Source organism: Liolophura sinensis, chromosome 6 (genome assembly GCF_032854445.1).
Source record: "Liolophura sinensis isolate JHLJ2023 chromosome 6, CUHK_Ljap_v2, whole genome shotgun sequence".
Classification (NCBI taxonomy): Eukaryota; Metazoa; Mollusca; class Polyplacophora; order Chitonida; family Chitonidae; genus Liolophura; species Liolophura sinensis.
This window is the reverse complement of record NC_088300.1, coordinates 76115588-76259766: the sequence shown is the minus strand read 5'-3', so window position 1 is coordinate 76259766 and position 144179 is coordinate 76115588. Positions and strand designations below refer to the sequence as shown.

The following is a 144179-nucleotide window of genomic DNA, read 5'->3' as shown; positions in this document are numbered from 1 at the left end:
CCTTTCTATGCGTGCAGCCGGGAGGGGTGCCTAGCAGCTCGCAGCCTCATCACTCGCAGCCTCATCACCACCTGTCTCCTTCTGTCCTCTCGCCCAAAATTATAAACTTTAATCATTAAAGCTCATACCTGCCTAAAGCTTAGACAATTTTCATCATTTGATACTGAGCATGTACCTGTGCACCAAAAATGGTAAGCTGGCAGCGCAAAAGACTTTACACCCTAAAATACACAGAATTACAGTCATCCCTCCCTGAGAAACAGAAGTGCTAATGGCATCCTGATTTCACATTGTGGAAATCTCCTGCTGACTGCTGCGTTTGTCGTTTGTTTGTCTGTCCACAGTTTAAGAACATCCTTGAGGTGAGAAGTGTGATCCAGCAGGTGGCTTACTCGTTAGCAGTGGCTGAGATGGAGCTAGAATTTGAGCACAGAGATCTCCACTGGGGGAATGTCCTAGTTAGGAGAACGACGGAGAAGACGTTAGATTACAGTTTAGAGAACAGTGTACACAGTGTGACTACTCATGGGATTCATGTCACCATCATCGACTTCACACTTTCACGCCTCACCAAGGGTATGCACTGTAGTTTGTCAGTTAGTAAGCACTAAAACGAAACTCAGCTTTTCATTAGTAAGCTGTCATATTTTTGTTCAGTGAACTTGTTTTGTTCAGTTAACTCTGTGGAGGTATGGACCAATCAGAAAACTATGATTTGAATGAAGCATGCTCAAAATGGGGCAACTTTCAGTGTGCATGTTGTTATTTCAGATGGCTGCACCGTGTTTTGTGACCTGTCCAAAGATGAGACATTGTTTGAAGGCCGAGGCGACTATCAGTTTGACATCTATCGATTGATGAAGGATAGCAATGGGTAAGCAAGAGAGCATCTGTTTGAAGCATTGTTTCATCAAAGGCATAAAATAAGTTACCTCTGATGTTTACTGAGGTAAAGGTATGTTGTAATCCTGTGTAATGCATCTGTGACAGTGTCGCAGTAGGCAGCAGTTGGGACACACTCACAGTTAACCCATATCCGCCCAAGTACGGCGTACGCCGTACGTGTTTTGAAAGCTGAATATGCCCAGATACGGGGTATTCCGTATCATCATTTAGGTCACGCTTTTCTTGGCTTGGGGAATCCCCGTAGCATTGATGTGACATCAGATCTGCTTCAGTGGGCTTCCGTTGTAGTTGCAGTCTTGTGTTTTGCGATTTTGAAGAAATTTACATCGATTGTTCAGTAAAATTAGTGGACAGTGCAGGCGGGGCGTGGCAGGTTTTGTTTACACACGTGTTTACCCTGTGCGGACTGAGCATCTCGCGCTGTTGGAGGTGATTTTTGTGTGTAAAAATGGCAGAAGACACGGATTCTTCGGATGATAACATTCCTCTCGGCATTGTTCGTGGCATTCAAAGGAAAAACGAGAGATTTGCCCAAGCTATCAACAGTGGAGGAGATATATCGCAGCTCTTTAGTGATGATTCTGAAAGTGAAATTGAGTTTGATTCTGATGTGTCAGACGTCTATGTGCCGCATAGTTTTGGTGACAACGGAGATGTCAACACCAGTAGACCTAGGCCTAGATCAACTACTAGCAATGGTAATGTTGCTAATGGTAGTGATAATGACAGTGACACTGACATTGGCGATGTAGATCTACATGATAATTCAGTCAGAGTTCGTTCTCTTGGCATACCGGTACAGCCGATAAACTAATCAAAGAATAATATAATTGATCACTCAATACATCAATCCATGAGTGTGAATGAAATCCTGGGTTCAAAAGTTACTTTATTTGATATGAGCTGTGGCCCCATCTGCATAGAATAACATCTTGGTATTTTCAAATGTGTCCAATTACATGTCATACAATGTTTGCAAAAATTGATTTGAGCCATGATATTTGATGAGAATATCCCCAAAATAAATCAATTTACCTGGACAGAGTGATTGATAGTCTGTAATTTTATTTTATTGTGTTTATGGACATGTTACATGGTTACTGTACATTGAAATGGAGCTGTAACACTTCTGGATATTCTAACTTGTGTAGTGACGTTATATTTCAAAACAACACACCTGTAATTAATTCTCACCTGTTACCTTATACTGTAGCTAAGTAAGTTGTGATGTCTGTCTCTGTGTACTATGCCAATACCTCTACAATATCCAGGAAAGAAATCATTTTATAGCTTTATTTCTGATTTTATGGGTGCAGATAAACCTACAACTCCACTGTTGTGATAAATTTACCCCCACTATTCTTAGTTTTCACAGGTACGGTAACCATGGCAACAGCAAAAATGTTATGTAATAAATCATTCCATGTTGTAGGACAGTTATTAGGCTTTCTAACAGTATATAACTTGACGTAGTTCCTTTCAAACAAAAATGTGTAGAATCTACATTTTCTGTTCACTGTGCAGAAAACAATAGTTATTTTTCTATAGGACTGGGCAGATTCAGCTTTATTTACTAAAAATGGCTTGGGCGGATATGGGTTAAGATCATTTAAATTAAAAGAATATTTCAATGTGCTCTCTGTCCCTCACATATTGTCAGGATAAGCTACAGATCTTTCACACCATAGAGTTATAAACAGAGCACAATTTTTTCACTGATCATTTGTTGAGACCACTGTGGGTTTTTGAACCAGCAACCTCAGTCAGACACCTAATGACCAGTAACACATATCTGACTACTACAAAGGGAGATATCTGACCAAAAGACTTTACATCAAACATGCATTACCCCTGTGAAGCTTCCTTTGCTGATCATATCAGATTGGTAGATAAATTAAGAAAATGTTTTACATTACACTATTATCATTATTAGGGCTGCTTCCTCTCCGGCCATACGTGGGGAGGTCTGTCAGCAACCTGCACATGGTCATGGGTTTCTCTGTGGCTCTGCCTGGTTTCCTCTCTCTGTATTGCCGGGCGCTGCCATATAAGTCAAATATTTTTAAGTAGGGTGTAAAACATGAATCAAATAAGTAAATAACATAATTAGAGATTGCACTTTCTGGATACATCCTGTTGATCAAGTGGTCTGGCTGTCAGATTGACTTGGTGATTCTGAGGTCGTTGTTTTGAAACCCTTAGTGATATCAGACAGTATTCAGCACTACAATCTCTACTATATTCAGAAAGTGTCATCCCTAATATAAAGGAGTCTGGACAATACTCATTGTCATTTTCATTTCATCAGTTCTCTTTTTGTTTCTTTATGAATTAGTAAATGAGTGATTACTATTGTTCATTTCAGGAATTCCTGGGAAACTTTTTGCCCGTACACAAACATTTTGTGGTTACACTACTTGCTAGACAAGCTCACAAATCAGAAGACCTGCACTGTTCGCAGCAAAGCTCACAAAAACATTCAGAAAAATCTGAAGGAAACCAAGAAGATTTTGTTGGACTACCAAAGTGCTCATGATTTAGTGATAACCAATGGTTTATTTGATTCTTGAGTGCTTGGAACCATGAAAAAACCATCAGCTGGAAATGTTTAATGCGTGCCAAGGAGTACCATATTTGATGGGTCTATGGCCAAGTGGTTTGTAAAGTAACGGTCGTGTTAAGGACCACTTGAATATGTACAATACAGGCTGTTTGTAGTCACAGCTGGAACTGCTGCATCAGGGGCGGATTCCACCAAGCCACATATGACAGCACCTAAATGAGTATTATGTAAATGTTGAATTCTGGATTTTATGTGAGGTTAGGTGGTAAAATTCTGAACATGTCACAGGCAAAGGCAGGTATGTCACAATTTCACCGCCAGATACACAAAAAGGTAAGCTATACGTGGTGAAATTTTCAATCCTTACATAAATTTGTAATAGCTTTGTGGCAGTGGCAACAAACCAAGAAACTTAAGTGATGGTTTGCTTTAATGATAGGTACAGGGGCCGGGTTCATGAAGCGTACTTAGTGATTAGTATCCCTTGGATAAGTGCACTCCATATCCCTACAACATACATTGCCATGGTAGTTAAGGGCTTACTTAACCATGTGCGCTTCATGACAAGCTTCATGATAGGTTTAAGAAGGAAAGTGGAAATTATGATCTCACATGTTGAATGAATGAATGCTTGGGGTTTAACATGATCTCACATGCCGATGGCAATGCTTTATAGGTTTAATAGCAAATGTACATATATTCGTGTTGAAGGTGGAATTCTGGCTGTCTGAAATGACGTATTTCACTGATAAAGCATGATACAATAATACATGGTCAGGAATCGTGCACTTGAAATTGTATGGAAATAGATTGATAGCAATCTGGTGGAAATTCAGTATGTTAGGAGAGTGTGTGCTACAACAGTGTTGTTATTTAATGGTCCCCTATTGTTAGTGTAGTCAGCTGTCACACAAGTTGTCCAGAATTTTTTTGAAAACAGCTGATTGTATTGAATTGACACTTAGCAGATTGTTTCATCACAGTTCACAGATCAAGTTCAAGTTTCGGGGCCCTACACCTAATTTGGACAAAATGATGTCAGCTTTTGTCCAAATTTGGACTTTCAACAGTTTTCCAAACTTCTGTTCAAAGTGATTCATTAGTGCATACCAGTATCAGGTTTGGTTTTAACTAATTTGTTTGTTTCTGCTCTGCTGTGAATTTTCACATAGCTGTTATTACCAACAGGGTACATGGGTTACTTTTGCAATACTTTCAGAATGCTTGTTCTTCATGAGTGTGTATGATGCAGCAGTGTTCAGATATATCACATCAAACATTTTCATTGTTTATCTGTATGTTGGGGAGTGGAGGTACAACACTGTTGTGATACATCAGACATTTTCATTCTTGTTTATGTGTTGGAGAGTGTCTGGCATGATAAGTGTCCAAGATATATCATAGGCTTATTGTGATTACATGGATTGTTTATGTGAATTAATGCCATGCATGTGTCATCCTGTAATGTCATGTGTCATCCTGTAATGTCATGTGTCTTCCTGTAATGTCATGTGTCTTCCTGTAATGTCATGTCTTCCTGTAATGTCATGTGTCATCCTGTAATGTCATGTGTCATCCTGTAGTGTCATGTGTCATCCTGTAGTGTCATGTGTCATCCTGTAGTGTCATGTGTCTTCCTGTAGTGTCATGTGTCTTCCTGTAGTGTCATGTGTCTTCCTGTAGTGTCATGTGTCTTCCTGTAGTGTCATGTGTCTTCCTGTAGTGTCATGTGTCTTCCTGTAGTGTCATGTGTCATCCTGTAGTGTCATGTGTCTTCCTGTAGTGTCATTTGTCATCCTCTAAAGAATCTGGCCAATTTCTGGTAAACACATGTATGCTAGATAAATCCTGTAACTAAATGAATCAGACGACTTTGACATTTTTTTGTTGCCTTTGACAGGCAAAAGGCATAAGAAAGAGGCATAAGAAAATGCTGCTGCCTAGCAAACCATATAGAACCCTGTAATGGGTGGAGTCTCCACCTGGGCCCTGATTAGTGATACCAGAACCTCTGTTTCTGCTGGTTGGTTGTGGTTTATGTGATCAGTGAGGGAGTTGTGGCTAAGTTTCCTCCACTCATAACTCCTGTTTCTGCTCGTGTGGCTATGGACATGTCAGGAAGTCTGTCTAGCACTAGTTGAAGGATGGAGGTTTCTCCTGAGCTGTGTCTAGTTTCCTCCACTCATAACTCCTGTTTCTGCTCGTGTGGCTATGGACATGTCAGGAAGTCTGTCTAGCACCAGTTGAAGGATGGAGGTTTCTCCTGAGCTGTGTCTTAGTTTCCTCCACATAACCCCTGTTTCTGCTCGTGTGGCTATGGACATGTCAGGAAGTCTGTCTAGCACCAGTTGAAGGATGGAGGTTTCTCCTGAGCTGCGTCTAGTTTCGGCCACATAACTCCTGTTTCTGCTCATGTGGCTATGGTTTCCTGGCTGAACAATGTCATTTAAGTGAAATAATCTTTGAAAGCACACGGAAACAAGTCAAATGGAACAGATAAAAAAACATCTATGTATTGGACAAAAACAAGCCCACCCTATCAGTAATCTATAGCAACAGTTTCAGCCAAACATATCCACGGTCAGTTCTCTCTTCCTCTGAAGAGCACTGTTCCAGTGGAATAACTAAAGTGTGCCGATTTAATTTAATCACTAAAACATTAGATTATCATGTCACAGTTAACACAATCATATGTGTTGCATCAACAGCAAACCAGACTTTGCACATCGCTGTTTCTGAAACGAATCAAGTCATATTCAGCATCGTCCGGAAAAACATGAGCTCATAGAAAACGACATGTTTTAATAATGAATTGTGATCGATCATCTCTTGTGGAAAAAATGGTGGTAACATTTTTGTAACAGCAGCAAGGGTGGACAGCAAGAGTCCACCCTTGCAACGGCGACTCAGGATTAAAAAATAATGGTTTGCAAAGTTTGGATGTGCCCGAGTGGAAGTGTTTATGTTTGTGTCAATTTTGATGTTACGGTCATTGTTATTCTCGCATATTGAGATGAATGTGAATTCAGAATGACTCTAAGATCACAGAAAACCACATGCAGTTTTGACACTTTGACAACTGCACAGGCATCAGGACTAGAGTTTCAGAGGACATTTAGTGTGGAAGCTACGCTGGAAACATGGCCAACCAATCTCAAAGCTAGCAGGCACCAAGTCAACTGTTGAACGATGAACCCAGGTTCCATCTTTAAAAAGGACATAACTTCTGGGAAACCAAGTCTCAGCACAGCCAAAACAACTGTTGAAAAAGTTGTGTTGACAAGAAATCCCTACAAATAGACAACGATCCAGAAGAAGTTAGCAAAGTTTTTTTTATTAAAAACACTTCTCATCTTTATTGTCACCAAATTTATGATCATTTCTCATATATTGGTGTACGTGTAATCTGTATCACTTGTCTTTTCAGAACTCGTGGAGAACTGAAAAATGGTGAAGTGGCTTTGAGAAATTTGTGTTATTTTTTGTTCAAATTAGAATATTCGCCAGCCAATGACATACTTGAATCCAACTAACCTGACAATTCTGTAAACTAATGATGATACAAATCATGTCACACAGATGACTGCATACTGATGATACCTAACACAGCCATACAAAACCATCATGATGATGACACCATACTGATGATACCAAACACAGCCATACAAAACCATCATGATGACACCATACCCGTCACCAGTCATACTGATGATACCAAAGTCAAACAAACCTGTCATGATACCATACCAAACACAGCCATACAAATCTGTCATGACACCATACCAAACAGCCATACAAAACCTGTCATGACACCATACCAAACACAGCCATACTGATGATACCAAACACAGCCAAACAAATTAGTGATGACACCATACCAAACAGCCATACAAATTTGTCATGACACCATATTAAACAAATGTGATGACACCAAACCCATCACCAGTCCTGCTGATACCAAACACAAACAAACCTGTCATGACACCATACCAAACACAGCCGAACAAATCTGTGATGACACCATACCAAACACAACAATACAAATTTGTCATGACACCATACCAAACAGCAATACAAATTTGTCATGACATCATACCAAACAAATCTGTGATGACACCATACCTATCAACAGCCGTACTGATGATACCAATACTCACCCATACAAACCTGTCATGACACCTATACCAAACACAGCCATACGAACCTGTCATGACACCACACCAAACACAGCTATACAAACCTGTCATGACACCACACCAAACACAGCTATACAGATTTGTCATGACACCATAACCATCACCAGTCACACTGATGATACCAAATGCAGCCATACAAATTTGTCATGACACCATACCTGTCACCAGCCATATTGATGATACCAAACACAGCCATGCAAATCTGTCATGACACCATTCCTGTCACCAGCCATACTGACGGTACCAAACACAGCCATAATTGTCATAAGATGACACCATACTTACCACCTGTTATACAGGCCACATGATCATGAAGCTGTCTAAGATGTAAGTCAGGTTTAAATAAAACTTATGGTGTCCCTGAACTTTATAGCCTTGAACTTTTCCATGGAAGCCTTAGACAACTCGCAGGTAAATTTAAAATTCCTGACGGAAGTGACAAGCTTAGCTTAGTGAACTGTTAACGATGTTAAAACGAAGTTTGACATATTAAAGTACACATACCCTACAAATCCTGTTATACTGATGACACCATCCCTTTACCATCAGCCTCACAGATATAATAATACTAAATAGTTATACAAATGATGTCATACTCATGGACGACATACTCATCCACAGTACAGTGAAGTGCTCAAACTTTATGTCAAGTTTTCTATATTCTGGAGGACAACACACTGGCAAAAAAAAAGTGAGCATTTATTCGAATTTCAGGAAAACATCTCTGGTCTGTGACATCAGTGTCGTATCTTAAGAGTCAAGTCAATTGGAAAAAATCAGGAAGATCAAATCAAATGTTTTTCACTGTATAAATCGCTCAGTCATAAGCCAATCTGAAATTTCTTTCCTGCTCTTTTCTCTGCAAATCCATCTGTTTAGAAATGTCTTCAACTCGCCGGCTTAGCAAATCTGAAATATCCAGAAAGTTATACCAATGAGAAAGGTTTAAATGAAAATCACTATAGGCATATACTAAATACCTTTTAATACAAAAAAAGTTTTTTTCCTCTCCAAACCCAAAACAATAAATGGTGGATAAGGCTATTGTTTTGTTGGTACTGTAGTACAGATAATCGAAAGTTGAAGCACATACATGTATAAATTACAGCACAACAAGAATAAGAATTTCTTTACTTCTTTATATGGATGTTATAAAGCGTTGTACATTCCCTATATGACCGAAAATTTCACCCAGAAAAGTGCATTTTTAGAGGTAAATGAATGTCACAAAATATTTTTGATGCCAACACAATTTTCCAGTACAATGTCATCCCGTGTTCCAAGCAAAGCTCAAAAAGCTCAGGAAAAGTTAGTCCTGGTTAAAATGTATGGTCATTTAGGGTACTGATGTTAAGAGCTTACTTACTGCTGTTCTGGTCAATCCACTGCAATGAATCCATGTGTGCATTGAGAATTTTGGTGATCTGCTGAATCTAAAATTAGATGAAGAAAAAAATAGCTGTCTTATCATAGTGTTACTTGATACATCTTTATTTAGATATAATTTAATGAAAAAAAAAAACACAAAGGACCAGAAGCACTGCTAACTTTTACATATCATCATTTTAACCGACATCACATCACATGAAAAGTGACCACCATTTATACTTGACTACATGTATCCTGAATATTACATGTATATTGTATAATGGGATGTCGCCTGAATACTGAAGTGGGACACATTTTGTCATTTTAGTCACACTTTACCTTCTATTGCAGTGTAACCAGTTCAACATTGAAGAAAGTACCCCATTAAAGTCAGATGTAAGCACACCTTTTGCCATGTTTGACAATGTGAAACGAAAGACTTCTGGTGTGAAAGTCAAAATTCATTGTAACGCCGCCTGTTGCGAGAGGAAAATGTGCTAGGCCCTCATTCAACCAAGAATAAGGCCCACACTTTGGGTAGAAATATTTCACCTGACAAGACGTCCGGTAAAATTCTGAAGAGACCTGTGCTGGTACAATAATCACCATTTTTAATTACAAGTTAACAAATTTGTACCTAAACAGGTTAAACACATACAGATTCAAAGTATATTAAAATATACTACCTCAACACCATTCTTTCACATAGAAATTCCCATTGTATCAAAGACAGTCAAAAAACAAATTAACATACAATACCGGGGACTGCAATATGCTTACTTGCAGCAATATAGCAGCATCTGTTTAGGTCACAATGTGATTGTGTATTACACAACAGTAACCCTGGCCAATCAATGAATATTTCCCCTTGCCTTCTGTTTTCTTACTCTGCCTTCTGTTTTCAGTTCTAGTCTTGTAAACACTATGTTGTATTGTTTATGTTGAGCCTCATCATACTGAAGAGTGCAGGAAAATGTCTGAGGACGTTAGGTCAAAGACAGCCAATTAGAGTTCAGCGATGACATGGGTATGTCGTATTCAAAACTTAATGACTTGTCACTCCTGGTAAAGAACTATCCACTGAACATCAGGCCCAAGGATTCCGCAGCTGTCCAAGATGTTATTCAGGCTTTGTTTTAACTTCAAAACAGTTTCTTGCGTTAAAGTTGTGACTTACCTTGGGAACTTTTACTTTAATACCAAGAGTTGTCTTATACTTTCATGACAAAAATGAAAATTTATGTTCGAATTCAAAAATATGTTCAGGAATAATACCTCAAGTTAAGACTAAGACTGACTTAAGTGAGACAGTTCCGTGATCCTGGGACCAGGTACATGTATATGTAATGCGAGACAGTGGGAAGTTCTGCAGGACTGCCTTCACTGTACATTACACAGCCAGCACCGACCTTGGCAAAGGGGAGACGGCCTTTGTTAGAAAGAGATCTTTAACCATGCACTTACAGGGTCTGTGTTATCTTGACTGGAATTGGTGGAGTTCACATGATCAATGATGTCCTTCAGGTCCTGAACCATTCTCTTCAGCTGTGCATCAATGTTTTCTGCCATTTGATAGCTGTAAGAAGACATAGGAAACGACTTTCTTTATAACACACAACAATATGCACACACTAGAGTGATTTTATCAGCAGTTCTAGTTCTGTGTTGACCTGATGCTGTCACATGTCCACCAGACACGTGACAAAATCCTTGTCAGGGATAATCACACAATTTGCCATGTAACTCACTTCTCTAGTAGCTAGTGATGATATGAAACTGATTCTGCTTTGGATGTGGAACACAAGGAACACTATTACACCTGATCCAGCACAGCTTTGTGATTACCCATCATTTTGCTGAAGAAAACCAAAATGTTTTCATTTCAAACCTTTAGCCAAGGAAATAGCATAGGAAACTACATGTACATTACCACAGAGGACAACATTTCTGTCTCAATATGACTGAGTGCGTGGATAATTAGGTTTGTTTCGGAAGTTTGTGCACTATCTCCACAGGAGGGTTATTGTAAGCCCTGTGCAAAAAGACCTTCATAATCGAAACTGGTCACCTAGCAAGAATACATATACCTGGTATAGCTGCTGATATACCTTCTCATGAAGCGTATGTACCGCCAGACATCAGGTTAACATTCATCCACTTTGAGTATTTGAGTGCAAATATGCTAAAGTGTTATTTTACACTGTTGTTTCTTTATGTTTGCTTTTGATGTCTATTATGTATGGGATCCACTTGTTTCTGTTTCGGTGGCCAGTTTAACACTTAAAGGCATAACATGCACAATTTGGATGCAATCCTTCACTTCTGAATATACAAAAATGTATTATATATGTTCAGAACTGCTACCTTCACAAAGTGATTTCTGTATCAGTAGGCACAAAACATATTTTTTTGATGTATGGATCAGGAATTGTTCAGAACTGAAATGATTTTGTCTGTCAAAATTAACATACGCAAGGGTCTGTGCTCCTAGGGTCTGTGCTCCTAGGGCAACGCTAAAGTTATGAATTCCATGATCACTGACTCATCCTTTGCTTTATACTTTATGAAAAGTATGTATTCTTGCTATTATTTTCAGTCCGTTTCAAACAAAAATAAAAGAGCTGAAAAACTGATCTCTGTGTTACATACTTGTAATACTTTTGCATATTTACAGTCATTAACCAGGACCACTGATCGGCATTGCCAGAAATGATCCAGTAACAAACTATGTGGTAACTTTACTCACGTGTGTTCTCTCTCCAAGTCTGCATGTTGCTGGTAACTAATAGATGGTAACTGTTGAACTGCACTCTCCAGGGGAGATAATAACTCCTCTAGCTCCCTCTGCTGGGCTCTGATAAAATCCAGCTCATTGTCTAACCTCTGTTGATCCATCTTCACCCTCTCTGAATCACTATTGACCTGAGCTATCTGAATGAACCGTACAGAGCAATGTGCAACATGTTGTAGGGAAAACAAGATGGGATTACACAGCAAAATCTTTCCAGCTTTCAAACATCAGAAAGAGTTTTACAGTTAAAGGATTATCCAAGTGAGGATTTTAGATTATGAGCACAAACTCAGTATGACACTTCCTTACACAGTTCTCCATTTCACACCAATCATCTGTTTTCAATGTAAATTTAAAATGAATGCCACAAATATCATCAGAGCAGCATTCAAGTTAATATTTGAGGCCAAGCTTTTGGAACTGATTACAGAAAGACTTAAACGCTGAATGCTCAAATAGTTGACGCCAACCATCAACAGAGCTGTATCAACTCAAATATATTATCACAAGGGATCATTAATTTATTTATCTGTTTATTAAAGCATATCCTTTCTTAAATATGACAATATCTTGAGTGATAGTCCAGGTATACAAACAGGTACAGGTCAGTTACTAGCAGTGGATTTAACACTATTTGTTAAATCATGAGTTTTTTTTACAAAGTATGAATCCTGATCTAATGCAAAAAATGATGATTAAGACAACATTTTATATATTAAAGTAACTGACTACCTTTTCCCCATTCTCTGTGAGGAGTCGGTCCCAGGCATTGACTTGCGTGGCCTGTTGTAAGAAGATTTTCTCCTGCTCCTGCAGTTCTACAGTCCACTTGTTAATACACTCCTCCAACTGGCGATAGTTCATCTGTGGTAGTTTTGAGGGAGCGCTATTCAAATACACAGCTAAATAGCGTTACCATCACATGTTAATGTAACAAGCTAGAGGCTCATTCCAAGTCATTTCAGCCAGCTATTGTAGTGACCTCCTTGAATTATTTTGAAAATATTCTCAAACATACTTAACATATATGAGGAAGGTTTGCCAAGTTATACTGCAACTCCAGATTTCAAGTGGTTTTTGAGATATGGTTTTTGTGTCCCTGTAGAACACCTTGTACTGTTCATTTTCGACAGTCTTGAAATGCTTATTTGTTCTGGAAGCATTTTTAGACGACTGCAATTTTCTATTCAAGGGGGCTAGAGGTCTGGAAATCCACCTACTGGGGTTCCCATATCCAGGCTTTCGGAATACAGCCTTAGATAAGTAACATTCAATCCTTTTTGACATTTTGTATTTTCTGCAAGTTGCCATTGGTGAGGTGAAATACATAGGACATCTTTGAAACCTGGTTAATACTATTTAGGTGCATGGTCATTTGCACAAGAAGGTCTGATCACTTTAAAGATTTATCTTTGATGTACATTGTGTCTGAACTACGCACCAGGAGAAACGACTGAACAATTTACTTGTTTTTTTACCTTAACACAGTTTACCCTGTCGATAGTTACATAGCTTTTTGAATTTTATCTCACATCGAGACACATCTCTTAATTCCTTCTATTTCAAAACGCCTGACATACATGTACAGTTTAATGAGCATTTATCTACATTATACTTTGAAAATGAATATATATGTTTTAAAATTTATCACTTCACAGCAATAAAGGTATTATAATGCAATCTTAGTGCTTTCCTTTTTTTCTTGGAACATAAAAAAAGGCACCTTTAAAGGCAAAGAAAACACTAAAGTGAATTTTAAATAAAATAGATAAAAATAATCTAGAAAACTGCATTTGAAACTTTGGACTCAGTGGCATTTTTGGGCTATATTGGGACCCTTGACGTCAGATCAGGTTTGACATAGACATTCATCATTTTCATCATCAGAATGCATCTTGCTATTGATCTACAATCACACTCGCAACAATGCACATTGAAACGAACTATATTAAGCAAAACATATCAAAAACGTTACTGATACATTCTTGTTTACTACAAACCATCACAGAATCTGATGCCTTTGCCTTAAGTCCTCCAAGAAATTTTTTACTCTGCATGTTGTAGCCTTTTCTGAGATATCTAGGTACATCTATAGTACACATATCTTTTTGTGGTTTTTTTTCTTTTGTTCTTTATTAAAAGGTACTGATTAAAGGGAAGGAGAGAGCTTAATAAAGCTTCACAAATCATAAACATGTAATATCATTCAGTCAGTCTGATAAATAATGGCATCTATGTCAATTAGATAAGCCAACATTGTTAGCCAACATTAGATAGAGAACACATCATTACTGTTCATAACTCACCCTGCTGGTGCTGCTGTTGATGCTGATGTAGCAGGACTCGCTTTAGCTGCTACAGCGCCAAACGAGAAGCCGAGACCGCCAGATGGTGCAGTTGTCGAGGTGGCAGTGGTACCTAGATTGAGCCCAGTGCTGGCGGTGGTGGTTGTGGCAGTGCCTCCTAGTGTAAACCCTGTTGATGGTGCCGCACTTGTTGTAGTTGTAGCAGCTGCAGATGTAGTACCCAGTTTGATAGACCCAAACGTTGGCTGTGAGGGAGCTGGGGCACCCCCTGGGATTACATGAATTGTACACAATGATGGAATAAACTTCTGAAGGGTTTTCACACATATATTTTATACAAATTCTGGTACATGTTCTACAGCTACATTACAAAATGTTGACAAGGCACACAAAACTTTTTGTACAAAAAAAAAATTATTTCTAAGAAATAACAAAGTCAAAGCTCACAATTTATTTATATAATTGCTGTTCAATGCAATACACAAAATTTTTTCACTTTACATACCATGACTGTCTTTTGTATAGACGACAGAAACCAGAGTGTCTGTGGTAAACCAGTGACCTTTGGTAAGTTAAACTGAGCTTTCCAATGTGTGACGTACAGATATGCACAACATATTAGTGTATGACAAGAGGTCTACAATGAACGAACACGTACTGTCACGCTTAACGCACAGTGAGAATGGTGACTCCTGACATAGCCCAGGTTGAGCCCTCACCTTGTCTCAAAGCCTTCAGGGCAGGAACATACTTATCCATTTCTTCTAAGAGCAGGCATAATTTTTGTTTCATACAAATGAATGATTAACATCACTCTTTTATCCAGGCCTTGATCTTCGATGCAAATCTCGCCACGCTTGTCTACGAGAATCTACACAAATTCTCTCTTCTGAGGCGCTCCACAAGGAACATAATAAATTAAGTTTTAACATGCACCGTTTGGAAACAATTATGGTCACTCGGTTTCAACTTCTGTCGGTTTGAATTATGCCAAACTCCTTGATTGGTTGAATCGGAAAATTTGCCCACTGGCAGTGTGCAATACAAGACACAATCTCCTAACACTTAAAAGCATGCCAAAGCATAGTGGTGACAACCTCTGCCAGGGTGGTCATGTTCACTGAGCACTCCAAAGTATTTAAAATCAATTTAACAGTCCTTACCTATGTTAAATAGTAAGTTCAAGGTTATGCTTAAAGTTCTTAATTATGATAATAATAAAGGCAAAATTGTAGCGGATGTGACATTCGGAGAAGAAGGCACACGGCACCTCATGAAGCCAAACCTGAAAGTTTGGCAACCCCATTTATAGTCAAATTATTCCAATTAATAAATTTCATTTAACTTGAATATAAACTAAACTTACTCTTTCCCATGTGAAAAAAGACTGACGATTAATGATTTCAGTACAGATTACATTTGTTCAGGTACATAATGCTTTTCTGAGCTTTGGATTCTCATAGTTTCTGACCTTGGGAATCCTACTGGACCCTTGCAAGAAATTTCGATATTCTAGGCCTGCTTACCCAATGTGTGTTTTGTAGCTGTCGAAGTTTGTGTCGTTGGTTGCTGAGCTGCACCAAAGCCGAAGTTCAGGGAGCCTGATGTGGCTGGTGTGGTCGTGCTAGCTGGGACAGCCAAGGTAGGCTTCTGTGCAGCTCCACCTGCAGCTGATGTGGTACAAATTTCAGAAAACAAATTGTTAGTATTTGACATCAGAAAATATATGTGTACTGCACAAAATAAATCAATGTTAAACATGTTCCATCAACATTTTTGTGGTTTGACTAGAAAAGTTGATTCAAATGCCTAATTCTACACAAGATTTATTTGCTGCAATCAATGCCATTTTCTTGCCAGTTAAATCATACCTGATAGGCATTACATACAAGGATACATGAGTGAGTGAGTGCCTGGGGTTTAACGTCGTACTCAACAATTTTTCAGTCATATGACGACGAAGGAATCATTAGGGTGCATATACGTGAAATGTGCCTCCTTGTTGCAGGACGGATTTCCACCGCTCTTTTATTTAGTGCTGCTTCACTGAGACGACTTACCGAAGGCAAGTAAGCCGCCCGCCCAAGCCATTATACTGATACGGGTCAACCAGTCATTGCACTATCCCCTTCATGCTGAACGCCAAGCGAGGAAGTTACAACTTCCTCTTTTGAAGTCTTAGGTGTGACTCGATCAAGGATTGATCCTGGATCTACCGGTCCCGAAGCAGACGCTCTAAAGGATACATAAGCCTCTTGACATCACAACATGGGTTTGACATATAAGATGTGTTTGACAAATTCAAACAGCAATACTGACTACAACCAAATGAACTATGGCGAAATGTTCATTCTGCCTTCAATGTTAACCCACATATTATGTATCAAATATCAGTACCTGCAGGACCAAATGTGAACGAACCCGCTGGAGTCACCGTCGGTGTAGCAGTGGGACGTATACCAGGGGCAGAGGTGGATGCCCCAAGTTTGAAGCCTGTCCCACTCATAGTCGGGGCTGCCGTTGAAGTGGCTGGGGCTCCAAAGCTAAACCCTCCTGGTTTCTGCTGTGCACCACCCAAAGTAAAGCCTGTGGTTGAAGCAGTCTGAGGGGTGGCTGTTGCAGCACCTGAGTATTTTAACCATACACAGAACAGCTCATACATCAGCTGTGAAAAACTTTGCTGGAAAAGGCGTAAGATGGGAGCACAAAACGGAAATGTAAGTAATACAGATATGTTCATACTAAGTGATGTTTGATAAAATACGCTCAAATTAGTACGACATACACTTTTTGTAATGAACACTCCTACAACCATTGTTCTACAAATAACAAAGCCAGTAAGAAATTAAAACTGTCATACCTAAGCTAAAGCTTCCTGCGGCCGAGGTCGGAGCAGCTGTACTCGCTGGATTAGTTACCCCAAATGAGAATCCCACTGTGTTGGCCCCTCCGGCCGGAGTGGAGAAAAGGGATGTGGGAGCAGTGGTGGAGGCAGCTGAAGTCGGTTGTGTGCCAAAAGAAAACCCTGAAACATAACCAGATTACAAAGCAATAACACACTATCTGCACACCAACAACGCGGACAAAATACTTGCTCATAAAATCATGATACCAGTTCACTCAGTGATGTATTTGTCTTTCACATATGGCACTTTCATAGCAAGAGGTTCACTATATCATAAACCAACAAAAATACTGTAATATTAAGAATAATGAAAGATATTAACTATTTATCCCTAATGCTTATTTTCATAAAATACATACAGTATTTTGTATATATCCAAGTACCCTAGTTAAGATAAGAGACTTGCTGCTACTTCGGTTAGAGGTACATGAAAGGGAAACTCTGCATACGCTGCCATGCAGAGCCCTAGAGAGCAATGCAACAATTGCTGGCTATGAATACATTTTATTGATTTACATGTTTATTGTTTATTCAGCTTACTTTCTTAATAGCTAGTCAGGTGGTTAGTTGGTCAGTCAAACCTTTTACATCCTATCATCTTTCAACACAGGCTACACGTATTACCATAGCAAGGAGGCTTTAGCAGGATGTTGCAACTTCTATGAATTTTCTATCAAGATAAATTTTTCTATCAAGATATTTCTTGATGACCTTCTTCAGAGATATTTATTTCTTTCATTTATTCATATGGTGTTAATGCCTTATTACGGAATTTTTCATTGATATGATAGCAGTTATATTTAGAGGTGGGGCAAACCAGAGTGCCCAGAGAAAACCATCGGCCCTTTACAGGTACCTGACATCGCCATTTCAAGTCCCACTAGTTCACTCAGATATGAGCGAGACAGGGTGCGGGCTCTCGCAAACATATGCAGCTAAAAGGCTAGACTGAATACACACGCACCTATCCACCCAACAGCGCTATTAGCAGCTGGCATTAAAACACTCCTTTTAACTACGTTAGTTTGCGAGAGCGCCCACCCTGTCTCGTCTCAACCTGCAAGAACTCACAAGATTCCTGAAATGCCAACACAGGTCATAGGCCTCAGATGAAGCAGCAAGAAACATGCTATCTCACTGGTCACAGGCCAGACAGTTGCAGTGAGTCTCCATTTCATGTAGATTTTGGACCCTCTTCAACAACAATACTGAGTAATACCCTGTGCATAAGTTTACAGACCTGTCCCTGTGCCAAAGTTGAATGGTTTGGGTGCATTGCTGGTCGTCTGTGCCTGGGTTGTGGCTGTGCCAAATGTGAAGGCCCCTGCTCCTCCAGATCCCCCAAACATCTTTTTTACAGGATGATGATAAGTACAGAACAGCTTCTGCAACATGATACAAATATCAACCTTTGATTACAACCATTCCCAACATCACTGTAAATCCATCCGAACATTTCATTTTGTTGTGGGAAAAATCACAGTTTCCTCGCTAAGAGTAGGCATTACAGCAAAATATTTACATCCTACAAGTTTAATTCCTACTGTTTCTTCCTTTGAACTAAAAAGCTCATGCAGTAAACACTACAGAAACACTATACACACATTGACTTCCATGGCTGCGAAACTAAGGAATCCTTCCCTTAGAAAGTAAAGTGTCAAAATGTGGAGTAAAGCGATACCTGTTTCCTGATTTGTGCAGAAAACAAAGGGGCAGAATCAAAATAGAAAATCTAAGGAGGGACCATGCATATTTCACCAAAAAAAGGATAATCTCCATTATCCTATTATAACTGTAAAATAAAGAAAAACAGCGGTAAGAATACATGACTTCTAGAATAGTTTGTAATCTTTGATTCTGGCTTACTCTCATCCATATTTCTAAACCAAGGGGCTGAGAAGACAAGGTGAGGTAAGACAGCTCTTCTAAATGTCTAATTTCATTCTGATTCACATATCCTTATTACTGTAAGAAATGTATACAAAACCGTGTCACATGACATTCTGTGTTTACGCGCAGATAAAGGCTTCCAACTTTCAATTTGGGATTGGCTGGAAGTGCCATAAGCATTTACTCTGACATTACATGATGTGCAGTAAGGATTTGTCATGCCTACTAAGAGCATTTTAATTAAAGGAGACCCAACAAAGTCAAAGTGATGGTACTGTGCATGCTGCAAATACTAACAGCAGGATCTATGCCACTTCTGAGTGGAAATGAGACCTCCAAGAGTGAGTGTTTAGTGTGCTAGATAGCTCTGTAGGGCTGTGATTATGTAAACTATTGAACACCTCTGTACTTCTCGTTCTACCTTCAGTACACTATTGCTGGGCACCAAAAAATAAGTCTGTCCATAATCACAGTCGTCTCAGCGTTCAATTGCAGGTAGGTGTTCCCATGTGTCATCAGTAGTAAATCGACACAAGCACGAAACTATAGTGGAAACTGGATAAATTCCATCTCCATTCACCATGTTTGTACATACTCCTCGCAGCCGATATAAAGGAGATAACCACTGACTCTTCTAGCATATTTTGTACTTGTTAGAATGGAGTTAGAGTTTATCCAGTTTCCACTATAGTTTCATGCTTGTATGGGTTTACTAGTGACAACACATGGGAACACCTACCTGTAACTGATACATGTAGCAGACAACTGTGACTATGGACAGACAAATTATTTGGTGCCCTGCAGTAGTATAATACAGCCAGCAAGGGAAATACAGAGGTGTCCCTGGTAAGCCCATATAATAAGACAGAGCTGTGATAGTATACGTAATCACAGCCCTACAGAGCTATATGCTAGCACATCACAATGACTTCACCAAAAAAAATGAGTTAACTGCAAGTCCAGCTCATGCTGGCTTCCTCTCCCTTCATACCTAGGATGGTCCGCCAACAACCACATGCGCTACATATATTTTCTGCACGTCTTAAGAGAATAGTGTTCTGCGCAACTAGTGAACTACCACTGCGTTGTTGTTGTTGCAGATTAACGGTGGGTCAAAGGGATTGTCTCAGTAGTTTTGTCCAATAAACATCTCAAATTAATCTCTACTTAACGATCGCCATTAGAATGTGAAACACTTTTGTTCACACAATACGTTACATGATACTTGACGCTCTTTCCGCAGTTGATATTGACTGACAAATTCAACCTGCTTTCCTTTTCCGCTCAAGGCGCGGTTTGTGTTCAAATTTCAGCGTAAAAAAGATATGGATATGGACAAATTAAAAATAACGTTGCTCAGTGGAGTTATTATAAAGCAAAAGATTGCTAAAATCAAGTATTGAAAAACGTTATAAAGAAAGTAAGGGCAATTGTTTAAAATATGTATAGCACATTAGTAATAGTTTAAAGAATCTCTCTGTCTGGCAAATAGCAGGTTGGGGTTTTGCAGCTTGTAGTATGTGAGTGACATGTGAGATACCTCACACCGACAGTGAACATGTCCAGAAATCACCTACGATTTATAGCGAGAACGGTTCTGGTTCGTAACAATGATGTAGACAGATCTTACCGAGTTCTTGATAAGTAAGAAACAGTGTGTTGTTGGTTATTTTTTTTTTAATATTATGATCATCATAATGTGGTAAAATGTGAAATTTTGTTGTTGTTGTTCCTAATAGCCTTGTCAAGTTGTGGAAGACACGTGCACCGAGTTCAGTTCATATATGATTTCGTTTTAGCTTCAAGCTATTAAGTACATATACAGACGATGCACATGCTTTGAAAGTCACTTGAGGGAAAGTTGGGGTTGCTTTCGCGTGGTAGAGTGACGTCAATTCATTGAAGAACAAGCTTTTCACAGTAAACATCTGAACAGGGGTCATTGACTAACAAGAAGATCATCCTACTCTTTACAACTGCAGTCCCGACTTGAAATTCGAAGTCCTTCATTCCCAAATAAGACTGTATGCCAAATTTGGAATTGACCAACGGATAGTTGTGTGTTTCCCACCAGGCTCTGCCCGGTTTCCTCCCACCGTTATGCTGGCTGCCATGGTATAAGTGAAATATTCTTGAGTACAGCGTAAAACACAAAGCAAACAAATAAATAAATAAATTTGGAATTCTTGTATGAAACTGTATCATTCCTGTTGTGTTCACATTTCCAGTCAGTTCTGTGAAATTAGGTTCAAACAACTCCAGTTTAAACAAGAATCTAGTTCCTCTCAGTTTGAACATGCATACCAAATATAAAATCGTTATTTTAATTGGTTGGACTTTTGTTGTAATTGCATCATTGAGATGGACGTAAATTAGGCAGACATAATCCTTGCACCATACTAAATGTGCTGATGGGATATCAGTTGTAGATAAATAATCTGTGTTGTTGTATGGGCAGCCATGAAAAAAAGGGTGACAATATAAATATAAAAGTTTCACTCAAATTAGACAATTGTACCATCAACCCTTAAAGACCACTAAAGTTGACCATGAGTAATTATCTAACAGCATGTACTCTTTGTCTGAAATATTATTTGTAATAATGTGTTCTTTGCATTTGTATTGTAGAATACATCGTAATGAGAAAATCTTTGAAAATGTGAGAAGAAAAATGTTCTACGAGAAGCCATATCAGACACGAAATCGTCTTAGTTGGGAAAGATGCAAAAGAATTTACAATGCAGACATGCAAAGGAAGATTGAGTTTGTCATGAGAAAGAACAGAACAGATCCTTGGCCAAGATGACTTAGGTGAACCACAGAAAAGAAGCAGTGAATTATCTGAACTCATACAAGTGTTACTTGTGTTAAAGAGGATGATATGTGTTATGTGTGTAAGACTAAGTTGCCAGCTGTTTGTAGTCTTTTTCTTCCTTGTACATGTAGACAGAGTCCCTTCTAGACAGTCTATAGGCATTGTACTTGTTTGCAAAGTTACACCTTTTCATTTGCATACACCACAATACATCCATGTATCAAATTCGTTTTTATTGTGCTAAAATGTGCTGAGAATAAAGACTTTGTGTGTGTTTTTAAAGACAAGTTGTTAAATGCTTATTCAGTTCTGCCTCTGCCTTTGTGTATTGTTAATGGGCTGTTTGTCACTTAGTGAGAGTGCAGAGTTGTATTGTTAGAAGACTTGAGCCCAGACTATTCTGTTGAAGTAATAACGAACAATATCAATCCATGAACCTCCTCAATATGACCTTAAACACTAAACCTCATTAATGTTACATGGCATCAAACACCAGTCAATCTCATTAACATGGCCTCAAACACCAATCGTCCGATCAACGTCATTAACGTTACATGGCATCAAACACAAATCAGTCTCATTAACACAGCCTCAGACATCAATCATTCCATCAACCTCATTAACACTGCATCAAACACCAATCAATCTCATTAACTTGGCCTGACATCAATCAGTCCACCAATTCTTAGCATGGCCTTACACACTAATAAAACCATCAGTCTCATTACCACTGCCTCAAACACCAGTCAGTTCTTTGGTATCATTAATGTGCCCTTATACACCAGTTAATCCAACAATCTAATTAGCAATGACCATCAGCAATCGGTTTCCAATATCAGCCTCCAAGATAAAACTAACACTTCAGTGAGACTTCATTGTAACATTACAGCATTAGAAATGTCCACGTGTATGCTAAAGCACAATCAAGTAGATAAATCTTATGTATATTTATCATTCAACGTATCTGGTGGTAGTGCCTGCCCAGTTTCCTCCTACCATAATGCTGGCTGCCTTCGTATAAGTGAAATATTCTTGAATATGGCGTAAAGCACCAATCAGACAAAAAAATCTCATGGTTGTGAAATGGGGTGCCCTTTATTACATAAGATATTATCATTTTTATGTTTAACTGATTGGTGTTGTACTGGTATGTTGCAGTAGAGTAAAATCGATTACATGAAGGCTATCAGGTTGATGTGTAGACGGGAATGAAGAATCAAGTGCAGCTTGCTAAACTAAGTCCCAGACAAACCTCCTCCACAGCAGGCAGTGGATGCAAGCAAACAAACTTACTAATCAAACTTACTATCTCATAGATGAGATACGACTACTGCTTACTACGACATACATGGTAATTAGGCATGTTAGAGTGTCTGCCTTGCTGAAAACCTGCACACTCAATCCCAAGTTGTGTTGCATGAATGAATTTGTTCTCTGGGAGCAGCGTCAAGACTCATTGGTCTGGTATTACCACAATGAGACTGGATGAAGTGTCATGCTTGGTGGCTGTTGGTGACTGGATGGAGTGTCATGCTTGGTGGCTGTTGGTGACTGGATGGAGTGTCATTCTTGGTGGCTGTTGGTGACTGGATGGAGCGTCATGCTTGGTGGCTGTTGGAGACTGGATGGAGTGTCATGTTTGGTGGCTGTTAGGTCTTGGTGACTGGATGGAGTGTCATGCTTGGTGGATGTTGGTGACTGGATGGAGTGTCATGCTTGGTGGCTGTTGGTGACTGGATGAAGTGTCATGCTTGGTGGCTGTTGGTGACTGGATGGAGTGTCATGTTTGGTGGCTGTTGGTGACTGGCTGGAATGTCATGCTTGGTGGCTGTTGCATACTACCATTATTTGCTTGTAAGTGAGGCATTACAGACATAACAGACCCAGCTTATTGCACTCCCACTAATGTCAGTGTATTACCCATATCTTGTGATAATGTGAAAAGTGACCTTATAAGAAAACAGGTCACGTTTGATAGATTTATGTAATATTGGTGCATAATATTGTTCTCAAGACCATTTCAAGTACATGTACCATTTTTTCAGTGACACCTGTCATTTTAATGCATGTAAGAAACCATAGTAACCAGAAACCTTTGGCAAGTAACTGGTCAACTTTCCTGCTTACAAGGGGAATCTCACAAATGACCATTATCTTATTTATTTATTTGATTGGTGTTTTATGCCATACTCAGGAATATTTCATTTATACAACAGCGGCCAGCATTATGATGGGAGGAAACTGGGCGGAGCCCGGGGGAAATCCACGACCATCCGCAGGTTGCTGAAAGACCTTTCCACATACGACCATTATCTTTGAATGGAAATTAGATGTAGGGTGGGCCTAATGCGAGTAGGATGAAAAGTGGCCTGGTTATTGCGAAATCTGTTCTGTAAACCTTAGATGGAAGCCTGTCCTAAACCAGTGATGATTCTGATTGCCGGTTACTGGTTAGTCCGACGTTAGTTCGGACCTGCAGTTGTCCTACACTCCCTCTGCACATGATACGTATGGGTGTACAATGTGTAATATTCCATAAGAGGCACATCTCCAGCATATATGCGTATATCTATAGAAATTACAACGCCAATCAACTTCATTGTGAGAGAAAAGGGCACCGTTTATTACATCAGTGACACAAGTTTACATGCAGCTGTCAGTCAATGTTGACATCATCCATAAATGCCCATTCTCCACATACCATGTACCGAATCATGGAGAGTTCTTCATTTATTTCTGCCAATCAAATTTACGCCCCGCATTTGCGCCTGCTTCTTTTCAATATGGCTTCTGGTGACACTGCGCTGTGGCTACACAACAAGTTAGGATCTACCGACGATTTGTGGTCAGGAAGGACTATCTGTTCTCAGTTATCCAGAGATAAATTACAGAATATTCAAGGATGTTTCCACTCACTTCAACCACACGTAAAAGTGAAGCTTATGCTGTCATTTCTTCATATCCCTCGTCGGAATGTGGAAGAGGTAAATACAACATTCATTACAATTTACAGCACGTTTACTGTACTCTGTGCGTTAGCCCTTACACAGTGATATTTTGTCAGCTGTGTTGTATAGGCCTACCTGATAGGTTTAGACGATTTCTGGAGTTTCATTTAGACAATTGCTAGATGTGTGATAGAGTGATTGAAACTGCAGATACGAACAGTGTGATATTTTAACACTTTGTCCAGAAAGTCTTGCCATTAAGGTGGGAAAAGATTGAAAGCATTCTCCACAATATCCATAAAAGGCGTGAAGGTTCGACAAGTGGAGCTGGTTGTAATTCTTTCCTTATTGTTATACACTGGAATGTCATAAAGAAAACTTTAAAATCACTAGAATGTCATACAAGTTTGGGACCACAGAAAGTTACAATGATAAACCTGGTTTAGCCAAGAAAACGGCTGTGAACTTTTAATATCAGACAAGGTGTAGTTCACAGCTGAGAATCTGTCCATAGTAAAATATGTATATGGAAACAGAGCCTTCCCCCCACTTATTCGGCGGAATGAAAATACAAGAAAAGACTTGCATGTCACTGGCAAAAATCAAGTCAGTTACATTTGCCGAAGGCTTTGTGGTCTTCTGGACAATTTTTATCCATTTCCTTGGCGTATATGAGCGGTAATTCCATGATATCTCGCTTTTGTGCCCTGCTCACAAATGCCAGACTGTCTTCATTAAACACATGTAGCTATTGTTTGCGCTTGCGGCGCATGCGTGTATGTGGTTGACGTTTAGATGGTGAAAAAAAGAACCTTTCTTGTGATCTTAAAAGCATCTGGCCGTTCATACTTCTATTTCACTTAGCAATTAGCTTTCAAAACAACATCGTTGTCCACCTTTGCGTGCTGAGCTGTTCTGTAGGTTGGAATACTTGAATAACGTTGTGATATATTTTTACATGTTGTCAGACTCTCAGTAGACGTCAACTTGATTGACGTACTAATTTAGGTCAGTCAGGTAGACGGCATCACGCGGTGAGTAGCTCAGAGCAGACCTTATTTTCGAATTCGACTGAGATTTTCTGAGGAAATATTGAATAAAGGCCAGTGTCAATGGTTGCGAAAGGTGCATAAACATCTTAGCATGCGGATAGGCCATGTATTAAGTGGATTTGGATATTAAGTGTTGCGTATGCAGCAAACTTTGCCGAATAGCAAAGCTGAATAAAGTTTCAATGTCTTAATGGAGTGCACACATCATTGGGATTAAGGATGGCAATGGTCTCCATGTATCAGTAAATATAAGCCATCCTTAGACCAGATTTTCGGGCTAGACCTAGTTAGACCTGAATTTTAGGTATGGCACAATTATCCAAGTATGACCAAGGCAGCAAGATTTATCCCAGGAAACCCTGTCTATACTGTCAGCCAATCAGCGTCGATTCTGTATCAATTTAAAGTGGAAATATTGAGATCATCAGAATGAATTTTCTGCTGAGTTACTTTGCTTATCTGATATTTACCTGCCTCAAAGTTTAACAATTGAACTGAAAAATCTGGTTGGTTTATTCCTCAAATTCCTTAGTAGAATATAGTGGGCCTGTAAATAGTCAGGGTCACTGAAGTTTAGTCACCTTTATGTAAACTACAGTGGAAGAATTATAGTAACAGAGATGATTCTTTGAAAACAGTGGTTTTTATCTTACCCACATACATGTATATAGTAAAATTTCTAGAGATGACACACTTTGAAATAAAAAAACCGGTATGGCATGTAAGCTAATTAATATAGTGGTTTATATGAAAAAAAAAATTATATTTTCCATATAGCTTATTTTAGACTTGAGTTATTCCAGGTTTGTTAAGGTAATTTTACAAAAAACAAAAATGCAAGCCACTGTCTCAGTGTAAGTACCATCACTTTAAAGGCAGGTCTTGAAATGAAGTGACAATGGGCTATCCTACAGCAAAGAGGCATGGTAGTGCTCCATTTAATTGTCAGTATAATTGTGATTGTTATACCTAATGCTACAATTCATTTGTATTGACAAATTTCATTGCAGTTGTTATGTTACCTATTTATGGTTTGATTTGCCAGTGGAAAGAAGACTTGGAGGAGATTCTGCTGATGGCGTTAAATGATACAGACCAGTGGGTGTCCACAGTGGGTGAAGTGCTCCACAGCTACCCCAAGTCTGGTACACTTAGTCTGGAACTAGAGGAAAACCGTACCTTTTCTGAAGTTCTGGCAGATCTCAAGAAATATGGTCAGTATAATTAATGTTTTAATTATATATTTTAATTAATTGTTTTGTCAGGGTTAAAATTAATCCCTTAAGATGCTGCAGTGCTTGAATGTTGTCTCTGCTTTTATTTGCAAAGATTAAACTATATTTTTTCATGGTGATCAATTCATCTCAACTTGTAAAACAGATCTTACTGTCCTAATTTTAAGTTATGTGGTTGAGTTTGAAATGCTGGGCACAGTTTTCAACAGGAATCCAATTCCCAAATACTCGTTGAAGTAAAGTTACGAGGATTGGTAAAGATTCCCGTAAAGAAACAGTAAAAAAAAAATTATTATTTAAGTGACCAGTTAGATCTGTACCTGTCTGATGAACTTCATGAAGTTGCATCTTCAAGTAAATAAGTAGACATTTGTAGAAAAAAATTTGGATCCTAAAATACATGTTTTCACAAAACATTGATTTGGTGAACTCTTATGAAATGTCACTAGTTTATAGATAGTAAATACATATATGTAGCTTTTAGAGTTTGCCCTTGAAAATCTGAAGCCTCCTTCAAACCACTAGTTATAATGGTTTCAAATATCAACCTTTTGAAGCAAGTATGTCTCAGCTAATTACACTATATTTTCTGGGTTCCAGTGAAGAAGACCACAGAGAGTAGAATGTTACCAATGGAGTGTCAATTTCTGAACAGAAATGCTCTGGTGTCTGTTGCTGGACAACAACCACAGCCAGTAAAACATTTCGCCCTGAAAAGAAAACCAAAGTCAGCAGCTTTAAGAGTAGAATTGCTCCAGAAATGTAAGCTGTAAATCAGCTCAATCTAAGCATAAAATATGTTTAAAGTGTGCTCCATTCACCATATAGGTTCATTAAAGGAAGATTTGTGTGCATGAAACGAATTACATTGTCATAGACATAATCAAAAACTTTATTCTGAGAAATGACATCACCATTCAACAGAAAGTGTAAAGTGAAAGTTTCATTCCAGTCGATTTTAGGGGCATATTCAAGTGGTGGTTAAATGCAGGAAATAAAATGCTTTTGCTTCTGTCTTAAACATGTTGATTTTGCAGTTTTCTCACTTCATATTGTGTCCTGAACTTCATTATTTGTAGCCTCAGAATATGCCAACAACAGGAAGAATTCTCTGCCAAACAGTCTGCCTCTGAAAGTTCGGAGCTTTGCTAAGAGAATGGATGATGGAAGTGAGTAAATATTTGTCCTTAGATATTTTCTGGTATTCTGAATACAGGTTCTCTACTAGTGAATGAAATGATACCAGTGCTATTTTTCATGATTTTCTGGATGCCACCAACAAACAGATGATTGGTATTTGAGGCTGTGTTAATGAAATTGATTGGTGAAAAGTACAGAATAAAATTGTCAGTGAGTGAGTTATTGAAATAAACCCTACACAGATTGAAGCAAAATAAATGTATTAACATCATTCAAATTCATTGCTCTTGAGGAAGAGATGAAATAATTACTTTATTCTACAATATTTTGGGCAGTTGATATGTAGGCCTACATCTACTGGTATACCCATGTAGTCCTATATAACTACAAAGGAAAGGATCTCTGTACATGCTGGCCTGTGTATACATGTATCCACATCTCTTTTCTTCAACTCCTTTCATTCGATGAACTTCACACTTTCAAGGTGTATTACTAGTGACCCAAAATAGTGAAGGGTTAAGTATTTGGGGGGAAAAAATGGGTTCTGCGGTAGCGCATACTTGGAAAGTCTGAAGTAATGTACTCCTGCATTTTCAAAGTCAGGGGTACTGTACTCCCTGTGACAAAAACATTATCTGCAGTACTGTGTAGGGAAGATCGTTTTCATAGATTTGGTATTGTGAGTGCATAAATAAATATACTGTAACTTTTAATTACAAGACTGCAGAATGATTTCAGGGCTCGCAGTATGACTAGCCCAGCGTCCTGGGGGGACTGGAGAAACAATTGCAGAGATTCATCCATGTTACCTTGCTTGCCGATCAAGTTGGATGGCCATTCTAACTGATATATATATTGTAAAATGTACCAGTGCCAAATGTCCTTGACGAGTCTTCTTGGGTGCGGCGTAAAACATCAATCAGATAAATAAATTTTAACAGTTATCATAGTCAGTGAACAGTACAGCAAGCCTGCAAATAAGCCGATTGTCCGGTCTCAAGTCTTTTGAGGCCGGTCATTTTGTGTGGTAGAAATTCTGAGGTCTGAGATGAGATATTTAGTTGTGTGAGCTTGTTTCAATGCAAGAACATTCAACTGTAAGCACTACTGTTGTATTGATGTTTCTGAGTATGAGATATCATAGAGCTAACCTTCCTTAAACAAATTTAAAACATTTCTCAAGCCAATTGGCCTTTACAGCCTTATACCCAGTCCAATTTCTCTTAAGCCACTGCACATCCACACATGTTACGTGGGTTCTGAACAATAAACTGGGTCATTATGTATGGAAAATTGGTGGTGTGTTTGCTTCCATTCATTATCCCAGTAGCATGCGCTAAAATGAAAACAGGGTGAAAACACAGTTAATCTAAACGCTGTTTGTAGTTGTCCCCACATTATGCATGCTTGGTTAGTCTGTCAGTGGTTAAGCTTTAGCTGTGTCCTGCAGATATAATATTGGGAAAGTGTCAAATCGGCAGAATCATGTGAATTTCCCATTCAAAGCAGAATTGAAAAGTTTATCCTGTTGGGGAGAAAAAGCAATCTGGTGAAGCAAAGATCTTATTGTACATTTCCACTATTTTGTCTGTCTGCGGTCCACATTTAAAATCCCCCTGAAAACCAGAAGAAGAAAAAAAATTGTCCGCCACAAAATTTTAAATGTACAGCACATATTCATTGATACTTGACTTACTTAATGTAATTCTTTAACATTTTTACATGTCTGCAAGGTGTTTGTTCAAGCATATTCGGAAGGCATTTTTGTGCATTTAATGATAAAATTATACTTTTTGTAGAACCCTGAAATTAGGCAATCCAACCAATGTAGTTTTGTTTCCAAATTCAAAATAAAAATGTGCATAAATTGCACAGAAAGTTGCTCTTTCATATGCGAAAAGGTTGAGGAAGTAGAGTAGTTACATGCATTGTGGGCTTGCAGTATAGTGACATTTAGAATTTAATAAAGACTGCAATAAAAGTTACTGCAAATATTGTTGGGCCATCCAAAAAAAATCCAGTCTACCAAATTTTGAATGTAGGCTGCTCAAAGGACTACCAGATTATTTCAGATTATGAGAGCCCTTGTTTTCTTTGCCAGTTAATATGATTATTGTGTATTTCAGCACCATTACGGGGCATCCCTAACCGCACACCCCCATCCAGTGGATTCCGCTCTCCTGGGGCATTGGGCAGGTTTAACAGTAACCCTTTGGGACAGACCCCTTCCACAGGTAGCAGACCAGCACCTGTCAGGAAAGGTGTCGGCATCAAGGTCAGTTAGTGCTCCATATCAGACAGACTGTTTGAAAATCTGACTGGTGTCAGTAATTCTAACACAACAACAATAAAGATCACAATGAGGTAGATTTGAAACTTTTCTGAAATAAAGCAATAGCACACTATAGACTTGAGTGATAACATGCCAAAGGTTGGTTGACAGCTGGCTTAGATTGAACAATAATCGGATCATAAATACATAAAATATGACATTGATTCATTTCTTGCAGTAGTTCATTTTTCTAATTCTTTTTAACTTCATTTGCTGTATTGTCGTCTTCATGAAAAAAATACAACAGGTAAATGGTGTTACTTATACGTCCTCACCATATAGGAAAAGGCTGCTGAGGATTTTTAAAACTTCTTTTGCGTTGGGAAAATCTTTATGAATGTCACATTGCTAATGTTTTATACGAAGAAAAGTTACGAAAAAAACATTAGCTTACATGTAATTGCCATTCAGATATATTATATTTCAGCTGTTTGAGCAGATTGAAACTCATTATACTGGTATTAAATGTATTTCTGGTGTATGTATTTAAATATGGATTTCAAATACAGTTGATCCTGAATGCCCATTTTCTTTTAGTTTGGGTTTTTATTTTTTAGCTGCTGGATATAACAGAACAGCCTGTTGGAGCTAAGGAGGCCAAGCGGAGAAGGAAACAGGCAGGTGAGTGAGACGCTGACAGCTCTGAGAGCTATCACTCGGGTTCATACTGATAACATTATCTGAAAGAATCCTTGTTTGGACTGTATTTTTCACGTTTCAGTCACAGTTAAAGGAGAAGAAAATTTAAATATCAATCAAATACCATTCAAAAGATTATGCATTTCCTCGTAGGTGCATGCCATAAAAAAAATTCTAATATGTACCTCAAGTTGATAAATTATAAATTAAGTTAGCGCTAAAATCCGCTATAGGCAACTCAGTTTTGCCTAAGAACTAGTCCTGAAGTCTTCTGTGTTAGGAAGAGAATTGCTGTCGGAAACCGCCAAAGTGCAGTTCGTGCATTTCCAGTAGAACTCTTCTTCCCACAAAGTAGCTACGATCGGGAAACCGGAATGTTGGACGTGAGTTCAGAGTTTACACGAACAAGCCGGCAGTTTTTACGACTCTCCTTGGCTGAGAGGCAACACACCCCCAGCATAAGCTACAGAGTGTTATAGGTGGAGGATGCAATGGACTTTGTACCAGCTTTGCAGATTTTTAGGCTTTATGTGTGTAGCGAGGCAAAATCGCAAAATTATGCCGCAGGCACCACCAAGATAGAAGAAAGTGTGCTCTTTTCAGCTTATTTTTGAAAATTTTCTTCTTTAAAATAAACAACAGGTATAATTTTTGTTTTGGGTCAGTGTATGTTGCGAAATATATGCTACTAAGTATACTGCAAATGACCCAAAATTTCGTTCATGACTGAGTTACTGATGTTATCTGTTACTGTTATCCATTTCTGAGAGTTCTAGGCATTTTAGGTTTGAGTACATATAAAGTTTTAGCACCAGAAGTAATATTATATGACCTCTAATGTTTATTTGTTTCTAAAAATGCATTATACCGATGACACTGTATTAATGACTTTGTTCTGTCCTGTAGAAATGGAGGCCATGGAGCAACAGAAGAAGGAGAAAGAGGCAGCTGCAGCTGCTCAGCCTGCGACAACAACAACAGCACAATCTTTCACTCCCGATTATGCTGCAGGCTTGATATCTCCATCACCCGCAGTAAGTATAAGCCCACAGCCACATGGTGTTAGTTTTGCAACATATCCTCAACAAAGGGTTATATTTTGACATTATTGAATTGGAAGTGCTTATCTTACTGACATCTCCCTAGACTAATTGTTTGTTTTCAGATGTCTATATGAGTTACAAATGGCTATAAAGAGTTATTAAATCGCTGACGAACCTCTATGGCTGAGGTGTTAGTACGCCAGCGCAGCACAATGACCCAGGAGCCTCTCACTAATGTGGTCGCTGTGAGTTCAGGTCCAGCTCCTGCTGTCTTAGTCTCCAGCCGTAAGTGGGAAGGCCTGTGGCAACCTGTGGATGGTTGTGGGTTTCCCGCAGTTTCCTCCCACCATAATTCCATCTGCCATTGTATAAATGAAATATTCTTGAGTATGGTGTAAACCACCACAAATAAATAAATCCAGGACACACCTTTTGTCTGACTTGTTAAGTTCTTATACTGTTCCACATTAAATAAAATATGTTGATGATGATAGAGAGATTTTCATTGTGTTCTAATTTGAATGTGATTGTGAAGAACATTCATCATGTAGGAACTGAAAAGGATGTCTGGTCTCTTGGTACATGTAAATGTGGATTATGCGTCTCTCTTTACAGACAAAAGTGCTCACTGTAACAAGTAGTGCAGTCAGTGCTCTATCCTCTGGACCGGTTTATTTACCTAACAACAGCAGCAGGCTGTCAGTTAGTTCAGAGAACACAACACTGCCATGTAAGTTGTTAGGTTGACATGGGTTTTGAAAGCAACCTGTCACTCATACAAACGACTATTAACCATTTATTGAGCCCTCTTTGAATCTTTATGTCAAAGTATTAATTTATGCAAGCTTACATGGATAGTCAAATAATAAATACTTTTATGATGGTTGTGAAAAACTTTAATTTGTAGAAAGTGAATATCATAATCTGATATCCCAAAAGTTTGGGTTATAATGCTGAAATTAAAGGATGATGTTGAAGTGACCTGGATCTTGTAGTTTTCAAATTTGGGTAGGGTGGAAGATAGATGATATTTTGTAAAGTTACTGATCCTGGTATTGGTCACTCGCTTTCTTGGTAAGATACTTCCCTAAATAAATTTGTAATCGTATGTGAGGTTATGAGGTAGTAAACTATGGTGTATACATTTTTATTTCTGTTTGTCAGCAAATATTTTATCAGGTGGCACCCAGCTGGCCAGAGACAATTTACAGCAGCATTTACAGCATCAGCTAACTCAGTCAAAGAGTGCTCCCAGTGTGAGCCAGCCTGTGGTTATCAGCCCTGCCCCAACTGTCCAACAGCACACAGTCACTGTGCCAACAGCCACCCCGCCACAGGCAGCACCCAAGAAAGGACTGTCACTCACGGTAACCACAACGAATATCACCCTTCCTCTCAGTATCTGTTGTAAATTGGTTTGTTTGTGTTATTTTATGGAATACCAGTACACGATTGGGATGTGTTTTTGGGATGCCTGGTATGCTCTTTTTAGCTAATATACGTGTAATTGTAGCCGGAATACTATCTTTTTTCATTTTTTTTTCACATTGGTTAGTCCATCTAATGAATAAAATATTCATATCTTTACTTTTCCAGAAAAACTGGGGGAGAAATGTAATTCCTTGCTTTCAGCACTACTAATATATGAGTTAAACTTATAAGACTTATGGTAGTTTCAATACAATGCCTCGTGTTACGTACAGAGAAAATTGTTGTATACTACATATTTCAGATGATTTCAGATTTTAAGATAGTAGTGGACGGTCCTTGTGTTTATTTGTTCGCATTTATAGTCAGATAAGTAAGTGAGTCAGTGAGTGCTTGGGGTTTAACGTGGTACTTATCAATTTTTCAGTCATATGACGGCGAAGGAATCCTTACAGTGCATGTAATGTGCCTCCTTGTTGCAGGACGGATTTCCACCGCTCTTTTTTTCTAGTGCTGCTTGCCTTTTACCGAAGGCAAGTAAGCCACCCCGCCTGAGCCATTATACTGATACGGGTCAACCAGTCGTTGCACCATCCCCTCCATGCTGAACGCCAAGCGAGGAAGTTACAACTTCCTCCTTTAAAGGCTTAGGTGTGACTCGTTACATAAGTAGTATTCTGTTGTAGTATATATCATTATCTTCAAGGAGCATTCCTTTTTATTTAGTTTATATGTTTTACAGAGGGAACAAATGTTGGAAGCTCAAGAAATGTTTAGAACTTCAAACAAAGTTACTCGACCAGAAAAAGCTTTAATTCTTGGATTCATGGCAGGATCAAGAGGTATGTACTGCAGAGAAGGAAGAAATTAACTTGTTAACTTGGATTATTGTTTGCAGGTGGACACTGAACTCTGCAATGTTTGTACGACAACTCACAAAAAACTCAAGGCCTCAAAGTTCATGTCATTATTTCAATACAATAAAGATTTTCAAATGGATAGCAAGGCCCTTCTCAAGAGAATCTGTAGTGTTGTTGAGAGTGTTAAATGGAGTAGTGTATAACATTTGTCCTTTAATATTTATATGTAAATATGTTCTTCATTTTATGTGAAACCGTTATACAGTAAAATTTTCAATCTTGCATAAGGCTTTTATTGTTGTCGGTTCAGTATTTCTTTGATCTGTTAACTTTTTGTTTCTCTCTTGATTCCAGACAACCCATGTCCTCAACAAGGCGACACACTCAATATTCGACTCAGTGAAAACATAGAAAAAATCTTACACGGAGACAATACTGAAAAAGAAGTCATGGTAGACTCCTTCTTCCAGATGAACTATTCCACAGGCGAGTGGAAACGTATCAAAAAGTTCAGAGAAATCACATCTTAGTGATGGTATGGTGCCAGCCAGTGGTGTTGATGTATTGTGTCTGGATGTTATAGTATTATGACTGTTTCTATGTGAGTTATTTGCCCCTGTTTGTAAACTGCGGCATGTGTCCTGTTGTGAAATCTACAGAGCTGAGACTCCATGGTGGCATTGTCTCTGTCTTCTGAAACCTAACATGGCTACCATTTGTGGGTTGTAGTCAGGTTACAAACAGTGACTCCCTGATGACACACAGTGGACAGGTGTCCTCATGAAGTGAATTGAGAATTGTGACAGCAGTGGTGGAAAATACAGGACAGTTGTTTTAGTGGTATTATGATAATGTTGCAGAAGTAAAATGAGTACACCTCAATCACTTTGGTCTTGATCACTGATAAAAGTGCCTAGCAAACCTGGTTGTGGCTCTCACATCATAGAAAGCTTCCACATTCTCATTGTTTGACTGTTTGACACAGAACACATTTCATGTTTCCTGAGTTCAGATAGGTGTCGTTTATTGAGCATTCCCAAATGTACATACATGATAATAATCTGTGAATGATGTATTCTAAAATTCTCACTTGCTGCATTCACATGTGCCATTGTTGCTCAGTGGCTTTCTACTTGTGACAGAGTGTACACAAGAATGCAGTGTTGTTGCACAGTGAATTCCTGCTCCTATAGAATGTACTTAAGAATGTGACATTACTGTTCAGTGACATCTTACTCCTTATAGAATTTACACAAGAATGCGACATTGTTGCACAGTGATTTACTACTCCTGATAGAGTGAACACCTGCTGTAACATGCCAGTATTTACCAGTTCTTGGTAAATTATCCTGTAAAAGACACAAGCTTAATCAACTGGCAGAACTTATCCTTGAAATCTGTACGTACATACATGTATGTTAAACCAATTCAATGTACATTTAGTTTCCAGCTTTATTAGTGTCCTATCTGATTGCAAAGGCCTTCTTCCTTCCATACACGTGCACTTATCTTCTGAAGATCGGTGTATGAACATGAAATCGGTGTACAAATTTTGTGGCAGGATCACTTTCAGTAACAGCATCTATGAGTGTTGTGAATAAATGTGAAGGACTGGTTATGAGCAGCCATTTTTTTATTTACATCATACCAATTTGTAATACAGCTGGCACACAACCATGGCCATTACTCTAAGTGACAGGATTTCAAAGGGGTTTTTCTCAAAGCTTAGACTTGTATATCTTTTGTTAATTTTCCATTATGTGTAATGATGACTAAAGGTTTGTATTGGGTCCAACAGCCATTTCCATATTTATTATGTAACTGTACGAGCTAGGAATTGCCTTGAATCTCCTGGAATCATTGTGATGTACTCACTGTTATTAATATCAGTTCTATGGGTCAGGCTCTCTCCATTGTTCTGATATGGCTGAAGTCCTAGCAACTGTGAATAAAATTCTTTGATATTTCCATTTATGTGTGTTGATGTGTGGTGATTAATCAGTCTGTCATTCAGGACACGTTACAAACTTTCCTCTAACACCTGAATGTTCTGACATGCGCAAGATGCAAATGAAAGTAGGATATGCTGTTGGAATGAAAGATAGCTATATATTTTGTCATTCTAACCAAGAATCCTCAACTCCGCGAAGGGGCCTCCGTGGCTCAGTTGGTTAGCGCGCTAGTGCAATGTAATGACGCAGGAGTCTCTCACCAAGAATAACCAAGAATCCTCAACTCGGCAAAGGGGCCTCCGTGGCTCGGTTAGCATGCTTGTGCAATGTAATGACTCGGGAGTCTCTCACCAATGGAGTTGCTGTGAGTTCAAGTTGAGCCCATGCTGGCTTCCTCTCCAGTCATATGTGGGAAGGTCTTCCAGCAACCTGCAGATGGTCGTGGGTTTCCCCCGGGCTGTGCTTGATTTCCACCCACCATAATGCTGGCCGCCGTCGTATAAGCGAAATATTCTTGAGCATGGTATAAAACACCAATCAAATACATAAATCAACTCGACAAGCTTGTTACTCAACAACAGAATAAATCACACATTTTTCCATGAAAAAAATCCTTTATCTTTAAATTAAAGAAAAGTAATCTTCATTTTACATATACATGTAAATCCATAAGAAAAAGACTTCACAAAAAATCAATTCAACATACAATCTTGTGCAAAGACTGCTTTAAATACACCTCACAAACCAAGTCTCCTTAAGTATCAAGCCCACAGCAGTTTCAACAATCTTAACAAGATGATCACTTTACTTCAAACATTATTCTCTCCATTTAACACAACACTCATAAGAAAAAGCAAGAATTCACAAAAACACACATCATAAAATGAAACCTATTGTAAACTAAAATCTCAGGGCTTGGTTGGGTTACACCTGTAATTCCAAGCAGTGCACATCACTTTTCAGAGCACCACCAAAAAGTAGAAAACAAATGGCAAAACGTTCAATGTGAATGTTGATCATTCAACATGAGCATTGTTTGCGTAAATGCAGCAATATTACCTGAATAAGCTCTGCAATTTCAGTCACTTTATGAACCCAAGACATACTGACATGAACATATTTTCAATACAATAAGAAATCCCACCAAAGTGGAAGTGAAAGTCTCCCTAACTGTGTTAACCAGGAGCGCCCAAATACTCTCTTGACTGGTACCCTAATGCAGTTGCCTACACGAGCTGGGATAGCAGAGGGGCTCATACAGAACCATACATATATCTACCCTCATTTTTTCTTCCACATGGACACACAACAATCACTGGCTTGTAAGAACTACATGTAGGTGAACATAACTCTCTGTATAGATTCCATAATAAATTATACAATGACAAATCTCTTTGGGCACTGAGCATTGAAGATGTTCTTCAATATACTATTATAACCTCCACTAATATTCTGACAATATTGGTAGAGTAGGTTATGGCTTGAACAATCTGACACTTAATCGTAACTATACAACATCCAACATTTTGTAACAATCTTCAACTTCAAGGTTTAGTTCCAACATATATTATACGCCTTAGCAAAAATTAGGACACGATTCTACTATTACAAAGGGATATATTAATCACAAATACTACTGTATGAAACTATTACACAAACAATTTTAACAATCTGCAAAAGTATACCACATTTATGTCTGAAATTGCCACTTACATCAGCTTTCCAATCTAAGTTGTAAACCAGGAATGTCTGTGACTAATTTTTTCTCTCATATCTGGGTCTGCTAACTGCAGTGCAGCCAGATGTAAAGCACAGCTCCAAGAAATTCATAAATCAAAGTAACCAAAATACTTATTATGTTATTAATTATATCACACTTTCTCTTCCAAGAAATATCCACATCGGAGTGGAGATCACACGTCACAACCTTGTGTCAGGTTGTATGCTGTAAATTATCACAATGTTGACCATCTATGGTATTTGGTATGCCTACAACTGCATTTCTGGGCCACACACATGCAATTGTTCATAAAAGCCCAATGAAACCGAATTGACCAAAAGTGGACATTTAAATGAACAAAGGAGACAATAACCCATTAGCTTTTCACAGCAAAATAAGGAAGCTTCTGCAGTTCATGTGGGCTGCCTTTGCACACATTAGTGCTTGAAGAGGGAATAATAGTATTATGTTCGGGACTATCTGAATGTGTCTTGATTCCCATTTACCCAATAAAAACCGAGAAACAGCTTTTTTTGAGTTCTGAGGTAAGAAGCATTGTTTCTTGAAGCATTCAATTCATATTCTATTTTTTCCTCCGAAAACTAAATCATTATGTCTGTTAACCATAAGTAGATGCCACAGGATGCAAAATCAATGTCACTGGATGCTGTGTCAATGTCACTGGTGTCCTCTGTAAGAAATGGCAGGCTGCTGCATAATCTCACCAGGATGCTGTACAGGCATCACCTTCAACACAAGATCTAGTGTCAGATTTCACATGTCTCTTCACTCTCGTAGACTTTCCAGCAGGTCTAACAAGTCTTGAAGCTTTTCCTCCACCAAATAATGGTCGTGTAACTCCACCATCTTCAGATTGCCAGCGAAATAACAGTCAATCAGCTTTAGCTCCTGGAATGTTTTCATCGCATTCTTCAGAATCTCCATGGATGAACTCTCAGCTGAAAAAAAAAAGAGACATGACATCTTACTTTATGAAACCAGCATGTCACTGGAGGATTACATGCACACAAGTTGTGACTAGAGGACTAAACATACACAAGTTGTCACTGGAGGATTACATGCAAACAAGTTGTGATTAGAGGACTAAACATACACAAGTTGTCACTGGAGGATTACATGCAAACAAGTTGTGACTAGAGGACTAAACATACACAAGTTGTCACTGGAGAATTACATGCAAACAAGTTGTGACTAGAGGACTAAACATACACAAGTTGTCACTGGAGGATTACATGCACACAAGGAATCAAGACATCTGCATTTTTAGAAGTTTAATTTAATTCTTTCTTGAAAACAAGAAACTATAAGTTTATTATTTTTCTATTTATTTATTCATTTATTTGATCGGTGTTTTACACTATACTCAAGAATTATGATTTTTCTAATACATGTACTTTAATTTTCTTCATCCCATAATCTATATATCACCAAGTAAGCAACTCCTGTCTCTCTGACTCATTTATACACTGTGCAAAGGTAAAGTCCAAAACATAAACATAAATAAAACAGTTTACCGTATGTGGTCAATTCTTTGTTCACTCTCTCCATGGCACTGTTGTGCAAAAGTTTAAAAAAGTCATCCTCTGTGAAAGAGAAAAATGTCAGTGTTTTCAAACAATATTAATCATTCTAATTGCTTCACAAATCTGAGATGACCACTTTTATCCTTCTTATAAGAAGACCAATGCAAATACAAAAGCAGAATAGAACTTACCTGCCATCTCCTTTTCCCGGAGTTTTGTTATTGTCAGAGCTGTTGTCCAATACCCCTCAATGTAAGGCCCTAATATGCTCTGTAGGAAGGACAGCCTCTCAATAACATCAGAATCTTCCACATTCACCTGTATGAAGTCATGAAAACAGTATTTACATTACTCCATGCACAACGTATACCAACAGGTTTCAGCAGTAGAGTCAAAACACACAATCTCTAGTATTCTGACATACCAATCATGTGTGCTGAGGTATTTACATATGTTCCTGAAAGATTCACCATGTTACTTTTCAGATGTTCACAAAGTAAAATGAAGTTTTTCAAGTTAATGAAATAGTTCTGTTAGCTCCTTTGGTCACACATAATAACGGTTTGAATATAACAAAGAATATGGTATAATTGCAACACAGCAATAATGTGCGTGCAATAATACAACTACATGTATTACTTTTTCCAGAGTTGCCAAAATAGTAGCACTTTCTTTTCAAGGATTCATCTGATTATACCAAAGCAAACCAAGACAACTTATAAGGTAGGTGTAACATACACTGATGAGATAATCCTGAGGCAGCTTATAAGGTAGGTGTAACATACACTGATGAGATAATCCTAAGGCAGCTTATAAGGTAGGTGTAACATACACTGATGAGATAATCCTAAGGCAGCTTATAAGGTAGGTGTAACATACACTGATGAGATAATCCTGAGGCGGCCAATTCTCCTCGTCTGAATCCTGAGACTGCCAGCTGAAACTCTCGCCAAAGTTTTTTGCCCACTTCTTGTCTTCTTCCGTGTATGCCCCAAGTATCTGTCAGACAAAAACATCACACATATAACGCCTTTTTACCTTACTGTTCAGTTAAGCTTAAGCAATTTTCACCGCGAATCACAGATCGAAGTGCCCAGAGGAAACAACTGAGCTTCCCCAGATACCTCAACAATGAACACGGGACCCCATTGGTCAAAGTTTGAATAGTCAGCGCGAACCAGTCCTTTAAACACACGTAGAACTTCATGACTTACCTTTGTTTCCTCCTTATGGAGCACCTCTGACGTAACCAGCTCCTCCAGTGTCTGAGCTAACATATGATGAAGTTCTTCACAGGACTGAAAACAGGAAGTACAACATCACACATGATATATCACAACACACAACACCAAACCATTTGATAAACTGAATTTACCAGGTTAATTGCACAACAGTACAAGCTACTGCACAATTAATTACCATGGTAGTTACAAGAAGGTGTTCCAAAAAAAAAATTGAATAATAGCACAGAATATATTATTCAACAGGATAAGTTTTTCCTCTTTATAATTCAATGGAACTTCTATGGACTGAGCAAGAAGGGCATTTTTTTTAAAATGGTTACACGAAAGAAAGTGTATCCTGTAGTACTAGAAATACTCTTTATTTAAGCAAGTAGAACAGAACAAAACCTAGGTGTTAATTAGGTTTGACTGGCCTTTGGCTTGAATGAGAGGAGCTATATTTATTTGTTTACTTCTAATATTTGATTTGAGATATACTCACTATATTTGACTTAGATCAAAAGAAAGATGAGCCTTATCAGCCATGATCTTTTCCACACATCAAGGCTCTACTGGTCTATTGTTTATGGCTCAATGTAAGATTACTAACATGGGTGGAATGTCATTACATTTACGAAGGATTTTGCCTTTTTTGACACAGTAAATGGAGATAAACGAGGATAAAACCTAGAACTTTTCTCACTTTAGACAAGGTGTCAATTATTAAAGTGCTGCTCTTGAAAAGTTCCACCACTTCATGATTTTTTCGTATTGAAGAAAATGCAGTACAATTAGCTGTGTTAATGCTTATGTGGGAAATTCTAAATACTCACTGGAATGAAAATGAACTCATTCTGGAAAAGTTTACATAATTCTGTGGCTATTATGAGTATCTTTTCCCTGCTGGTGGAGATGTCATCTTCTGAGATATTCTTTGTCATGGTGGATAATCCAGTGTCCAGTGCTGCAAACACTGAGTTCACTGCAGGCAGACAGGGGTTGGATTAGCAATGCAGTAAACAGTACTCACAATTAACATGTAGTTTGTACATCTAAATCTAAGGACACTGCTGAAAAATCTATACGTGCACATTTTATGCAATATTACTCAATACTATAACTTGTAGCTTTCCTTGTAATGGCGTTCAAAATTACAGAATATTAAAAAAAAAGACGCAGGCAAGAAATACTCCACTATGTCGTAATCTGAATATTCAACAACTAATGCTGACAGTGCTGACAATGCTTTGTGGGCCAACCACATGTTAATACCTCTAATTTCATGGGCTAATCCGACGCTCTCAAAATTATGACATGAAAAATTATTAAAGTATATTACCAATAACACTCTCAAGGAGGTAGGGGGAGATAACTGCGTTGCTATAATAACTCAGCTCCAGCACATGTGGTAAGCTCAAATTTGGCTTTATGACCAAATTGCCATTCTTGTCCAGCCTGAAAGGTAGCAATAGAAAACACATACAATCACAGAGGTAGAGGAGATTGAACAGAACAGGTACTTCATGGTGACTAACTCATACAAGGTACTTACGGGGAAACCGAACATTCTCCAGCAATTATGATATTCATTGCTTTCAACAACTGGTCCCATATTCAAAACACAGGACACTCTTTACTTTGATGTTACAATACATGCAAATAATCACACACTATTCAGGGATTGCAAGTGATTAACAAAGCCAATGTGGAAGTAAGTTTGGGATTAGATTACCACAAATCATTGAAGCATTGCAATACCTCTTCTGTCTGTTCACAAGAAAGGGTATAGCAGCAATATAACTGCATGCATATGGAAGCAAGGGATTAAAAAGAATTTGAAAACATGAGTAGGTTTAACTAAGCGTCTTACCTGGGATTAGCGAGTTCATCACCTAGCAGTCCAAGGGCGTGGTTGACAATATCATCCAGGCTGCCCGAAAAGCCAACGTCTCTCTTGCGGATGGACAAGTCGTCTTGGAGCCAAGCAAAACTGTTTATGAGCGTCACCAGAGAAGTTCCCTGTCATTAATGGAAACATAGCAATGACATGTTCGCTAATAAAACTCACATCAAATCTGTCCCACATCTGGGCGTGCAATGATAATGTTTTACAGTTTCATTATCCACCTGGTTTGGGGTCAGAGTTTCAATGTCACCTAATCCTCAACTGAGGGTAACTCCCATAAACATTTTCAAGCAGGTTCTATGTCTTGTGGGAAAACTGCAGATGCTGTGCTGATGACGGCGTAGTGAAAATCATTGTAATGAAATTCCTTAAAGGTGGAGAAAACATAAAAATGACAAAGTTCACATGAAAGTGCGAAAAGTTATTTCTAAATGTGGTCTTACAAAACATTTTTTCTGACTTTCCTTAGGGATAAAAAGACACCTGAAAATAGTTTTTGTATGGTGGGTATTTGGGACTACCTTTTGGTATTTATAGTCCTTGTTTAATAATGTCATAAATGAGGATGTAACACAGGTTCAATAAATATTTGTGTACTAGAATTTGTTCTTTTAAGCTAACAAATAAATTGGGGTGCCTCCATGGCTCAGTTGGTTAGAGCACTAGCGCAGCGTAATGACCCAGGAGTCTCTCACCAATGTGGTCGCTCTGAGTTCAAGTCCAGCTCATGCTGGCTTCCTCTCCGGCCGTACGTGGGAAGGTCTGCCAGCAACCTGCGGATGGTCATGGGTTTCCCCCAGGCTGTGCCCGGTTTCCACCCACCATAATGCTGGCCGCTGTCATATAAGTGAAATATTCTTGAGTATGGCGTAAAACACCAATCAAATAAATAAATAAATTAAACCTCAATTTGGAACATATTTATATTTTAATATGTTCATAAATAATATCATAATTTAACTTAAATGCATATGTTTCGATATAAACAACAAATTTACATTCAAATAAATTTATCAGACAAGCATCACATCATTATTTAGAACATTATTACGCAACAACGATAAATACCAAAAGTTGGTCCCAAATACCCACCATACAAAAATATTTTCAAATACCCTTTTCTCTTGGAAAAAATCAAAAAAATATTAAAGATCATATTTGCCAATAAGGTTTGTTGCTCTTTCATCTCATTTTGGCATCATTTTATGTTTTCTTCTCCTTTAAACTGTTCTTTATTTACTGTTTTATTCATTTGACTAATGCTTAATGCCATACCCAAGCATTTTTAGCGACTACTTGTTTAAAATGTACCTTGTGATCTGCCATTCTTTTTTCAAAAGGCAAATCAGTGACAAACTTTTCCCATGTGTGGCGTTCAAACTTGCATGTCATGTTGGTCAAAGACACAGTTAAGAATATGCAAATGTGCCCACAAGTGCTGCCAACAGCTTATTGTCACCAAGGTCCCCCAAACACTGAGAATGGGTGGAGGTAGAGATCCCTTCTCCCTCCCTCCCTGTTACATTCAATATCCTGTATTAATGAGCAGCTTACCTCTCTGTGTTTGGTGAGGAGAAGGAAGGAGAGTAAGTTGGTACTCATCAGGGCTGTGCTGTGAGCTGCATCTGTCAGGAATACAGACACATCTCTCAGTAGTGTTGACATCAAGCATGGGTAATACTAATACACAATGTACACCACATTTTACCTCCGAAAACTGTATTTTCTTGCCTTGTGACCAATGTAACTCAGACATAACTGTGGAGCATGTCTGTTGTTTGCACAATCATAAACTCACTTTAACTTTTGTGATGTGTTTGTTCAGCCTGTATTTATAATAAATGAATGATTCTGACTCCCCCCACCCCCACTACCCCCCACCAGAATTTTAATTAAAAGGTAGCAAAACAAAGACAAAATCACTTCTCCGTTTGGTGACGACACAAGCCAGTATCCTTAGGGGAATAATGAAGAATGTAACAATATTACAGATGTATCTACTTACACATTACATCATAATAAGGGGTATATAAATGAAGAATGTAAACAATATTACAGATGTATCTACTTACACATTACATCATAATAAGGGGTATATAAATGAAGAGTGTAAACAATATTACAGATGTATCTACTTACACATTACATCATAATAAGGGGTATATAAATAAAGAATGTAAACAATATTACAGATGTATCTACTTACACATTACATCATAATAAGGGGTATATAAATAAAGAATGTAAACAATATTACAGATGTATCTACTTACACATTACATCATAATCTAGGATCATGTCTTTTCAATCTGTTTTTCCACTGGCTTTTAGTTTGGAAAATGTTGAGGCTGTATATTTAGCGTGGCAAACTTCCCCAACAGAATAATCAAAGTCTTTTCCATTCAGATACTGGTCTAGAATTTATACTCTACCATATACAATGTGCCGTCCCAGATTGTGGACAACTTCTTTCTGGTCACTGTTCACCACTTCAGAACCGAGGAGGGAGGAAAAGCTGCCGTGTCGACTGCGGAAGCCATCTGGGGGAGAGTCTTGAGCACAGTCTTCAGAGTGAGAAGGCGAAACCGGACTTGGCTCAGTGACAGACTCTAAAGCAGCTCGGCTGGACTGACACGCCTGTGACACCATGAATTCCTGGTCGTGCAATACAGGAAATAGTCCAATATTAAGGCTTATTATAACTAAGGCCTATCAAAATATCAAAAATATTTTTGCTGGGAGTATTTATTTATTTGATTGGGATTTTACGCCGTACTCAAGAATATTTCACTTATACGACGAGGCCAGCATGATCATGGGAGGAAACTGGGCAGAGCCCAAGGGAAACCCATAACTATTGCTGGCAGACCTTTAAATTCCTATCTTTTTCACTTCAAATGGCAGATATTAAAGAACAAAAAAAAAAACAGTAACCTACCTTAATTTTTCTAACAGGGTCCGGTTACACCCAATTTTTTCCAAATTGCCTAAGCACCTTTACACAGAGCATACTTAGTTATGTCAGGTGGTAACATTGCAACAATAGGACTTCAAATGTGACATTCCTACAGTTTCCTCTATTAAGGCAAAGGTTGCAACAGTATCTTGAATTTTCAATGCAGTTCAATTTCCTAGAATGGATAAAAAAACAACATGGGGCATAATAATACTGAATTAAAACAAACCTTAAGGGAGAAAGGTTGACAGAAACCAATCCTGACATGGCCAAAGTTTCCATTGACAACTCGAACAATTCCTCTCACAGCACCCCAGAAAGTCTCCTTAGTTTTACGTTTGCCCTGTAATTCACATTAAGCAAATGGGTAAGACATCGTGATACAGGCATCGCAGAATCAGACAGAAAGATCAGTCGTTGAAATTACCTGTTTCTTTCCATATTTCTTAGACCTCATTATGCAGCCGTACTATGATGTAACCAATGTATTACTGAAGTGGATATGCGACAACTATAGCTGACTAAATCATAGATGTTTAACACTTAATAGGGTATTCAGATCTTGTCATATCGCATGAAGCATAAGCACCAAGCATGGAAGCCACAATAACCTTTACATGTACCTCATGATTTTCAAACAGATCTATTTGTAATTTTTCAATCTGTTCGAATGTTTGCAAGATGTTTTCCCGAGCATTTTCTGAGGACGTTATTCTGTTTAGACTGATAAACCAACACTTTCTTTGAAGACCTAAAATTGACCAATCCAACCAATAAAGTTTCAAACTGCACTGCAAAAATGTTGAAAATTTAGGCTAGTGGCTTCCACAATCACAATTAGGACAGTTACATTTCCCAAGGTTTTTATTTTACTTCTGTTTAGTGTTCAAAGAAGCCTCATTATTAAAGAAGTAAATAATATTTACAACAATGTGTGTGCTACATCTGTCTCCTCATGTATGCCATCGACTGTTGGTAACGGCTTACCATAAGCTCATTGTTGAAGTTGCCATCCAATAACTTCTCATAATTTATTGTAACAGGTACTATGAAGGCATCTTCTATAATCTCTGAAAACACAAAGAACAGCTTTTCTTAAAAGTTCATTATAGAAGTTTAGTTTCTCAATATACTGAAGAGCCATTCTTCTTGCTGTACTACAGTATAATGAAACACTGTGTTGTAATTAAAACCTTTGATACCACTTACTATATTTGAAGTGAAAGTACCTGATTTGTATGCATCCACTATAACAGAGAGTAGACCAGCCTTTGGGCTGCAAGCCTTCCCCGTGCGACTTCGGCCTCCCTCTATGAAAAACTCAATACCTTCACCATTCCTCAACAGTTCTTCAACGTACTGCAACGAAGAGTCAGCAAAGTCAGAAGATAACAATCTACCATGCAAGTAATAACAAGTCAAAACTGGGGAGTATAGTTTAAAGTACAAAATTTTGTTGCTGGTAGTGCATTACTGAAAAAATCTTGGAAATAAAGGTGATCAACAGAACAAAATATATGCCAACAGCATTTTTTTACAGGGCTAGAAATATTTTGTGCATTGTGTCCAAAACCTTTCAATAAAACAAAATCACCGGGATTAGACAGAAAAGTAACCAAAGAATGCCAGGCTGCTGGCCCTTCTGTACCTGGAAGATGAAGTCAAGATGACACAGGTATATAAGCTACTACACAGAAGTAAAACTCACAGATTGTAGAATAGATCTGTACAATATGTCCTTTTTCCCCTTTTGCTTGTCCAGGCGCCGCCGAATGAAGAAGGCTCCAAGACCTCTCATCAAGCAACTGTCAAATGAGAAAGACATAATGAAAGACTTTCCTTTATATAAAAGTTAAACATGCTAAAAGTTCCAAATATGAAAGCAATATTATTAGTATATTAACTCTTATGAAATCAAAATCACGCTTCATATTTCACATGCTTGTATATATAAAAGGCATTTATAGGCTTGTCCATGAAGCAATTACAAGGTGTCTTTTACTACTATAAAAACACTGTGAAATGCAATGCTAAGCCAAAGCATTACAGTGTCACTGACAATACCTTGATTATCTATTAGACTGGCTCACATACCTGAACACAGGTATATTGAGGTTGTCACCAGCAGCAATATGAGGAGCCTTAATGTCATAATGCCACAGGATAAATGTCACCAGGATGTAGTCCAGGTGGCTGCGATGCAACGGCACATAAATCATCGGCACAGATTTCTGTAACACATAAAAAAAAGGATTCCATCCATGAGTAACAGAACTACTGCATTTCATCTAAAGTTTAACATCGTTGAAGTGTCACATTTTACTTGGTTCTGATTCATCCGCCATAAAGGTCCCTTAAGAGTTTATAGTGAAACTTGCTCAGAAAACCTTAAATGTTGGTATTAAAAGTATTAACGTGCTAGCTCAGCACGATGACTCAGGAAACTGTAACTATGTTGGCTTCCTCTCCTGTGGATTGCAGAGCCCTGGAGAAACCCACGACTATCCGCAGGTTACTGGCAGACTCTCCCAAGGAGTATGGCATAAAACATCAAATAATTAAATGAATAAATCTTATCAATGTGTCAAATACCAACATCACCATTACGTATATATTTCACATTTCACAGTATATTGCATCTTGTTATTTTAAACCTAGACAGCATCTAGACCAAGCCATCCATATTCCAGATACAGGAACCAAGTCATCTAGCCATAAAAAATAGTGCAACTCCGTCCATTTCAAAAACAAAATCAAGTTTCACTCAAAAACTCTCCACACAACACACCTCTGTGGCTTTTTTCACCAGCTGCATTTGGCCTTTATGAACTTGAATACTGCTGGTCATTAATGACAGAAACTTCAACAAGAACCAACCTGTAAATCTGAAAAATATGCAAACATCTTTTTTAGTCACACCTAATGATTTATTTTTCCATTTAAGCAGTATTAAACTCTCTTAAGAAGACTTGGAAAGAAGAACTAACAAGGCAAGTAGGAATGAAGTACATGCAGCACTTGGGAACAGGAACAGGAAACTAAGACCTAGACTAGGATGAAAACAAACAGCATTCAATAAAAGAGGAATAAAGATGGGCCTAAAGTTCCATCCGCAGGCTTGGGAAGTGGATCACACGATTCATTGCGTTGATTGTATATCTTACTGACTGGGGGCAGTGAGAGAGCATCGGTGGTGGTCAGGGGATTATGTGGACAGTTCCTGAATGTAATAAACAAGCTCACACTTCACTGGGCAGTCTGTCTGCGCTCCTGCCACCAACAGTTCATGCTTCTCCAGTTTTAATCATAATGAATTTAGTACAAAGAGGTTTACTCGACGAAAGGTGCATCTGGATTGTTTTATGATTGCCATTTTATAACGAAAGGGAATTCAGGAGAAAACTCTCTGAACATTGATGAGCGTCAGCGTGACCATCCAGACGATGACTCAAACTGTGTTTAAAGCGATAAGTTACAATCACAGGGCTCGAAATCTCCAGGTGTCTATAATACCTGTTCATGGCGTGATTTTTGCCGACAAAAGGCAAAAAAATAATCTTACCTTTCACTGGCATCTCCTGGGCATATTTGCATATTGGTAATCACAAAAAATGCAATTCATTTTAAAAATTTCAAAATGTGGAAAGGTAACTCTTCTGCAATAGGAGGACAGTACCAATTGTAACAAAACAAGATGTGCGCATAGAATGACATGCTTCATTTAAATTATACGGGAATTTAGTGACAGATATGTCTCAGTGAAATCCATTTGTAGCTTAAATACATGTGTACAAATATTTATAACATGATGAGGGCCCAGAATAGACAACCATTCACAAGATAATGCTGCCAAGTGACTTCCACATCACCCTGACTATCGTTCGCCGTATAGAGACCTGCAGTGTACACTGTAGTATATGTGCTGGCATGAGCATGGATGGAGACAATGTTTGGAATTGACAGACATGTAACATTCATAGTCTGACTTTCTTCAGTCTAATTCTGGGGTTTCATTCTAGATGGTTAGTTAGGAAATCTGCACACCTCGCTGTCGGGGAATTGACCCCACCTGGAGCGGATTAGAGACCATGGCTGCCATGCAGGGTAATGAAACGTGCGGAGGGCTTATCACCCACTTCTGTCATCTTGCCCCCAACTCAGTCCGTGCGTAAGTAAACAAAGCAACCGAAAGGCAAAACATTATGTCATTTACTGTAACACTTTTGGGTATACATTAAAGCAGAAAACACTTTGGAGAGTAAGAGGGAAAAGGGAGGACTCACCAGGTTAAGAGGGAAATGTGTGATACTTATCGGAATAGAAGGGAAACACTATACTTACGAGACTAGGAGGGAAGAAACATGAGCTCTCATGTTATTCAGCATTGATTTAGCTTTCTTCTCCCGTTTGCACAGAGCTTTCTTCTCTTCTCTGGAGCTTGTCTCGTCATCCTCCATATCTTCCACAACTTTTGGGGGAAGCAGGGTGTAACAAAGAGATGAACTAGAATATTATCCGAAAGAATGAGGTTCATCACAAGACATTCACAAACTGTCGTTCACACAATTGGCCAAAACAATTTCAGTTGAATAAAAGAAACTGGAATCTAGATTTCCAAAATAACCCCCTTCCATGCCCTAACATTTCCATAAATAAAACAGAGAAAACTAAGAAAATCTTAAACTAAATGACAGGATCTCATGTTGCTTAGTTTGATGTCATATTCCTAGCTTTGAGCTTCCGGGTTGGTCACAAGGACCAGGGGGTGATAAATAACATGAAGTAAAATGGGCAAAATGCTGATTTTTATCAATTTTAAAGTTTAAAGTACTTCAGGACAATGATACTATAATATTTGAAGGTTAAGCACATTCTGATTACTTTTCCAGGAAAAATTCTTACCTAAAAACTATATTTCTCACAATTCAGTTTAAAATCTTATTCTGGGTCTGCATATCTCGCCTTGGTTAAACTATGAAAAGATGATTTCATGAGCCGTTCTTGGTGTGCAATGATTGTACTACTGGTTCATCCAGTCTGAATGCAGAAAGTCCTAAATGGGATTATAAATTACCCAATTGCCATCAAACTGAAGCGTGCACATATTGAGGCCGGATGTATGGTAAACTTCATCAAAATCGGTGCAGTAGTTTGGGAGGAGATGCTAGGACAAGCTTTTGTCTTCAGACAGACGAATGGACAGACAGGTTGATTCCAGTATACTCCTGCCCCTTTAACTTTAAGGGACTAAAAAGAGGGATTTTACCATATTACTTTTTAACTACTAAATTTCTCCTCAAGTTTGATACGTAACAATATACTTTTAGAAGGGCATAAAGGCCTTAAAATGATAATCTTGACACAAGCTCAAAAGTTTTCCTAATAATAGATTAATCAAAAAGAAATTTGCCACAAAAAAAACTCTACAAGGTGGATGAATCTATCAAAATGTGTCACTTTAGAATTTTTTCTCTTAAATATCCTACCTAAAATATTACAGACCCAGAACTTTGTAAACAACTTCAGTAACTTCGCGAGTAGAATGGCACTGACAACAGTTTTCTGGGATACAAGCCAGTTAACACTAGAGGTCTGTTTTACAAGGTTGTTGGTATCTTGCATCACTCATATTTACTATCATTACCCATGTCTTCAATACAATGTTGTCACCATCTTTAACCCAGATATGAAAGCACATGTATTACCTTGAGTAAGTGAAGTTGGTTGGTGGACAGCACCCTGAACTCTGAAAATCACCACAACATATCTTCCTTCACTAACAGATAAACATTACACAGTTAAAAAAAAACATTTAATTTACAGACAGTGTCGTGATAAAAATTTTTTCTTTTTAATTTTATTACCTAATACTATTACCAGAGTAAGATTTATTTATTTCATTATTTTTTTTTTACCCCTAACTCAACAATATTTCATGTCGGTGGCCAGCATCATGGTGGGAGGAAAACAAGCAGAGCACGAGGAAAACCCACAACCATCTGTAGGTTGATAGCAGACATACTTATGACTAGAGAGGAAGCCAGCAAAAGCTGGACTTGAAATCACATTGAGGTAGTACTGGTGAGATGCTCCTGAGCCACTGTACTGTGCTAGTAGAATGTTAACCACCAGGCCAAACAAAACAAGAACAAGTGTTCCAAAAATGTGTAATGTCTTACTCTATACAATGTAAACAAAAAAATTCTCTCCTGGCAAAATCTGCCACACATAATTGTTGTAATTTGAAGAAACTTTTCACACCTTGAACTGGCAAGAACGGCAACAGAGACATTTGTGTACTTGTAGAAAGTCCTTCTCTGTAATAAATATGCTGAGTGTGAGAAAATCTTCGCCAAAGGACCTCGATTTCTACCAACAAGAAAAAAAAAGTTACAACATTAAAGAGAAGTTAAGCAAAAATTTATAGAGGCATGAGTACAAACACTAAAAAATATTATGTTTCTTTTGAGCCATTCTTGAACAACAACATTTCTGGCATTACCAACCATACCTCAGTTCATGCTGGATGTTCAGAACATTGCGCAGGCCCATCTGAGAGCAAGAACTGGTCAACAGACTTTTCTGTAAATAATAAAACATTGATTAAAAGAACAGACAACACTAGACCAAATGTATATATAAATATATGAATAAAGAGTCACATTTGAAGTTAAAACAAGTCACATTTTATTTTTGTGATGTAGGACAACCAAGATGTTGTAGTTCAAAGTAAGCAAAAACGCCCACAAAGGGAAAAACCAACAGGATGCCATGCTCTCAGGTTTAACAAACCACTGGTGAGTTATTTCTACCAGCCGAGAAGGCAACAGTTCCATCATTTTTCCATGTAGAAGTAGTGTTAAATCAGCTGTTTTCCTTCTGCTTACAATGTGTGGCCATTGGTTGCAATAATAAGGCAGATCATACTTTGCACCTCAAAGGAGTGTCTCGCCTCTACTACTGAAGAGCATTGGGTACGGATGGAGCAACATCATGTTTCCAATTTCTTTAAAATGGAACATCCTGTGGCCTCGTAAGAATTCCACATGAAAATGTGATTTATAGAGTTACCAAGCATGTAATAAAAAAATGTCTTTGTCCATCTGGGCCTCTTCTAAAATAAATTTGGTTATGTTTCTTGGTGTTTTCCCTTCTAACATTAAAAGCTGTTTTTTGAGGTTTCTTTCTTAATTGTGAATTAACAAATTCAAACTTCACACTTGCTGTGTTGAAATGAAGTGAATATGCAATAGCATCTGTTATAGCAGTTAAATGCTCATTCCGATATTGAAACACAAACTCTGACTTACCCTGCATGTCGGCATACACTGACAGCATTGCCCCATGAAGGGGCGAGTCATTCTAAAATCTTCAGCATCTGCTATAGGAGTGGTTTTGAAGGTAGCCAGGTTATCTGATTGCACCTAAAACACAACATCGTAACATGAGAATAACATCGTATTTGAGACCATCATCAGACCTTTAGCTGATTCTTTTCCATGTGATGTACATAAAATGTTTACAGCTTTATACCCACAGTCATCCAACAGTTTCAAATGTTACGCTAATTTGGGAATTTATTTCTTGAGGGTTTCAGTCTAAAGATTTTCTTTTTCTGAGCAACTATGTTATATGGATGGTACAAAAAAAAGACATGAGTGTTTCATGCAGTTCTGCAAAGTAAATAAAGATCACATATTTGGCCAATTCCTCTCATGTGCTTATCCACTCGGCCCACTTTCTTCATGTTGATTTGAAGGCAAAATCTTAACCTAAATAAATTCATCCTTTTTGATTTGTCAGGGTGAAAGCATAAACAAAACCAGAACCAGATAATGCCAATCTGTAATGTAGATTAGTGTTCATGGTGGAAACATACACCAACAATAAGAGTGATGCATCTTACACTTTGCACCGAGCGTATTTGGGGTAATTCCTCTTGCTTGTCTCCTCCTAACTGGAGCGGTCGTATACTATCACCATATTTATTTCTCCAGGACTGGCGGCCATCGTTTTAAACTTTTTCCACACTACCATTCAGAGTGGACTGTAACTGCTGTTGTCTGGGGGTCGCTCCCTTTCCCTCCCACTTCTCATACACTGATTTGAGATTCTGGAGAGTTTCTGCCATGACCTCACTGGATTGTTATATAATGGTCAGCAAGATCCTGAAAAGCAATCATTACACACTCTGATGATATCAATGCAGGAATCATTATAATATATTTTTTATATAAAAATAGATATGCACATATTAATGTTTCCACTTTCCTGTTGAACATTTTTCATGGGGTTTCACACATGTAAGTGTGTATGGATTCTACCCTCAGTGCGTAGATAAGTCACAGGGATTCAACATGGTAGCATTTGCAGGGTTTGCAAAATAGCCTTTGAGACATCAACAACCAGAAAATATTTAAGCTGACAAGGCTAGTGCTCAAGGTAACCCAAGGTACACTTGTCTCTTTCGCAATCATTGTTGTATTTTATATAGTTATTCAGACAAATCTTTTCTGGTTCTCGTGAAATTCACCTTGCATAGCCTTCACATATAAACATGAAACCTGACCATACATGTCATCCAAAAATATGGTTAGCAGGCTACATAATTTTGGAGAGTTGAAAAAACATGGCTTCCAAACATTTACGAGTGGCTGTCTTTAGGGTCAAACTGAAAAAATATGTGTAGTCCATTAGTAAATTCTTATATTTTTTTTTTTCATAAAACAACAGAACAGCTCTAAACGGTAAATTTATTGCTAATGTGTGTACATATCAGCTAGCTTAAATATCTCTGAAGAGGATTTAACTATCAGATTAGGTATTACTGCCAGTGTCAATGTCTTGCTTTGTGTTAAACTAAATTAAGGACGGTAAAAGTGCTGTGTAACTGGGGAATTGGATTAGAAGGGGCCCTACCAATGTTATATATATATATATTCATTTTGCCATGTAATAATAAGACCCGTAACTGTCTGTTGTGTTACTGACACAAATCTTCCTTAAGCAACACGACAAACCTTTGCAATCAGAAACAAAACCATGTACCTTCACCATTCTTTCAGATCCATCAAATCGCATCAATTATAGCGCAAAGAAGATCAAAATGGCATGAGGTTCTGCTTTACTCCAAGAACACTTTATTTTCCACTCTGCAGTCAGTGTCATATTCCACACTTTCCATGGCAAAGGCGACAAAAGACAAATGTAATTTCTAGCACTATCGGTAATGAAGAATTCCCTCAGGCATCAAACAGATATCAGTTTCTCGGTTGCACCTGACAGCAAGCACCTGTTACGCTTTTTAAAAGCATCCTTTCGCTTCCATAACCAACACAAGTTACAACGGTCAGTAGACAACTGGTCTCCCTGATCTCTGCGTGAAAAGTACACTTTTTGGGGTTACAACCTACCCAAACTTACCACACATCATGCATGCTTTGGCCATGCAGACGGCCATAACACTAAAACACGAATTACCAATGACCTTCGTATCAGCATCGTTGATAGGACGCGATCATACTCATAGCCAATGAAAAGAGGCGTTTGAAATGCTGTATGTCGTGATGCAAGAGTGCTGCACGTGGTAAACATTAGAAAGAATTGAACACCTCCGTCACCTGTGTTAGCAGATTATATTCCCAATAACTTGCGTTTTAGAGTCGACAAGATTGGGAGTTGCTGTTACTGGACATCTTTTTTAATTCGACGCCACAGTGCTTAATATGTACTTGAACAAATAAATTGAATCTTCACCGATGTCGCTTTGTTTACAACGTGACAGTGTAGGTCTAGGCCTACAGTAGGTCACTGACCCAACTTATCACTACCAGACTATGATAGTGCTTGAGGTGTAATCATAATACTGATGTATCGAGTGACAGCAATTGTGGTCGCACGGCCAGTAGGCCTAGTGATGATACGAAAATAAGGACATGTTGAGCACATGCTGATAAGCCATGGAGAACAAATTGACATCTTTGTACATGTAGGCTCCAACATCGTCATCGATGACCTAATTCCATAACTAGTACCGGTAGCGGAACCTTGATTATACGTATACTGTACGCACGTGTAATTTCGAATTAGGAAAATCTGACAGATGCCATAACAGAAAATAGTAGGCAATAGCTATACCCCTACCAATATTAACATTAGCTACACGTACAGGCCTATCAAGTAAATATGACCCAATATATGCATGGGGTATTGGTATCACGTTTGTATTAATTGTTGCAATTAAAATGTTTCCCCGATCAGAAATTAATTAAATCTGACAATATCCAGATACATGCCCACGCCATGCAACTCATATGCTTATATGTCTTCATTACCGTATGTTTTTTAGACAAATACTGAAAACTAACAATTAACTAAAATAACAGTTTATTACATGCATGTGACGTAATTAATGTACCGGTAAGTTTATTTTTTAAAATGTTATAGGTCTACATACAGCTTTACGTAAATGGTTCATTATATGATACACAACAAAAGAAAACATCATGTATGTATATACTTAGGCCTACCTATGCTCCATTTGACAGCAGTGCACAACCGGTATTTAACACATGTGCATGCAGGGCAACTTTATCGCTCTGCCTTGAAGACGACGTTATGGTGCATGTGCCACTGTTCATCACACATTTATAAACCTATTCGTGCTTAAGTACATGGGGTTGTGATGTCACTGGGTCCCAGTCATGCTGACCAGGGCTCCGATAAATGCCCTTGTCAAACTGACTGTTTAACTTTGAGATACCGAGATGTCATGGACAATGAAGACTGAGATAGGCCTATACACAAGAGAGAAATGTAGAGACTGGAACAGTGTAGACCTTTCATCTAAGATTACGCGGGTCAATATTATATAACATTAAGCCGTTTAAAAGTGTTGCGCAATCAGCAACCTTGTGTGTCTCAAATAACTATAGTGGTTTTACAGATGTTACAACCATGTGCCTGGGGGTATGGATAGTCTTTGACACTGCATGGCAGAGCTTATATTTAACACGGAAAGGAGAAAGATATACCAGGATGCAATCATTTCAACAAAGGCAATACCATATACATATAACCATTTAATATAGCCGAGTGCAATCATGTATAGGGTTGCAACTATTATCATAGAATTTGCATAACTGGAAACATAAGTTTATGATAACATCAGTTGTGCATGAAGATCATAACGAGAAAGACAGTTTAAGGCAGTTTCGTTTTTAATATATACTTTAACAAACATTTGTTGGGTTCATATAGTATGATTATTTTGCATACACTGCAGTTATCTCCACCCCTAAAATTGAAGTGAAAAATTACTGAGTACATGGAACAAAAATAAAGTAAATAAATAAATAAAAAGCATATATTTCTTCCCACATGTATAGACGTATACCTATATATACATACGGTGCATGTACATATCAGTCTGCACATTAAGATCTACACCTCTGCAGAATCTTCATAAAGGTTTAAATATCCTGTAGCAGTGGCATTGTATAAGCCTATACATGCATTTGATATCTTGCAAAATGATAATAAGAACGCTGAATGCTTTGTCAGCAGAGCAGTTAGGCAGAGGTCATCACGTGGTTATGCGATGTCTATATACAAACAATTCATCACCCTTCAAGAATGTTTTATCCAAAATTGTGTGGGTAAATTTTGGTGTTCTCGGCCAGTTCACTCTATATCTATGCCATCTTCGTACAGCCTATGCCATACAAGTTAACATCTTCATACAAAACATGCATGGGTTGAACAATAATTTAGAAGACCATTATACAAATACATTACACAGTGTTCTCGGAAAACGTATTGAAATTTCACCGTATACGAAAACAAGCTAATGTCCATTTCATTGTGATCTTTGATCATTTTTTGTGCTTGGAATAGCGGTATTCGCGTTAGCAGAACGAGAGAGCTTGTGAGGTTCTGCGAAAGCATGTACCATGCACTCTCGTTCCTGTCACACAGTCATCTTATACCATGCACTCCCGTTCCTGTTACACAGTCATCTTATACCATGCACTCTCGTTCCTGTCACAAAGTCATCTTATACCATGCACTCTCGCTCCTGTCACAAAGTCATCTTATACCATGCACTCTCGTTCCTGTAAAACAGTCATCTTATACCATGCACTCTAGTTCCTGTCACGCAGTCATCTTGTATCATGCACTCTCGTTTCTGTCTGTAGCCATGTTGGCATAACATTATCATGATATATATTTACATCAACTATAAGTATATTTCACGAAAGATTTTGATGCTCAAACTTTGATCCGCATGCATACATGTATAAAGCTTCTGTGCAGACGGATATTGTCCCAGCACCTGACAATAACAGTTTTTGATTTCATTCCACACGTCCATAGCATGATTATGTCGTATGTGACAAACGTAACGAAAATAATAAAATACATTAAAATTGGTCAAACCTGCAAAGTGCTCAAGAATAAGAAAAAAGGGAGTTTTGTATAGATTATTGCTTCCTTATAATAGCCCATTTTAAGTAGGCATGTTTGTTAACATAAAATAAACTTGGGAATCACAACGGGTTACTTGATCCGTGATCAGTAAATTCAATTTACTGTAGCTGTGGCCATTGCACATGAAGGTATCTGCACATTAAGGTGAACTGAGCTACCTTAGTCGTTGCTTGTAAGGTTGCAGATGATACACAATTGTTAATCTAAATAAGGTTTGAACACTTTGCAAATATAGAGATAAATATAATCTATAGAATGCCCTGACTTTGCAAGGGACTGAACACTCGAAAAATTTATCTTTAACAGATTAACTTTTTAAGTGAATCAATATTTCGAGCATCCAGACTAAGGAGTAATCCATCTCAGTCACGAAATCGATCACGACTTGCCCCACAGGGAAATCTATCTGAGCACAACTTAATACAACTTACGTTTATAAAATTTGAGAACCTCGAAGGGGTATGGCTTCTATCATGTTCACATCGCCTTTATGCACACTGTATTCACTATGGGCGCCATCGTGACCACAAGTTAGATTCACGTGACCCCATGTTAAAGATGACTAATCAACACAATACTAACTTCCCTACAACATTTAAAAACGTTATCTGAAATAGCAGAGGGTCTTCTTTGTCCATGTTGTCTGAAGACATCATCAAATCATAAGCCCTTTGGCATAATACATTGTATGCTGAAGGGATTAAAAAATAAGGTGCAAAGTGGTAGGGGTGAGGGACAGCCCAGCACAACTTAACCGGGGATAATTTCCTGATCTTGTATATAATAGAAGACAATGCGAGGTTTAATTCTAACTTGTCGCCTGTGAACCGTTTTAGGGAATAGTGATAATAAAAAAAGGAATTTTATTAAGATTATTATATGATATCAATTTTGTACAATACATTCATCGATTTGTCTCGTGTGTTCCTGTGTATTCCATTTCAATCTGTTCAAGGACTATTTCACTACTGTGGAAGTCAACTATTTTGCATGGAAGAAGCTGTGGAGAGTCCACGGTGAGAAGGTACAACCTTACAAATACTGTATGTCACGAACTTTTGAACATTACTCTTAAGTGTCAAATCAGACATTCGTATCCCTTGGTCCTCGTAGACCATGAATGAGCCTTTCAAGCGTTACGAAACAAGGTGTAACACCATTTCCCGAAGGAATGTGTAAGAAATAATCATATAAAGAGTAAATAAAGCTGACAACATGTAAGAGAGGGGCAGTCGTCAGTTTCCAGCAATGCAGTGAATACAGTCGATACTCTGGGAGACTGATATCCAAATCATAGATCAGACTCGTTGCTTGTGAATAATTAGCGGGTCGAATATTAATATAAGTAGCAATGTTGCGCTTTAAATGCAACGGTTTATAAAAGCACCATGCTGATGAAGCATGATGAAGTAGGGACTGGGGGTTGTCAGTCTTGTTTAGTGCTACGAATGTGTCATCTACCTTACGGAACCAAAACAACGGTTTGATGGGGCTTGCAGCTAAGGCTTTGTTCTCAAATTCTGTCATGTATATTTCGGAGATAAGTGGTGATAGGGGGGATCCCATCGGTAAACCGTGGAGTTGTTCATATATGTCACCCCCCCCCCCCCCCCCCCCCTTCACGTGAAATAGGTGGAATGCATACACGAGTCCAGGAGGCTGATTATGCTGTCAGGTTGTCCGTTGTTCAGCTTCTGTCGTATGATGTCTAGGGATTCTTCTCTAGGGATATTGGTGAATAGGTCGATGACGTCGTAACTGATCAGTTGGGCTGTGCCTGGAATGTCTTTAATTTTGTTACAAAATTCTGCTGAGTCTTTGATGTAAGATTTGGAAGTTTTGCCCAGAGGTGTTAGGAGTTTAGTGAGGTACTGTGCCGCGTCGTAGTGGACAGTGCCTCTGGAGGAGATCAGGAGTCGGGCTTTGATTGGGTTCTTATGAACTTTGATGGTTGCCCTGGCGTAAGGTGCTCTGTGGTGCGTTGTGTTGAGCTTTCGGTACAGTTGGATGTCGATTTCATTGCTGTTCTGCAGGGCTTTGAGTTTTGCCCTAAATTCTCTTTCTAGTTTCGTTGTGGGGTCTTTGGTTATTTGTCTGTATGTCGTTGTGTCGCTGAGCATGTCGTTGACTAGTTGGTTGAACTTGTTCTTGTCAAGTATAACTGTGGCTCTTCCTTTGTCTGCAGGGGCGATGGTGATGGTATTATCGGAGAGTAGGTTCTTGATGGCCGTTCTTTCTTCTCGGGCCCGATAACTTCCTGTAACTTCCTGTGATGCTGACACCACTCACTCTCTTACTGTATATATGTTGTCCTTGTATCTCTGTATGTTCATATGGTTTGATAACGATGTAAGAACCTACATCGAAACGTCACCAACACAATAAATCCAGGAATTGTTATCCATAAGTAATGCCTCCGTAAATCTATACCATCCCAATTCCTAAATGCCTCTGAAAGAAGCTAGTATGCCATGGTGCACGATTTGAATACTGATTTCAATCATTGCCCCCATAATGCTGACCGCCGTCATATAAGTGAAGTATTCTTGAGTACGAATACCAATCAGACAAATAAATAAACGAACCATTGCCTAGAGCATTCATTGCACCTTTTCCAAAATCAGCGAAAACTGGTAAGCGCTTCTCATTGCATGACTCTGTTCTAGTTTTGTACTTTATATATATACTTTCTTGCTTCTTTGTGGTTTGCGTTAAACGTAACTTAGGGAATTGACTTTGTATTTATTGACCTTCAACGTCCATTTTGGCGGACGTCTGGTATACGAAAGTGCGTTTCGACGCAATGTCGAATGTTTGTGAATATCTATACTTTGATGGCTTATTGAAGGCACATAGTAGTGCACCTCATGGATAAGTTACAACATTAATTCACGAATTCCAGCGTGACGGAATCACCATTCGGAGGGCAGTTTTCTGCTTCGTCTCGCTGATTTCAAGAATAAGAAAGGCTTACACTCACCAAATATGGATTTCTCAAATCAACTGTATTTCAGTTAGATGATAGTTGTGAAATCTCACTGTAGAAAATTTTGTTATGAAAGAGTTTAAACTGTGTAACGGAAACACAAGGTACAAAACGCCTGTCTCTACGAGGTGGTGAGTTTGGTCGATAACCCCCTCTATGCTATATCATTTGTATCAAGAAACAAATAAAATCACATTTGTAAGTACATAAGAAGAATAAAATAACTCGGGCGTCATGTTTTATTCAAAAGTGAAAAAAATTCAAAACTCGTGTGACGGAGTCAATCATATATAAATCTGTATATATTGCAAGGCTATGAGCGCACAAGCAGATGCAAATATAAAAGAAGCATTCTTGAAAAAGGATGTTTTTTGATATTTTAATCAAAATTACAAACAGTTCTCGCAAGTAAACACGCAATCGTCAAGGATCCCAACTTCTTCTGCGCAATTTTCGTAAAACCATGTTCTGCAGCCGTCAATTGTATACAATCGTCATCAGGTTTTTGGATCATCACTCTTACCATATGCACAGCCACAACTTCTGCATGGAGTGGTTTGATATGTTTGTTGTTGTTTTCTCAAGATATCACCAAGAAGAATACGACCAGAACCTGAATCATTGCAAGTTTCCGGGATTCGTTGAGAATCAAATGTTAACTGGTTCTGTATGCGCCTTTCAACTGCTTTCTCGGAGGAACTATAAAACTTGCAAATTACTTTGTTATTTCCAGCAGGTGAAACGGAATGGAAATTGATTGTAGCTAGCCAGATCTCTTCAAGACCCATGGAACTCCATGTTTCATCGATGTTTTCCTGTGTTATAAGATATACATGGATGTTTTGCTCGCACATCTGAATCGCTTTCGCAGATGATTTGGCATCTGAAAATACCGTTTGTTTGCTTAGTACAAGATGAACTAGGCTCTTTACATTGCCACCTAGGACATCGTTGGGGGTCCTTTTCCATGGCTGGTTGCAGTGTATTCCACTTAACTTTCACGCTGTATTTGTTTCCAAGCTCCCAAGATAAGGCAAATATGTACCGGTTTATAAATTGGCTGCTGGGTCCATCGGTCCAAATTATCACCTCTTCAACGAAAGTGACAGTTTCCTTAATCAGATTCAGGGCCGTGCACGTATATGTGGAAACGGCTCTCTTTTCATGTTCGCGAACATCTGAGACGATAACAGAGGAGTCAGTGATGTCGCTTGTCCACGTCATTATGGTAAAGATAGTCACTTGCTTCTGTCTCCAATGTGCGGATTGTATCTCGTCCTGAAATGATGCTGTGTAGTTCACAGAAAAGTCCATTTGTACTAAGCACACTTTGCTGTCTTGTATTTGTGATTGTAACTTGTCGTTTGCGTAGGATTGGGACTGCTTGTCTTTTATAAAATACGTGGCACACAAACCTTGGTAGCTGCTGTCGCAGTTGATCAAGTGCACGGGTAACGGTCCCCTCTTAGCTTTGCTTGATCAGATAACCTGTGTTGTCTTCCACCCACTGATACCACGTGATATTTTCCTCCACATCAAACAAACCATCTGCGACATCGTTATCCATTAACATTTCATCTGAACAAACTTCAAGACATTCAATCTTTGGACTGAAGATCACAGACACGAAGGCTGAGAAAACCCTGTATTGTATACAAACTCACTGGGGGATATTGTTTGTGAAGACTTTCAAGAAGAAGAATAATACTGTTGTGATATTTGCATCCGCATACATTGTGTGTCATTTGTGATTTCAAAAGAACATGCTGGAGTCTAAGAGCCGCAAACGAAGATTTCCTTATTGTATAACTGGGATAGCTGTCTTTAAAAATCTCATAAGCTTCTGATATTGCCATTTTCATGTGACGCTGCTGTTGCTTCACTTTGGAGCCATTTCTATCCCTAACAATTATATATAACGTCGGCCTTACCAGGAGCCATTCTTGAAATGGAGTCGCTCTCATAGTGTTGTTGGTGGCAGTATCAAGGCCCACTTGTTTTTCCACCAGTTGGGTTGGAGTTTTATCATCATTTGATACCAGGCATTTAACTATTCCTTGGTGCTTACTAAAGCTGACAAGAAGACATCTTTCCACTTTGCATTTAGCCTTTCCAAACGATGCTGCGGATTTGGGAAATGTGGTAAAGAAACACTTTGTAGCCCTTTTTCTGTATGTTCTCCATTTCCGAGTGTTCAGTACATTTCTCTCTCGTCAGGTCTCAATTTCGGCGGCTGACATATTCGTTCTTCTTCTCTTTACGGGGCCGGTCAGATTTTCTGTATTCTCGTATTAAATACTGGCTGGCCCTTAGTCGAGCGCGGTGACGCTCTCGTTGCCGTTCAGCTGTCGTTTTTGGCATTTCAGAAATAAAAAAATAAATGATATCACAGTATATAATGTCTATACCGAAACTATATGTGACAGATTCACTTCTTTATTTTGTGATTCCGTCACACTGCAGACGCTTTTAAACTAATCAAAGGAAGTCCAAACTTTCTACATGAACGACTAAAACCAAGTGTTCGTTATATCTAAAAGTACACAGACATATCTTATGAATATCACATTGAGAATTTTTGATAAGCACGTTTTCGTGGCGGAATCACAAAATCTGCACTTTGGCACATAAGAAAACATGCTTTTTTTGAAGACTGTGCCAAGGTTGTGTTTATGCATTTTTTATGGAAATAATGCATGTATTAATAAGATAAATGTTCTAATTAAATAAAAAATACGTACTCACCTTAAACTGGATAAAGATTATCAATGATGGGAAGAGATTGGGGGCATGACAATGCTTATCGGTTGCAACGCTATGTTACAGAAGACACCATAAAATGTTGGACTTTCGTACCCTGCCCGAGTATGTCACTAAGAGTGATGAATATTCATATCTGTTGTCAGTCGAATTTGTACAGCTAATCAGCTTTCTAATGATGTATAATATGTGGATTGGAACTCAGTTTAATTTTCGCCATCTAAAGGTCGTTTTGCGTGGAATTCGTGAATTCAATTCAGAGTGACATTTGTTTACCATCAGAAATGGATATGACGCTCTCCGAGACTTTTTAATGCCAAACTTCTGTTGTATCTCAACGCCAATAAGACTGTGTGAAGTTAGGTTTAGTGGTAACTTTGCACACTTATTCGGTTTTGAACAAGGGTTAGGGAAACGCAGTGAATTCAACAACGTATCCACACCCTGGTGATGTCTCGAAACAATTTTCATTCCACACCGAAAAATTCCTTCACGATTGTTATATCCACGAAATAAAAGCTCACCTGCAGGATCTTCTTAGGGAAGAACCATTTGTCACAGCTCTTCAAACTATAATCCCTGTCCACTCGTAAGAAAAACCAGACCTTTAAAGTGGTTAGATACTTATTTATTCGTTTATTTGATTGGTATTTTACGCTGTACTCAAGAATATTTTGTTGCCCGCCATGGCCAAGGGGTTAGTGTGGTAATTCAGAAGAATGCCTCAGTAGACTCTCGCCAACATGATCCGCTTGAAATATTGACTACTGCATAAAACACTAATAATATAAATAAAACAAATAAATCAAGAATATTTCTCTTATACGACGGTAGCGAGCATTACGGTGTTGGAAAACCAAGCAGAGCCTGGGGGAACACAAGGTTGCTGGCAGACTTTCCCAAGTACAACCAGAGAGCAATCGGGATCACAGTGATCGATTAGTGAGACTCTCTGGAGTCAGTGGTCAGATATGTTCCTATGAATGGAGGAGTCATTTAAATTGATGGCGGGAGCTAACTTCATCTCTCACAATGGCATGGAGACGTTTATATAGGGCCTATGTCAGGGATAAATATAAGACTACATTTCCCAACTCATTTCACTGATCTGAGTTCTACAGAATACCATTCGGGTAAACAAATGACCCAGCAGCATTCTACTGACTGATGAATTCTGTTTTCTCGGATGACTATCTAGATATATCCAGATAACATTATTCGAAACGTTGAAACAACATGGACAGGGACAGTTGAAACTGGAAAAGTGTCAAAGTGTCGACAACCTGATCGTGGCTTTCCATAGGGCTCTGCCCAGTTTCCAGTCATTGTAATGTGGCCGCCCTCGTACAAGTGACATATTTTTGAGTGTGGCATAAAACACCAACAAGGTAAATAAATTAAGATCCAGAGACATAATCTCAAACAACCGAGATCCTTTCCTGGATTTACATCATTCTATGAAAGGTTCGTAGAGAAGTTTATTGTCATTGCGACACAAAGTTATGATAAGCAACTGTGGTGTTCTTTTCTATCTATAAGCCTGTTTCTTGTCTTGTTATCCATTGTTTATCCTCAGTTTCACACCTTACAGGGCGTTATAATTCCGAAATAATATCTATAGTGTCATCAGCACGAACAGAGGATTTCAAACGGGTTAACTATGCCAAAATAACTCCAGCGACAGAAAAAAACCAGTACAATCAACAGACACGCCTATTTCAGGTATGACAAAGGACATCTTGATACCGTCTGGGTCACTACACACCACCATAGAACCTTATGCTGTAAAGCCATTTTCCGTTGGAAAAATTCCAGAAAAAAAACAACAAAAACGAACTATATTCATGGGCAGTCTTTAATGGTCTTTCACCTAATATAAGCTTCATTTCAGTGGTGGTTTTTTTTGGCCTCAATAATACCCACAAAGTGTGTCAACCAATAAAATGGGTCAAATGGCATACAGATTGTCACGTGAAAGCTTTTGAGACTTTAACCCTTCATTACTGATGTATCAATGAATAAACACAGGATTCCAAGAGTTTGTAAATAGCTGATTCTACAGCAATATATTTATTTCACATATCTGACCTGTCACTGTAAAATTACAATGGGTAATACCACTATATTCATAGCACATATGATCTGGATGTTAAAACACACACTGGGATGGGTGACTTAATGCAAATCTGGTTGATCCTTTATCTGCTGATATTTATGCAGAATAGGGTTGTCTTGATGGATATAAAAGTAGTCCTACATCCATAAATTTCAGCAATAAAGAGCAAAATACATGACTGAGTGACCACATTTTGTGCTCACGATGTGGTGTGAAGCTACGAGATTGACGCTCTGTTAACAAGACTACATACATATCATTACAATGAAACACATTATCAATCCATGATAAAATTATTTCATTAAATCTAAAAATTAAGGCAATGTGAAGGCCATACACAAATGATTTCAAAAGTAAAATGCATGTTATTCACAATGGCAAAATGATAAAACAGATATTTAAAATAAAAAGTCATGTTTAAAAATTCAGATTTATTTTGAAATTCAACATTATTTCGCCAGTTTCCAAGGGAATTGTGGGTGATTGATTGATTCAAGTGCACTATAACACAACCATATACACACCATCAAATGCAAATCAACTGAAATGATGGCATATTGTAGAGAACAGTAGGAAATAGCCACTTACTAAAATAACAAGAATTAATCCATGTATGTTTCTAACCATGACACAAAAGAGCTTCTGGATGTACAGCATAATACAACCCAGGTAAGGATACTAGTTCAGATAGTTTGGTTCAAAGTGTAAGTTAAACTTCAACCCACTGATGGATAGATATCACATTTCTCTTTCCCAAAAAGTTATACATCTGCTGATTTGAACTCCTTGCACTGTAAAGATGATCAGAATACGTGTACTGCTTATGTTGTGACCATTAGAATATAAGCTATGAAGTGAGTGTCTAAATAGGAATATATATTATACACATCTAGACTGATTACCTGTGGTGACTGCTCGCAGAATGTCTACAATGACTACAGGGAGGAGAGTTTTACACAATCTGGCATTTACTTTAACGGTCAAAACCTGTATAATCAGTTTTATTTTCTCTGCAAACATAAATTTGATCAAAGAAACACAATAGGAAGGAGTCCTTAAAATATCACATCAGAACACAATAAAATGTCACATCAGAATACAGTAAAATGTCACATCAAATTCACTGAAAACTGGACGCCTCGATATACATGCACAATTGAATGTATAAAAAATGAGGTTCAATGAAATATAATTCACTTGATGAGAAATTCTAAGTAGTTTACATCAGTTTCCTATATCATAATGTAGTAAGCAACAACACTGGGAGTGATACTATATTTTCCTAACACCTGCAAACCAAGGCCACTTGTCGTTGTTCCAGTATAAATGTTCGCTTGAGAAGATGACAAACAAGAGAGTACGGTTACAAACAAGTGCAGAATGATTTCAGAATACTGCTGTGAAATTAAACTAGCAAAACGAAATACAGAGAACTGTACTTATAATAAAATCTAAACTGAACAGGTAAAAGGTATGTTTAGATTGTGTACATCAAATAATGTGCACGTAGCACTACGTAGGGTTGTTCAAAGCATCAGTCATCGCGAAATGATTATTCGAGTAACACATGCCCCTTGGGGGTTGAGCACAGATGTCCAATTTACAGCTTGAGGCCAGTGGACGTTGATCAGCAATACTAGAGAACAGCAGAATAGGGTACTCTGACAGTATTCAGTTTAGACCAATTGATGCAGCTTCCACAAAACTGAACTGTCAAGGACAATGGTAACTATTAATGAATGACATCAGGACAGAAAAACAATGACAAAATACATGGGCGTAAAAAAACTGTAAAATCGTCACAGTTGTAAACATTGTTTTCTGTCACTTAGCTTAGAACCTGACTTCAACAGTTAAATCATACAAAAGTACACTTGCAGTTTGTGGAATGACACAGATCTGAAATAATGCATCAAAAGAAAAAAAATCATGAATTCCCCTCTCTCTCAAATAATAATAATAATAAAATTAAAACAAAACAATTACATTCTTATCACATGTCCAGTATGTAAAAGTATTGGTTGGCATTTTCGGGTTTTCTGCTAAAGTATGGCACCACTGTAGCAAATAGCTGCCACAAATGCAAAAAGCCCATGAAAGACTACATATGTCGTAGGATTCTGGTAATTTGTTCCCTATTCACACATTAATGGTACAGTGTGTCCAATTCAAATCCTAGACCAGTGATTCTAGCAATGCAATAATCACAAAATTGATGACATTCATTCATCTCCTTGACAATTGTTCATTGACCTTCCAGGCATTACACAATAGAAGATGACCCAGAAAATAATCTGTATGTGTTACTGCTGCAGATATAGCGTCATTTGCAATCATCAGCTAGTTCAGAATGTGGTAGCAAATGCAAAACAAGTGAAAAATCAATTCACTTTGAGAAGTCTATTCAATGTGCCCTGGTGAATACCTCAGAGAAGTCTATTCACTCTGCCATGGTAAACGGCGTGACCTGGAACATGAAGCAGTGGTTACACACCCGGACGGGCTTCGCATGGCCAAAATGAGGCAGCGGGACTGAGTTGGGAGAGCAGCGAGAACAGTAGATCTGGAAATTGAAAAATAAAAACATCAATATAACTTATTAGGTTAAGAGCTCCATCTACTTAAACAAAAATGTGTTCCACTTACACAATTACTTACTACATGTGTATCTCATGCTTGTGCAGAAATAACTAGCTTGCATAATACCCACTATGGGCAAGTTATTGCCAAACTTTACCACATCTAATATACAGATACACACACCATACTGATGCAAGAGTTGTTCTTCAATGAATGTTAGACTTTCTAACCACCACATGAGTGACGTTGACTGCTAATTGTCAGCTAAGTATCATATATAATGGGAAGGAAATCTACAAATTCACTGTTGAAGGCCAGATGTGTTTTTGTAGAAATGTGACAAAAATGTTGATGACTGTAATAAGTGTGTGTTATAGGTTATTTACCTTTCCACAGTTTCTACAGTGATGTCGCCTTCGTACGATGGTGAAGGGGATCTTACATGATGAGCAGCAGGGTGAGTCTTCGTCTGGCACCCACAGGGGAGGCTCTGTAGACAGAACACACAATGATCAATTCAAACAGGAAATAAACATTGGCTTTACTAATGCATTAAACAATAACACAGACCATAGCTCTATTAATTTATTAACTTATTTGATTGGTATTTTGTGCCATACTCAAGCATATTTTACTTATAGGATGGCTGCAAGCATTATGGTGGCAGGAAAGCGGGCAGAGCCTGGGAGAAACCCACGACCACCCGCAGATTACTGCAAGACCTTCCCACATACAGCCAGAGAGGAAGCCAGTGACCCCTTTAGCTGTATTAAACAGGACAGTACAGGGACAAGAACCTTTAATTCTTCATTACAAACTACACATATATTAGCTGTTTCAGCTTACCATCTAAGGACCTTGACCGTAGTCTTCTATCAGAGTTGTGACCTTGATCCCGGCTGGGTCCTGATGGCCCAGATGTGGATGTCTGAGGAACAAATGATCTTGAATGTTGGCCACCAGCAGCCACAAGGTCATCTGCTAGTATGAGAGGTTCAGAGCAGTTCAGGTCAAACACAGATTTGAGTATATTCCTCAGATCACTGGCGTAATTTGTCTGAAGCTGATCAGCAACACCTGCAAGCATGGTCAATCACTGCATTATGATCAAGTAAAAACACAAGAGGCTGGTCCTGAGCTTAAATTGTCCAGGAAAACATAGAGAGAAAACATCAAATATATGCGAAACTGTTACTGTAATTCTCCAACTGTTTAGCCCACCTGCAAGATGTTACCTTAAGCATATTCTGAGGGCTAAAGTTGTCCAACTCAACGTGGTTTTGTCTTCAAAATAAAATTAAAAAAGCGTAAAACAACATTCTTGAAGGTTGAGGAATTAAGATAATTCAATTCAAATGACATACCAGGCTACTGGTTATAAGTACTTTGCAGAAAAGCAATTTAAAACACAAGTACATTTCAATTCTTCAATATTCCTATAACACGATCCCTGAGATCAAAGCACATGTATATTTTTGGATATAAGTAAGAAGATAACTTTCAAGGCACTATCAACATATGCTAACAGCACAAAAATGTCTGTTCAGCACACTGGCATTGACTGATGTGACTTCCTTATACACTTGAGAGAGTGTCACATCAAAATGAAAGTAAATGCTTCAATTTACTTCTCGTCGTCATATGACAAATTGTTGAGTACGACGTTAAACCCCAAGCACTCACTCACTCACTCAATTTACTTCACATGAAATCAGACTTTCTCTACAAGCCTCTCGTCACTTCATTTCCAGATGCCAGAGTTGGGTATACAGGTCTTACCAGATATACAAACAAAGAGCCTGTGAATGAGGTCACTGCTGCTGCGGAACCGAGACCTTGCCTCATTACGAGAGGCAAGGTCAGCCGCCTGAATGGCCAGGGCGATCTCTTCATCGTCATGACACTCGGAGTTGTACGAACTAGTCTCACTACTGGCACAACTGCTAACATAACAGATAACACACTAAATACATATTTATTTGCATAAATGTGTATGGTACATGTAAGTACAAAATATGACCTAAATTTCAACTGAAAAAATACAATTTTAATGAATGCCACAAAAAACAGCTTTTAATCCTGAAAGTCACATTTTTATAGGAGTACATCATCCTACTTCAAGCAAATGTCAAAATCGCGAAATACGTAACTTGAAGGGTCATTTACGACACTATTTTTCTCCTGAACTATACACAATCTTCAGCAAACAGAAAATTCGGAAAGGACCAAGTCATGAAATAAGAAAATGCCAAAGGGAATAACTACAAACATTTTATTCTTATGTTAAATTATACATTTTATTCCTTTCCAATTACTTGAATAGAAATAGAGGTGATAAATTAGCGTACTCAGGAAACTAACGTAAAATTAACAGCAAAAGGCACATATTTATGATTGGTAGCTTTTTATTTATTTATTTTATTTGAAGTTATTGATATTTTACACTGTACTCAAGAATATTTCACTTTTACGACTACACAAAGGTGCAAGGAAACCAGGCAGAGCCCTGGGGAAACAGATGACCATCTGCAAGAAGCTGGCAGACATTTCCATGTATGCTGGAGAAGAAGACAGCATGAGCTGGAATTTGAACTCACAGCGACCCGCTTGGTGTGAGGCTCCTGGATCACTGCACCACCATGGTAGGTTTTTTGTTAATTTAATTATTTGATTGGTGTTATACACCGTACTCAAGAATATTTCACTTATATGCCAGTTAGCATTATGGTGGGAGAAATCAAGGCAGAGCCCTGGGGAAACCCACAACCATCGGCAGGTTGCTGCCAGACCTTTCCACATAAGGTCAGAGTGGAAGCCAGCATGAGATCAATTTGAACTGACAGCAACCGCACTGGTGGGAGGCTCCAGGGGGTAGCTTGTTTAAAGCTGAAGAACAACCATATAAAGTTTGGTAACTCTGTCACTGGAGAAGACATTACTACCTTTCTGTGAAAGAAAACATGAAGGAAAATCAAACATACCTGAGTGACAAACATGTATTAAGTCTACTACAAGATGTCAGAGTAGATGAACCATATCTCACCTCTCTCTATCCCACTCGCACTCGCTGCTAACCGTTGACCCTGTACGACAACTTGAACAAGTGGAGCTGATGCTGTCTGATGCGTAACGCAGGGACTGCAGTCGTGGAACCTCCAAATACTCTCCAGACATCTGCTCTTCTCTATCCTGAAGTGATGACCCTGACTTACCTCCCTTGAGTCTGTCAAATGAAGATGTGGAAGACCGACCAGCCTGTTTCTGTGAACGGATATTTGAACTAACTAATCTAGAGCCATCAGTTTTTGGGTCACGTGACTGAAGCTGATCTGAATATTGGTTCATTCCACTGGTTTTGGCTTTGTGAGAGAAATGTGATGGGTCCATTTCCAGTTCTCGCTTTGACATGGTTTCAGCAGATCCTACTGTCCCATTTCCATGCTGGGAATTGTCCACATGCTGGGAACTCTCACCCTCGGGACAAAACGAGATTTCATCTGCATGATGAACGAGCGTTCCACTGTCAGACGCAGTCCCACTGCTAGCACTGTCCAATTCACTGTTCTCTGATGAGGCACCACACACAGATATTTCAGGAATTTCAGAGTCAAGGGCTCTCTGTCTTGAGCTTGACAGAAGATCTGAGTGAATTTTCTCCAGACTGGCTGCACTGTCTTCTCCCTGCCCTTCAGCTATTTCACTGAGGGAACATCTACATGCACAGGGAGAGGTATTGTCTTCAGGGTTACTCTCTGTTCGTCTTTCTCTGCGTTTAGGGCTGCCACCAGCAGCACACCCGTTAACAGAGCTGACCCCCGACGCACGGTCAGTCTCCATTGCACCATTTCTATCACAGAAGCTGCTTTGGTTTGAAGATGAAGCAGAAACAGTCTCCACAAACACAGAGTCGTCTCCCTCTTGTGGTGGCTGATGGTGGGGCAAATCTGGAATGGACTCAGTGGCGTTTTCAGAAAGGCTGGTGTTTTCGCTGTGCATGCCCGAGTCGCTGCTGTCTTGGTGGTTCATACAGGTGGGTAGGGCCTGGTCCATCATCTCCTCCAGCCGTTCCGTCTCCTTTTCACTCAACGAGTGAGTCTGAACCACAATGGTTACTAAGGATGGAGACTGGCTCATCTGACCCAGGCTGAAAGGTTCATCGTCCTTCACGGGGGTGACAGGGCTCCCAGAGTTAGGGGTGTGCACGATGATGGGACCATCCAAAGACACCCGCATCTCATTACCCACAGCTTCCTCCCCACACAGACAGGCAGAAGAGTGGCCTCCCTCTGCATGCAGGTCACCGTTCTGTTGGTGAAAGTCCGATCGAGAGGTCTCTCGCAGGGATTTCGTTTCTGCAGGTTCCTCCTGGCTACACAAAGCCTTCTCCAATGTGAATAGTTCTTCTGTACTCAAGGTGTACAGTAGTTCTCTGTGAACAAATAGATGTGTGGATCATTTGTCTGATAAATGTTTGGTACATTGTTTGCAAACTGAATCAGATGAATTAAACCAGTAAATCACCTGTAATTACCTTCAAGTTCTGACCATGTTGCAAGAAATGTACTACAAAAGCATAATTCATGGGTGAAATTAGTTTACTGTAAATCACATCAAATTTAGCCTGATTTTTTACAAATGTAGTAAAGCAAAATGATTACTTGGTGAATAGTTTCACGAAATTACGGTGGCTTACAGTCACAATAAACAAAGATACAGTTCAGTTATGAAGGAAGATATGTTCAGTACGAGTATGTTTAATAACAGGAGTCTATAGTGTATGTAACTTATTATGTGAGAGAAACATTGCTTAAAAGTATTCTTAGGTCAGTTAACTGGAAGTTAACTCATTTTTATTGTTTTACAAGTAACATGCACATTTACGTATGTGGCAGCCAGCTGTACAAATACTAACATAGTGAGGTAATAAAATGTAGATAAAGGAAAAACACTGCCATCTTGCCTTCCTCAAATTACGTTAATATTCTGAAACGGAATTTTGATATGGTTTTTTTAAAGAATACATGTGCAGTACAACACATGTTCAACAATAGAATTGTTTATTATAACATATGTACTTGTATATGCATAAATGTATAAGTAGAAATAAGACCATTTCTGGTCATAAAGGTGTTGTCGATGAAGGCGCCTAGTGTAGAGATGTTTGTACCTGATTTTGTAGAGCAGGATCTGGAAAGGTCTGAACATCTCTGGCATGTTGAGTGGGTCATTGTCTGGGTTCAGAGGACCCTCGGGGTAAATAAGGAGGCCACTGTGACACAGGTAAGGACAGAACAATTACTTCCATGTACAGCCCAAGACATATATTATCTCTATAAACATTAAGCCCAATTATTTTCTACAAGTAAAGCGTTCTCACGTCAGTAAAGTCCTGAGCAAAAATTAACTTTCAAACACCGTTAAAAATGAAGTAACAGAAACGACAAAGAAACTACAATGTGATTTAACAAAGAAAATATTAATGGTAGCCTGATCAGCAGACCAAAGTGAATAGGTAAATATGGAAGATATCAGTGAGCTACATGTACTTGCCAGACAATGGCCAGACGAGGGATTGTGAACATCAAGGCCGGGTCATAATCATCTATCATGTCCTGGGTCAGTAGACGAAGATCCAGAGACCTGTTAATGTACAAAGTGCATATTGTACACAATCTCTTCCATTATTACTTTTGCTATTTATTTGGTATCATTGTTACCTTTCTTCTTTTTATCTTGATCATTTTTTCAAACAACACAGAAATAAAATTCCATTCATGTGATGAAGGTAACATTCACTGTTGGAGGAGATTGGGTTCATGATCTTCATGAGGCACCAGCGAGATCTGGATTGAACACCCAGCCGATATGTCAGCCATGTCATGCTTCAAACTGGATAGAATAATCTCTCATGCTATTAAAGGTGAGGTAATGTTTGTACAAAGTAAAGCATACAGCATCAGATGTGTTATGACAATGTGCTTGAAGGTATAACAAAATCATTTCCAGACACATACATGTTTGCCATATATCAATCTCCCAAGACACATACATGTTTGCTATGTATCACTCTCCCAAGACACATACATGTCTGCCATATATCACTCTCCCAAGACACATACATGTTTGCCATATGTCACTCTCCCAAGACACATACATGTTTGCCATATATCACTCTCCCAAGACACATACATGTTTGCCATGTCACTCTCCCAAGACACATACATCTTTGCCATATATCACTCTCCCAAGACACATACATGTTTGCTATATATCACTCTCCCAAGACACATACATGTTTGCTATGTATCACTCTCCCAAGACACATACATCTTTGCTATATATCACTCTCCAAAGACACACATGTTTGCTATATATCACTCTCCCAAGACACACACGTTTGCTATGTATCACTCTCCCAAGACACATACATGTTTGCTATGTATCACTCTCCCAAGACACATACATCTTTGCTATATATCACTCTCCCACGACACACACCTTTGCTATGTATCACTCTTCCAAGACACATACATGTTTGCTATGTATCACTCTCCCAAGACACATACATGTTTGCTATGTATCACTCTCCCAAGAACATACATCTTTGCTACATATCACTCTCCCACGGCACACACGTTTGCTATATATCACTCTTCCAAGACACATACATGTTTGCTATGTATCACTCTCCCAAGACACATACATGTTTGCTATGTATCACTCTCCCAAGACACATACATGTTTGCTATGTATCACTCTCCCAAGACACATACATGTTTGCTATGTATCACTCTCCCAAGACACATACATCTTTGCTATATATCACTCTCCCACGACACACACATGTTTGCGGTATATCACTCTCCAAAGCAAACAAATTTATACTTACTAAAGAGAGACAAATATCTGAACTGGCTTAAATTTGTGTCAGTGCACTGTTAGCAGAGTGAAATAAATAACAAGGTGTACATGTATGCTGTATATTAAAAGAGTAAAACTTTCTGACCTCAAATAGCTGGTCAAACCTACTGGTCAACTGGAATCGGCGGGAGTTTACTCGTCAACACGGAACTGGCTTAACGTACACATAGTGCACTTGTACATCCCTTACATTACAAGGTCACGCATACAACAGTGGGGCTGACCCTGTAGTCATAGTTACCTCTGAACTGTCTCGGAAAAAAGGACAATGACCTCCTGTAAGAGGTCGTACTCTCTCATTGTCTTCACGGGCACCATAGCACTGACATAACTACAACAACAACACAGATACAGTCATTCAAATATGTGTACATATAGCTGGATTGACTGAAAAATCAGCCATTTCACACTGTTCAACAACAGAAGATAAAAATATTTGTTTTCTCAATTAAATACATGTCATGCTTAATTGTTTGCGATAATTACAGGCCCTATTTTTTCAATCAAAATCTGATATGAATGGTGTACCGTTCAAACAATAATCAGTCCACATAACTGGTCATATGCATAACAAATTGATTGCAAATATATTTATTTAATGTGCGTTACATCCCAATTTACAACAGACAAAACCAAGAGGTGGTCCCAAACACCCAACACACAAAATTATTTTCAAGTGTCTTTCTCTTTAAAAGAAGAAAAAAAAAAAATATTGAAAACCACATTTAGCACTAACTTTTCAAGCCCTTTAATTTGAGCTTTATGTAATTTTGCTGTTTTCTCCACCTTTAATGTTGCACTGCAATTGGACCTGTTATAAACTGCATGACTTGAAATCTCACCTTAATTCAAATTCAGCAAACAATTTATCAAATATTACCAGGGCCTCTTTAATCTGAAAAGAAAAAGTAACAATAATTATAAATCAATGTAACACGGAAAAAGTGTTTTTTGTGTATCTACAGGTACAAATTTCCTTCCCAGTCTCTATGTAAAACAGTAAGAAACTTGCTTGACAATCATGAATGGCTTCCTGTAGTATGATAGTGTAAGTAAAGACCAAGGAAAACTCCTAGCAGGCTATACAAAGTGGTCAAATCACAGTGACAAGCCCTTGTTTCCTGCTGTAATGCTTATGTACTAGCCTAATGTTTATCAACAGACATGCACCAAAAAGAAAAGTGACACATTTCATCATTGTTCCATAGCAGGCATTAGAGAGAGGAAATAATAAATTATACTGCACAACAAGGAACTAGTAAAAATAAGATCCACTGTATTCAGTCACTCAAGAAACCTAACATGACTGTTTTGATGTGGATATTCGATACAGCTGTAAATTCTCTCCGTTGTTATACAGATTATCAGAGCACGGCTTGTTCCTAACCTATCTAAGAGGGGTTTAACACTATTTCACTCACGTGATCATCAGATATGATGGTGGAAAAAGTGGGTAGCTAGTGCCCAAAGCCCCATGGCTGGATTAACCCTCCATGTTCCACTTACTCACCCGATCAGTGTAACAGTTGATGTTCCTTAAGCACTGATCTCGCAATATGGCCCTCAGACTGTCCAGGTTCTTGGTCAAGGCTCTGGCCAGTGGCCTCATGCTAGCACTCTCCACCTCCCGGTTCATGATGCTGGACCCAGCAGCAAGGCACTGAAGGAACAACAACCACTGCACATTGAAATTCTGGAAGACCAGTACGTTTTAACTAATTACAAGGCTTCTGTCCATGAATATAGAACCATGAATCACAGCAACAAAGGATATTTATAGAAGGAGAACATGACTGAAGGCGTTAATCATGAGTATGGCCATATAAGAAATCCATCAGTTACACAGCAGAAATGTATTCGTTCTACACATGCATACACATCAGCAGCAGCATGCTTATGTTTGAAACCAGCAGGTTTATTGACATGTTTGCTATTTCCAGCTTTGTATAAAGTTGTACATGTATGAATTAGTTGGCTTATTATGTCTTGTGTTTTGTTACTTTAGAAGGAAAAGTTCTAACCCAGCTAGGTTAAGTGTCCTCAAAAATCAATAACAGTTGCCTAAACTCTTAGCCTCTTAGCAGATTCTTCACTGATATCATGAAGGTATTACTGATTATTATACTCATCAGCAGTCCTGTCTGATACACGTAACAGTCCGTCAGATGCATATTTAAAGACTAAATGATAAAATACCTTCTACACCACTCCTTCTTCAAAATTTGCCACAGGAATAAACCCAAAATTAACACGAGCATTAAGGGAGAATATTTCTGGAGTTTTCTCTTTAATTTCACAGTTTGTACTCCCACCTTCTCCATGATACTGATCGTTACCCTCTATATAGGAGGGAGTATGGCTGACGTAAGTACGGACATTCTTAAACTCGGACCTGGCTTACAGTTCAAGGCTTTATTAGGTTAATAGTAATGGGCCCATCTAGTACATGCACATGACCTGGAATTATGCTTGGAAGCCTGTGATTTACAGTAAAAGACCTAAAGTTCACCCATGGCTATGTTTCATATCTTGTCTGATTCTGAAAGTTCTACTGATCTTAGAAATATTTTAAGGTTTGGTCGGGTGGCAGGATGATATCCTCATGGAAAAATATAAGTTGCAGCTCCAAAAGTAATATTTTATGATATTTATTTGCCTTTAAAGACGAAATTTTTGGGGTGAAATTTTAGGTCAATTAATGATGGACAATGCAATCACTGGCTGAACAATGCCAGTGCTCCATGCTGAGGACTTGTAATAAGTCAGTCACCTGATACCTGGGCTTATAGATTGGGCCTGTCAGATTTAGACAGCTTATCAATCCCATGTCAAGGTCTGTGATAGGTGTGGAGGTAATCAGGGGATTGCTCTATGCTGACAAATACTTCACTTATCCTCTGGTCGCTCTATGGTGGATGACCACTATCTACATCCATCTCTTCCTGGAATGTCTATAAAGACCTCATGATCAAACTATTCCATCACTCCAGGAACGCAATATATTAATGTGACATAATATTTATTGTAATGTATTTTCAGGTTTTGTTTGCATGATTTAGTATGCTAGCTTAAAAAGTACATATGATATTGAACAAATCAAATCAGTCACCTCAAACTGGCTTCAAGTCATCTGTTAGATAAAGAGTCGTTGAAGCACATCAACTATCAATAAAGATCACATGCATTCTGCTGAAGCAAATGTTTGGTCAAACATGAGCTTTAACAGAATGTTGTTCAATGAGTGTGACCTCCGTTCATTTCGTAATCAGCCAGTTGTAGATCTTCTTCTGACCATGTCTGCCTTAAGGAAACTTTAGGTTACTCAAGCTTCTACTCGAGTATTAAACTGTTTGTTTGACTAGTTTGAACAACGTTTTTATGAACAGCAGCTAGAATTGTGGGTAAAGAAAAACTGGACATTGGTCAGTTGAACCACTGGCACCTCACAATGCACCTGAAATATTGTCATAGCCTCTTGATATGACAACATGGTAAGTTGATTTTTAATAAATTTTCCTAATCAGCATGATGTGGATTTGAGTGAGTGAGTGAGTGCTTGGGGTTTAACGTCGTATTTAACAATTTTTCAGTCATATGGCGACGAAGGAATCATTAGAGTGCACGTAATGTGCCTCCTTGTTGCAGGACGGATTTCCACTGCTCTTTTATCTAGTGCTGCTTCACTGAAACGCCTTACAAGGCAAGTAAGTCGCCAACGGGCCAACCAGTCGTTGCACTAGAAGTCCCCTTCATGCTGAACGCCAAGCGAGGAAAGTGAGATTTCCTCTCAAAGACTTAGGTGTGACATGACCCAGGATTGACCCTGGATCTACCGCTCCCGAACCGGACGCTCTACCAATGTGCTATTGGGGCTGGCATGTGGATTTGAACCAGCAACCTAACTGGAAAGAGGCTGGTGAACACCTAGCAGAATCCATCAGTCCTTTTAGCAAGCAAGGGCCCAAGACTTTAATGTTTTCAAGGAATCAGAACATCATTTTGAATGATGTTAAAAGAGATATCTATAAAAACTTCTATCTTGAGTGAACCCAAGGCACAAATCTCCACTGTCCAATGAGACATCACTTTATTTCCCTACAAAATTAAATCCAGACATAATTTCATGCAGAGCATTACAATATGACAAGTTGATGTAAATGCATTTCCCCCCCCCCACCATTACCTTCTTCATTTAATAGAATTTTGAAAAGACCGTGTTAATAATGATACAAACGCTGGATAACAATCACGAGGAACTCTGCCCTACAGGTAAACAACGAACCATCCGCCGATCAAGCTTCTTCCTATCATGTTTCACTTGCCCAGATTAGAGTTTGTTAATGCAAGAAATCATGTCGATAAATACCACAGGGTTAACAGCCTGTTAACCTTTTGAATTTTTTTAGGTGTAACTCCAGAATTAATACTAAAACATTCCATAAACAAAGATATTGAAATAACCACATTACCACATGTACATAATAAAAACTAACAAAAATCCAGTAAACGCACATTGAAATGGGTTTTTTTTTTTGGGATAAGCTACCCGAAAAATTCATACACTTGATTTCCTCCTAGTTTCTGGTAAAGATGAAACATGGAAATTGCTTGAGGCAGTTTTTACTATTTGGCTACCCAACCCTACGTCAGAGGACATCATTATTTCTCCTGTTTATTTCTCCTGTTCTTTAGCCCAGCAGAAAGAAAATTAAAATATAAAAATTTTAAAAAGAGGAAACCATCAGGGCAAACAAATTAACTTTGATACCTGCTCCTATTGAGTTTATTCCTGATCTGTGACCATGGAGACAGATATATGTTTTAACAGTTCATAGGTTTTCCTGTCAGGTTTCACTACACCATTACGCTGGCCACTGATGTATAGATGAAATATTCTTAAGTACAGAATAGAACTCGAATCAAATAAATAAATAAATAAAATAAACATTTATCAGTCCTTTTATATTATACTCAACTCATCCCCATTCAAACTCCGCAAAACTGATTTTAACCATGACAAAAAACACATCTGAAGAGCAAATTTGACATGGATCTATTCTGTTCACCGTGGCCCAAATGATAGATCTGTAGGTTCGTCGTCTTTTACGCCAAGCTTGCTGAGGTCCTATTTGTTTTGCCCCGCAGACCCCACAGGGCCGCAGATTCCAAAAAGCATGTGTTTCTGTTCTTGTGAAAGTGGGTGGGTTTTTTTTGAGAGAGGAGAGGATTTGAATAGGGAGGAGTCTTACAGGAGCAGCATTCAAGTGCTTAGTCCAAATGGTAGAGTGCTGGACATCTCATCCGAGTTCAAATCCCTGTAACTCACACAGTGATTCTTCAATGTCAGTATCAGAGGATAAGATGTCCCCTATTCTGGTGTACGCAAGTATGAAGACTATATAAAGTACAGATTTAAAGGTAGAATGAAGAACATAGCCTTATATGTGTACAATACAGGAACATGAACGACATGTTACAAGTGAGCCACTGTTCACTGTTGTGTTCTCCACAACTGGTGTTTTGTATCCTAACAGTGCTGTGTTTATATGAACAGGTAAATACCACCATGCCACTATGATGCTTTCCCGTCAATGTGAGTACATATTTCAGTGTGTTACTCATGCGTGGAGGTCTGTCAAATCAAGCTCAGTTGATACACGCATGTGATTTTTAGATCTACTGATTCTGCTACAACATAGATGATTGTAAGCCTGAGCTAGAGATTTTCTAATTGATGAATACAATTCTTGTCTGATGAAATCAGCTGACATCTCTCCAGTGTCACGTTTGAAAAGAAAAGGCATACAATTCTTTTGTCGAATACAATGTGCAGTTTGAAAGATTGAAAGTGTTTAACTGAAGCCTGATGTAAAAAGACGATGTCTCCATGACGTCACGGTCATATTTCCTCGTCTATAAATAAATAACTCATCCAAAACTTCTTACATGAGTCATAGTGATTTTTCTTTTTACATTTTTTTTGTGTGTGTGTGTACACCGATGTTCTCAAGTTTTTTTTTGTGTACACCGATGTTCTCAAGTCTTTAGAAGTAAAGTTAATCCCCCATATAAGTCATAGCTGCTGAACTCCAATAATAATAGCCCTTCATTTTTAGGATGATCAGACAACAATAAAAATAGCCTACTAAAGGGGGTCTCCCCATCTCCCCTCAAACAGTTATGTATTTATTTTTTTTCGTTATACAGGGGTGACTTACCTAAATTAGCCATGTCATATATCATGTGTTTGTAAAAGCAGGTAAATCTATCCTGGGAAGAAGAGTCATGACAAGTAAGTGTCACTCAGTCACATACAGGTGTATACAAGTGCATGCAATACAGAAAGTCTATGGACAAAAACTCACACGTAAATGGTGAAGAAAGCAAATGGGCACGACAAACTGTGTCCCAATTATCAATGCATGACTAAAGCATACCCTTGAAAAGCATGTTTTTACAATTGTATAACATCAATAGTCATGATGAAGATGGACTACTGAGAAAAAAGTTATCTCAAGGTAAAAAGATTTAGACAGGCTTATTTTTAATCCAGAAAATTTCAGATTATCTAGAAAATGCACCCATGCCCCAACTTTTAAAGTTTTAACATAAAATCCTCACTTCAGCCATATTTATTCTTGTTATGCAGTCACAATCACGAAAATCAAATGTGTTAAATTTGTAATTTATTGATTTATAGCTTTATTTCTTGATACTGGAAATTAAAGAAAAAAATGTGACTTAATTCAACCATAATGCTTCATATTCTACCAAATATTAAACAGCATGATGACAATGGAGAAAATTCACAAATAATATTATACTCTATCCAGTTTGAGCGACCTTGTGTTTTTTCTGTAACAACATGTTTTCATCATCCAAAATGCTCTAAATGGATAGGTATTTAGCTGTTAGTGTATCTGACGGACGCTCCTGTTTTATCTCAAAATCCTGTGATCCAAAATCCAGCCATCCTCAAGCTTAATGTTATCTGCTGGCAGCCATATTGACAGGAGAACTGAAAACATAAGACTGGTCCTTCACAATCAGAGTAGGATTGGCCACTTTTGACATGGTCGCTACAAACGGTCACTCTTTGATTGTGTCTGACGAATATGGGATTGGCGAGATTAATCCTCCCTTTCATGTAAAGACCCTTTTTTTAGGGATGTCCCAATTCACATGATTTCCCTAATCATGCGTAAGAATGTTTATAGCATGAAGTGGACTTTTTAACAGACAGGATTTTGACTTACTGACATTTCAGACCACTTGTGTCAACATATTCAATTGTTTCATATTTTTAACACACATGGATGACATGAACAAATCATCACAACATAAAGTGGTGCATAATCTATCTGATTTAGCAGGAATTTACAAATGCCATACATCTGTGTTACACACTACAGCTGCCTAGTGTGGATAATACAATATTTTATATACATTATTTATTATATATTATAGACATTATATTTATAAATCACATATCACTGTGAAGCCTAAGAAATTTCAAAACCCTATTCCATCAGACTAGTGTTTTGAAGGCCGCCTTTCTTATTTATGGACTGTAATTCTTCAACCTTTTCGCATGTTTGCAAGGTGTTTCAAGCATATTTTGAAAGCAATATTCTATGCATATCGATTTTGTGTGAAGCCCTGAAATTGGGCAACCAACCAATGTAGTTCTGTGTTCAAAATCAAATGAAAAAGGCGCATAAATCACACTGAAAGTTGCTCTTTCATATGCGAAAAGGTTCAGGAATTAGGGTACATGTGTGAAATTTGTCCAGGTACCACTGTGTACCCGACAAGATGTGATTTAATGCATGATAATGTCCTTGTCAGGCTACTTTTTGCAGGCTTGAAATGGTACTTCAAACTTTTGATTATGATACATGTAACGTAATCATCAAAGACTACATAACAGGTAGTAATATTGTGATTAACATTGGCTGGATACTAAAAGAAAGTTCTGCACAACAATATTCCAAGCTAGAATTTAAATTAAAAAGCACAGAAGAACTGTGCACTATACCTACCTCAGCACCAAACCACAGCTGACCCCCTAAACTCTCCTGTAAAACATCGTCAGGGAATTTGACACGGAAGTCCCGATTAGCTCGTTGAACATCGATGGCCTGGTCCATGATTTTCTGTATATGAGTGAGCACTTTGTCTTGACAAACACGTAGCTGGTTGACCAGCGTGGCACACCGTTCTGGATCCTTTCTGCCATCAAAACTGTCCAGTTCTGTGGCGACCATGTTGAGTTCCTCGTCTGCATAATAGAACTGGGCCAGCAGCGAAGAATCAGACTTCTGCAACACAAAAGGTAGACATACATTAACATGCAAAACAAACAGATTCACTAACAAATCTTCCTATGAGTCATGTTTACACTTGTAATACATTTATTTATTTCACTGGTAATTTAAATGCTGTCTTTGAAAACGTTTCTCTTATACAACAGCAGTTAGTTCTATGGGTGTAAGAACTTGGAGTGCCTCCAGTAAGCCAATGACCTTTGGTAAGTACCGTAATTAACTTTTCGCATGTGTACATGTAACGCATAGATTTCAACACACAAACTAAGCTTGAGACCATGGGAGGCCAGGGGACATTTATTAAACTTGAGACCATGGGAGGCCAGAGGACATTTATTAAGCTTGAGACCATGGGAGGCCAGAGGACATTTATTAAGCTTGAGACCATGGGAGGCCAGAGGACATTTATTAAGCTTGAGACCATGGGAGGCCAGAGGACATTTATTAAGCTTGAGACCATGGGAGGCCAGAGGACATTTATTAAGCTTGAGACCATGGGAGGCCAGAGGACATTTATTAAGCTTGAGACCATGGGAGGCCAGAGGACATTTATTAAGCTTGAGACCATGGGAGGCCAGAGGACATTTATTAAGCTTGAGACCATGGGAGGCCAGAGGACATTTATTAAACTTGAGACCATGGGAAGCCAGAGGACATTTATTAAGCTTGAGAACAGGGGAGGCCTGAGGACATTTATTTATTTATTTGTACATTTGATTGGTGTTTTACACCGTACTCAAGAATATTTCATTTATACAACGGTAGCCAGCACTACGGTGGGAGGAAACCAGGCAGACCCGGGAAAAATCCACAACCATCCTTCGATGACATTTAATGGTTCCCCATCCAAAGGTGGAATTGAACCCATGCTTACCCACCTTTGAAAGACAAGCATGCTGACCACTCAGAGACTCCTCCTACATGGAAAAGTGCTACCCGTATCCTGTGATGATTACTTGATTCTAACTTCACATATGCATCTTTCAGAAGGAACTCACCCATTTTCTTGAAAGCGAACTCATAGCCTAAGCCAACTAGCATGTATTATGAATAATTTTTTATAAGGCTAAATAACTGCATGTATCACTTCTTGCTAGATAAATCTTAGCACTGTCTTGCACAACATTCTCCTCACTTTTTTATCACAGATTCCACAGTTCATGATACATGTATATACATGTGGCTTCCACATAATTGCAAAAATCCAACAACTGTCGTCTCTATTATGCTGCACAAAGGACACAAGGCACATATAGTGCTCAGAAAAAAATGTATAGATGGATGAGAAATTATTCCCCTATGACTATGTACACATCAAGATAATGTCCAAACACAGGAGCACACAACTGGCACATATGTATTTACTGCTTCACTGAGTGAGCTTTATCATCCAACAAGAACCTGGTGTCAAATTTCATTTCAAAACTAACAACTGTTGAGTCCTACACCTGGCATACACCTGGTTTCAGATATATCTTTGTTAAAAAAAACACTGATCAGACTTTTTCGAATGAGAGGTGTTGTGTGACAACTTTGTGTTTTTGGAAGTGGGGGGGGGGGATATTACAATGTGGATGTATTTATATCTGACCTTGTTTAGCAGATAAGTATGTGGATGAAAACAGCTCTGGCAGGTGGGAAGGCTGAGTAAGGCTCTTATCACAGGTCATAAACTTTTTATGGACATTTACAGGTCAGAACTTTCTAAATGTATACTGGTGGTCTGTAAACAGTAACTACATGACCCAGTTACAGCTGCTGGACATGTATGTGTATGTACATGTAGGTGTGACCTACAACATTGTAGAGGCATTGCCATTGTTGTTCTACAACTGGTGATACAGCATTCCTACAAACATGATGGGAATTCCAAACTACATGTACAGAACGACCTGAATGATCATGTGGCCTGTTTGCTGCTCAGTCACTGTAACCACTACACATAACTACCCACATAGATCACACATTTTATTTATCTATTCTACTGGTGTTTTACACCGTACTCAAGAATATTTCACTTATACGACAGCAGCCACCATTATGGTGGGAGGAAACAGGGCAGAGCCCGGGAGAAAACCCACGACCACCCGCAGGTTGCTGACAGATATTCCCACTTATGGCCGGAGAGGAAGCCAGCATGAGTTGGACTTGAACTTCCAGTGACCGCATTGGTGAGAGGTTCCTGGTCATTAAGCTGCGCTAGCACGCTAACCGACTGAGAATCACACATCTCATCCCTTGTGTGTAGTACCCTAATCATAAAAAATGAATGTCAGTTATCTGTTGTGGATTCTATGTTAATTATTGGTGATGGATTCATAGGAATCCTATAGTCATGCTCAGTTAACACAAGTCCACTTTACATGTATGTGCCTGAATGGTGCTCATTATCATGAGTAAAAGCTCTCTTTCCCACGGAAGATGTCTTCACAGACTTAGAGGTTAAATGGTGATGTGACCGAATGATTTTTAGGATGTTAGGGTTAATACCAATATTAACAACATTTACAATATAATTACTAAATATAACAGAAGAAATTATATATTTGCTAGTTTCCTAGAAAACTGCAATCTACATGCAAACCTGTGGATGAAACATGTGAAGCAGTAAGATAAAAAGATGCAGAGAAGTCCGACCACTCAAGTACACCAGTCTCCTGGTGATATGGGGGAAATGCAGAATGCTGACATGTGGATAGAACAAGCATCAGCGAAACCCACAAGTGACATGCACCTTTCTTAGCGTAAGACCTTACTGCTGAAAATGATTTCCCAGTATTGTGCTAACAGTCCCACCCACTGGCTGATTGATTGATTTCTTTGTTATCCTGCGGTACACGTGTATGTTGTAGAGTTTACATGCAAGTAAAGCCAGGTACACAATGGGCGGATATATTTGCTTGTAGGCATGAACTTTTCCACCTGTGAAATACATGTAGGCTGGTGATATTTGTAGCATACTCAAAGATGTTAACTTGTATGTGTCAGTCATGGTAATTAGGGTATGTCTTGTGACCTAATAAATCACGTGACAAAAAAAATTGTAAAAGTGACAATACTGTATTATTTGATTAGTCTGACTGTCAGCTCTGTCGACTTACCCGTGAAATTCAATGGAGTAGAAACACTACGAGGACAGAGTGGAATTGCCAGCACATTTTTTGACTAGTATCTGACATGTCTGATATAAACGAATTTTGGAGTGACAAGATTACCTGTGAAATACATACTAAACAGATTTTGTAAATCCGCAAAATATGCCTGCACAAGTGAAAAGATTATACATTCTATTATGGCTCTGGCTTTACACTGAGAGATTAAACCAGGTAATATAAAAATGATGTGAGCCTGTACTCACATGTGTAATAAGTCATCTTCAGGGATCTCTCATCCCTCGCGGAGTTATTCAGTTGATAATATCCCTAACTAACTTTGTATAAATTGTAATTAGATTCCCACCCTAAATGACAATTACTGTGCAGAGATAAGGCAAAGCCACAAAAACCATGCAAGAACATATAATCACATTAGAACTTTTGACGTCATTCATAGGCCGCCAAAATATGGAAAATAATAAGGCCACCAGCCTATCTCCTCTTTAGCCTTGAGCTCAGATTCACCTAAATGAAGTATGACCATACACCATGATCACACAGATAAAATGCATCTTGAGATCAGGTTAACCACCAGTACATGAATCACACATAGATGAACTTTTACTCCAAACACTGACAACATGGTCTGATATTCATCATGACAGATACATTTGTTCACACATGGAAATGTGGGTGTACTATACAATCACAGAGCTCTTTCCTAATACAAGCCTATAGCTAAATAGGCACAAGTCTGACACATTACTTTATGTGTCACATAGAGGAAAGGGGTTTATAGACGTTTTGTTACAGGTATTCTCATAACGTCAGAGGCTGGAGGGCACAAAGGATTCTTGTGATGTCAGGCAGAACAACTTAAGCTCAGTTTCCTGGACATCCGAGTCTGACCTACAGTACCTGTAAAAGACAGGACTCATTCTCACACAAAAGTTGTTTCCTTCTCTACAGACTACAGAATAACAAATCATACTGTGCTACAGTATATGTGTGTAATACATCATCCAAAACATTTGAATGTTGTTAAGTCATTCCTAATACGTATGGACGATGAAATCGCACAGAGCTAGGACGAATACGACACTGCACAAATACAGCTACATACGTACAGGTACACAACGAGGTTAAAACACTACCTGTCAGTCACCACAGGTATCCTACCCATCACACTATAGTCATATCATCACTATCACATAGCAACTAGTCCTATTCTATTTACATGTATATCACATATATGAAGACATACATGTAACACTCTGATGTCCTGGAAATTTTAGTTCTGGAAATTTGAAAACTTTTGGGTATCCAAAATAATCAAGCTGAATTAGAACAAACAAGTAAATTGAACAAATGTAAGTAAATTGAACAAATGTATGACATACTTTGCAAACATCACCAGCTTGGAAAAACTGTCAATAACATGTCCACATTATATATTTGATGTGGATATCATATATCATATACAATGATCATGGAAATGGTGCAAGCTATCTAGTTTGTTAGTGTTATGTGTGTGCCTGAGGGGGGGGGGGGGGGGGGGAGGGGTAAACCTATCCCTTAACTCAGGCCACTAACACCCTTACCCCTGATGCCCATCTACTGACCATTCTCCATCTGTAGCTGTGACTATACACAGCTGTTAAATGACTCACACTAAGCATACCTTACTCATTATCTCCAGTCCACTGGCCTGCAGGCTCCTAAGTCCTTCTGGAGCACAAGCTTAAACTCTATTATCTAATACATGTGCTACCATACTGCTATTAAAGGTAAATTTGCCACAGTGTAATAAATGTATATATGAACTTCCAAACACCCTTACTGTTTTAAAACATACACATATATGGTTCCACATTTCTGTAAGATAATATGCTGTTGTCTTAACTTCACAACATGAAAGTAAAACCCCACATCACATCAAGCATCCTTAGCATATCCAATATCAAAACTTAGGCGACAAGTATACATGTCCATGCCGGGGAATGAAAAGACAAGGTTGATGCCTTTGCTGGTAACTGATCCAATTTACAGATGTTCGATGTGAAAAGGAAATTATTCAACGAAGTAGTGTCACTCTAGCACTGACAGCAGCCTATTCTTTAGAACAGCCTTCATGTATATGACAGCTGAACCCATAAAATTACAAAATAGAGATACTGTATAATGTTGAAAACCTGTGGTGTTTTTGTTATAGTGCCAAGTGATCAAAAAAGCTGTAAGTGCCTAGACATAAGATGTTTAACTGGGAACTATTGTATATAATAATTATAAATTATTACTTCATTGTACCGTATTGTATTGTCATATATGTCAGCAATTTTCAGCAATAACTGTCCAACAAAACTGTATGTGCTCATGGTCATATCGAAAAGTAGAATTCGTCCACAAAGTGGTGGAATTCCACAGATAAATCATCTACAAAGGTTTCAGATGAATCAAGACATTCACTCTCACACAGTCACTGGAAATCTTATGTGTGGGTGCCACACACAGCTAGGCCATTCTGAAGATGTAGCCATAAAAATTGTTAGCTTCTAGGGGAAATTTAACCTTATATCACTTGGATGATTAATCTCTTCAGAGAGCACACAGCACAGTGAATTACTCACAACAGAATTTTACAATTATCTGAAAATGCACCAGTGTGTTCTATATGTATAGCACTTACAGTTACAGTGAATATATGCCAACTGATAAAGACAAAGACTATTTTGTAGTGACTGAACGTAGACCATCACTGTATCATTCTCGACAGGCTGATATAACTGTTTCCTCAGTTCCATATGCCCTTTCTTTCAAAATAACAAGTATATCTTGACTACTGACAAACCCAACACTAAAGACAACCACAAGGTCCGGCAATGTGGTGGTTACAAGCAGTGACTCAGATGATCAAGCCTGTTCAACTTCACATACAGACTTAAAAATCGACTTCACCTCTACATATTTAACCAACAACTCACCTTCGGCTTATACAGCCACTTCCTTAGCGAATACATGGTCAGCTGGTCTGGGTACACATCTCAAACGCTTCTTAAATCCGTCTTATTCCATCAAATAAGAACGAAACACTAATAAACTTTTGTCTGTGTGGCTTTTCTGTGCCCTAAATTTAACAAGGATGTTTTACGTCAGCAGTACTTCCTCCTAACTCTCCGTGTTCTGGGTGCGTCCGAGTTTGTGCACGGTCGCACCTCGGTTAGCTGACCTCGTCTACAAATAGCAGGTTATAGGGCATGGGTTTCACACGACTTCCTCCGCGGAAGTGTAGGCTGATGCGAGTACCGACAAATCCCTAAACGTGGAGACTACAGTTTGCTCTCCACTCAGGGCAGTCTGATCATAACAACGTACATGACATTTCTCCTTTGAGGAGACAGCCAAAACAAACCGTCAACAAACGAGAGTGACTTGCCTTGAAACACCGTTAGAACAGATTTAGGGCTGAACGACAATCAGCATGAATAGCACAGGGGATCGACATGGAAAGCCCAACTTCACGTTTCCATCTGACTGGAACAATGATGAGAAAATGAACGTTATGTTTGCGCCATTCAGAGACAAAGGGATGTATCTTAAATCGTGGGAACAGAAAATGAAGTTCTGGACTAACTTAATCATTGAACGTTGCAAAGCTTGTGACGAAGTAATAATTGACATTAAAACTCTTTCTCATGTTTTCACGAGGAAAGGCAAGATTCCCAATGGGCTAGACACGGTGTTAACAGAAATGGAAAGGTGTGTCAGTCAATAAGACTGTGTTATTATGCATTTAACTCTACACAAAAGAAGCCCAGAAAGACACATACTGTACCCCTGTAATATGTACAGGTGTCGTTGTAGGAAGTGTCGGACTATTCTGTCAGTGTGTTATGTTATGCTGATATTTGTCCAACATGTAAGGTAGTACCTAGTCGCTCCATTAAAAGAAAAAATTAAGGGTTTCCTGCCTTATCTTCATGTTTCACCTGCATCCAAGCACTAAGTCATCTCCTCGTTCACAATTAGTTTTGCCTTTATGTAAGCTCATTTTGAACACTGTTTTGATGAACAAAGTGTTCAACACCTCTTCTACTTTCACGCTTTCATTTGTACATGCGATTGTGTGTGCACGGTCTGCTTACATCACAAGCGTCATGCACACTGAAACTCTTAATTAATTTAAATTGGGTGACTTTTGACTAGAACTTATCACCATATCTACTGCAAGCTCTAATCAGAAAATTTGGACCAATAAAAGTATGATCACTAGCAGATAGGTTGGTAAGTGAGTATACTTTTAGAAAGGTAAAAAACAAAGAACATATCAACCATCAGCAATATTTTGAGACTGATCTATGAGAATTGCAATCTGCAGAGTATGCTTGTTATAAGATGATATTACTTGAGCAAAAATCGGGGACATCAGCCCAGTGTCTTAAACTGTGATGTATCGTCTCGTGAAATAAGCAAAACTGACTTAATGGTCAGCTAATGTTGTAATTTGGTATGACCAGCAATAGGAGAGTGTTGAGATCAAACTCTTATGGCTAAAGATAAAAAAGTCCTACTGTTTCCTGTGGCTTTTGAAAAACATTAAGCAACTATTTTTGACTCTATAACAGTTGCATCTGAAAAAGTTCAAGAAACATAATTTATACAGTGGAGAAAATTTAGGAACTGAACGGTTGAAAGAAGGGTCATCTGTTCCTCTGAAACACAGCGAGACAGGTGTATTGGTGAATTAATGTCTACACAGGTTGCCTAAAAAGTTGTATGATAGAGTTTGTCTCATTTTATCCTTAACAACAAGAGAGTTTGAACTCGAAACTTCCCTATTGGCCCAGTAAGCTTGAGTGAGTCATCTTCAGTGACTAACAATATGACAGACTCTACGTGTTGAAAAACTGATTTTATTCCAGTAGGTCTTTAAGTTTTTAAGTATGGAGTTCCCTTGAAAAGATTTCTTAATTGAGAGAGAAGTAGAACCGTTCTTTGGGTGTGATGCTATTATCATGTACATGTAACATGGTTCACATTACTCGTCATCTTTTTATGGCTTCATCTGGCATGGTGATATATTCATTTCCAGTTCTGAAAAACAAAATATTGTAGAACTGATATAATTCTGCTTGTCACCGTGATGTACTTGTGATAAAGGCACTTGTGCTAAAATTCAACTGCTAAGGAGATATGGACATTACATCGTGCATATTCTAATAAATTCTGACTATTCTTGATTAACTGGTCTACGGGTATGTGTTACAGGATGGGAAAGCTTAGGAGAGTCTCAGATTATGACAGCCAGAATCAGGCAGGCTGGTTAGCATGGGGGTACAACACATTTGTCAAGAATCCCTTCATGTGGAGTGTGAATAAACTATTACAGAGGTCACCAGATGATGGATCTGGTCAATATGTCGTTGTTGAAGTTTTGCAGGTAAGATAGAAATAATAAGATTACATACTCCTGCCTTCCTGGAAAACTAGTGAAACATTTTTAACTTTGATACCATGAGTGAAGAAACTGTCAGTGTTCAAGCAGTCCGCTGCCAGCCAAGTGTTCAGAAGGACTGACAGATGTTTGTATTCCAATATACTGAATGACTGCTATAATGCTCTAGTTCTTTCTAAAATATCTTTAAAATGGGTTTTTTTTTCTCTAACATTTACATCCCTGTACTGACAGTTTATGCACTAATGTGTTTATTTTCAGTCAAAGGGAAGACAACTCTTACAGCAACATCATTCCCATGTAGAATGTAGTATGCTGGACAATGTGCTGGAAATATCAACACTGAAGAGGAAATATGGGTTCATGTTTTCAGATGACCAGACATTCAACCTTGTCCTGCGTCAGCTTGAAAAAGACAGGAAGATTTTAATTTTCAAAACAGAAAATAATTGTACTGTAAGCTGTTTTTTTTTTGAAGGAATTTGTAGATTTTTATACATCAAGTGAAATTAACAGCATTTGTATTACTTTGATTGTGTGAAAGACATGGTTAGTGTTGAAAGCAATATCATTTTAATTCACACTTTGTCAATTTGCATACTCTTCCAATCACTGATTAATTGTATGAGTGGAAATGTTAATTTTTTTGTTAACTATTTTGCCCAATAAGAAGTTTAACAGCTTTAAGCATTTTTTTTTTCAATTTGTTTAACCTTGGATTTTCATATACATGTATACTTTAGTCTTGAGATGAAATATTCATTCTATCATTTAAGGTTGTAAAATTTGCTGAGAAAAATGAAGCTTACGTTACACCAGTAAGAGATATTGAAACAAAGGTGTTCAGGTAAGCATTTGTTACCATAGAAATAAGAGTTGTCATGCATGAGCCATCTTTTTGGCTTGTTGCCACAATAAATTCCAGGTAATAGCAAACTGTTACTGGTGACATGTAGTAAACATACACAGACTATGCAAAGTTGATTAAGATGTCACTGATGACAAGCAAAATAGTGCCTTATGTATTTGATGGTGAACTGTTTTCAGGATCACATATATTTTACCATGCCTGCTTTCCACCCACCATAGTGCTAGTCGTCGTCATATGAGATAAATATTCTTGATTAAGCTGTAAAACACAAATCTAATAAATAAGTAAACAAATAAATAAATCTTTTTACCAGGTAATTTCTAATTTTGCGTGAGTTGTTGTCAAACAATCTTGGGACAGAAATTTAGTCTCTGAGATGTCATTAACCAGAAGTACATTGAACAAAAAGGCTACAGGGATAATCTGCTGTATGGGTACTTGGTACAGGAATTTTTTCTTATCTTTCTCTTCATGTATTAGAGTGACAGACCAGAATTAATCTTTTCTTGAACTGAAATATGTATATTTCATGTGGTTTTGTTAACTTTTCCAGAATTCAACAAACAAATGAGATGTTAGAGAAGGAAGCTGAGGTCCTTAGTATCACCATTGAAAAGTGAGTTCTGCTGAGTGTCACTGAAGGGGCTGTGTGGAAAATGTGTATAATCTCCTGGGGCCTCCATCTCATGTTGTCTTCTCTTCTCTCTGCTTGTGGGTGGAAAGTCTGCCAGCCTCACAAATGGTCCTGGGTTTCACCCAGGCTCTGCATGGTTTCCCCCCACCACATTGCTCGCCTTCGTCGTAGAAGTGAAATGTTAAAGCATAAAACACCACTCAAATAAATAAGTATTATATATGATGTTATTTTGGTTCAGAGATGATAAGGTTTCCACAAAATGCAAACCATGCGTTAGTTAACGCAGGTAACTGTATTGTCTATAATGATTTATCTGGACGAATTGTAACTGTAGTCTTGCAATCAACGTGGCTAAATGAATTCAGAAATATGCTTTACTTTTTGTATTAAATGTATCTTACTTTTATTCACTGCGTGTATATGTGTTTACATAGGTATACAGAAGAAGCTAAGATGTATGTCAGGAAAGGCCTGAAGTCAACAGTAAGTTCAAGATTTATCTATGTAATATATGTGTATATAGAGAGGGTATTGTATTAGGAATGTTGAATGCCATAAATATTGATCGAGTGAGAGGTGGAAATAATACACAGGATTTAAAGTATTATGCAACATTTTGGTTATTATTTATATTTTGACAATATTATAATTTTGTATATTTGAACAAGCGATGCATTGTTTTTAGGTGTATCATAGACATATATACAGCATGATGTCTTGTATGATGTCATAACTTGTTTCATGACTCAATAGTGTTAAAGTTGAATTATGATGCCATTCTGCTGAGCTCATGCCATCTGGGATGTGAAATGTCAAAGTATAATAACAAACATGATATCTTGACATTTCACCTACATGTAGATAATAATATAATATTTACACTATTACAGGTGGAATATCCATGGAGTTTATGTCTCTCTTTTCAGTTAATTTTGCATTTTTGTACAACAATGTGATAATCACACAAATAAAGCTATAAATTTAGTATTAGCTGTGTTGCTTTTAAATTATTATCATTTTCTTCTCAGGCAATGAGTGTTTTAAGAAAAAAGAAGAAAACCCAGGCTTTACTGGACAAGAAGCTAGCGACTTTAGACATCTTCCATGGCTTGATTGAGAACATCAAAAACACGGTCTCAGAAAAAATGGTTTGTAATTTTTTTATGTCACTTGTTAAAGGGATACAGAAACGTGTCTGAATGGCTGGTGTGAGAGATAGGTAAGTCCAGGCTATGCCTACACTGTTCTACTGTCAGCCTGTCAGTGTCAATTCTATATCCCTTTAAGCTCCTCAAAAATCAGATTAAAAATATATTAAAAATGTCACCATTGTAGAATTAAACCCCATCTGTAGAGTCTATTCCCTATTGTTAAATCTGTTTCTTGGAGACAGTGTAAGTAAAGAGTGATAAATATTGGAGTACTGGTTGTGTAACTGTACCTATAGACTGCTATTTTGTATGTTACGTAGGTGATTGAGGCATATGAAGCAGCTACCTCCTCACTGAAGAGCTACATGAAGACAAACAAGCTGTCTGTGGACAGAGTGGATGATGTTCTGGACAACTTACAGGAGGTGAGTCTGTCCCATAGCCTCTCATCACTGAGAACGCGGGCTCAAATCCAACTCTTGCTGATACATCAGTGGGTTACCTGTTCTTGTATAGTGAGGATTCAGGTCCAAGCTGGTTTGTCAATTGTTCTCTTGTAAAGTACAAGTATCTCATCACCAGTTAGTGCACAAAGTGCAGATGTGAACAGTGGACTACACACCCTTGGCCTCTAGTACCTAAAATGGGAAATTTAATTTCTAAAAATTGCTTAATGACTTTCTCATCTGTCTCATATGGATATGGAGTGGTTTAAGAGTGAAATATACAGTGGAACTGCTTTTACAGATTTATTTATTTATTTAATTGATTGGTGTGTTACGTCATACAGAAGAATATTTCAGTTATGTGACTGTGGCCAACGTTATGGAGGGAGGAAACTGAACAGAGCCCACGACCATCTGCAGGTTGCTGACAGGCCTTCCCACATACAGTTGGAGAGGAAGCCAGCATGAGCTGGACTTGAACTCAGCGACCGCATTCATGGGAGTCCCCTGGGTCACTGTGCTGTGCTGGTGTGCTAATCCCCTTGGCCACAGAGGCCCCTTGTTTTTACAGATAGAAGTGTGGATATTTACATTCGTTGTCATGGCAAGATTGCAGTATTGAGTTCTGTTTTGGGGGGTTTATTTGCATCTTAAATATCAGTGAAACTTTTCAAAAAAATGGCTTGCACTATTTACGACACGCTTTTGTCGTATCCAGCTGAAGAAGTTCATCACCAGTCACATATCACATTTCTTTACAGCTTGCCTCATTTTTATCCATATTTCAAATCCCAGAAAAACATTGCACATGAGTGTCTTCTTATGTTACATTTTTATATTCTTTGCTTCTTCCCTGACAATGTCTTCTGCAGTGGTTTTTGTTCGTCTCTTCAGTTCAGTGTTGACAAATATTGTAGGAGGATTTCAGCGTGATATCACACAACACTTACCAAACATTATCGTAATGTGTACATTCATATTTTCTACCACTGAATTCTGTGGTTTAAAAAAGTTTCAGTCATTGGTCAAGTCTGAATTATTTTTCATTACTTTTTTCATTTCATTAACTTTTTTCAGACACACATGTTGTCGTAAATGTGATCAAAAATAGTTGCCATTTTTGACATGTCACATGATACAGTTGGACTTTTTATAGAGTTCTAACTTGAACCTCATAGAGTCCAATGTCACATACATGTCATTCGGTGATTTTTATCACAAGAGTTTATTTGATGGTGGTGTTATAGGTTACTCAGGATCAAGAGGAAATTGCAGCAACCATAGGAAACTTCCAGCCAAGTTCTTGGGATATGACACAAGATGACTTTGAAGCTGAGTTAGACTCAATATTAGCTGAAGACAGTCCTGTCAAACCAGCTCAGCCTGTCTCGCCTGTCAAACCAGCCCAGTCGGTCTCACCTTCCAAGCCCACCAATGTCAACCAGTCAGAAGATGATCTGAGTTCACTTGAGGGCAGGCTCAGGAGTCTCTATCAACCAGAAACCAGTGAGCATGCAAACTTCATTTTCTTTACCTTTAACTCTGACTAATTTGGTATAATATATTGTAAATGAATAAAGTGTTTCTTTTTTTTTTTGTCTTTCTAGCCCTTCAATTGCCCGATGTGCCGAACTTTCAGCTGAACCCTAGAAATTCAGAGAGGCAGGAAGAGCCTATGATCTTGTCATGACAGTGAAGTGATGTGTGCCATCAAGATGTAGTTGACTATTGACTCTGCCAAGCAAAATAAGCTTTGATCTTCTCGTGAATAAAGAGGACTGCATCTTGTGTGAGCTTCGATCCTGGCATGAAATGTGATAAATGCTTGAAACCCTGGCTCCTAATAAATGTATTGTGATTGTGATAAGAAATCAAGAACTTCTAGAGTCAGATGAGGTGAGAAAGAGCCAATGTTTTCAGAATGAGATGACCATAATCACTGAGATTTCAGTGGAGATATATTTTGGCTTTAGTGCCTACTTTGTCTAAATGGTAACTTTGGGTACACATGAAGGGCACTATTAAGAAGTTTGTAACCCATGAGGCGATAACTGTGCACATAAAAAATTGGTTGAGCAAAAAATCGGAGGCCTCAGATGCTGTGATGTTTTCAGAATATTTTATTCATGCATATAGTTTTGTGAATAACTTTTCCTGTGTGTATCTTATCAGATAGCTTGTTTTGTACACAAAGAAAATGTGTGTTAAGTTGTGCATCATCTACAGGGTGTGTATGTACAAGTTACAACCGATGATGACATTTTTGATGACCTGCACTGTACAATTATCTTTTATTGTACCAGAAAGAGCTCATAGATCAGAGTGGAAAAGTTATTGGTTTTCTTCTTGACTCATGTAATAGTCACATAATGCTGTAATTTTTCTTTTTCTGTAAGTGTGTAAAAAGTAAATACATGCAGTAATAGTTAGTAGAGAGAAAGAAAATGTAAAGTCAAACAGTTTTGTGTCCACACAAAAAGTACCCAGACCATTCACAGTATCCCATGGTGTCATTTAATGTGGCTCCACAAATATTTTGATTAGCCAAAATAGAACAAAAATGCCCTACCAACTTACCCAATTTCTCATAATATGGTTGAGTTATGTACAGCAAATAATTTTTTAAACACTAAGCTGGCTGTCTATCAGAGGTTCGGTCATCCATGTGGTCTACAAGAATAGTTGGTACAGGTTATTACATACATGCCTGTCATCATCTTTGTTAGAAAATATGCCCTCAATCATACAAATCATTGTTACATGTAGTCCACATGAAAATGTGTAAGCATTTAGTTATGTAGTGCAGAAATTTCATAATCAGCCTGAGTATTGAGAAAGTGTGGCTAATACTTGTCTAGGTGTCCTACTTTCATCCTTCATTCATGAACTTAAATCCTGACTTATACTATACATATATAAATGTTTAAGTGTTGGGAGATGGATTAATTTTTAGTACATGTAGACATACTACTGTATGATATCAAATCTGTGGTGACATAACAGCTTTGTTCACTGACTCAACAAATGGACTCACATTTCATTCTGTTGGTAGAGTATAATGCAGTTATGTGTCATGGATCAGGGAAGCCCTACGTGTCTAGTTTCTAAATGCCCACCTTTTATTCATGTAGTGGTGTTATAAAACTACACGTACAAAGCATTTCACCATGAATCTCAAGGCCGTTTGTGCTGAAAATCTAAAGAATGAAATCTTTTACTTGTAAAACCAGCTTGCTGTTATGCATGTCTTATATGTAATAACAGTCCACAGTGCATGTCTTATATGTAATAAGAAAATTCCCTTCCATAGTCAATGCCATAGTGAGTGTTTGATAACTTACAGGCCTACCAGCTTAATTAAAAGAGCATGCCGCCTTTGTAAATAACAGTATCAGTGTAGTGAAAACATTGCAGACCTACCTAATACCGGCGCTATGTAATTTTGCTGCTAAAATTCAGTGACTGAAGAACTTGAAGCAATAAACTCATTATTTTGAGAAACAGTGTGTTCCTGTTTTTTATTTGTTCATTTATTTACTTACATTTATTTGTTTATTAATGAATTTTACGTTTATCAGGAACTGAAGTTTTGTTGTGATTGCCAGACTAGGATATGGACATGTCCTATCAGTCATATACATGTAGGGACGTTGCGTGGGGCAGACCTGTGTTACTGTCAATTTCGGTGTGTGCACTGTGAGTAGTTTGTCCATTGGATGTTGGACGCAAGGTCAGCCTGCATCAGCCAATCAAATCGTACGTTACATCGATGTTGGCTATGAGAAAGCAGCTTGGTCGCCAGTGGAGGATACAACAGTGCTGACATTCTGTGAGGGTTTGATAGAAGTCTTGACGGAGTGTTCAGTTGTAGTGTTGACAATGGCATGTCTGTGTGGCTTAATGAGGCAGTTAACAGTTGTGACAAGGCGAACTTATCCGTGCTTGAACAACACAAATCTGACGCATCAAGTGCGATGGAGAAAGCCAAGATGGGTCCCAGTCGCTAAAACTAAAGTTTTCAACGTTAGAGAACCGACTCCAATTAATGCAGAGGAAGATGTTGAATTGTTCAAGGAGTTTAACAGTTATAGGACCGAGTTAAAGACTATCAGGTATTCTGATTGTGTTTTGCGAGGAATCTGTAACCTTGTATAAACAGCAAGCATTATTTTGTAAGCGCGCACCCAGCACACGCTGGAGATAGGCCTACACGTAGTTACGGAGTGGGGTAACTCTGACGGGCCGTCTCTTCATCCTTAAAGGAGAAGAAAACTTAATAACATGACACTATAGGCTGAAAAGAGCTCATTTTTTTTTCTATATGGTGATGCCTGCTGCATAATTTTGCGACTTATCATCGACATACATGTAAAGCCTGAACACCGCAAAGCATAAATTGCTGAGTCCATGGCGTCCTCCATCTTTAACACTCTGTAATTTATGCTGGGGGTGTGTTGCCTCTCAGCCAGTGAGAGTCGTTAAAACTGCCGGCTTGTTCGTGTAAACTCGAAACCCACGTCCAACATTCCGGCTTCCCGATCGTCAAGCGTATAACAAACTGTACTGTTTGCAACCCACAGGGAAGAAGTGTTCTACCACAAACTGCACTTCGTCGGTTTCCGACAGCAATTCTCCTCCAAACACAAAAGACTTCAGGACTAGTTTTTAGGCAAAATGGAATTGCCCACAGTGGATGTTGGCATGCACCTGCGAGGAAATACATATTCTTTTCAGTGGTATTTAATTGATATTTAAATTTTATTCTCCTTTAAGAATAAAAGAACTGAATCCAATAATGCTACCTATCATATAACAGTTCCTGGTTTACATGCTGTCCATCACACATCGATATTGGGGTGGATAAAAGTGTCTGTCTGTACTTGTAGTTGACTGAAATGCTTATCTTGCTCAGATGTCTCCTCTTCCCATCGCTAGTAAATCCAGGAAAACCACAAACTACATGGCCATCGCTGCTACGCACATAACACGACCGCCATGTTGATCTTGCAAGTTCTCGATAACCCACGTCACGTGGTGTGAAAATCACTCAGTTGCCCTCGGGGTCCTTCCGACGTAAAGAGCCGATGTTTGTGGGTTTGTTGTTGTTGACTTTGGAAGGACCTGAGAGCAAGTGAATGATTTTCTTGTGAGGTATCTCGGGTTATCAAGAACTTGCAAGAGCAACATGGCATTTATGTCAGGTAGCAATGTTGGCATCAGGGCCGTTATCCTTTAGGTTGAAGAGTTGGCCCGTCAGAGCTAGGAGTGGGGAAACTCTTATCGAGCAACACAGTTGAGAGAGTTACAGAGGGAAACAGCCCCAAATGTGTCAGATTGATGGTGTTCGGACATATTAAATCTTTCCAAGCGTAAATTGACGTCAACCGTGTGGTTAATTATATAAACTAACCTGTTGGGATATTTGCCGAACTAAAAGCATCCATGGCAATCACGTCTGTTCATTAAAAATAAACACACATTATCGAGATGGCGGCTGGAGTACAGTAAACCCTTTTTTTTGGTCAATTTGCGTTAATGCCATGGACTACTTTTGGTTTGGCCAATCCGAGAACAGGTTAGTTCATATGTAGGAACGTGCGACTGACATTGATTTATTCTAGGGAAGATTTAATGTACATGTGAACAGTGGTAAACATTCCTTACTGTCAATCCGACACATTTGGGACTGCTTCCCTTTGTGACTCTTGTTACTCAATAAGAGTTACTTCACTCTGCATCTAATGCTGGAGAGATTAAATGCTATCTGTATTTTCATTTTTAATATAAATGCACTGTTTTAATATTTCAAGGTGAAAAATTTTAAGAGAATTAAGTGAATTTGAGTTAGGTAGTGTATCGTTGGAACAAATCCTTCATCTGTGATTGGAATCCTGTAGAGGGGTCAAAATATATGCAGTGACTGAAGTGTTGAGCATATGGTTTGCTGTTATCTGTTCCTTCAGAAATACTAATATGAATTATTACAACCTAGAAGATGTCTGGAAAGAATTGAAGCAATGTCATCACAAACAAATCAGTTTGCTGAGTGGTGAAAGAAACCATGTCATAAGTTAGAGATACAGATTTAGTCACACATTGTGGGATTCCTAGGCTAAACTTTGAGGCTGTTTTTGTACAATAGTTGTATGTTCAATTTACAGAACATTTTTGGTTAAGTGGCAGCAAGACATTAAAACTGAAGATATTAGTGAGGAAGAACTGCAAAGAGCAGAAGAGGAAGAGCACAGGAGACTGATGGAGATAAACAGACAGTGGAATGCGGAGGTTGCGGTCCAGAGGTGTGTAACAGGAGCTGGAAGTATAGAACATGATATGTATTAAAATCTCTGTTGAGTATATGGTTCAAAGGTGTGTAACAGGAGCTGAAAGTATAGAACATGATATGTATTAAAATCTGTGTTGAGTATATGGTTCAAAGGTGTGTAACAGGAGCTGAAAGTATAGAACATGATATGTATTAAAATCTCTGTTGAGTGTATGGTCCAAAGGTGTGTAACAGGAGCTGAAAGTATAGAACATGAAATGTATTAAAATCTGTTGAGTATATGGTCCAAAGGTGTGTAACAGGAGCTGAAAGTATAGAACATGATATGTATTAAAATCTGTGTTGAGTATATGGTTCAAAGGTGTGTAACAGGAGCTGAAAGTATAGGACATGATATGTATTAAAATCTCTGTTGAGTATATGGTTCAAAGGTGTGTAACAGGAGCTGAAAGTATAGAACATGATATATATTAAAATCTCAGTTGAGTATATGGTCCAAAGGTGTGTAACAGGAGCTGAAAGTATAGAACATGATATGTATTAAAATCTCTGTAGAGTATATGGTCCAAAGGTGTGTAACAGGAGCTGAAAGTATAGAACATGATATGTATTAAAATCTCTGTTGAGTATATGGTTCAAAGGTGTGTAACAGGAGCTGAAAGTATAGAACATGATATATATTAAAATCTCTGTTGAGTATACGGTCCAAAGGTGTGTGACAGGAGCTGAAAGTATAGAACATGATATGAATTAAAATCTCTGCTGAGTAGCCTATATGGTCCAAAGGTGTGTAATAGGAGCTGAAAGTATAGAACATGATATGTATTAAAATCTCTGTTGAGTATATGGTCCAAAGGTGTGTAACAGGAGCTGAAAGTATAGAACATGATATGTATTAATATCTCTGGTGAGTGTATTTGACTTGGGAGAAAGACAGGAGATCTACTGTGAGGAAAATTTGCTACTCCTTTTCAATCTTTCTTTGTATCAGGAAAGGTAAAGAAAAATGCCTCCCTTAGTAAACACCTTAGTGGTATGGCTTCGAGTAAATTTTAAATAAAGGCCTTTTATGGTCTTACACGCAATTTTATCAGGAGCTTTCTTTTTCAACAGGGTTTTATTGCTGGGTCATATGCTGTCAGTCATATGTGCATTCTTGTGTATTGGATAGGTAAAGTAATAGGTTATGATATAAGTATTACATACTAAGTCCAGGTTTGTTTGGAGTTGTCTGGTATAATTAAATAAACATTGCAGTTAACCATAATTGTCAATACATGTATATATATTGGGATGTATAACAAACAAAGTGAAGCTAAGTGTTAATACCTGTTACATCTCTTTCACAGGGAAAAGCGACAGAAAGAAGAAGTGGCTGCTAAACAGTTGCGTAAAAGAAAGGAACAGGAGCAAGAGGAAGATGAAGAGCTGGAGATGCTGGAACAGGCCAGCAGATATGTCCAATTAGAAAGTGTAAGGATATGTTTTAAACCTGTCCTATTCCTCAACCCATCAACATTTTGATGCCTGTCATAGTAGAGAAGTCATGCAAATGATTTAGGTTCATTTTTAATTGAGGTTTTAAGAATATGCCTCTGCACAAGTACCTGGTTGGACATGTATGTACCTTTTAGTTCCACCATTAGCCTCTGTCTCTAATGTTTTACTGTAATGATTTCCTGAAGTCCAAAGACCTTATGCAAGGAAACAGTAGTGGTTGGCCTGGTGTCAGTATAATGTGACTGGGTGGGGCCTAATGTCTGTGTCTTTTTGGCATTATACTTAACAGACGGCAGTACTTTGGCGGCATGGACTCGCCCTGCCACAATGAGACAGAGTATATGTACTCACACCTAATGACTCCTTGTTAAGTATGATATATAACCCCAAACATAAATATGTACTAATAATTTTCTTTTCCTATTTAAAAGGAAACATTCCTTATGTTTGAGAATTAAGCAGTCACGAGTTAACATGGATGGCAATGCTTTTATTCATTTACTTATGTTGTTACCGAGAACTGTGAGAAGATCATTTGTTCAGGAGCTGAGATTGTGCAGCATTTAATGTTGCACAACAGAATTATGTCATTAAGCAGTTTTAACGTGGACAGAAATATAGGGAAAGGAGTTCCTTTTGGAGCATGGTTATAATAATGACAAATGTGCTTGTTTCTTAAGTGTTACATTTTTGTCTTTACAGGAACAGGCTAAGACATTTGTAACAGAAGAGACATTGGATGAAGAAGTGGAGAAAGTGCTAAATATGAGAAAGGACTATAACTTTGCTATTGATGCTGAAGGGAATAAAGTGACCTATGAGAACAAAGATGCCAAGAAATCAGAGCAGGCTGGATAACATTTACATGTATTCTGTTTTTATCTTCATTAAAATATTACTGTGTATCAACTAATATGGTCCTGTGCTTATATTTGAAAGGGGACATTGCAGTATGTATTGGTCTTCCAGCAGACATTACAGTATGTATTGGTCTTCCAGCAGACATTACAGTATGTATTGGTCTTCCAGCAGACATTACAGTATGTATTGGTCTTCCAGCAGACATTACAGTATGTATTGGTCTTCCAGCAGACATTACAGTATGTAAAGAGAAGAGAAGTTCAGCTTGGCAGCTCTTGGAGATACCTTGTCATCATTCATCAGATTTACTTTAGAACCAAGCAGCTATCTTGTAGTTTTATTGTTTTCCAATTATTATGACTATTGACTGAAAAAGTTTTCACTTTTGAGGATAGGCCTAGACTAACAGGCTGATGAAGGAAATTTTTCAAGAATTTTATATTTTAACAAGAATTAAAAGTAATAGCAAACACTCTTGCTAGGGTACAGGTATGCTTCCTGGGTCATGCAGTTTTCGAATACTTTGTTTGAATTTGAATTTGAATTTATAAGGTACTTTGCATTGAACTATCAGGTTTTAAATAAGGGACATCAGTCTGGTTAGTCATGGTGGACATTTTGAACTAAGAAGTAATTTGTTCAATTCTTACAACTCTATTGTAAAACTGTTGGCTGGTGCTTATATAATTAAAATATCTGGCCTCCTGAATAATTAAGAGGCATGGATCCTACAAGAAACAATTTGGTGGAGACTGCAACAACAAAACGATGGCAGCATATCATTTGGTAGATTGCGGACTAGCATTAATAGTGCTATTTACTGGTGTTATCGTAATTGCCAAGACTTAACTGAAGGCAGTTTTAATTAAGGTTTTAATTCCAATGAAACAGATCAATTCACATAACTGTAGGAGCCTCCATGACTCAGTTGATTAGCACACTGGCACAACGTAATGACCCAGGAGCCTTTCACCAATGTGGTCACTGTGAGTTCTGGTCCAGCTCATGCTGCCTTCCTCTTCGGCCATTAGTGGGAAGATCTGCCAACAACATGCTGATGGTCGTTTGTTTCTCATGGGCTCTGTCCCAGTTTCCTCCCACCATATAATGCTGGCTGTCGTATAAGTGAAATGTTCTTGAGTACGGTGTAAAACACCAATCAAAGAAACAAATTCAGGTAACTGAACGAGAGGGAGATGCAGTTATATCATCAGAGGTTATGGTTTCCTTCACTCTGTTGCAATTCTGTTAGGCTAGATCTGATGCTGACAATCGCATGTGAGTAACAAGGTTTTGATCTTTAATATATTTATTTAATTAATTGGTGTTTACGCTGTACCCGGACACTGAAGAATTTTTCACTTAAACGAAGCTGTAGGGTTGATGCTCAGGTCGATCCTTGCTTAGATACCTGACAGAAAATCCTCCTGACATGAAGCTGCAGCCAAAGCAGCAAGAGCTAGATTTGAACATGAGACCTCGACCATCTGTCAAGGGCTTGATAGTTTCAGCGAGCCCTTGACTTCAAAAGTTAATTTCGAAAAGATGGAAATGTAAAATTGAATAAACAAGTGACCACTTTATGACTGCCTGTGTTGTAGAGATTTGCCAGGTCTGTTGTGAATGTTGCTCATGTAATTTATGGTACCTGCCTAAAGGCAAAATCAGAGTATTACAAATTAAATTCAACACAGTGGACATTCGAATTCTGCGATTGTCTATTCAAAAATTCTATAAGACGGATAGGAAGCTGGGGAACACGTGATCTCCTTAGTAACAAACAGCATGGGTGAAAAAAAAAACGGTCCTCCCAACCATATTGCATAGGAAAATGTCTTGCATCCGCTGGATTTGTAAAATTTTCAGCGTTCCAGATAGTCTTAGAGACTAGGATCTGACCCACTAGGCGGCACAATGATTACAAAAGCTGACTCAAGGGGAGACAATCAGAGTTACGTCCCCTTTGCATGAACATCCGGTTTCCTTTTTAACACGTGCATTTCGTGTCGTGTGTCCACACTTGCTGGATGATCATTTGACAGTCAACGCATGTTCATACATGGTACCAAGTGGATATGCTTGTATATTGTTGATTGAACATTTAAATGTCTGATATTCACGTGCTTGAGGCAGGTAAATATAAGAAATTGTTGAAAATAGACCGTTTAATTTAATTGAACTAACCTAGCGGTGGAACCTGTTACCTGTTGTGGGGGTTATGAACTGGTTCATCTGTATTAATCTTTCCACATTTTGTCTTAGAGTTCAAAGAATTCGCACTATTTATATTAGTGTATTCATTGTGATAAGTTTGTAGATATCAGGGGTAAATTTCATTCTGGTTTTCAGACAATGTTTTCTCTAAGCTCTAAATATACTAATTCATTGGCAGCAATTAAATGGTAGAAATTTGGTGCATATATGTTTTACCTGGACATGGATAAGGAAACAAATTGTGAAACTTAGTGTGATTTGGTGTAAATATACAACATATATTTGCTGGGGTACTTCGATCAGTTTATTTAAATATTGAGTCTGAGCAGAGGCCAGCAGAAGTTTTGTGTCCATGAGCCATAGTTTCATGTTTCGCTTATTGCCGTAAGCCATGAAAGAGTCATGGATAATAGATTGTCCCAGTAGACAATTCTAAAGTCCTTGACTAAAGATTGTCAATCCTTTTTTGATTGAATCCATGCTGAAATAATCTCAATTCGGCCTATGACATAAAACAGCAATGGAGTAAAAAATATCAAAAAAGCCAGTTAAGATTTGTAGGCCCATTCGATAAATATTATTTTGAGTCCCAATTAATAATTATCCAATGTTACACACAGTCAAAAGTATTTGTACAATAGGCTTAAATGGCCTAATATAGAGGCTACTATGCATAGATTTGCACATTCAGGTGCTATATGGATCAAGGCCAGTGTTTCATTGGCCCAGTTTTCATGCCCCACTTGTTGCTGTGACATTGTTAAATTAGGTATATGGCGAGTCAAGTCAACAGTGTAGGCCAAAATTTCCTTAGGATTTCCTTTTCAGTTGTGATAACATTGAGTTTCAGAGACACTCTGACATACACAATGAATTCTGAGATCCAGGAACTGTGTGAGCGACTCATCCCTGCAGGGTATATACAACAAGGAGCACAAGCCAGGCGCATTCATGAAAACAAGATCAGACATTTCTTACAACAGGTAAGCTACATTTTAGGATTTATTAAAATTATTCTATTGAATAATAACTAAATGCATATGCGGATGTACATGTTTAGCAGAGTTTCCTCCCACCATAATGTAGTTCGCCATTATATAAGTGAAATATTCTTGAGTACAATGTAAAACACCAATGAAGTAAATAAATAAATGCATTAATTTAAATTGGGGGTACTGACAGCAGAAACAGAATTTTCATCTTTTTGTTTCTGTTCTCTTCACACTAACTGGTAATATCAAGTTATTTATTTTCCTCGTTATGGTTTGCGGTTAAAGTGTCTATGAGACTAATTTTAGCTGAGCTGGTCATTGAAACATATAAATGATTGAACTTTTACAAAAATCAAAATATTACAAATCTATACAAAATAACGTTCCCCTGCCTGTTATTAATAAATGCATTAGTTTTAAATGTAAAAGGAAGTTACAGTACTGTGAATCTGTGTGTATGGTAATTTAAATCAAAAGATGACCATCTTGTATATCTGCAGAGAAAGTTGCCAGAAGAAGGCTGGGAAGATGCTACAATAGAGCTATTGTTACAAGAATTTTCACTGATGGATAGTAACAACTTCCCAGGAAACTGTGGCGTGGGGGAAAGAGAAGCTCGCATAGCATCAGGCCTGGTGGCCAGGAGACACTTCAGGTAATGAACAGTGTTGGTCATATAAATGATTAACTGTTAATATAACCATGTTCAAGTAGGGTAACTAAGATCTGGTGTGAATGGTACTGATCTCATGTGATTACAGATTGTTTTAACGTCTCCCTTTTAACAGCTCTTTAAATGTTACACCTGCTGACAAGGTGATATTTGGCACCTTCGTAAAATTTTGGGGATTATTACTAGATTAAAAGTCTAAATAGCTGATATGAGGACTTGGAATTGTTAACTGTAGTTGCACAAATTGGCTAGTTTATTGCATTTATGTACTGTATTAACCAGGGCATTAGCCAGGATCTGACAATAGGGCGTCCAAAAGGTAGGGGGTTTGGGGGCCGCCACTTGAGGCCCCCGTAAATAAGCAGGGGGTCTGCCGCCGGAGACATTTTATCGCCACTGTATCATTGAAAATCAAGACCTTTTAATAGCTTTAATTGCCATTATATCACTGGAAATAATGTATTACTATTGGACCCAAGAAATTGACAGTTTTTAGGGGCACCCAATATATCACACTTTTCCCACCAATGACTGACACTGAGTGCGAATCACTAAAAAGAGTACATAAATTTTATATTAAACTATGTAAGGTTACAATCTGTTATGCTTTGGACAACCAAGTGTGAAACAGGAGGTAGAAAAACAAATTGAACTGTAAAATACACAATTCAATACAGATGCAAGGAAAACAATGGCAATTTGGCACAGCAGTTCTGACAGTTCAAGTGTGAATGCTGTGAATCAGGAGGTAGAAATAAATATACTGTGAACAATAAAATACACAAAAATACATATAAATGCATGGTAATTTGGCACAGCAGGTGCATGTCACTCACAGTTACACTACTTCACATTAAAATGCAACGGAACCAAATCAGAATACAGTATACATAGCTCTTACAACTGAGACTGAGAACAGGCAAAATTATCACCACTGAATCTGTGACTGTCACTCACTAAAAAGAGTAGTGTCACCAATCACCATACGATTTGAGCAGCTAAGTCACAGTAGGTAGAAATAAACTTTGTAAAATACAAAATACAAAACAAAACAAAACAAAACAAAACAAAAAACAATTCAAATACATGTACTATCAGTCACATATCTATGTCGAGAAATTAACTTTTGGCACAGTGACAAAGTAGTGCATGTCAAACATCATTTCTGTCATCTGAATACATATATGAATACACTTTGAAAACTTACATGTTAGAAAAATATTCACAATCTATTATACATACATATAATGTTAATACACTTTGAAACAGTGTACTGGGCTGTGGGCTGGGACTCGCCGTGCCTGTCGCGCGCTTAATGGGACTCCTGTCTCGTGGGTCGTCTACAATTTCTTCATCGCCGTCACTCTCGCTGCTGACATCGACATGGCTACTGCTGCTACTGGGATTTGCTATTTCTTTTGACCGAAAAAAGTCCGTAATTTTCCCCTCCGACATGCCTACAACTAGTAAAACCCGATCGCACAAACTGACAATTTAATGAGCACGTGTGAAAGAAAAAGTTCTCGACGACGCAGTTGCAATCCCAATCGTCAATCTTCGGGTTTTCCTGATCCTTTCCGGCCGGCACTGTGTACAGAGCGCGAGTCTGAAGCCCTTCTCAAAATTAACCCGCGAACTTTACTATTATTGTACCTTAAAATATCGTATTTTGACGAAAGTAGTTCGGATCCATATCCTTACTTGGTCATTTGCAGATGATTTTGTCACTGATTACGAGCGCCAATGCAGACAACAACAACAACACAACCTCACGTATGTTTCGATGGAACGATCTTAAATATATTTACTTTGTTTTTAACCCCCCCCAAATAAAATTTTGATTCAAAATTTTGCCCGTCCAAAATACCCCTTTTGGCTGGATTGCCCGTCCAGTTGGACGGGTGGACGGGTGTCTGGCTAGCATCATGGTATTAACTATGGTCAGTGTTTTTGGAAATGTATATTTAAAAGGTTAGGTCATGGTATTGGACGGTCGGGTGACATTGCTGCCATCCAACCAAAAGCTGCGGGATCAAGTCTCCTGATGAAATTGACCAATAGCATGGCCTTGGATGTGCTTAAGCTGTCAGGTAATAAAAGTACATGAATCCTGTATGATTGTGCCTTGTGACTCTGCATTCTGCAGAGTAAATTTTGTCTGCCCTGCTTGACTTGTGCCTTGTGACTCTGCATTCTGCAGAGTAAATTTTGTCTGCCCTGCTTGACTTGTGCCTTGTGACTCTGCATTCTGCAGAGTAAATTTTGTCTGCCCTGCTTGACTTCTGCCTGTGCTGTCTGTATAGGGTGGTATGTCTCTCCAAAGGTTTTTTCTGGTTCATGAAGAATGCTGTGGGTGAAAAAAACAAATGGTTTTACAATTCATTTAAATGTCAAATATGTCAAAATGTCAAAGAGTGTTTTTTGTTTTGTAAACAAGGATGTAACAATCATATGGCTATACATGTATATAACTAGTGCACTGTGTATTCTGGTTCAGGTTAGAATAATGCAGCTGATTTTAATGGTAACTGTCGTCTGAAAAAATGTGTTAATCAAGTTGTCCTGTATTCTTTATATTTCAGGTGTGCAGTTAGTAGCAGGCTGCTTTGTTGTTCCCATGGCAACCGGAATGAGTCTGGCACTGTGTATGTCCACTTTCCGTCAGAAGAGAAGAAAGGCACGTTATGTTCTTTGGCCGAGGATTGACCAAAAGTCCTGCCTAAAGTCTGTCCTAGCCGCAGGTCAGTAGACATGATTCTGGAACAGTAGATAAACTACTAACTACTAACTAACTAACTAGTTAGTACGCCAGCGTGGCGCAATGACCCAAGGAGCCTCTCACCCATGCAGTCACGTTGAGTTCAAGTGGCTTACTCTCCTGCATTAGGGAAGGTCTGTCAGCCACCTGCAGGTGGTCGTGGATTTTCTTCAGGCTAGTTCTGCCCGGTTTCCTCCTGCCACAATGCTGGCCGCTGTTGTATTAGTTAAATATTCTTGAGTACGGCGTAAAAGACGAATCAAATAGATAAATAAATAAACTAAGCCCTGGAATTGTGTATAATTTTTGTGACTTAATTGTTGATGTTCCTAGATGAATGCAGAAGTAATACTTCTCTGACTGGTGTGTTCATTCAGGGTTTGAGCTGGTTGTTGTGGAGAACAGACTTGAAGGAGATGAACTGAGAACTGATTTGGTCAGACTAGAAGAGAAGATGAAGGAGTTAGGAGTTGAGAACATTCTATGTGTCTTGTCCACCACAAGCTGCTTTTCTCCTCGTGTCCCGGACAGGTAGTCTCCATGTTCTCCTAACAATTATGTGATGGTTCCAGTGGCAGAGTGTAAAATTTAAACAGTTGACAAAAGACCAAGTGATCAGCATCAAACTGGTTAATGCAGGTTGTGCTGTCTTTTTTGGAAACAGCTATTACAAATAATTGCAAAACTTGACCTCAACACAATGCTAATCTTGGGTCAAACATGGTTTATTTCCAGTAATTAATTTTTTCATTTTTTTTTCAAGCCTAGAGGAGATTGGCAGTCTATGCCAGAAGTACAGCATTCCTCATCTCGTCAATAATGCATACGGGAGTTCAGGCCTCAAAGTGTACACATCTGCTGCAACAGGTGAGCTATTGATCAAAGTGTACACATCTTCTACAACAGGTGAGCTATTGATCAAAGTGTACACATCTTCTACAACAGGTGAGTTATTGATCCTCAGTGGATAGACATTGACCAGAAGAATAAATGGCATTCCAGATTTGTGCAATGGTAACTTGATGTTGTTTGAATAGTTGAGTGACAGTTGCTGATAGTAGAGTGAGTAGTTTTGTCTCTTAAGGTCCAAGTGTGGGTGTAAATCTAAACAAGATCATGTACAATTCAGTTTGCTGCTGTTACGTTTATACATTTTATTAATGACTGTAAACATAATAATTAATTTTCTGAGTTGGACAAAGTACAGAAATAAACAGAATCACCTTTGTAAAACAGATGATGTAGACCAATTATACTGAAGTGAACTCATACAATTGATTCATTCAGTTTGAAATACATGCAATGACAAAAACTGCTTTCAGGCAGCACGTGTGGGCAGAGTTGATGCATTTGTTCAGAGCACAGACAAAAACTTTATGGTTCCTGTAGGAGGCTCAGTTATAGCAGGCTTTGACAAGACTTTTGTTGAAGAAATCGGGAAAATGTACCCAGGTTAGCAAAATGGTTATCAACCTTTTTGCCTCTCAAATAATGCTTGTATGTGTACTTGGGCTTTAGCGTCATAATGAACAACTTTTCAGTCATATGATGACGAAGAGTCCGTAGGTATGTGTACATGTATTGTGTCTTCTTGTGTCTATGCCATCCTAGTGTTGCTGCCACTGAAGTATCATGCCAAAGACACCAGACATGACACTCCACCCAGTCACATTATACTGACACTGGGACAACCAGTCATGTTTCCTTGCTCTACCTCTCAGTGCTGCAGCAGGTACCATTTTTAAAGTCTTTGTTATGACCCGACCCAGGTTTGATCTCGAGGTCTCTCGACTTCGGGGCGGACACTGTAACCATTAGGCCACCAAAGCTGTCTCTCAAAAAATGCAGTAAATATTTGTACTTAATCTTGAGGAGTCATCTTGCTTGATCTGCATTGTGGCAGTTATTCCCCCTGAGTTTGCTTTGATCAACTAAGTCTCAGATTAATTATTTCTTCTTTCTACATTACTATTTTGTCCTTATTTAACTAAATAAGGCTGTCTCTCAAAAAATGCAGTAAATATTTGTACTTAATCTTGAGGAGTCATCTTGCTTGATCTGCATTGTGGCAGTTATTCCCCCTGAGTTTGCTTTGATCAACTAAGTCTCAGATTAATTATTTCTTCTTTCTACATTACTATTTTGTCCTTATTTAACTAAATAGTTTAATTTTTTTCACATGTAAATGAGATAATGTCAACACAGTTAATCTTTTAAAGAACCATGAAAGACTCATTTTGATACCATCCTGTGCAAAGTTTAATGACTCGCTTTTGATTAGTGTAGTAAAATTATGATTCATTTACTGACTTTTGATCTGCTTTCTGCATGGCCTCCTCAGGTAGAGCGTCGGCTTCCCCGTCCATTGACCTGTTTATCACTCTCCTTTCCCTTGGGGCTCAGGGCTACAGGAAGTTGTTACATAAGAGAAAGGATATGTATATCTACCTTCATCAGAAAATGACAGTGTGTGCAGAGAGATATGGGGAACGAATCCTCCAGACAAAACACAACCCTATCTCTATAGGTAAACTACAGAAAATATCATAGTCATGTTTTTGCATGCATTATACATCTAAGACACCTGCTACATTGACAATATATCGTGACACATTTTGCTTCAAAGAGAACAAAGAGCAAAAGTTTTTTTTACCATTCATTCCTTCATGACACGATTTCTAATAACCTTTTCAGAAATGGCATACAGTATCTGTTATCTTTAAGAAATGATCTGAGAAAAGATCTGCTGTTTTATGAAACAACTCAGGATCAGTTTTGTTTATGTTCCTATAAAATTATAGTCCTCTGAGAATGTGTATCTTTCCTTTGTCTCCTGTGGTTTTGATACAAATTAAGCCTGTTAGGGATGGTTTTTGACGTGTGATAATAAGAGTATGCATTTCTATTGACCGACTTTGGATTTGTATCCCAAATGTTGCATGTTTAACATTTACATTTCAGCAATGTCTCTAAGTAAACTGTCTTCACAAGATGCCAGACTGATCACAGAAGTGGGCTCCATGCTATTCACTCGTTTTGTTTCAGGCACAAGGTGAGCTTAGCATTACGAGTAACCAGTTCTGATTGAATGCCTAACCATATTTTCATTAGACATCAGGCACTTTACTGTGCCTAACCCTATTTTCATTAGACATCAGGCACTTTACTGTGCTTAACCCTATTTTCATTAGACATCAGGCACTTCACTGTGCCTAACCCTATTCTCATTAGACATCAGGCACTTTACTGTGCCTAACTCTATTCTCATTAGACATCATGCACTTTATTGTGCCTAACCCTATTCTTATTAGACGCCAAGCACTTTACTGTGCCTAACCCTATTCTCATTAGAAATCCAGCACTTTACTGTGCCTAACCCCATTCTCATTAGACATCAGGCACTTTACTGTGCATAACCCTATTCTTATTAGACACCAAGCACTTTACTGTGCCTAACCCTATTCTCATTAGACAGGGAAAAATTTGATATTTAACAGCAGTTGTTTAATGATCTGTGACAATTTGGTGTGAGAACAATAAGAGTGCAACAACAGAGATAACCATTTCAAACCCTGTAGTCATTACAGAGGCAAGGTACTACACGTATGTGGAGATTATATATACTGTAGGAAGGTGGGGCATGATCGTGGCATAAGATGCTTGTCTTTATTGGTTCAATGCCAGCCTTTGACAGGGAATTTTGTTGATTCCTCTCCTTTTGGTGTTCTCATTGACTTCAGGGCATTTATCCATCCACATGGCTCATTGACATGTTTAGATGGTTTTACTTACAGTTTGTCAAGGGAGTATTGTCTTCCAACAATATGGCACTTTTCTTCCAGCAATATAGCACCTGTCTTCCAGCAATATGGCTTGTGTCTTCCAGCAATGCAGCACTTGTCTTCCAGCAATATGACTTGTGTCTTCCAGCAGTATGGCTTGTGTCTTCCAGCAATATAGCACTTGTCATCCAGAAATATGGCTTATGTCTTCCAGCAGTATGGCCTGTGTCTTCCAGCAATATGGTTTGTGCCTTCCAGCAGTATGGCTTGTGTCTTCCAACAATATTGCACTTGTCTTCCAGCAATATGGTTTGTGTCTTCCAGCAGTATAGCACGTGTCTTCCAGCAGTATAGCACTTGTCTTCCAGTGATATGACTTGTGTCTTCCAGCAATATGGCTTGTGTCTTCCAGCAATATAGCACTTGTCATCCAGAAATATGGCTTGTGTCTTCGAGCAGTATGGCTTGTGTCTTCAGGCAATATGGCTTGTGTCTTCCAGCAATATAACACTTATCTTCCAGCAATATGGCTTGTGTCTTCCAGCAATATAGCACTTGTCTTCCAGCAATATGGCTTGTGTCTTCCAGCAATATGTCAGGTGCCTTCCAGCAACATGGCTTGTGTCTTCCAGCAATGCAGCACTTGTCTTCCAGCAATATGGCGTGTGTCTTCCAGCAGTATGGCTTGTGTCTTCTAGCATTATGGCTTGTGTCTTCCAGCAATATAGCACTTGTCTTCCAGCAATATGGCTTGTGTCTTCCAGCAATATGTCAGGTGCCTTCCAGCAACATGGCTTGTGTCTTCCAGCAATGCAGCACTTGTCTTCCAGCAATATGGCGTGTGTCTTCCAGCAGTATGGCTTGTGTCTTCTAGCATTATGGCTTGTGTCTTCCAGCAATATAGCACTTGTCTTCCAGCAATATGGCTTGTGTCTTCCAGCAATATGGCTTGTGCCTTCCAGCAACATGGCTTGTGTCTTCCAGCTATGCAGCACTTGTCTTCCAAGTGGATTGTATGTTCCAGCACATGCAGGAGAAATTATATGGGTCATGTTGGAAAGTCTATCTCTGACTCAGCAAGGGCACTATAGCAGGCACTCAATTTCCTCTACCCATGAAAATGATCACCAATCCATTAAATCAATAAATCAGTAAGTCATATTTCTGAGGAATAACTCGCCTGGTCTTGATAATATTCTATGAAGCTTAGATGTTTTATGAAGTGACATTTGACAAGACAAATATGTACATGTACCTGAATTCCTCAACCTTTGCACATATGAAAAAGCAGCTTTCAATGCAATTTATGTACATTTTTAATTTGATTTTGGAGACGAAACTACATTGGTTGGATTAGCCAATTTTAGGTGTTCACAAAAAGCATAATAATATCAGTCTACACAGAATAATGCCCTCAGAATATGCTTGAATAAACACCTTGTAAACATGTGAAAAGGTTGAAGAATTACAGTTAGGTCAAATTGATACACTCTGTAAGCTGATTCAGCAGGATTCAGTGGTATGCCACAGTTTCACACAGAATGCTTTGTCTTCATTTGCAGAGTTATTGCCTCTGGAGGAACAGAATCAGTGATTGGTGGCCGCACATTTCGTAATTTTGGAGCTCATTACGACAATTACCCATGTCCATATTTAACAGCTGCGGCAGCTGTTGGCATGACAACAGAGGATGTGGACAATTTTATCAGTAGACTGGATAAAACTCTGAGCAAGTACTACAGGTCAGCACCCATTGAAAGACCCAGTTGTGATGTGAAAGATATACCAACTAACAAAGGTGAAGCTGACATAGTCTGAAGAGAAGGATTGAGACTTCACCTCAAACTGCCATCAAGGGGGGCCTCCGTGGCTCAGACGGTTAAAGCGCTAGCGCAGCGTAATGACCCAGGAGTCTCTCACCAATGCGGTCGCTGTGAGTTCGAGTCCAGCTCATGCTGGCTTCCTGTCCGGCCGTACGTGAGAAGGTCTGTCTGCAACCTGCGGATGGTCGTGGGTTTCCGCCGGGCTCTGCCCGGTTTCCACCCACCATAATGCTGGCCGCCGTCGTATAAGTGAAATATTCTTGAGTACGGCGTAAAACACCAATCAAAAAAAAAAAAAAAAAAAAAAAACTGCCATCAAGGTGACATTGAAATCAGTTCATTCACTCCACTCTTCATCTCAGTGATTACTGAATGTATGACTCAGTGCTATACTTGTATGCCAGTTTTACATAAAATATAAAATTGAATAATGATCTTGGCTGTTGTATCAGTGTTGATATAATCATATCATAACAGATTTTTATGTAAATTAGACATACATATTGAAATAAAAGAAGGAACATGTTATGTAGGAATATATGTACATGTATGTTCATGTGTAATTATTAAATTTATATTATGCTTGTCAGTTTGTAATAAAGAGAAATATCAAAATGGCTCTACTTGTGTATATGTCAGAAAACATTCCATCCATGCAGTCTGAGGTGTGACAAGACATTCCATCCACAAGCTGTGACAGATCAGCCATGCCATCTGAGGTATGACAAGACAATCCATCCACTTGTTGTGACAGATTATCCATCCAGCCTGAGGTGTGACAAGACATTCCATCCACTAGCTATGACAGATCAGCCATATCGTCTGAGGTATGACAAGACATTCCATCCACCTCTGTGACAGATCAGCCATGCTGCCTGAGGTGTGACAAGACACGCCATTACAAGCTGTGACAGATCAGCCATGTCGTCTGAGGTATGACAAGACGTTCTATCCACTAGCTGTGACAGATCAGCCATGTCGTCTGAGGTATGACAAGACATTCCATCCACTAGCTGTGAATGGAATAGCCATGTCGTCTGAGGTATGACAAGACATTCCAGCCACTTGCTGTGACAGATCAGCCATGCTGCCTGAGGTATGCCGAGACATTCCATCCGCTAGTTATGACAGATCAGCCATGCTGTCTGCCTTTGAGGTTTGACAAGACATTCCATCCACTAGCTGTGACAGATCAGCCGTGCTGTCTGTGGTATGACAAGACGTTCCATCCACTAGCTGTGACAGATCAGCCATGCTGTCTGAGGTGTGACAAGACATTCCATCCACAAACTGTGACAGATCAGCCATGCTGTCTGAGGTATGACAAGACTTTCCATCCACAAGCTGTGACAGATAAGCCATGCTGTCTGAGGTATGACAAGACCCTCCATCCACTAGCTGTGACAGTTCAACCTTGTGGTCTGAGGTGTGACAAGACACTCCATTAACTAGCTGTGACAGACCAACCTTCTGGTCTGAGGTGTGACAAGATGCACCATTAACTAGCTGTGGCAGACCGATTTTCTGGCATGAGGTATGACAAAAACTCCATCCAATAGCTATGACAGGTCAACCTTGTGGTCTGAGGTGTGACAAGACATTTCATCCACTAGCTGTAACAGACCAACCCTGTGGTCAGAGGTATGGCAAGACACTCCATCCACCATCTTGAGGTATGACAAGATCCTCCGTCCACTAGGTATGACAGACCAACTTTGTGGTCTGAGGTGTGACAAGACACTCCATCCACTAGGTGTGACAGACCAACCTTCTGGTCTGAGGTGTGACAAGATGCTCTGTCCACTAGCTGTGACAGACCAACCTTGTGGTCTGAGGTGTGACAAGACACTCCATCCACTAGCTGTGACAGACCAACCTTGTGGTCTGACGTGTGACAAGACCCTCCATCCACTAGGTGTGACAGACCAACCCTGTGGTCTGAGGTATGGCAAGATGCTCTGTCCACTAGCTGTGACAGACCAACCCTGTGGTCTGAGGTATGGAAAGACACTCCATCCACTAGCTGTGACAGACCAACCCTGTGGTCTGAGGTATGGCAAGATGCTCTGTCCACTAGCCGTGACAGACCAACCCTGTGGTCTGAGGTATGACAAGATGCTCTATCCACTAGGTGTGACAGACCAACCTTGTGGTCTGAGGTGTGACAAGACACTCCATCCACTAGCTGTGACAGACCAACCTTGTGGTCTGACGTGTGACAAGACACTCCATCCACTAGTTGTGACAGACAAACCTTCTGGTGTGGGGTGTGACAAGACGTTCCATCCACTGGCTGCGACAGATCAACCTGACATATAGAAAAAAGCTCCGTTCACTAGTAAAATGCTCTATCTACTAGCTGCATTACAGATTGATCTTCTGGTGTGGCAAGAAGCTCCCTTCACTAGCAGACCTAACTGATGGCCTGAGATATGTCCACCCATCCTTTGTATTTAAGATCCTGAGCATCGAAGCTATCATTGCATCTTTTGTGTCTTTCCTGATGATGGAACAAACATTTGAAATACGGATTGACTATGACTTTAACACTCGGAGTTGTTATTTTAAATGCAAAGGTTGGCTGGCCATACCTCAGGCCAGTAGTTTGATCTGCTCGTAGATAAGGCATGTGGCTTCTTTTGCTTTATAAATAACTAATGTGTGTTGAACTACTGGGTTTTTGAACACGGTATGGATATCTGTCGTCGGTATGTTTTCCCGATCTGCAGCCATGGTATGATTGGTGCAGCTCAAACCAAACCTACGCCACACTCACCTCATCCTGTAAATCACTGCAGCGTAACCACAGTGGTAGGCATTGAAAGTACGCATTGCCTGCTTACAGGTTTTCCCCAGGAAAAGCTCTCCAAAGAATAGGTAATGTTACGAATAAATGGTACGAAACATTGGCAAAACCGCAAACGTTAAATTTATCTGGGACTGATGTTATACTAGTCGTCCCAGATTTTATGAGCGTTCAGTTTATGGAACAGGAATTATTACTGGAAGTCTAGCTATTGCTGGGATAATTTTCAACAGGGAAGCAATTTTCAAGAAGTGTAAACATTGGCATGGCCAGAGAAATGTGTATTTTAGAATAACTAGTCCTTCAAGGAGAAGTTCATGCTATTTTATGCTCCCACTGCAGTTGGTCAAATTCTCCGCTTATCGGATTCACCTTTCCAGACAGAAATTTGGTTATTTTGAATCATGGACATTTCTTGTTTTGTTCTTAACCTTACCGGTTTGCGGGATACACTGTCGAAGTGCAAAAGACTACACTGAGAGTAAAACTGTTGCAGCGACGACATTCTGATAGCTGACAAATGGTCACACTTAACCGGTGAAATTCAACCTCAGGTAGGGTTTTATTTTAACTTTTCATGTTAATTTTTGGAAAGTAGTAAATTACATTCTCTAAGACAATGGCTTAAACAAAATTAGGTAAGGATATTCACTGCTATTTATTTGACGTACTGTTATCTAATTGTCACTGCGTTGCCATCACCTACGGCCGTTTGCGAAAGCAGGTGTCCTGTACGCTTTCGGAATTATTAATAACATGACTAATAATAGTTTAATAATGAAGCATGATTTTGTTCATGCTTCTTCCGATATGCAATAATCATTACCGCCTTTGTTTGCAACGCTACCAGGTTTGTCAATTTTTGTCCGATTTAATCGTAACGTTATCGATTCTTTGGATGGCTGGAAGGTGTTGTTTATGACTGCAGTTTTCCTTAGCAACCGTCTTAATAGTCGTGTGAGCACTGATATTTGTTAGTTTAGATTCTGTGATTGGATGGCCTAGTTGTGCTAGGCCATCCAATCATTGTACAAGTTAAATCTTGAAAACGTACATAAATAACGCACATTAAGAACAACGTGAATACTTCGTGATTTAATGAACAAGTTTTGATATCAATAAAGTGATTTTAAATCGTACGTATTTCAGTTTATGAGTGTTACACAGATAGTTGCTACAGTAGTGGCGTTAAGCTACAATCATTGATTCCAACAGAAATTCAAAGTTTTATTTACAACTTCACCAATACCGTGAACCGTTTCCTGATGGATGGACAAGAAACTACATGTGCTTTGAATGCATACTGCACCGTTGTCTGGCGCACGTCAAACTGAATACAGGCATTAAGTTCTGTCTTTTCGCCGACCTAATGTTTCTTACATTACAGATCACATTACAGATCACATTATTACAACTTGTAATTTTTGATGATTTGTGACGTTTCCAATGAACAAGCATGGGCTATCCTGATCACAAGTATGGGACTGTAAAACTTCAGTGTCCGTAGAGATGAAAAGAATGTTCATAAAATCGCTCAAACATAAAAACGTTCAAACTGATGTAATACATGGAGTCAATTACCGCAACACACTTTCTAAAAATGTCGCTTTTGGGCCTCGCTGATTCAACTGGATAAGCACTCCAGATATCAGAAGTGATGTTCATCGTCCGTGTCTTCTTGGTCTGCCTTGGTCATTTTGTCAGCTTTGTCTAAATCTCTTGACGAATTAAAGTTTTAACGACGCTTACCTGTAGCCGTGCATGTGATGGCAGTGGTAAGCATACGCGAACGTGTACGGGGGGTACACTCGAAACGCCTGTCATAGTAAGAAACCATGTAAAGTCCGTCTTCCTCTCATGATTTAACACTCTCACATCAGCATTACTCGTATAAGATGATGATAAATTGCCTCACGGTAATCGTGCAATGGTTTCACCACTGACTTTTCGCTAACTAGAAGACTGTTACTAGAATCAGTATAATCAGGAATCCCAGCAGGAGACCCACATCTTGTAATGCCGCCAGCGTCACTTTGGATCGGATCGAGCTGTACGCTGGATCTCTTTCGTCCGCTGTTCGAATTTCTGGAAGCTGTAGATGAGAGAAAAAAATGAAACGTAACATAAGTAGGCCTGCTTTGCCCGTCTGTTTATCAACAACGCACACAACCAAGCGTTTTCGGTCAAAGGGTTTATGTTAAGTCTTCTGTCGCGAAGACATTAACCAGAGTTGATTCTACATTCTGGCCTCTTTATGCCTGTCCACAATGACCGAGAAGCCTCCCGCCAATACGGTCGCTGCGAGTTCAAGCCCAGCACATGCTGGGTTTCCCCCGGGCTTTCTTTTCACCATAATGCTGGCCGCCGTCGTATAAGTGAAGTATTTTTGAGTACGGCGTAAAACACAGACCAAATAAATAAACAAATCTTTATGCCGGTCAGGTGGGGAAAAATACTTTGTCGTAAAGTTAGACAAGGTTTATTCGTCTGTATTACTATTTTATACCTAAGCGCATGTTAACTTAGCAACCTAGGGGATTGGATCTGCATGGATATTTCATCGGTGGTCGTCCCCCGGAGTTTAATCTTTAAAGTACGCATGCGTAGAGATTGTATCTCTAAAGTCGTAAACTCCAAAGATGGGCATACCTAAGGCGATGTTTCGTAGGCTTACCATATCCACCAGTGCGATGTACATGAAGACGCCGCCAGCGACGGAGAATATCCACTTATCAGCGGCCGTGGCTTCCGACAGGAGAATACCCACAGCAAGTCCAGCCAGGCAGGGCAGACTAACCAGTAAGTTGTACAGCAACGCCTTCTTCATCTTCATTCCCGAGTGTACCAAAATGGCGATGTCGCCTGTGATAAGAATGAACACCAAAATGGATTTCGCTTTCACGATATGACGCTTATAGAATACCCTAAACCACTAACAAGAATAATCTCACATACTGACAACTTTTTGGGGGCTTTGCATTTCTTTATATAAGCCACTGAAAAGTGTGTCGCAACCTTAAAAACTGAACTAAGTAACACAGTTTCATCTATTTTGCCGAGTATGGGTTTAAGCCGAACTAAAGAATATATCACAAGATATCGATTAGGGTCGCCGTTTATTGGGAACGAAAGCGGATTCTCATAGTTATAGACATGCGTTGTCCCTCGTCCAATAACTGTGAATCTACCCAACTAAAAAGCCACTGGCTTTCGCCAAATACTTGACAACCTGTCTGGTTAAAGTCATTGCCTTTCGGATAACATCCAAACGTAAGACCACACCTGAACCAACATGGAAGGACTATACATGGGTCAAGGGCCGGTGGCAGTGGAGACAACTTTATTCAGCTTATAATGCAATGGTTCTTTGTGAGACATCCACTCATCAGGTATAAAAATGGGATCTCGGAATGATAGGGTGCAGAAAAGGAGACATGTATAAGTGTTAGGATCATACCACCTAAAACTGGGACATATATTTGTAAAACCGATGATGCATGGAAAATGGGCTAGTCATTCCATGTCGCCGCTGACGTAATTTCTCCCCACTGACCTAGTTCATGAGGCAGTTCCTCGCAGAGAATCGCCACGGACACACTGATGCCAGTAACTACGCTGTTGGCGAAGCTGGCTCCGATGGACAAGCCATCCACAAACTTATGTATCCCGTCAGCGATGAGGACAATCCAGGCGACTGTAGCCACCTGACCATCGGGTGATAGTCCGTGTGAGTGACCGTGTCCAGTCTGCAGGGATTCCACGACCACCTCATCCAGACCCGGCTTCTCCGGAGAGGGTTTGTCATTTCCTACCTCCAGCATTTCTTGTTCCTCAGCGATCTTCTTTTGCTTACTGTTTTTCTCGAGCTTTTGCTAAGCCACAAAAGAAAAGCCAAACTCTATACCTCTGTGTGTTACTCATTTTTTTTTACATGAATAGCAATCAAACGATCGGCGACATTAAACTTTCACACCATCTAACATCCGGGGAACATTTTTTTTTAACAGACTTAGTTGTTGTCTTCAAAGTTAAAGCACTGTTGAACTGGGAACCTTTTTCGCCTAAAATTATTCAGAAAAAAGCTGTGCAGTATGTTGTTTATTCATTACTTTAGGTTTTTAAATAACGTGTGGTACTTAACGTTTAGACTCCTGTATTGGTTAAAAACAGCGGTAAATCTGGATACAATCGGAGTCGCCAATGCGCGAGAAAAGATGTTCCAGTGGCTTAACATTTTAAACCAGCCATGTAAACTCAAAGTGGTCGTGTTGGAAATTGTGTTATTTAAAAGGTTTCAAAAATAGAAAAAAAGCTGAAGTAACAATACGCTAGCCGTACCATGAACTTGGAGGAAAACACCGTTATATTGTCATCAAATCTAAAAGAAGTACTGCATGGGAAAATACTGGTTTACTCATATACTTATGATTTGTAAAGAACTCGTTCCGACAAGTACTTTGCACTTATCAGTTCATGTGGACGGAGCTTTGCTAACATTCTCCTGTAGTAATGCCGATAACTTTTAATCATTGTGTGTGTGTGATTGAATTCAGCTCAAGCCGTATGCATCATATAGGGCGTTATCACCCGAGTCGGTTTTGTCAACAAAAAGATGGTAGCCATTATACGAAGTGAAATAATCGTACATTAAGTGCAGTTAAAACGTTAATCACATAAGAGACCTGTACAACGGTGGTACCTTTCTCCACTCGGCCTGTAAACGCATGACTTGTTCCCACACGTAAAACACGAAGAGAGAAGCTATTACAGTGGCTGACTTCCATTTGTACTTGCCCGCTGTTTCTTCGATGTTCATCAGATCAAACGCCTGGGTCATGATGAAATTATAAAAAATGTATGCCATTATAGACAAAAACGTAGAAAGTGGACACTACAAGAGCAACGACGACAATGCGTTAAATACGAACTAAAAGAGCAGACAGTTATCGGCAGTTGAGAAGTGCAATGGTTCTAACTACTGACGAACATATAGAATAATGTTGAGAATATAATGAGCCATAAAATTTGGCTGTTAACACAATCTAAAAAGTTTGAAACATTTATGTCTTATTACATGACGCACCAATCCTGAACAACACGAGCAAGACTCGGTAGCAATGTAGCTAGAATCAAGAGGACATGAATATTAAGAAGCTGTGCACACAAGGTCTCTTACCTCTGGAATGAGCACAAAGATTGAGGTCCCGGCCATAGCCCCTACACCCAAAGCTACCATCATGATCAAAGTTTTCTTGTAGAACGGTTTGTCCATTATTGGTACCAAGACAGCGCCCACCATGGAGATGCAGTTGATGACGAGTACGAAACCAGTACCGTATCCCCAGGCTGGAAGAAGGGTATTATTAATCAGGAAGACGTCAACTGGGAACGATGTATAGGATAATCAGTGCAGCAAAATAGGCCTTAATAAGCGAATGTGTTTCAAGACTCCTCCATTGTCCAAAATGACCCTAACTTTGCATCTTAGAGTTCAATTTAGACAGAGAGTCGGGTTGAAGGATAGGCCAACAAATAAGACCATGTACCGCTTGGTGTAGTAGATACTGGAGAGGCGTCTTACCTTCAGCTGGGGTCGACTTCCGGTGCCTAGTGGCTGCTCCATCCTCTGCCGGAAGTGGTGTTGACACATGGGGTTGGTGAAAACAGAAGTAACGGACGAGTTGTAAAACATCGTATGGAATATCTGGTTGGTAATTGTCTATGGAATCAATGCCGTCGTCGGTGACGTTGTAAAACTGCAGAACACTGTCCGGGCTAATGCACTGCAACAGACAGTAGAATGGTGAGCTGGGGCTAAAACTGCAACAGACAGTAGAATGGTGAGCTGGGGCTAATGTACTGCAACACCCAGTAGAATGGTGATCTGTGGCTAATAAATTGCAACAAACAGTCGAATGGTGACCTGGAGCTAATTCACTGCAATACACAGTAGAATGGTGAACTGGGGCTAATACACTGCAACACAGCAGAATGGTGAGCTGGGGCTAATACACTGCAACACACAGCAGAATGGTGAACTGGGGCTAATACACTGCAATACACAGTAGAATGGTGAATTGGGGCTAATGCCCTGCAACACACAGTAGAATGGTGAGCTGGGGCTAATACACTGCAACAGACAGCAGAATGGTGAGCTGTGGCTAATAAATTGCAACACACAGTATTTATTTATTTTATTTATTTGATTGGTCTTTTACGCCATACTCAAGAATATTTCACTTATACGACGCCGGCCAGCATTATGGTGGGAGGAAACAGGGCAGAGCCCGGGGGAAACCCACGACCATCCGCAGGTTGCTGGCAGACCTTCCTACTTACGGCCGGACAGGAAGCCAGCATGAGCTGGACTTGAACTCACAGCGACCGCATTGGTGAGAGGCTTCTGGGTCATTACGCTGCGCAAGCGCGCTAAACGACTGAGCCACGGAGGCACCCAACACACAGTGGAATGGTGAGCTGAGGCTAACACACTGCAATACAAAGTAGAATGGTGAACTGAGGCTAACACACTGCAACAGACAGTATAATAGTGAGCTGGGGCTAATACAATGTAACAGACAGCAGAAGGGTGCGCTGGGGTTAACACTGCAACAAACAGTAGTATGGTGAGCTGTGGCTAATAAATTGCAACAAACAGTAGTATGGAGAGCTGTTCTTAATGCACTGCATCACAATAGAATGGTGGGCTCGGGCTACTACACTGCAACACACAGTAGAATGGTGAGCTGGGGCTAATACACTGTAACACACAGAAGAATGGTGAGCTGGGGCTAATACACTGCAACATACAGCAGAAGGGTGAGCTGGGGCTAATAATCTGCAACAGACAGGAGAAGGCTGCGCTGGGGCTAATAAGCTGCATCACACAGTAGAATTGTGAAACGACTCTTACAAATATCCACTTTCTTCTTTTTCTTGGTGATTTTGTGATATTGGGAGGAACCGTTTGTCCCACAGATTAAGTGTGAAACAGGAACCATGTGTTTTGAGTTTACCAGCAGCGAGACAGGCAGCCTACCCTGATCAGGTTGTTAAAAGCATATCTTAGTACACAGAAATTCACACTTGGGGATTTCAATATTAGGTAAAGTAAAGTTTTTTGTCTGATAAACGTTTGTTTCCAGTTGGGCTAGTCCTCCGTTTTTATCACTTACCAAACCATATCTGACCTTACGATGCATACCCATATTATTGTCAGCTCACCTTTTCGTGCAGACACTCGGAAAAACTATGGCCGGAAGTACCTCCGCATGCTGTCACAGATGGGTCGCTGGAATGGACTCCCATCTCCTTCTGGTCGCTGCAAGGCATCAAATGATGACGTGCTGTACGAGAACGCGAACCATTGTGGGGCTTTTCTTCAGTAGTTGGCAAATTGACGTCGTCAGATACAGATGCTACAGTTAAATCGGCATCCGTTGTTGATGTTACCACTTTGGCGTCTAACTCTGGACTTCCTTGTTGAAAATTAAATTTGGTGTTTGATCCTGAATTTGCTGCATACGGAAGCGATTTCACTTCAGACACTGAAGTTGCTGTATGTGGAAGCAATTTGGAATCTGGTGATGGAAACGTTGGACGGTCAAGTAATGTACCGTCAAACGCGGACGTCAATCCAAAGCAAAATGTAAACAATGCACCGAAAAGGTTCCACAAAAGCCACTTTTTGTGCTCCATTCTGCTGTTACCTATATGGTGTAGCCTACCTCTTGCTAGTGTCGGTGCTGTCTGAGCGAAGCGCATCACATCACGGGGAAAGCTTTTTGTAGTGTGTTAGGCAGACTTGTCTGTTTTGTACTTTGACGAAGAGGAGGCTAATATGTTATTATACCGGACAATTTATTCCGATCATGTTTGTTGGGCGAACTTTGGCAACTGGGTTCATCGGATGTAACCTACTGCTGACGTACTTGCTAGCAACTGTGTTGTCATGTAGCTTGGGGTGACATGAAAAAATTGGCTTGTGTCATGGGATATTTGTATGAACTATTTTGTTAAGCGCCTCTTTGGCGTTATATTGCAAGCAAGCAGTGATAAGCACTTAAAACGCATGAACCCGAAAGAGATCACACTTCAATAATTGCAAACCATAAAAGCGACATTATAGGCCTGTGATATTATTAAATTATTATATGCAGGGAAGAAAGACGAATTGCCGAGAACTTATTCATCTGATGCAGTTTTGGAGAGTTCTATAACCGTATTGAGCCATGAAAGAACACGGATTTCCTGGTGGGCACAAACACGGTCTACAAGGAAGACATGCCATCGATGTCCAGGTGGGGGCTTTGCAAGATGGCCGGCTAGTCTCAATTTAAAGACTAGGACAGAATAGGGTTTCTTCTCAGGCCTGTTAATGGACATGCAGACTAAATATGCCTCTGATACGAACATTTAACAAATATACAAATTGATTTTACTGATATACAACATATTGCTATCTGTATATGTATTTTTTTGTTTTGAAAAGATAAAAAGGGAAACGTAATCAAGCGTTTGAATAAATTTCTTTTGCATAAATTTAATGTCTATAAATTCAATGTGTTCCCCAGACAGAGGACTGAATATCTTCCTTTACGTCATGACTTTACACCGAAGTTGCACTGTAAGAGAATCTGGATTAACGTCAGAGCGTTGACGTCATGGAAAGACAGACGTGCTGAAATAAGCCGGCAAGGATGTCCAGGCACTGACCAGTGTGATATTTTAGGACTATTAAAATTGTAAAGCTATCATGAATTAATATGCGTTGACATGTGCATGAGAGTGCCGGCAAATCTAATTTGTTAAGCAGACCATGCGTATGTGTCTTGCAGTAGCAAATATAACATATTAATCCAAATTAAATTCACGGTCACAAATAATTGCCCAACCTTTGGTCAGTTGTAGTCTACAAGAATATTGACCAATGGATAGATATTATTTTTATCTGTAGTTATACCATTTCCATATTCCGACCTCAATTTCTAACCGGGGTAAACTAGTCCGAAATTGCACGAGATTATTATGAAAATTAGTTTATTTCAAGGTCATTTTGTATGGAAATTTTACATGAATACAGTTCAAGCTGAAGGATGTGGTCAGTCTATTGGTTTATAATACAACCCTGAGGTAAAGGTCTCCCTTCAAATCAAGAACTTGAACCGTTGTGTGACAAGACACTAGATACCACACCGCCAAGTGGCTTTTCTTCATCCATCGTAAGACTGCAAATGGTTACACCTCAACCGACTTGTGACAAGATACTAAATATTGCACTGCAAAGTGGTTGTGCGTCACCCGCTGTGTGACAAGATAATAAATATCACACTGTCAAGTGATTGTACTTCACCCGTTGTGTAACAAGGTACTAAACAGCAGTTCGCCGCCAGTGTGAATGAAGGAGAATATTTCTGTAAAATATTCAATGGTACGGTTTCCAAAAAAAGTACACAAATGTAGATCTACATCAGTAGAGCTCTGATTGGAAACCGTGTTGTTATTGTAAAAACAACCCCGTACACCACTCACTGCTTACCTAGAAATAAGGAAAGCTATATCGATAAACGCTATCAGTCACACAAAATCGTACAATTATAGCTTTAATATGAAAATGAACTTTGCAGTATTGGGAAAATGTGTGATGTGTTTATCAAAGAGGTAGTTCCATATTGCTAACATCATGCTACTGTTAAATATAGTATATGGAATCCTTAACAAACATTCTTCATATATCTATATACTTACGATGCAAAACAAAACGAAATTAATTACAACTGTCTGTGTTATACGTGAATATTTATTTATTAATTTGTCAAAGTTAACACCGTGCTTTATAATTGCCCGCTTGTATGAAAACGTGTCACTAATGAAAAGCGAATATGGCTGATTTCACAGATAGCTAAATATAGGCAACTGGCTAAAATAAATAGACTATAGGCAGTGGGGGCCCCCTATGCCTTTAACTACGATACCTAAAACTGCATTAAGGCATGTCTTTAACACTTTTTTCCGTTACTTCATTTAGTCCTATCTTTTCAACTTAACAAGTATGATAACTGTCGTGTAAGTCGGTCTTGCAGCAGGACTCCTAAAGGCCATCGAGAAGTTAATTCCGTTGAGTTTTCCTGGATATGAATGTAATAAGGTGCAAGCAGCAGACATACATATCTGTGTACGCGTATACTGTCTGGCATTGTTATAATCTATTATATTAGTTCCAGGTACTATCAATATCTGAACCCTGGCCTCGCGGAGATTGTAGGTTTACAGCCATATATGAGTTAATTCCAAGCACGAATTTACAGGCATAAGCATAAACGGCGGCAAGGTGAGTTATAGAAAACACACAGGTGCACATGTGACAGGGGCGACAAAGATTGTGGGTCGATGAATGCTTTAAAATTCTTATCACCGTGCTGTTAGGTCGTTTCCCTATAAGGAACTGATTAATGGTAAAGACTTACACAGAATTTACTGCATAATGGTATAAAATATATCTTCATAAAGGGATATGTAGAATTTAATGTTATATATCTCACAAAGGAACATCAAGCCTGGACGTCCGAGCGCCCCTAGAGAATGCTGAGCTTGTCTGTATCCTCTTAATATAGACCTGACATTTACATACGTGTATAAAACACGCGTTTTACAAGTTGTGTTACTATCGGCTTCAGATTATTATTGACCTTATCAGACTATCAAATGTTTTCACTGTTTTGCCGTTTTATCACTGACTGTGCTTAATTATCGCTGTCTTTATAAGATCATCTCTCAGATGATCTCTGTCAGATCACCATTGTCTGTGTCAGATCATCACTGTATCAGATTATCTCTGTCTGTGTCAGATTAGACCACCACTCTATGTGCTAGGTTGCCACAGTCTGTGTGAGATCATCACTGTCTTTGTCAGATTATCTCTGGCTGTGTCAGATCACCACAGTCTGTGTTAGTTTTGCTTTCCAGATTATCATTGTCTGTATGAGATTATCACTATCTGTGTGAAATTATCATTGTCTATGTGAGATTATCATTGTCTGTGTGAAATTATCATTGTCTATGTGAGATTATCATTGTCTGTATGAGATTATCACTATCTGTGTGAAATTATCATTGTCTATGTGAGATTATCATTGTCTGTATGAGATTATCACTATCTGTGTGAAATTATCATTGTCTATGTGAGATTATCATTGTCTGTATGAGATTATCACTATCTGTGTGAAATTATCATTGTCTATGTGAGATTATCATTATCAATTTGAGATTACCTATGCGTGTATAATATTTGTTTATTTATTTGTTGTTGAACGTCATGCACAAGAATGTATACGATGACGGTCCGTTCATGGGTGGAGGAAATCAGGGTAAACCACAGACCTTTGGCAATTTACTGACCAACTTGTAAGCCAGAAATCTGCAGACAATATTGGTGGAAGACAAGTGGCCTTCGAAGACGGTCAGACTGTGCAATGAGCAGTGGGAACGAGGGAAATCAAATAAAAATGTTTCTATCTTTGAACCCCAGTTTGAACCCGCACTTCGGGTGTACTAGCGGTTAAAAAAACAAACGTCTGCAACCGCAACACCCGCTCTCTGTGTCAGATTTATCAATGTTTGTATCAGGTTATCACTGTATGAGAGTATTACTATCTGCATGAGAATATCACTGTTCCTATGGTGTTATCTCTGTATCAGATTTATAACTGTTTGTAGCAGATTATCACTGTTTGTACCAGAATATCACTGTTTGTACCAGATTATCACTGGCTGCTGGAGATTCCCATGATTTGTCAACTTATTAAAGAATTAAATAGAAATAAATTAGAGATTTATTCGTCATAATTGGTTACAGGTATTCTGGGATTAGATCGCATTAGTCATCTCTGCCATTTTTCTTCTTTCGTCCCCGTCTGTATGAATGTTGACATATACTGCATCAATGAGATCCCCAGTGTGAATAAGAGGGTAGTTGAATGTGTTCACAGAGGGGCTCTGACCACAAGCCCTTAAAAAACCACATACTATAAAGAGCTGGTTTTATTTGTAATACGCTAGTGAAACTGACACTTTATATAGAAGTTCAGTTGAACAGTTCAGGATGAATGTTTCACACCTTGATGTGTTGTTACGGCCACCAAAACAGCACGATGTGTAGGCTAGTCGTATGTACTATGCGGAAACAGCATCAGCAATGTCACGCGCGCGGACGCTGCGGGAATGTCACGGTCGTGTTAAGGTCATTTAAAAAAGAAGCAGTAGAAAAATGTTTTTAAACATTTCTCGCACGTGCCGATTTAGTTTGAGATCCCAATTTAAATGTTACCGGGCGTAAGACAGAAAAAGGTGCATTTACCCGCCTATGTCCGTTTAGCACACAACAGTTAACACAGTACTACGTGAACCAACACATGTATTTAATGTTGACAAACACATTTATATTGCAATGTAGCCACAGATTCGTTCGAAAACAGTGTGAAAATGTAATAAGGTTAGATCTTATATAGACCAATACAATCTGTTGTAACAAACGTTTACTAAGTTGTCAAACTGATACAAACGGCAGACTAACTCACTTTCTCAGTGCAATACTTCCCTATCAACCAAGCCTATGAGGAAATAGTATAAGATGAATCCGGAGTGGTAAGAGTCGGAGTCTGTACGTGGACTTGCCTGATAAGCGCAAAGCTAACCTGAAGTAGAAAAAGCAGATTAAAATATCATTGGTAGACTTGATGGAAATAAGACTTTTCAACAATCTGAGACAATTTATTTATTTGATTTATATGAATCGCGTTTTACGCCGTACTGAAGAATTTTTTACTCAAACGACAGCGGCCAGCATTATGGTGGGAGGACACTGGGCAGAACCCGGGGGAAATCCACCACCATCCGCCAGTTGTGGCGCCACGTACGGTCGGAGAGGAAGCCAGCATGAACTGGACTTGAACTCACAGCGACCGCATTGGTGAGAGGTTCTCGGGTCATCTTGAACAATTAAAATGCATTCTATGACTGTTGGGTATAATTTATACGGCCTTTATAACTATACTACGGAAACATTAAATTATAAATATATACAAACCAAATGATCGGGTAGCAGTACAACTTTGGATCTGCTGTCACTAAGTAAACATTAACTGAATGTGGTTCGTATGCCTTTGGCCACAAGTACATGTACATTGTTAATATCAGTTTTTTTCTTGTATAAATGTATAAATGTGACTAAGATCTTGTTTAGGCGGGAAAATGAGATAAGAAGATGCAAAATGCGTTGTATGGGAATGGTGCGCAGACGGCTTTACTTGAGATTTGGTTTTTTTTTTTTTTTTTTTTTTTTTTGATTGGTGTTTTACGCCCTACTCAAGAATATTTCACTTATACGACGACGGCCAGCATTATGGTGGGTGGAAACCGGTCACAGCCCGAGGGAAACCCACGACCATCCGCAGGTTGCTAACAGACATTCCCACGTACGGCCGGAGAGGAAGCCAGCATGAGCTGGTCTTGAACTCACAGCGACCGCATTGGTGAGAGGCTTCTGGGTCACTACGCTGCGCTAGCGCGCTAACCGACTGAGCCACGGAGGCCCCTTGAGATTTGAAACCATGTATGTTCCAGGCCGGGTGAGATGATGAACTAGTTCTTGGACACCTGATATCTCGGGCAAATTTACCCCAATATATCATGACCTATTCATTTTATACCCAGATGTCACGTATATGTTACTTAGGACGACATGGGTATAGAATGTGGGCAGTATAACCCTTCACTGCACAGAATGCAGCCTGCTATATACGTTGTCATATATGATGGTTACAACTGCATGACAAGAAGGGGAAGTTGTGTACAAAGAGCAGGAGTACGCCCTGGGCTACGTGTAACAATACAGAAAGACCTTAAAACTAAAGGATTCAGACGTATTCTTATCCGCATATGTATAAAAAAAATACCGTCAAGAAAACACAGTATACATGTAATGGTAAACATATAGTGAAAAGTACAGCTTAACTTAACACACACATAACCCTGAAAAACATAATTTACAAGAACTGCTAGCAGAGACTTGATTTATATAAGTTGTAAAGCCCTTAAAGACATAGATCTACAAACGAATATCTCAGTAGGTCTGAAGGTTATATCTACAGTGATATATAATTTGAGAGCAATGCATTCCAAGAGCACCGACCATGCATGTGTATTGGGTCAGTGACCATGCCTCGCATGCAATAAAGGATCTGCCCTAACAGGATCTCTCAGCGGAACTGCATGGAGGTGTGCTGGGTTTCGCTAACCACGTGGAGTTTACATCTCAGCAATCTACAAAGACAACACCGGGAACTTACACCTTTAGCCCGTATTATCAAGGTAGATAAAAGTGTGTGCCGGGTGTATATAAATATATAGTGTATGTCTGGCATATTATCCATTCTCCAGATGTCTACCTCGTGACAAATGCACGACCACATGGTAGGTTCACAGCAACTCCCTGCGCGTTCTATGATTCGTACACGTGCTGAGCTCTTTGCCACAGATGGCGGCGAACAGCTGATCGGCTCCTTATTCACCCGAAACGCAGACCCCTGCCCAGCCTTATAAAGGGATTAAAAACACTTATATCCACGGCTGGTAAAAGTTTTGATAGTCCGAATAACGCACTACCACCCAGGGTCTATATACGGTGACCACCACGTAGTTTTGGGCAGTTCCTGTGTCCGAAGTAATCCACGATGGTGTTGTTCATTCTGCTTCTCCTCTGTCTGCTATGGCCGGTTTCCCTGAGCCAGACGCAGGCGCCGAAGCTGTCCCAAGCTGCCCGGAAGTTCTACCTGAGGGAAATGGTCCAGAGTCAGGACACGGATCAGGATGGGGTTTTGTCCCTCGGCGAGTTTGATAACGCTATCCAGTCCTTGATTAACCAATGTCAGGCTGACCTGGAGAGCCTTCCTGGAGAAGTCTTCCCCGTGTATTGTCCGGGAGATGTCCTGGACGAAAACAGTACAGCATGCTTCAAGACAATGGTAAGAACAGTCAGTGAGCGGTATAATATCTAATTTTAACAATTTAGACAAAATGACTGAAGTTAGGCATTTACCTGTAGAAAAGAATTCACATTTAAATTATTTTGTATGAATCAGTAATGAGTGGAACATCAATGGTTGTCACAATATCATATATGTACTAACAGGCCTGTACAAAAAAGTGCGTGGCAAAAACTTGACCGGGAATCGAACCGCGAACCACAAGCAGCACAGTATATAATGCAGCTAATGCTACAGTTAGGTATAGCTAACCTCACCCATTTCATACCAGTCATGCAGCATTCATCAACACAGTGTTTACTAAAGGCATCTTTCTCTGTTAGGCTGAATAGTGGAATCAGATTAACATCGCAGAAAATGACGGAGCCACTGTTTATACACTGCAATTAGCGTGACACACGGAACCACTGGTCTATGCACTGCAAATTGCGGGATACACGGAACCACTGTTTATACACTGCAATTAGTGGGACACACGGACCCACTGTCTATGCACTGAAATTAGCGGGACACACGGAACCACTGTTTATACACTGCAATTAGCGGGACATACGGAGCCACTGTTTATACACTGCAATTAGCGGGACACACGGAACCACTGTCTATGCACTGCAATTAGCGGGGACACACGGAACCACTGTTTATACACTGCAATTAGCGGACACACGGAGCCACTGTTTATACACTGCAATTAGCGGGATACACGGAACCACTGTTTATACACTGCAATTAGTGGGCACACGGAGCCACTGTTTATACACTGCAATTAGCGGGACACACGGAACCACTGTTTATACACTGCAATTAGCGGGGCACACGGGGCCACTGTTTACACACTGCAATTAGAGGGGGCACAATTTTTGATATTGCTTATATATCTATCAACTTACACCAACCCAACCTACATGGGCTTTACTTTGTACATAATTATGAACATAAACATTTCTTATTTTGTTTTGCGTTGACTGTCAAGAATGCACGCCCATATGGCCAATTTGGAATTAAAAAATACTTGATGAAATAGAAGTTAGTTGAAGGACACTATGCTCTTATTCTTGATACAGCACTACAGAAATTCCAATGCATTTCGCCTGCAAGTTTTGTCTGGAATCGGTTACGCCTGTTTATAACTGTTCTATACTGGTTTCCGTCAATGAACTGAACAAAAAGTTTTACCAGCTGAAATCTTTGTAAACAATATTACCAAACCTATAGCTGCCTATTATATATATATATATATATATATATATAATATATATATATAATATATATATATATATATATATATATATATATATATTATATATATATATATATATATATATAAATATGTGCGTGTGTGCGCGTGTGTGTGTGTGTGTGTGTATTACATGCACACTGAACTCGATCTTGTCTTAAGTTAGGCGGGGCTAGACTGAGTACCTATATGTACTACACAGTGGCCTGCTGAATGCAGGTAAATATCCGGGTGAAGTCCGTGTCAGTCGGTTAACAAACGTTATCACAAGCTGGACATCAGCTATCGAACTGTGAACTAAGCCGGTATTGAATGGGTGAACAAATTTAGAACAAACAATCAGTAAATGAAGTCAACAAACCAACAAACAGAAATAGGAAAGTTAGGAAAAGGTAACCATTCATGTTACTGACCATGGATTTTCAAACTGAAACCAAACAGAACCACTCGAATACATTATGATGTGTTTTATGATGTGTTTACAAAACACATTTTGTATAATTAATGGCGTAAGATTTTATATCAGGTGTCGTTATAATTATTTAGATTTTCCTTAGCGTGAAAAGTGCTTTGACGTTTTCTGAGCCTAGTTGTTCAAAAGTGTCTTATGACTGAATACCAAATTTAACTTAGCCCAAAAGTAATTGCGTAACAGTATATTAAATGTGAACTAAATCTTGCTGTGGTGCCATTTGGTCTCTGTACAACTGTATCCGTTACTGGATTCTGTTAAATCACACTTACGTAATATGACTTAATATCGGTATTAACTAATACACTTTTGAACCAGCAGGCCTTTTACAAAGTCAAACCTTCACGAAAATAACATTTCAGGCAGGAAGTAAAGGACACATTTTATACCGACCAGACACAATATTCATGTCTGAACTGTCAATCCATTGTATTTCGCAGAAGGGTAAAAAAAACCTATAGACAAGTACAAGACACTTATTTCTGACAAGTACAAGACACTTATTTCTGACAAGTACAAGACACTCATTCTGACAAGTACAAGACACTTATTTCTGATTTGTTATCCTATCCCTACAAAGGTTGTCTTTATACGCGAATTTTGTTTAAACGTGGTTTTTACGAACAGCCTACTTCATTATTTAACATTTATTTGTTTTATATGTATTTTGTAACGTGAGGTCACGTCTTTAAATCTAGCTCTCGTTGTTTTCGGCTGAGGCGTTCAGTCACAGTGGGTTGTGAATCAGCTGGTATAAGTGACAAAAAAAAAAGAACAAGGAACTAATAAACAAAACCATAACAAAACACGGCTTTAAACACCATTCACAAAATCACATAAAACAAACAAATCAATATTTTGTTAACATGCATATGTATTACATACCAGTCTTATATCAAGGTATACTTTCAACAGTTTAAGGTCAAAAAAGTCAGGATTAAAAGCACGTGTTATCAGACAACACACGCCTGTTGATAAACACATTGGACCTATAGTACTGTGGAACTAAAAGTTTAGAAAAGATAAAACTCGGCTCGACCACTTCTCACAATGGGTACTTGTCAAGCGATTTGAACTTTGGATGGAAAAGCTTCTTGTGCCTCTACAAGATTAGACTAAACTTCAAAGGAGATTTAAACAAGGGTTTCCATTATTCACAATGTTGTCCATATTGAGGGTGACATGGAGGGGTAGATCACACAAACTTCCTAAAATGGCCATGGGGGGAGGGGGTATGGTGGCAGTAACTCTATAAGCTACCATGCATAGTACAAGTTGTCAGGCTTAAAAAAACAAACCAACAGGAGTGATAGATGATCTCATTCCCGCCCAACCTCTCTTGATGAGGTCACAGAACAGATACCTCATAAATGGCTGTTTTGAGGATCCCTGACCAACGCCACCTATATGCTACAGTGAATTTGACTTCAATTCCGATGACGCAGGGGCTAATCTTCACCTGCCCGCCCCCTCTCCATGACTATGGCCATATTGAGCTGTCCATATGATCAGAGTGTATCGTATTCCTTGAGAGAAGTTTCCTGCTTGGCAGAGCTGCTTACGTAACAAGGACCTTGGGGATAACGACGTGCTGTACGTCAATATTGGCCCTTCATATGACAACATTAATAAATGCAACAATTATTATACAATCACATAAATTATTAAATCAATTTTCAACAGTAATTTCATTTCATAAAGTTTTTATTTTTCTCTGCAGTGTCCAGATGCAGCGTCTGTGTTTGGGATGTTTGGATTGCCCACGAGCGCCAAGGTGAATCCCTCACTCCTGGGGAGGCTTCTTACCCCAGTGGTCTATGCCCTCAGCCAGGGTAACTGTCGTCAGACTAACGGATCTCACATTAACCATTCTAAACCAACAAAGGCAGAAGGTAACTTAACTTTCGATAGTTGTTTGTTAACAGGAAAGGCAATCTACTATTAAGCATGCGACAACAGCAGACTTAATGGCAAAGAGAAATGGTATACTTTGCACTCTGATTTCTTCCTGCCGGAAACCTGATCGGAGGGTGTTTCAAGGGAGTTATCGTGGTTTCACACCAGTCGCATAAATGAATGGATGAATAAGTAGTTACCACTGCACAGGTGCTCAGTGTAACTAGTAAGGCGAATAACTGATTAGCTCACCTGGTCGCTATTATATGTAATCTATGGGAATCGGGAGATCTGAAGAAACATGGTACTGTAGACAGAAAACACACTTTAATGTTGTTATCCAAGGAAATGGAACGCGGATAGACTCTTCACAATGGAAGGCTGGTTTGCATTAAAATCATTTGACTATACTTGATTGACTACATATTGCATTCATTCAACATAATTCAGGTCAATTAGTTTAATTAACTTAGGGATATCGACCACATGATGTATAATCGAAAGAATTCAGGGACTCCAGAAGATGCAAAACAGTCAGTGGATGATGTTTTTTTTCTTGGTGTTTCAGTATGGGGGTATTCCTTAGCGTTCGCCACACTGATCGGGATCGTGTCTAACATCGGCGCCTTCCTCGTGCCCATCATGAATACTACCTACTATAAGCTGGTTCTCATGTTCATGGTAGCATTAGCCGTGGGATGCATGACGGGAACCTCTCTTTTTGTCCTCATGCCTGAGGTAGGTCAAACTGGCTTTTGACATGTTTTGGCGGTTTATTGAGAGTTAAAGGAGAAGAAAATTAAAAAAAACATTACACTATAGGCTGAAAAGAGCACTTTTTTTTTCAATCTGGTGGTGCCTGCTGCATAATTTTGCGATTTTTCCTCGCCATGCACGTAAAGCCTGAAAACGGCAAAGCTGGTATAAATCGCTGAATCCATCACGTCCTCCATCTTTAACACCCTGTAATTTTATGCAGGAGGTGTGACGCCTCTCAGTCAATGAGAGTCATTAAAACTGCCGGCTTGTTCGTGTGAACTCGAAACGTCAAGCGGAAAACGAACTGTACTGTTCGCAACCTTCCGGAAAGAAGAGTTCTATCGGAAATGTACGAACTGTACTTCGTCGGTTTCCGACGGCAATTCTCTTCCTAACGCAGAAGACTTCAAGACTAGTTCTTGGGCAAAATGGAGTAGCCCACAGCGGATGTTGGCGCTGACTTCATTTATATTTTATCAACTTGAGGTACATTTTAGAATTTTTTATTGCATGCACATGCGAGGAAAAACATACTCTTTTCAATGGTAATTTGAGCCGAGTTTCACAAACATGGAGTTTTTCTCGACAAAACTTAAAAGAAACAATTGTATTACGTTGCTTAAGCAAAACGCTTTTGCAAAAGCAAAAGAACTTGGGAAGTTTTGTGAACTGAACCCTGGCATTTGGACTTATATGTTCGTTATTACTATCAGCTAACGTTCCTACACTACACTGCGTTACTTTTCTCGATGTACACACAATGAATAAAACTTTGAGGAAAATTTATAGCCCCGTGCAAATATGATGTAATATCCAATTTTTAGGCTTATTAATTTCATGCTGTATGTGAAAAGGTTTACCACAAAAACTCTTATATCCTGTATTAATTCATCTCACATCGATGGCTGTACGATACATTTGCTCATCTGGTATACTTAACACTGAATTCTCACTGGTGTTTTCAATCGCAGGCATACAACTTAATGAACGTGGAGGAGGTAGCTGAGGATTATCTGTGGAAGGCAGGCACCATTGTCCTCATCATCTACTTTTTTTTCCTCACAGAGAGAGTCATGAACTTGATCGTCAATAAGAACAGGGTAAGGCCAGAAATATCAGCTGAAGAACGAATGTGATATGAAATAGCAAAAAGTCGGAAATTTCTGATTTGGCCAGGGAATATACAATTGTATATGATGGCCCAGATTATCAGATACTGTATGTATATATGCTTGGGGTTTTACGTCGTACTTACCAATTTTTCAGTAATATGACGACGAGGAGTCGGTGTGTGTGTATGTACATGTACTGTGCCTTCTAGTGGCAGGGCGAGTCCATGCCGTCAAAGTACTTCCATGCACCACCGAAGCATCTTGCCAAAGACACTCCACCCACCCCACATTGTACTGACACCAGGTCAACCAGTCCTTTTCTTTGCTCTAACCATCCGAGGCACTTAAAGTCTTTGATATGACCCGGCCCTGGTTTGATCTCAGATATTCCGAGTTCGCATCAGATACTGAGATATTTGAGATATATAATTCCATATGCGCAATAAAAGGCACATGAATATTGTCTCATAATTCCCTTGATATGGCCATAATACATGCCTATAACAGGTTATGAGTCTCACATTTGCTAAATGTAATAATTGTGTTTGACTTCAGAGACACAAAGACAAACGATTGCAATCTGAATTGATGCTAACCGTCGACAGTGCTACGTGTGAGAAGAAGGCTCTAGAGCTCGATCATAACGGTGTTGGGGTAAACCACGGTCACTCCCACGGGTTGGAGGTCGGGGCAGACGGGAAGACAAGGGTGGCCACAGTAGCCTGGATGGTTCTTATCGGAGACGCCATTCACAACTTCATGGACGGACTGGCCATTGGCGCTGGCTTCACAGAGAGTGTACTGCTCGGTCTGAGCATTTCAATAGCTGTTATATGTGAAGAGATTCCCCATGAGCTAGGTAGGCAAACCAACCCTGAGCATGGACGTATGCACAATGTCTCGTTTGGGAAAGACAGCTTAAGTACCAAAACTTCTCATCTCAACCCCGAGACTTTTGACCAACATCAAGGTAGACATTCTACAAGCTATCTCCGACAAAAGTTCGCACCTGCTAATCGGGATAGAATCGGAAATGATGGTTGGGCAGAGCGGTTCTGGACAAGTATTAGTTTAAGTTTGCTCAAGAGATCGAATATGACTTTAAACAATCTCTTTGTGTTTCATTACATTTAACTCCTTTGATTATACTCCTTAGAAACTAGGCGCGGAACGGCTCTGATAAGGTGCAACCGAAAGGTAGATTTTATAACAGTTGATAAAGGACTATGTATCTAAATGCTATCTTACCCATGTATGTATTCTGTTTTAGGTGACATAGCAATTTTAGTCCATTCCGGCCTGAGAGCCAAGAAAGCCTTGTTTTACAACTGTTTGGCGGCAATCGTGTGTTACGGTGGAATCATTGTAGGCATTCTACTAGGAGAAAACACGTCAGCCAACCAGTGGGTGTATGCGGCAGCCTCAGGCATGTTCCTCTATGTGTCCCTTGTGGACATGGTAAGTCAACTAGAAGCCCTTGGTCTTGCAGATATGGTAAAACATTAAGAACCATCAACACAAAGCTGGTTTCATCTGTAAAAGGAAAGAAACTATGTTCGATTTCCTCCAAACAACTTTCATCCGATCAACTTCTCGTTTGCCGATCATACTGCTGATGACCCAAGGCTGTGCATTGTCGATTATTCGAAAAAATTCGTACTGAGCAAGCTGATTAGGCAATGATGACGTCACTGCAGTGGGTAGTTCAATAAAGTTCAAGGTTGCAAGAGTGCGCCCCTTGTCAGATCAATGACTTTCACACACCCAAAAGCATGTCTAAGTTCGCACATACTTTTTAGCGAAACGTTTCATTGTACGTTTAACAAACAATCCTAGACAGAAACGTACCTTTCTATTGTTTTTATATAGTTAGAAGAGTTGATTACATAGTATTTTCATGTAGTCAGGTCTTTTCTGGTTAATAATAACCAGTACTTAAATATGTTTCCTCTAGCCGCAGTCACACTATCTAAGGTCTATCAATCACAGTAAATGCTTCTAGAACCCAGCCATGTAAGATTTAGGCCTCGTTTTGTAACCTTGCTCATGAATATAAATACATCGGACAAAATTAGACAGGATGCGGTGTGACTATGCCTTTGATATGTTTATTTATATCATTTGTTTGTAACACATTGCTGAAGTAAGCAATGAATTTGTATTTGATTATTACCTTGAAAGGCCATATTGGCTACAGGCTGTGTAAGACAGGAATAACTGTGATTCACATTTCTGAAAAAACTTGTGTGTGTCATTTTGTGATAGCGGATACATTTCAAGTTGAACTACTTTTACTCCGCAGTTACCAGAAGTAAACCGGGCGGGAGATTCAGAAGAGGGTCAAGCTCTTGGGCCAATCAAAGTCTGCCTCATCCAAAACACTGGGCTGTTGATAGGTCTGGGGGTTATTTTCATCTTGGCGAATTACTCAGGGGACTTTTTTGAATGAGATAAGATGCAGAAGCGCTGTTGTTGCTGGACAGTATCATGGACATCATTGCATTCCTGCACTGGCCAGGTTGAAAGGGTGCCGTGCGTTTCACCACTTTCTATGGCAGTAGGTCTGATTGAAGTCCAATGTTCAGATCATTTCCACTGCTATGCATTTCTGGCCATGCCACAAACTGTGAGAAACTGACCTTTCAACCATGGAGAACCATGGAGTCTGAGGGGGAATCATAGTGCTCCCTTTATCCTGCAAACAACTGGGAGTAAAATGTGTCATGTGCATAATGCCATGTTACAAATGAAAAAAAGATTCGTCGAATGTGATTTATTTTTTTTCTTAAAATAAGATTCAACAGTATTTGTACCTTCGTCAGAACACCTACTGGTCAAATGATAATTAGCCTAAAGATAATCACTATTTGATTAAATTTTTGGATTGAAACATTTTGCACATGGGCTGTTGTTGACTTCCGTAAGACTTGGCTTGACTTACAATACCGTGGACATTATCGCACTCGGAAGCTGAGCGGCTAAATGTTGGAGGCTTGTCAGGAATGTTTGCTGGCGTCTCGTTTTTGAGATAATGGATTTAATGAAGTCTAGACATTGTCAAATGCCCAGATCATTACCACTTCTGTGCACTTCTGAAAATGTACAAAAGCTGGAAAAATATACTTGGAATTTCACATCAACCATGGAGTGTGATCGTGAATTATAATGCTGACTTCATCCTGTAGACAGATGCAAGTCATATAAAACTGTTTGAAACTATCAGGTGCGTTAAACAGTTATATACCATGGGCAAAATTCCACAACTGAAAACAGCTTCGTGGATTGTGATTCTCTTTACTTTTAAATGTGAAACTATTTTCCATAAGAGCGAGTCAGTCCCATTCAGTATTTACACCTTGGACAGAAAATCACCAGGTGCAATGAGAAGCAGTGTAGAAATAATAACAATGACTGACCTTTCGGAATAAAATCTTTTGTACAAAGGCATCCATTTTTGTACCCTACCTTTGGAGCTAGAGGGCGGGAAGTGACGTATTCTTAGAAAGTACATTAATAAATTAATGTGTACCACGTTGCCATGTAAAGCATTAGGCTGTTAATAGGCCTGAATGTTATACTGTTATTTATTACTCACTTATTTATCCATATCTACTATACGGCAATATATTATGGGCAAACGCATATCAAACACACCTCAAGCCCTTGTACATAGTTCAAAAAAGGGCAATTACTTTATCAGGCCGCCTTTGCCATACCCAACCGCATTTTTGTCAACTGAAAATCTTACCCCTTGCCGAATTATTTCTAATTTTAACCCATATTTACTTTTATTCCATAGACACTACTCCTGTATATTTAAAGTCCTTTTTAATCAAAGAAGAAATTTTAAATCCGTATCACATGCGAGATAAACATCTAGCCTTCCATAAACCGTTGTATAAAACAAATCTATCATATTATTTATTCAGAACTTCCGGTCCTACGGAATGGAATAAGTTTCCATTAACACTAAGATCAGTTTCTTCTAAATCGCGCTTTCAATCTTTATTAAAATCTTTTCAACTTTCAAAGCTGCAATCTTCAGTCTAACATTACACAATTAAGGCATAGTTGAGGTAAAATAAATACATATATATTTAGAAAAAAAAATTATTTAGACACAAACTAAAATGTCAGCCTCACCCTTCCAATGCAGTTATTACGTATATATGGGACAGAACAAGCTCAACCTGAGCTTTATTCCCACCATGTATTATATCTTTCTAGACTTTTTTCTTATCACACTGTGTCTGTATCTTGTTGATGTCTTAAAATCCAATGTATATATTTATTATTTATTATATTATTATTATTGTGACAATGGATTTGAATGAAACCTAGGCTTTGATAAAATATACATTTATATGGGCAAGGCTCAAAGTGTGAGATAATGTACTCTGACTTTTAATATGAACCAT

At 38.9% G+C, this 144179-nt stretch overlaps 10 protein-coding genes across 12 annotated transcripts in view; 7 read left to right on the top strand and 3 right to left on the bottom strand.

Annotated features, from left to right (window-relative positions):
• LOC135468346 (uncharacterized) overlaps positions 1–5316 on the top strand; it is a 16281-nt gene extending 10965 nt beyond the window's left edge. Inside the window, exons 11-13 of the mRNA XM_064746545.1 lie at positions 345–576; positions 772–874; positions 3272–5316. Of these exons, the coding sequence (XP_064602615.1) occupies positions 345–576; positions 772–874; positions 3272–3476 (540 nt within the window). The 3' untranslated portion in view covers positions 3477–5316. The remainder of the gene's footprint in view (positions 1–344; positions 577–771; positions 875–3271) is intronic.
• A 1472-nt stretch (positions 5317–6788) lies between these two features.
• On the bottom strand, positions 6789–20208 carry LOC135467531 (nuclear pore glycoprotein p62-like). Its single transcript, XM_064745302.1, has 11 exons — positions 20144–20208; positions 18276–18420; positions 16991–17155; positions 16528–16755; positions 15657–15800; positions 14131–14398; positions 12557–12710; positions 11780–11964; positions 10498–10609; positions 9032–9098; positions 6789–8574 (listed from the first exon to the last, which is right to left on the bottom strand). Exons 2-11 carry the CDS (start codon positions 18382–18384, stop codon positions 8483–8485), a joined length of 1524 nt encoding a protein of 507 aa, XP_064601372.1. The 5' UTR covers positions 18385–18420; positions 20144–20208; the 3' UTR covers positions 6789–8482.
• A 237-nt stretch (positions 20209–20445) lies between these two features.
• Positions 20446–22008, top strand: LOC135469141 (small ribosomal subunit protein bS21m-like). The gene is made up of 2 exons (XM_064747679.1): positions 20446–20569; positions 21554–22008. Exons 1-2 carry the CDS (start codon positions 20484–20486, stop codon positions 21729–21731), a joined length of 264 nt encoding a protein of 87 aa, XP_064603749.1. The 5' UTR covers positions 20446–20483; the 3' UTR covers positions 21732–22008.
• A 2515-nt stretch (positions 22009–24523) lies between these two features.
• LOC135467663 (negative elongation factor A-like) lies at positions 24524–36381 on the top strand. The gene is made up of 11 exons (XM_064745456.1): positions 24524–24724; positions 26786–26954; positions 27576–27737; positions 28055–28144; positions 30242–30390; positions 31005–31068; positions 31993–32120; positions 32745–32859; positions 33294–33496; positions 34300–34399; positions 34772–36381. The coding sequence occupies exons 1-11, from the start codon at positions 24524–24526 to the stop codon at positions 34945–34947; spliced, it is 1557 nt and encodes a 518-aa protein (XP_064601526.1). The 3' UTR covers positions 34948–36381.
• A 1167-nt stretch (positions 36382–37548) lies between these two features.
• LOC135468039 (glycerol-3-phosphate acyltransferase 1, mitochondrial-like) lies at positions 37549–55181 on the bottom strand. 2 transcript variants are annotated; one of them, XM_064746049.1, is made up of 23 exons: positions 55142–55181; positions 53625–53886; positions 53029–53142; positions 52230–52300; positions 51980–52087; positions 51424–51464; positions 50060–50186; positions 48507–48603; positions 47813–47949; positions 47427–47523; positions 46948–47077; positions 46706–46788; positions 45948–46061; positions 45195–45417; positions 44317–44387; positions 42727–42875; positions 42196–42311; positions 41690–41838; positions 40848–40931; positions 40513–40632; positions 39825–39951; positions 39625–39693; positions 37549–39048 (listed from the first exon to the last, which is right to left on the bottom strand). In XM_064746049.1, exons 3-23 carry the CDS (start codon positions 53077–53079, stop codon positions 38876–38878), a joined length of 2337 nt encoding a protein of 778 aa, XP_064602119.1. In that variant the 5' UTR covers positions 53080–53142; positions 53625–53886; positions 55142–55181; the 3' UTR covers positions 37549–38875. The 2 variants fall into 2 exon arrangements, with proteins under 2 accessions (XP_064602119.1, XP_064602120.1); XM_064746050.1 differs by lacking the exon at positions 55142–55181 and adding an exon at positions 54767–54901.
• Positions 55182–65805: 10624 nt separating this feature from the next.
• Positions 65806–90118, bottom strand: LOC135466233 (lateral signaling target protein 2 homolog). 2 transcript variants are annotated; one of them, XM_064743636.1, is made up of 12 exons: positions 89974–90118; positions 83613–83891; positions 77081–77230; positions 76413–76465; positions 75812–75901; positions 74200–74289; positions 73817–73918; positions 71693–73078; positions 70429–70592; positions 69496–69726; positions 69036–69139; positions 65806–68632 (listed from the first exon to the last, which is right to left on the bottom strand). In XM_064743636.1, exons 1-12 carry the CDS (start codon positions 90007–90009, stop codon positions 68510–68512), a joined length of 2808 nt encoding a protein of 935 aa, XP_064599706.1. In that variant the 5' UTR covers positions 90010–90118; the 3' UTR covers positions 65806–68509. The 2 variants fall into 2 exon arrangements, with proteins under 2 accessions (XP_064599706.1, XP_064599707.1); XM_064743637.1 differs by having other exon boundaries at positions 70429–70589.
• Positions 90119–90417: 299 nt separating this feature from the next.
• Positions 90418–97652, top strand: LOC135467852 (charged multivesicular body protein 7-like). Its single transcript, XM_064745748.1, has 10 exons — positions 90418–90748; positions 92258–92429; positions 92706–92900; positions 93221–93291; positions 93869–93931; positions 94387–94435; positions 94981–95100; positions 95424–95528; positions 96797–97055; positions 97157–97652. The coding sequence occupies exons 1-10, from the start codon at positions 90471–90473 to the stop codon at positions 97237–97239; spliced, it is 1395 nt and encodes a 464-aa protein (XP_064601818.1). The 5' UTR covers positions 90418–90470; the 3' UTR covers positions 97240–97652.
• A 1704-nt stretch (positions 97653–99356) lies between these two features.
• Positions 99357–104244, top strand: LOC135469180 (small ribosomal subunit protein mS26-like). Its single transcript, XM_064747721.1, has 4 exons — positions 99357–99661; positions 101711–101848; positions 103185–103308; positions 104038–104244. The coding sequence occupies exons 1-4, from the start codon at positions 99429–99431 to the stop codon at positions 104191–104193; spliced, it is 651 nt and encodes a 216-aa protein (XP_064603791.1). The 5' UTR covers positions 99357–99428; the 3' UTR covers positions 104194–104244.
• Positions 104245–106196: 1952 nt separating this feature from the next.
• LOC135468216 (O-phosphoseryl-tRNA(Sec) selenium transferase-like) lies at positions 106197–116468 on the top strand. The gene is given in 12 exon segments (XM_064746341.1): positions 106197–106329; positions 107239–107393; positions 107903–108057; positions 110047–110165; positions 110658–110816; positions 111211–111364; positions 111597–111660; positions 111662–111700; positions 112156–112285; positions 113175–113360; positions 113795–113885; positions 116178–116468. Coding segments are annotated over 12 exon segments (1536 nt in total). The 5' UTR covers positions 106197–106301; the 3' UTR covers positions 116434–116468.
• A 17160-nt stretch (positions 116469–133628) lies between these two features.
• On the top strand, positions 133629–142320 carry LOC135469205 (metal cation symporter ZIP14-like). Its single transcript, XM_064747755.1, has 7 exons — positions 133629–134264; positions 137715–137886; positions 138459–138628; positions 139621–139749; positions 140317–140620; positions 141032–141219; positions 142064–142320. Exons 1-7 carry the CDS (start codon positions 133974–133976, stop codon positions 142208–142210), a joined length of 1401 nt encoding a protein of 466 aa, XP_064603825.1. The 5' UTR covers positions 133629–133973; the 3' UTR covers positions 142211–142320.
• The last annotated feature ends 1859 nt before the right edge of the window (positions 142321–144179 follow it).

Bases quoted from the DNA above. Each gene is read 5' to 3' on its own strand.
- LOC135467663 (XM_064745456.1), top strand. From the start codon at position 24,524: ATGGCTTCTGGTGACACTGCGCTGTGGCTACACAACAAGTTAGGATCT. The intron at 32,860-33,293 runs GTAAGTTGTTAG...TCTGTTTGTCAG, and splicing joins AGAGAACACAACACTGCCAT to CAAATATTTTATCAGGTGGC. The intron at 33,497-34,299 runs GTAACCACAACG...TATGTTTTACAG, and splicing joins AGAAAGGACTGTCACTCACG to AGGGAACAAATGTTGGAAGC.
- LOC135469141 (XM_064747679.1), top strand. From the start codon at position 20,484: ATGTCCAGAAATCACCTACGATTTATAGCGAGAACGGTTCTGGTTCGT. The intron at 20,570-21,553 runs GTAAGAAACAGT...TTTGTATTGTAG, and splicing joins TCTTACCGAGTTCTTGATAA to AATACATCGTAATGAGAAAA.
- LOC135467531 (XM_064745302.1), bottom strand. From the start codon at position 18,384: ATGTTTGGGGGATCTGGAGGAGCAGGGGCCTTCACATTTGGCACAGCC. The intron at 12,711-14,130 runs GTGAGTTATGAA...GTATTTGAATAG, and splicing joins TCAACAGCAGCACCAGCAGG to CGCTCCCTCAAAACTACCAC. The intron at 9,099-10,497 runs GTAAGTGCATGG...ATCTAATTTTAG, and splicing joins GTCAAGATAACACAGACCCT to ATTCAGCAGATCACCAAAAT.
- LOC135467852 (XM_064745748.1), top strand. From the start codon at position 90,471: ATGAATAGCACAGGGGATCGACATGGAAAGCCCAACTTCACGTTTCCA. The intron at 94,436-94,980 runs GTAAGTTCAAGA...TTTTCTTCTCAG, and splicing joins GGAAAGGCCTGAAGTCAACA to GCAATGAGTGTTTTAAGAAA. The intron at 95,101-95,423 runs GTTTGTAATTTT...TATGTTACGTAG, and splicing joins ACACGGTCTCAGAAAAAATG to GTGATTGAGGCATATGAAGC.
- LOC135468039 (XM_064746049.1), bottom strand. From the start codon at position 53,079: ATGACTCGCCCCTTCATGGGGCAATGCTGTCAGTGTATGCCGACATGC. The intron at 52,301-53,028 runs GTAAGTCAGAGT...TATTATTTACAG, and splicing joins AGTGTATGCCGACATGCAGG to AAAAGTCTGTTGACCAGTTC. The intron at 46,789-46,947 runs GTACTTTCACTT...TTGTGTTTTCAG, and splicing joins AGTGGATGCATACAAATCAG to AGATTATAGAAGATGCCTTC.
- LOC135469205 (XM_064747755.1), top strand. From the start codon at position 133,974: ATGGTGTTGTTCATTCTGCTTCTCCTCTGTCTGCTATGGCCGGTTTCC. The intron at 134,265-137,714 runs GTAAGAACAGTC...TTTTCTCTGCAG, and splicing joins CAGCATGCTTCAAGACAATG to TGTCCAGATGCAGCGTCTGT. The intron at 140,621-141,031 runs GTAGGCAAACCA...ATTCTGTTTTAG, and splicing joins AGAGATTCCCCATGAGCTAG to GTGACATAGCAATTTTAGTC.
- LOC135469180 (XM_064747721.1), top strand. From the start codon at position 99,429: ATGGCATGTCTGTGTGGCTTAATGAGGCAGTTAACAGTTGTGACAAGG. The intron at 99,662-101,710 runs GTATTCTGATTG...TTCAATTTACAG, and splicing joins ACCGAGTTAAAGACTATCAG to AACATTTTTGGTTAAGTGGC. The intron at 103,309-104,037 runs GTAAGGATATGT...TTGTCTTTACAG, and splicing joins GATATGTCCAATTAGAAAGT to GAACAGGCTAAGACATTTGT.
- LOC135466233 (XM_064743636.1), bottom strand. From the start codon at position 90,009: ATGTATTCGCTAAGGAAGTGGCTGTATAAGCCGAAG. The intron at 83,892-89,973 runs GTGAGTTGTTGG...TTTGTGTTGCAG, and splicing joins AGTGGCTGTATAAGCCGAAG to AAGTCTGATTCTTCGCTGCT. The intron at 77,231-83,612 runs GTAGGTATAGTG...TTGTTCCTTCAG, and splicing joins AGCTGTGGTTTGGTGCTGAG to TGCCTTGCTGCTGGGTCCAG.